Source organism: Pocillopora damicornis, chromosome 6, assembly GCF_964200805.1.
Source record: "Pocillopora damicornis chromosome 6, jaPocDami1.2, whole genome shotgun sequence".
In the NCBI taxonomy this organism is placed as follows: domain Eukaryota; kingdom Metazoa; phylum Cnidaria; class Anthozoa; order Scleractinia; family Pocilloporidae; genus Pocillopora; species Pocillopora damicornis.
This window is the reverse complement of record NC_142675.1, coordinates 8,581,244-8,725,422: the sequence shown is the minus strand read 5'-3', so window position 1 is coordinate 8,725,422 and position 144,179 is coordinate 8,581,244. Positions and strand designations below refer to the sequence as shown.

The following is a 144,179-nucleotide window of genomic DNA, read 5'->3' as shown; positions in this document are numbered from 1 at the left end:
GCTGAATAAGAGATCCTATTCATTCACGTCTCTGCCTTTGCCTGCGGTAGAAAACTCCACATATTTTATTTCTATGGGGTGCACTTGCAACAATGCACAAATATCGTCATTCGCACATTGAAATAAAACTTAGGTGATGACGTCAAAATTGAAAGGGTTCCCAGCCCTAGAGAAGTAGCCTCAACAAGAAGGTAACAATACGTTTGTATCTCCTGGGTGTGATCTTGTAAAGACATAATATTCTATGCAAGACAGAGCTTAAGATGACGATGCACCTTTCAAGAAGGTTTTAGAATTGTTTTTATTTTATGTTTTTTTCAATTAACTTACAGATTTTGAGGACAAGTAACTCATTCCATCAGCAATTTGCCAAGCAAACTTCATCAGCTGCTGTGACGTCAGATTTGTCTGTCGTTTGATATCCGGGTCTTTGAAGTAAGTGTCTTTTAATCCACGGCTCTTTCTCAGGTAACCCAGCAGATCCCCAAAAGGCACATATTCAATCAAAACCAGCAGCTGATCTGAACAAATTAAACAGTTTCATTAACATATTTCTCCCTCTAAAAGAAAATTAGCAATAAATAAAATAAGTGAATAGCCCAGTCATGGTCAACGCTTTTGAAGAAATCGCACGAAAATAAGATGTAGTTTTACGAAGAAAAGCTGAAAAATTGTAACGGTCTCGTAAGAAGGTACAGACCAAATTTTCCCTTAGAAAAAGCGATTCTGCTTATACAACAGACTGGCCTCTATAGTGGCAAATATTAAGTCTTAATCTATCAGCAAATCCAAGAGCGTGTATGCCGGCTTAAAAAAGATAAAATTACCTCATGCGACGGTTGTTTGTTGTGCACAATTGGGAAGCAGTAACTCTTCCCTTGAAGCAAATTATCAATGACGAGAAAGCGTTACAAAGTAAATCTGATGCAAAATGTGTACAGCAAAATTAGACCCTATAACCAAAGTATACCAGATTCTGTGACACATCCCAGAAGTTTAATGACGTAAGGATGTGGTTTCAGCTGCTTCATTGTGTCAAGTTCTTTCATCAAATCTCTCTTGTCCGATTCAGTAGCGTTTGCTGGAGCGTTAAAAACAAGGAGTAAAATTTGGTTAACAGGTATAATATGTGAAATGCCAAAATAACAACACAAGTTATGAAATGGCAAATAGCTAAAAAAATACTGTAACGCGGTAACATTTCCTGAATGACTGTGGGTCGAGACTATCATTCTATTTACAGTACAAGAGCTCACTTTTAAGCATTTTAATAGCCACTGTAGTCGTTTCAGGACTCCCTCGAAGTCCTTCTGCTGTTCCCTTGGCAACCTGACCAAAAGCACCTTTACCAATGATTTTTTCTATGGTCACGTGATGTCTTGGAACTTCCCAGGAGCGTGTTAACGGATGAAGAGGCACGTAATCAGCACCTGAAGCACTACTTTGTGCTTTTCTATTATCTTTCTTGACTTCTATGAGATCCATGTATTCCGCAGGAGGCTGAGCGAGTTTTGTTGAATCGGGCAGACTTGGCTCGGTATCTTCTAATCCTATTTCATTCTATTAAACCAACATACCGTTAAGGTATTCATGTAAAAATCTGTTATAAATCCCAATAAAAAGTCCCACATGTTTACAAAAATCAGTTTACCCGTTTTCATCAGACAAACGTTTATATTCTTACATAACAAGAGATTATTAATAGTTAATAATATCTTGTCCTTATAATTACTTATTTTTCTTATTACTAACACTCTGTTCGCTGCCATTGAAACTATCATGTCCAATGGAGTGATCGAGGTTCACAGCATACTCGCTGAAGCTACAAACTGCAACATGAAGATTGTCGATTGGTAGTGCAATTTTTTTAAAACTACACACAAGAAAAAAAACTCTTTCTGTATTCAGATCCTGGACTAACGATTTGAAAACAAGGCATCAAGATAAACAGAAAGCCAAAACTGCGCGGAAAAAAAATTATTTACAAAACAAATATCAACCGGGTGCAGACCAGTTAGCGTTCTATGAAGTGAAGCCACGCAGTTGAACCAGGGATGATCGAAGGAAAATCCATGGAGCAGCTTGGTAAAGGACATGATCCCAGGACAAAGCCCCTATCGAGTCAAACTTCTTCCCATATTCTATTGTACCTGTCATTAATGCATTATGCCTTTTTTTGTATAACTACACCTTTTTTCCTTCCTATCTGTTGTAATCGTTAATTTTCCTCTAAGGAGTAGAGGTAAAGTGGGATTACATAATTACTGGCAACATTAACATGACCTCAATGTCTTAGTTGTAACTTACGTAGGAAACACCTCTTTCATCTTCATAAGTCCTACAATTGAGAAAGCATACAAATATTTATGGCGAGCTGAGAATCTCATCAGTTTTAAGTGGAAGTTTGTTATAACACGATTCCTATAGATGGTTCATTACATCGACGCAATCCAAGTGGCAGCAAATTCTTACCTCTGTTTCCCAACAGCGCCTGAAAAAGAACGAAAGGGAAAAAAAAGACAAATGATGTGGATGTGGGTCAAGATTTTCTTTTGCTTAATAATTAATCTTGCAGCCAAACCCTCTATCATAGATTATGAATTTTTTACCTACCTTTCTTATGTAGCCAGATTATGTAAATAATTAGAAGAACGATTATGAAGGCAAGAACCCCATTTATGGCTAACGAGACGTTGTTAGATGGGCAGGTACATTCCTCGGGACCTAAAACGAATCATTATACAAAGCTTGATCAGGTAACAATCAAACCACATTTACAGTGATCGTGGTCAGTACACTGCTCTCAATACGTAGCTTACGCTCATGAACGAAAACCGTCAACTCTAATTGGCTGGGTACTAAGGTGCTACTTTCTCTATAACAATTTTAAAAAGTAAGATTTTTTTTAATTGAATAAAACAAAAACAGCGACAAAAACAAAACTTGGAAATATATGACTCGCAGAACTGAGTTTTTTAATTAAACAGATACTGAATACAATTAGAAAAAGTCCATATTCGGACGAATACGCGTAAACATTTATCAATAATATTGCTTTGTAAAATTTACCTTTTGTTGTGCTTTCCGAGCCGTCTGTGGGCATAAAAACTTGTTTAATTGATTCTGGATCGACTTTAAAACCTCCGAATTTGTCTTGCCTTGCAGCAACCAACAGGACAGTCAAAACATTGCTGACAACTACACTTCGATTGAACCTCATCATGAAGTCGAGAACAACACTGCCACACCTAGGTAAGAGGGGTAAGGATGTAAAATGCCGAATCGAACACCGTGCCGAAAAGAGTAAGACGCATAAGTTATTACTGATTATACAGTCGGTATTAAACAAAACGAAATCGTGGGAAGAGTTCATTTAGGTTTGCAAGTAGTTTCTTCATCCACTTTTACATTCTCTACCTATTCAAACATTTGTCAACTTTGGAGAATAGAACTACAGTACCTCTTCCCAATATTTGTTTTATCTCTCCCATGAAAGCTTATTACGATTACAGTACAAAGCCATTTGTTACAATAAATAACATTTTCATTATAAGACCTTGTTGCTGTCTTTGTTTTGTGAAAAAAAATTGTCGCTACCCTAATTTAAATAACGTTACTTGAGTAATAGTTAAACAGGTTATGAATTAGTAGACCCGCAGTACTCAATTTACGCAACGTTACTCTTGGGGATACCCTTGTGGTCTGTTTTGACGTTTTATAAAATGAGCAGCCTAAAGATTAGAAAGAATCCAGCACCAAACAAAGTATGTTACCGAAAGGACAGCGTTTGCAGTGAGAGCAATTCGACGAAGGCGTACCTTGCGTGACAAAAACTGAGTAACCACACGGCTTCAATTGCATAATCAGTCATAATTTATGCATCGTGCTCTTTAGGGCACGGTTCTCTATTCGGCATTCTATTTGTAGTTTGGTGACTTTTAAGTGTTAAAATACATTGAAATTTAACCAAAAGAGTATTTGTGATGTAATAAACCGAGGTAAATAAGATGAATTCATGTCATTCTGTGTCAATCTATTGCTGTACATTAAGTAACGTGTACTTCAAATGTAGATTATTTTGCATTAGATAAGATTTTTTTAGAGGAAAAACACCAGTTTTAAAACTAAAATACGCCAACTGAGAGAAAGCTCCTCCCCACCCCAGAACACAGATTTGCGTTAGCGTTTGTTTTTTCAGTGTTGAGACAAACTGCACCTTACCTGGTGTTCACGGTGTTGGCGGATGAGCAGCCAAACTTAAAGGCAATTTGACAAGCCTATAAGGACATTTAGAGAAGAAATGTAAATTCGAATACTTGTTTCGTAAATTGAAGATCGTTCAAAATGTCGTTTTCTTTTTACAGAAATATTGAGATTTCGTCTAAGAGCAGATTGATTAAGATTCCCTTTTAATGATAAATCTTATGGCAGTATTCTATACACTCCGGTATACCGATTAAGTAGATTATCTAACCATTTCTGGAAATTTCGCGGCAACGTCTGAACGTCTGCTGCAGTTCCCCTGTATTGTCGCTGTCAGGTAAACTTCTGTGCTTTCTGAAGCTAAAGAAAAGCCGTGTCCTTTTACATTTACAAAAATTATGAAGAGCCTTGATTCACAAAAATTGCTGAGAAGTGGTTCCATCTAACAATAATTCTACTTGAACATTGTCCAAAAATCCCAGCAGAGATCTTTCTGACAGAGTATGCTACTAAGCTCGAGAGTAAACTTATGTTTTAATGCACGCAGTAGCATGAACATGTTACGATTAGCCTTGTTCACAATGTTTTAATATTTGATACAGAAACTTGTAACAAATGTAAGTAGGCCCAAAGAGTGATTGAATTATATTTTTTGAACGAGCACTATGGTTCCTTTCCCTTCCCCCACCCCACTTGAAAAAAGGTTTTGCATCGCCACATGAATTAAGTAATTTGTGTTTGAAGATGACCAGCATATGCTTCAAAATATTCATTAAACCACAACTGGAAGGAGTCTTTAGAGAAATAAAAAGAATTTTTTTATACATCTATAATTATGCTTATTCTTACTCCTTCCATTATGGAAGGTACAGCCTTTTACTCATAAAGATCTTTTGAGTCGCTGCATGACACCTGACGAGATTCACATAATCATATAAGTTTGTATTATAAGAAAGTAATTACGGAATAGTAACAACTTTGCAAACAAATTTTTCAATTTTTATATAGATTTAGCAGTCTGTGTTATGACTATTTGTGAGTCTACAGTCCTTCGCAAAGTTTCAGACTTTTAGTGACTTAATTCACTCTTTGTCTTTTACTCGAACTCATTCCGTGCTATTATGATGACATAGTTTTACACGGTGGTCAAAAGAACGTCTATAAAAAAACATTTACCTGCGGGAGTTGTTTGGGATGAAGTGGCAACTGTACTTGAAACTGTTTGAACTGGAAAAAAACAAAATACGACTTAAAATGATCGATAAGCAATTTTAAATTTTACGTAATCATTATACCAACCTCAAACCACATGATAACAATAATACGTTAACTTAAATAATTTTTTCACGAAGGTTCTGGGTATGATAGACCATACTTCCTAAAACTGTTATTATTATTCATATCATTGTGGCCAACATTATTATCATTGATATTACTATAACTATTATCATCATTACAATTATTATCATTGTCAACACTATCACTAAAGAGCACCCAAAATGTGAGAGAACTACAAAGAGGTCCATAAAATCTTAGAACAAAACTGGCCTTTCAGTATTAAACTCAGTGGAACATAGATATCAATGGACGGGGCCAAGCTTGAAATAAAAGGTCATGTGACAAAGTGTCAAGTGTTAATATGTTAATATTTTATATATTAATAATCAATTTTACTTAATTTTAAGATAGAGCCTAACGGTTTCTTGTAATATCGAAAAAAGCGCACTTCCAAGTAAAATGGGAAAGGTTTTGTAGCGCTAGGTTCGTCACAAAATGAATGCACAGCTAATCTGTTTGCCCGATAGACGAATATATAGATGTAAAGATATGTAGTTGTGTAGATGTGTAGTTGTGTACAAGTGATTCGACCTAAAATAAATAATTAACCCAAATATCGAAATACAAATATAACAACAAGACCAACGACAGAGCTACAAGAAATAGAAATGACTTTTCAATTTGTGGCGTAAACAGGTCTGGTAATAAAACTCTCAAACAAAAGTAACACGGCGCTAACTAAAACTAACGAAACGACTGAATTAATTGAAATCAACAAGTAATGAGAAGTATGTAACGAAAGCAAAGCTTATACTGGCGAGAAATAAAGTGCTACCAGCACTACGTAATTCTTACACAACCTCATACAAAAGTGCGGGCTTAATTGAATTGAAACAGAACATCACAATAGTAGTTCCATTGAAAGAAACACAATATAAAATCTTTTCGCAGTTACTTGACATTGGACAGAAATGCAAATTCTCCTTGCAACATTCCAACCCCTTAAGTTTACTTCAAGTATCGGGCGACTAGAATTCAAATTATAAATAACGTAAGAGTCCCTTAAGTTAGTCTGCTAGTGTTCAAAGTTCACGCACATCTGATGCACAAATTCAAAGGCTTTTTTTCACTTTCAATAAACAACACGATAGTCAGGTAGATTAAATCGAGTCGTTCGTCGCGAGAAAGATCTCTTGTTCGAGTAAAAAAAGCTGTGAGATTGGCCTTGTGAATGTAGAGGACTTTGGCGCAACCTTGACAGATCGGATAAATCCATCCCTTTGTGAGTTAACTCCGAGAACGCGGCCCGAAGGCAACTGACGGTGGTGAGCTCTTTCATAACAAATAAAAACCAGGTCACCAAAAGCAAAACTATGACGTGGTCTGATCCACTTCTGCCGTTCTTGCAAATTTGGTAGATATTCCGACAACTACCTCCTCCAAAATACGTCAGCTAGGTATTGACCCTACTCCCAGCGACGTTGGCAGTACAAATCGTTCTTAACAAATACTCCTAGTGGCAGATTTCGAAGTAAGTAACAAATGGTTAGCAGTCAAAGATTCTGAAGCAATAGGACTGCAAGCCACTTTTGAGAATTCCCTCAACTCCTGCCATCAACGTTGGCAGTGCATGCCTCTCCAGAACCAACTGTTGCTTAAGAAGGACTCTTGAGATATTTCTCACTGAACGAATGATGCGTTCCCAGACTCCTACCATTTGTGATACCCCAGGAAATTAAACTTCCACTTGATGTTCTTTTGGTGTAGGAAAACTTCTATCCTCTACTGATTCCTGTTGTTTAGGGCTTCACGGATTCCTCTCTCTCCGCTACTTAAGTGTATACCATTGTTCCCTCTTATCATCTATGGCGTCCCTCTTCTGCTGATGAATCTGCAAAGAGCGCAAATAAACGAATCTTTTTCGAGAGACTCAGTCACTTCAACGTGGATTGCTCGGATAGTTAAACAAGAGAAAAAAACACCATAACTTTTAACTGTACTTCTACCTTGCTTCACGTACAGTGGGCCAAAGAAATCTATGTCAACGTTAGAAAACGAAGGTTTATCTGGAATAAGCCTGTCGCCAGGTAAATCTAAAATCAATTAGCAGGTAATTTAGTGTTAACAACTGAGTTGAAAACGTAAATTGGCCACCGTAAAGGGTAAAAAAGCTGACGTTTCGAGCGTTAGCTCTTCGTCAGAGCGATTGGTCCTTTGCAGCATTTTGCTTTTGGCATATCAAAGAGTTACTGAGTATTCTTCAAAGAGCTGCCAGTCTCTTGAAGATCAAGTACTTTTGTCTCAAACTGTTCAGGACATATTCTTGGCCTAGATGACTAACAGACTCATGAACATCCATAATGAGCAGCTTGGTAACCTGGTGCTTTGAAGGTAACAGCAATTGATGTTTCGATTGGTAATCCGATGAAGAATTTTGAAGCCGACCACCAACTGCAATATTCCCGCTCCATCCAGAAACGGTCTCAATCTGCACACTGAACCAAATAGGCTGATAATCTTCAATTTACCCTTCTCTGATTCTCCTGGGCTCAAGTTTGGGAGGGCTTGCACGTATGTGACGATTTGAGCCTCTGCATGTTGTAATTCGTCTATCGACAGCCTACCACAAGGAATTCGATCAACAGGGTCCTCTTGTAAGCACCTCTTGCTCTCATGGAATTGTTAAATCTGAGACGCGAAGCAACTCCCTTCTTAAACTTGAACCATAACGAATATTGCAGAACCATTAGGTCTAGTGGTCGTTTATCTTCCATGAGAGTAACATGGTTTGTTCGAGCTTAGCATCTGACCGCTGGGTTTTACTCAGAAATGCTGAATGAAGAGACTGGATGGGTGGGCTACGATGTCTCACTTTCCCAAAAAAACTTAGGGCCTCTGAACCACACTTCTCTCTTTAACGACACCTTTACTCTCAGTCCTCGGCTGGCATCGTCAGCTGGGTTCATGCTTGTTGACACAAATTTCTACTGGGAAGGGAGCCATCGTGTATCACTACCAGGCAAATAGCCACAAACATGTAGAATCGTTTGTCTCTTTGCTCTTGATATATTGGAGGACAGCCATGGAGTTTGACCAAAACACTGTCTTGTCAAATTTTAACTGAAATTCTTCTTGTAACGTCTGATTCATTCTGACAGATAAAACAGCGGTGACAATTCTAATCTGTGTATAGTCATCTGTTTAACGTGAGCTAAGCGAGATTTCCCAGCAAGGAAACTGCAGAGGGTAAAGCCATTTTCATTGACGAGTCTTGCATATGAAACAGTCCCATAAGCAATCTGAGAGGCATCTGCAAAGTGGTGAAGCTCTGCATTTTGTATCCAGCCAAAGTTGGTTCCTTTCAAACATATTGGTAAGGCAACACTTAAAAGTATCGGTACATCACATAGCCATCGTACACTGAACACCAAGGGTTATTTCAATATGAGGTACACCGGAATGTAAATCCAAATCCAAAGTTGATGAAGCTTTGTCTGAGGTTGAAATGGTTTTGAGGACTTCCCTCCTTTTACACAGCCATTTAGTCAATCGAAATCCACCTCTTGACAATAGGACACATTAATCTTCTCTCAATTTACTGGCGAATTCATTTGATTGCACTGATTTCAAACAGTCATCCACACAAAAGTTCTTCAATACTGTGTTCATTACTTTATTGTCAAAGTATCCTGCATTGTCTTGAGCCGTCCTCTTTTTGGACCGAAATTGTCCTAACTTGGTGAAGACGTGCTACCAAAAGGTGTGCTCAACAGGCTCCTTAGATAAATCATCATCAGGCCACCAAAGGAACCTTAAGGTATCAATATAGTTTGAATCAGCCATTACTAGATGGAAATTGCTTCAATGTCTGAGGAGAGGGATACTGGTTCCTGACGGAATCTTAAGAGGACACCAAGCAGGCTGTTATTCAAGTCTGGACCGCTTAGTGGTTGGTCATTCAGCGATGTCTCTTTGTATCGGGCTGTGCAGTCAAACACCACTTGCAGTTTCCCTGGCTTATTAGGATTAAAGGCAGCATATAATTGACTCGTGATATCTTAACTGGAGGTTGTTCATTGTGGTTTTTAAGTGTGACTCATTTTCGCAAACCAATATTTTAATTCATTTCGATACCATATCAGTTCAACTGATACTGACATCATACACTACATATGAAGAAAACATTCCCTATCCTCGAAAATCTGTTGAAAACATCAGGAACATCAACAAAAGTCTTCATCGGCTTGAGAATACTGCTAACTAGCACATGTGTCGTTCGCTAGGCACAAAAGGTCAACCTCATCACCAGGGTCTCTATTTCTCTCTATTTCTCCTTGTTCGGGATTGTAATGATTCACTGTGTGGGAAGTTTTATTGACGCAATGTAAACTGGTATAAAACACTTTTCCTGTTTTGGATTATAATTCCAAAGTACTTAAAAATGCTCAAAGATGTTTCTACCCACCCTTTATGTTAAGTCTCACAGTGGCTTTTTCTCCATCTCCAACGTCATTATATGGGATACATACGTACTCGCCATAGTGCTGAGATCGATTGACGTTATTGAGAGTATACTCACTGTTGCTGTTCTCGCTTAGGAGGCTGCCATTGAAATAGAACTTGTAAAATGATACTTGTGGCACAGCAGCCATAACTATGCACTTGAATGTAACAGCGTCTCCTTCAGTAACGGTATTTTGTGCAGCATTGGTTGTGAGCCTCACACCTTCAGGTTTGTCTAAAAATTTAAATCAAATCAAAATCTCAATTTCAGTTTAATTCATCGCTTATACATTTCGCCTGGTTATAAATCATAACCTCTTTTAAAAGTCTAGATGGTTCATGATAAGGCAACAAGGGTTTGTCTTGTATCAGTCCATGGAGTGCTTTGGGCAGAAAATATAACGCTTTTGTGATGGAAAATTGTAGCAACTCATCTACCCATGGTTAGAATGCTGACTATAAGCAAAATACTTTAACTTACACATTGCAAACTGAAAAACAACGGCATTACTGCAGCAAGAAAAATAACATCAACTATTTTGTTATCAGGATAACTATTTAAAGCCTCTGTTACTAAAAATGAGCAATTTGTGAAGCCCAGCTTTTTGTCTTAACGGACATAAAACGTTGTCGCTCTTGAAACATTTTTGATGAAAATCCTTCATTTTGAGTCAAAAGGCGAATGCAACAGGGTCCTAGAAGCCGCACGTGAGAGGATCTCATCTCGCAAAAAAGCGGAAACCCAGTTTGAAACAGTTTGAAGACATTCCTTATTTTCCTCGCGGAAACCCAGTTTGAATCAGTTTGAAGACATTCCTTATTTTCCTCAATTGGTACCAGGATGATATATTTATCTAAGAGATTCCTGAGGAACAGAGCCTCAATTTTAGAGAAACCTTAAGTCGAGGGCCTCATAGGCTAGATGCTTCATTAGGGATTTTTGGCTCGACGCCACTACCAAATATGCAAAAAAACAATTCAATTTTCATTAACAATCCAAGCTTCCTCAAGTTTGCTCTTGCAAAAAGCTTAAGCAGCAGCAGAGCGAAAAAACTAAAGCGAAAAACCAGAGAGATTTGGTCAGGTTGTGTTCACACTATCGTGGCTCTTTATACTTCCTGGGAGTCTGAAACAGGCTAACTAAAATTACAATTGTGATGATAAGTATTTTTAATTTGCACAGACAATAGTATGTAAACTGCTTGTTTCAACGAAAAACCTGGGGGAAACTAGACGAAGTTAGGAAATACATATCTTTCATAGGGGGCGGCATAATGCTTGCAGGTTACACAACCTCCAAAACCAGAAAGTCATAGAAATCAATTACCCAAGTGCAGGATTTGTCATTCCTTCCCTGTCTTTAAATGAGAAAAAAAGTGAAGCTTGTAATCACTCCATGGTACAGTCTGTCACTTTTGTGTCATTTGACAGTCGAGTATTTAGTATAAGGTGGCAAAGCCTTGTGCGCTAGTCAAACGGAGTGAATTTTGGATTATCACAATGGTTCGGAGATAGTTTTAAGCCATTTTCGGAGTTAAACACAGTCCAACTGAAGCAATGAAATAGCAAAAAAATGTCGCATCCTTCTAAGTAACATACCATGAGCAATGATTCCACGTAAATTCAATTGTCCCAACCGATAATTGAGACCAATGCATGCAAAGCCAAAAATGATTTGATGTGGAATTCTGTTTCCTTTCATTTTTGAACAGATTTATAAGTTCTAGGTAACTGTCACCCCAATAACATTAATCGCACTGTAAATAAAGTAAATCCAGAAATAGAAAATTAAGGTTAAAATATACTTACACTGAACTACAATTGATGTATCAATAGAAGTGACTTCCACTGAGTTATTGGCTTGACATGTATATTTTCCTGCATCTGTTCTGTTTATATTTTCGAGCTTTAAAAACGTAACTTTCTTCCCTGAACTTTCCAGTACTCCATTTCTAATCCATGCCACATCCGGCAGTGGTTTCCCAGAAGCTTCACAGGCCATGGTGACAAGGGATCCTTCAATATAATATTTTCCTCTTAAAGAGATGTTTATAAGTAGTGCCTCTGAAAGGTAAAAGAGATTATGTCATTCCTCACATAGCGTAATAAATCCTACTTGGACCTAATCTCAAAATTTATCCAACTTCGATAAAATAGACAAAAACATCAACCAATTGGTCCCCAACAGCCAAATAGTAGAAGGAGGCTCAAACCTCATTCAGTACAAGTTAACCTGTGGGCTCTAACTACTCGATAACTTACTCGCGAGCTAAATTATAAAGCAGAGCCCCAGCCTAGAAAATTAAGGGCTGATTCAGGAATTTACTCTTTGGGCTAAGGACCCTGGCTTCTAAGCTACTTCCATTCAAGTGAAAAAAATTATGCTGCTGCACAAACAAATAGGAACAGAGCCAACCAAGCCACACCCCACTCAGAACTTGGTCTGACAAAGGATCAACAGGACACATCCTAAACCCAGAGAACTGAAATTTTGATGAAAGAGAAACTATGGATTCTTCCCAATAAAAAGAACACACCAGTGGCGTGCTGAATGCTGCTTTCCTATAACTTAAAGTTAAAAGAAGGTCCACTCTTAGTAAAAGAAAACAAGATGTTTGGCCCTCAATTATTTCTACAAGTGAAATATGAGACATAATTGGCTTTAGGCTACATAAACCAAATGCAAATGATGATTCGTTTGCCCTTTTAAGCCATAATAACCTGGTATCTTTCTATTGTAATACAATTCGAAAAGGTAAGCTGTGTGACAGGTATTGTATTACAGTTAAAATAAGCCAACAGAACTTAATTAGCAAATGTACCATTAAAATAAAGAAAAGAAAGAAGGTGTTGTAATGGCTGGTGAGCTCAAAAATTTTTAGTCATGAGTCATAAAGGATCAAAAACAAGCAAGTGAACAAAGTAAACAGTGAGTTTGGATTCTTCACAACAAGTGAATAAAATCATTCAAGCAAACAATGAGATAAATTGTACATGAGTATTGAGATGCCACAAACGTTTTCAACTTTGAATCACAGTCAAATGACAAAGAAGTTACATATTCAATATCACACTCGTTTAAATGTACTAAATGTACTCTTAGATACTGTATTCGAAAATGACAGGTAAAACACTCAGAGAGAAGATTATAAAGTCTGTGCAAAGAACATTAGGCTTCTGTTTGATACATGAAAATTTTCTGAAAAGTTTAGGTTACATAAGCTCACGAAACCTTTCATACTGTAAATTGAAATTGAATAATTTTAGTCTCATGTTGCTTTTTGTGGAATTCAGCCAGTTTCTCAGTGAGGCAACCAAAGTCAGCAATAAAATCAAAGCTGTTGAACTGACCTCCATGAAAACATCATCTGCTCAGGACAACATTCTTACCTGGCCACATTGGTCATCATTGAATTATTTTCTGTTTGCACGTTCAGTGTCTTTCAAAGAGCATAAAGAGCTTAGATTATAGACTTTGTTGGTTTATTGTTTTAATAACTTTTAAATTTTTTTTGTCTTGACTTGCTCCTAAGTGTCAGAGATTACTTGAAGAAGTCACCAATCTGTTAATGAAATTTACATCTGCAAACCTTGATGATCATCATATTAATCCCCAGAAAGCAGCAAATGATGCAATGCTGACTTTCATCCCCTTTGGCAAGTCTCTTTAAAAGGCTTGAAAAGCAATATGGTTTTTTTCACACCAAATTAATTTCACATGCTGCTTGTGATTGGTCATGCAATATTTTCCTTCTGTCACTGACTTAGCAAAATCATACAACCAATTGTATTGTTATAGTTTTGACTGATCATTTTTAATTGACAGCTTTGCTAAGAGAAAATATCAGTACTTATATTAATATTACAGTTATCTACACATAACAGAGTAACCCAGTAGTTGTTGCCAGAAGAATAAAGCAATAACTCTTTGATTTCTTACTCGTGAGAAACAGCAAAGCAAAAAGGGTAGAATTTATTTTCTCCTTTTAGGAGTGCAGTATCTCATGCCAAGTAAAAGTGGCACTGTCTACTGTTCCCAAATTTATGCTATTGTTTACTTTCTCCAGATCAAAGAAATATGAAAGACATGAGTTGAATTCATTTGATTTATGTTTGATTGATAACTATTTCTGTAATACCTACCTGCCACAATAAGCTGAACTGTACTTTTAACTGTTTCGAGAAAGCTTCCAATGAGCTCACAGTTAAATTTGGCATTGTCTCTAGGGTTGATGTTCTTGATAACCAGGGTAGCTCTTCCTTCAATTTTAACTCTTCCTTTGTAAGATGGAGGAATACTAGGATGTTCTTGGACACCAAGACTGTTCTTAACCATCATTTTGACAAATGCAGCATTTACCTGAACTTCATAGAGAATGTCCTGAATGTCATTATGTGGATCAGTGTAGTCCCACACTAGCTTGGCATCACTACCATTGTTAAAGTAGCTTGGACTAGAAGGTTCCTGGGTGAAACGCACATCCACACCCCCTAAAATCGACAACCGTAAACATAATATTTTCAGCCCTTTAGTTACATGTGTAAAGATAATATTTAGGAAGAAGGGCTTAAATAGAGTCCACCACAGAGGCACTTTTAGTGTTAGCAGTAACAACAATAAGTATAAATATGCACTACATTGGTATTCACTGATTGTATCAATCAGCCCAAAGTATACTTTCATTTGCTAAGAAATAAGGTTCAATAACAGTAATATGTTACTCTTTGTGCCTTTTGAAAATAATTTTTGACAAGTTCCGCTTTCCGAAATTAATGTATAGTGGTGAATTTCCAAAATTTAGAAACAGTACACTTGAAGAAATTAGTCAAAGAAAAACTTGCGGAGGTGGAAAAGGGAAAGTGGAAATGTCCTCACATATTACAGTATATGTTAAACTATCGATTGAGGGATTTATTATTCCCCCATTTTCTAGTCTTCTGGCTTTGAGTGTTTGAAAATTTGTTTGGTCTTATCTGAGCATCCTCAACCCATCACATAAGATATGTATGAAAGAAGAAAAAAACAGAAAAGAAACCATTCAAGTGTTCTTGATGACCAGAACAAAATTCTTGTGGGCTTTAAAGTTTAGTGCTGAAAAAATTGTGCCTAAAAATTGGAAAAGAAATAAAAGATCAAACACATCACTTCTTTCCCTAATCTTGCCCTGTTCTGTAGTGAATAACCAAGGTAAAAAGACACAGTAATGAATAAAAATTAACAAATATTTGTGGAAGATGAAGTGAAGTGAATATTATTCAATGATCTCCCCTTTGCCTTCAGCAAAAAATTGTTTTAATACAATCCCCCAGGTGCTTTAAAATTCTGTTATAAATTCTGTAAATAAAGAAAACATTGCACACATTTTGTTACAATTATGTTGATTACCTGTATCAAGATGAGCAGGCAGTTTTAAGAGGTTTAAATTTTTTAATATCAAAAACTTTATCCCTTTGTTTTTGAAAGTGTTCTGCTAATCTTTTAGCATCTTTTGTGCTCTTTGCAATTTAGTTTTCTCCCACTGAATTCAACACTCCCTTGCAACACTTGACAGAATGCATGCAAAGCAGCCATTTTGAAATTTAGCACTCTTGTTATAATCACCCTGTACACTGTGATTATAACAAGATATGATGCAATACCTGACCAATCAGAGCATGGGCATCTCTATAATAACCTGAGTGAGAAATTATACTAATAGTATAGTTATCATTGAAGCCATCACATAACACAGGGAAAAAACAACAATGACAGCACAAACAAAAATGCAATGATCAATCATATCATGTGCATGATTTTCTGAAAACTTTGGCATATTAAGCTGGCATAAAAATTCCAATGTTATAGAAATAGAAATAAGAAATAAAACATCAAACATAATTTTCTATCATCTATAACATTGGTCATAGAAAGGATGTCAACAATGGTCAAAACTTGTACTGCACCTCCTTTAGCTTTGAATATCTTTGACCTCATTTCTACCATCAATAAGGTATTGTATAACAAGCCGAATTATACCTGCATTTAATCTCAGTATGTATATGATAGGCCAACACATCTTCACACACGTAGTCATTTCAAAAAGTTTGGCCCTGCTTAAAACGTTAACTGTTTTTAAATACACAACAAAAATAAGTCTTCCACAACGACCGGTACATGTGAGCAAACAATTCTCATTTATCCATCCAAGTGCATTATGTAGTTTCTTTACATGATTGCTGCTTGGAGGAAAAGTAACACTCAACTTAGCTAATAGCAATTATCCTTGCTGATGTCATTATTTGCACCAACAATGCGAGAAAAAATTGGTAACAGCTCTTCCCAATAATGGTGATGGATGGCAAGGAAGAGAGTTTAAGTACAGATGGCAACTCTTTTCTGACCATCATGCTTGTAATGGAAAGCCACCTGACAAAGTAGTAACTTTTCTCATGGCTAAGAAGAGGGCTCATACTAATCATGAAAATAGTGCAGTTCTCAGTTTCAGTGTTGATGTTAAATTCTGAACGTATTGTTACACTTGAAGTATAAAATCATTTGCTTGTGATTTCTATCGCATCATAGTTACTCAGACTTCATCTATCACGTGATTGAAATTCCAAATCATATCTTAATTTTGAAATACAAAAGATTGTTGAAAGCCATCTTGGAGTTCTGAAATCATTTTGACGAAAATAACGTTCAGAAAGAAAGGGTTGGCGTTTTCGATGTCTAAGCTTAAAATGGCACCCGGTAAAAGAAGACACCGTAAAATCCTTTGTGCGGGAGAATAAATTTCACACTTACCTGACCCGTGAAACTTTACCAGCAGAAGAAAGAGTAAGTAAATTTCATAATCACGGAAAGACACCATCCTATCAGACCTTTGCTGATGCTGCAATGAGGAAGGTTGTGCCAAAATCCTACGGAAGTCACTTGAAGGAATAAACGACTAAGCCTTTCTTCGTTTTGAGACTGGGACCGAGTGTCACGATGATTTTCGTGAAATTGACTGCCGTAGTCGGCACAATTGTCTAAACAACGTGGCGGATGGTGCGATTTATGGAAGAAAACTTGGTTTATGCTAAACACCAAGGAAATTTCTATGAATTGTAAAAAATTTTCTTCCAGAGAAACGTTCCATTCAGATTGAACTATGCGTGAAACTTGCGAATGTGTCGAATGAGAACATTGGCATCGATATCGATCACGCGAACGCATCAAGCTAAATGAAAGTCACGTAAATATAAAATAACATGTAACAGACAGTTTTCATCTCCTCTTTCTTGTTTATCAACCGTGGATTCTTTTTTCAGGGCTACTAAATATAATCAAGGTCGGGTAGCGCTGATCTATTCCCTGTGGAGATGCACGGGAGTACCCATACTCATGGGGCCGGAAACGGAAGTCAAGCGGATTACAAGTGAAATAACGCAATCCAGACGCGCAAGTCAGTCAGTACATACCAAGAAGTGCCGGGAAGTCGATTTGAATACATTTTTTAGAGAGTAATTTTCCTCAATCTTGATATCAGCTTCTTCGTATATCTTCGAACCATGTCATCTAAAAACATCTCTAAGTTTTGTGCCGGATGTAAAATCAGCCGAGAAGCAACTCTACGAACACGAAGTGGAAACAACAACTAGCTTTGTTATGTATTACAGCTACGGTGTTGGCAAAAGTAAATCTAAGGTCAGAGGGACGCCTCTGATGAACTCTGGTTACGAGAGGGAATGTTAAGTGGAGGGATGCAGGGGTGTGCGGGTTATGGGGAGACCAAGGGGGGGAGGGGGGATGCAAAAACTTTCTACTGTAGAATTCCATAAAAATTGCAAATTAAATCTACTCTTTATTTTGATAGACAAGTGTGTAGTTCAATTTCCAAAAATTGGAAAAAATGGAATAGAATAAAAAAAATAAAAGGGCTACAGAACTTCAATAGCTGAAATGTGGTGGTTATCCTGAAAAAAAGGGGCGGGGTTATATGTGGTTTTTAAAAAAAAACTCTGAATGTTTCTTGGGTCCTATTTTTACTACTGCTTAAGCAGTGTTCATTACTGCGAAGATCACTCATATTTCATCATCATTATTATTATCATTGTTATTATTATTACTATTATTGTAGAAGTCTCTAAGAGAAAATAAGGAAAAACGTTGTACTTACATTTCACTGAAATCTCGACCTCGTCTTTAACGGGAGTTAATTTCACGTCGTCGAGACACACTCAATTCATACGTTCTGCTGTCTGATCTTTGCGAGCGAAGGATTGGCAGTGTTAATTGACTGTCTGTTAAAAATCACAACGAATCCATCTTGGAAGTCATCAGCCACTTGAGTTGTGCCTCTACTCCTTTACCTCGTAACTCTTTGTGCAGAAAACGAGGGGGAATCAGAAGTGAAATTACTTCTACTTCATCCAGAGGAGTACCATCAAGAGTGTATGTCCGCTAAAGGGTGATGTTGTCATTTTCCACTAGATACAACGATTTGAAGGAGTCGACACGACGGATGGTGTTTGCTCTTTGGAAAGAAATAAAACATCGTTTGTAAGTAAGGAAGATCGATTACTAAGTGGTGCAACCTCTAAATTCTTTTAGAAACGAATGATGCTTTACCCATAAACAGCAAACTGATCAGAATAGCACGAGATTCTAAGAATACTTTGCTTACTCATTTCCTCGACATAGATACCCACTTCGGACGGAGGAAAAATTAAGATAAACCTGAGAGGCGCCATATTTTGTAACTGACAGCAACATCAAGTTGAAGTCTGACGCTGGAAGCAAAATGCTTTCAGCAATCTCCCACACAGGTGCCTTTGGTCGGTTTTCGAATGGCGGCTTCTTGGGCTTACACAAAATGCTTGGTGACAGAATATTGGTCGGAAATTGAAAAGAAAAAACTAATTAAACAAATAAATGGAAAAGGGAACTCTTCTGCTTCAGCAAGCACATTTGATCTCACTCCTTTCAAATTTTCTTTAGAACATTTACCCTTGACATAAATCCGCCGTGCAAACTTTGCTTCAAAGAGATGAAAAGATTTTGGAAAACTTGCGAAAAAATGTATACCATCGTTAATTTGCTCATTGTAACTAATACAGTGCCAGCTGTGTAAAAGAAGATTTAAAGTATTTTATTGTGATAAGGAACTACTATGTTTCTCCCAGTACTATTTCACGGTGTAGACTGTATCTCAAAAAAGTTGTCATGAACTGCAGAAAATATCCGAAACCGCTTCATGGAATTTAAAGGTATTCATTCTATCATCATTGAAGCGTAAAATAAAAATGAACCCAAGCTTTTTTTTCAAATATTCTTCTTGTTAACTCATAACAAAAATTTAACGCTCATTTTAACATCTCCGTAACTCCTGTTCGTTGCGCGGCGATTGACTCAGTCGCATGTGCACAAACGACAACATCTTCTGCGTTTAATTTCTCACAAAGGGAAGCCAAGAGTTATTATAAAGTCAGATTTGACGTTTTAATGCGGTTCTAAAACAGGAAAAATTCCCCTTTAGATGTCAAAGTTGCAGCTGGACAGGGAAGAGAAGGTAATTCAAACAAAATGCAGCTTCCGGGCTTCTATGTCGAGATATTGAGGCAAAACTCGCTTGCCAACTCATGCGATAAATGATGGTAGTTTGACCGAGTAAAATCCAATTCGGTCTGTAATCATACGAGTGATTAACAAAATTGGACGACCACCAAGCGGGAGTCTAATTTGTCAATCACGAGTATGATTACAGACAGAATTGGACGACAGGAAGTCCTGTTGCCAATTAATCCTAACCGTTACAATTTCCGAAAACAACAAATACATTTGGGCCAAATATCTTCGGTAGAGACAATTTCTAAAATTTAAAAAATTCTCCATTTTTAAATTTCTCATGTTTTCTTAGGATAAGTGGTTGTTGCTATGGTTATTGTGATGATTCTGTGATTGGTGGATTTGGCTGAGAGGATTCAGTATGATTGGCTGCTTCAACTGTCCGACTAATGTTGTCTGATAACAGCTGTACAGATTGATTAGTGAAAAATAAAGCAGATAATGCACCAATCAAATTTGAAGAATGTTAATGATTATGATTTATGGGTTATTACCTAACTCTACAATTAGAGTACAATAACGCGTGAATAGGGTACAAATGTCTTGCAAAATTGTGCAGTTGGTTATTTTGTACTATAAAAAGACTTTAACCTTTAGCGTGCGCTGCGCTTCTTCATCCGCTCTGCTTTTCCCGCCTTATGGGAAATGAGCAGAAACACTTGTCAAAAAACAAAACGGCACAATTCGTAAATATGTTCAGCGATACTACACACCAAAACGTCTATTAAGATTAATGTATTATGTTTATCACCGCAGTTTTTTTTAATACCTTTTCAATTGAAGGTAATCAAATATATAAACTAATTATGATACACAAATCAGTTTTCGTAAGATTAAAAATTAGATCTAATAGTTTTTAGCGCCTACGTTGAAGAGAGCAATAAAGGGTATTTTCGCCTGTATGGAGTTTGGAAAGGTTGTTGAATTTTCTCTAGAGGTTTGTGTCTGCGAATGTATGGAATTTTAAAGTTCAAATAGCCCAAACGTCCTCTGATAATTTCTTCTGATACGGTTTTCATCTTTCAGGTGTATGCCAACAACGAAACATCTGCACGGAGCGCTGATGGGGGCTTAGTGTTGACTTACAAATATAATTTTTTCAAGAACGGAGTCTTCTCTTTCCACAATTGTCATAATGCAGACACGATGGGAAATGGACCAGGAAGAACGTAGGAAAATAAGCAGGAGGTTCGGGAATCAAATTTCAAACGTCCCTTTTTGAAAACTGGCTTAGATATTTTTGGGTCACAATGACGGGGAAACTAGCTGCAAACTGCAATACCCTTTTACGAAAGGGACCAAGGATTCTTGACATTTGTTTTCTCAGTCTTCTTCCATTTCTCGGTTCATAAATATGCTCTTCTTAATACATATCAATCTTACTCCAATCTGGGTAACTCTGGTTGTCTGACTCTAGCTCTGTTCTATTACTCACTCTTCCTCTTAATTCTCACTAAATACTAAGTAAAATCTAAACTACATGAATATATATTCACTATCGCGAGGCAGGAGTGGGCTTGCTGGTCAACTGACCATGGAAGATCCAACTTTTGATGTCAGAACACTAACCCAAACACTTTTACGAGAATCTCACGAATGAACGACGACGTAGTTAATGTTTCCGAACAACCGAATCAATCTTCGACTGCATAAATCAAAATAAAAACTTTCGAATGGGTTCGTAACAAGTTCAGAAGACAAACTAAGCACGTCCACTACCAGAAGTTAGAAAAGGTAGTCACAAATGTTAATCACTTGGCAACTCATCGTGGCAGCTTACTCCTAAATAACATTGGGCTTTGAATTTAAATAGTAACTACAAAAGTACAAGCTAAATATATACGAATGACTAAATCATACTCAACAAACTTAAGACTTATCAATATTAATATTCTTACTAATGCTTTGGTTACCTTGTATAAACCTCTTTGAGATTTATTGAATGAAGTGAGCAAACTACAATTATTTTTTCCCACTTCTCAGAGAGAATCCGCTCTATTACTTTAAAGGCGAATGCCGTAAATAAGTTCCCACTCGATAACGTGACACGAACAAATCAAGGTCAGCTCAATAACGACAATTATGGAAAGATTTTAAGTTTCTAGCACAATCATTCATAATTGAAATATTTGATAATATTTCTAGATAAGGTGTTAGACTTCCTTGATTATGACGGTTTACATCCGCAAAGGAAGCAAGGTCACGCACGAAGCGTTCCAGGCGAGCTTAGGTTGATTTATTGAGACGAGAGGCCCTTCAGCCGTTTTGGTTTCTGTGTTCAGCTGGTTGTCAACCATTCGAAAAATCTGATGCTCACTCTTATTAACTTCTTTGGCTTTGTAAATGAGACCGATAGTTGAGCAACGTGCATAAGGACGAAATATTCATGTATAATTCCTGTGGTCCTACAATTCGGAATAACTGAGGACCAAACCGTTAGTATGTCCGAGTAATTTAGTATTATCAACTGAGTTAATAGCGTAATTTTCCCACCGTAAAGATTTGTAAAGCTGACGTTTCGAGCGTTAGCCCTTCTTCAGAGCGACTAGATGAAACTCTTCACGGCGGCCAATTTACGTTGTTAACTCACTTGATAATGTTAAACTACCCAGTAATACTCTCCCACCGACGCAACACCACAGTTTCGCTAGTATTTCCGATGAATTAAATCCAATGTCTACAGGTCTACAGTAATATACTTACCTTATTGGACAGTGACTTACCTGAGAAGCGAATGACACTAAGAAATGTCATCAAATATGGTATGAAACCAAATCTCGTTTCGACTAATTCAGTGCAACGGGAGGCTATTTACCATGGAAGGAATGAGTGTTGATATTTATATTCAAAGTCTCTCCTTCATAATTTCCTCTCCCGTGACCACACGAAGATAACGTGATAACACTTGTAGTTACCCAAAGCTCCCTCAGCACTAATTGACGTTGTGATTGCTTATTTCAGAACATTCAGTTCCTTATTATGTATTAAGAGGGGTTGGCCTCGCTGTTGAAACATCGTGTTTAGCGTTATTATCTTCTTCTACAATAATTCGAGTTAGAATGGGAAGTATTTTACCCAAAATTGCAGCTCAATGTATGATCCTCCTTTCGCGTTTGAGGATATTCCGTCATTCCGCAATATCAGAAATTCCGCCATTCCATATTTTAGCTGAGGATGCTCCGTCATTCTGACATTGTGATTGTATAAATTTTCTGTGTAAGTAACCTCATTGTAACATGTAATATTATTATTTAGATTGCATTAAATACTCTTGTTCAAGCTTTCATTAATGCACGGTGTTTCTGAACAATTTTCAGACGCAAACTAAACATTGATACCCTGAAATGGTCACAAGATATGTGAGTTTTAAAGGGTGGGAATCTGGAAAAGCAAGGATCCTCCTTTAATTAAGACTGAAATTAATAGGGGCCCTCCTATTTAATTCATGTTTTTACTTTGACCTGCCTCCTCTCCTGTAATGTTTAGGGCACATAGATGAAGAGAACATTTTTTGTATTTTGACACATGAAAGTTTAATTAATTGGCGTCCACATAATGCACCAAGCAAGAATATAAATGCCTTAGCTTAATAGGTTAAAAAAAAGTAAGAGAGTTGTACAGACCAAATCTTACTTTTTATCCCCCTTTGGGTATTTATCCAAATAACAAAGTCACTATCAATCTCATTCACTCTCACTTTCCACTGAGCTTGTGGAAATAAGGAAAGCCTGCCCTTTTACCATAGATAGTTCTTTTGGGTATCATTAGTAAAAACTTGGTCTAATTTGTACATGAAAGTGATTGTTCCAGGTAGGCTAACCTTAAAATGTAGTTGTGCAAATTTCTTGAGCCTGTCGTCGAACGAATGTTTGACTCAATTTTTCCCCACTAACCAACTTGTAAACTAAATAAATAGAAACTTGAAATATATTTCTTCTCCTTTTGAGGTGTGCATCAAAGTTTCAAATTCATCGCAGGCTTGAACTACAGGTTTAGAAGAAATCTGCATATGTTTCAGCATATAAAACTGGGATCATGGCTAGATCGAATGACTTTACTATGTGCCATACTGGTACTGGCAAGTGTTGTAAAAAAATTTGCTTAGCTTTTTCATTAGTTCACATTTATTTTTCTAAGAGTCTTGTTTATCCGACCTATGCTGAATTTTAATTTTCAACCAAATTTTCTTCTCTTTTGAATGTTCTTAGATCTCCTAGTATCATTAATATTAATGTGAGTTTAGTGCACAGCCTACGCACCAAATTTATATCTTAAAATATTGTAACCTTCTTAAAACCAGTTCATCAGAATAAGAGTGAGTTACCAGACACAAGTATGGTTTTCACAATGATAGTTTCCAAGTCTGAAAGAAGTAACTGCCTACTAAAATCCTCAGTTCTTTTGCCCTGATAGCCCAACCTTATTTAAACATTACCAACAGGAACAATTAGCAATTTGATGATACAGACAAGAGAGCCTATTCCCGAATACACCTTCCTCAATCCTCTTGGCTTATTATGGACATGGCATTTCAAACATGGCATATATGCCACAAATATTCCATTTCCCTGATTAATTATTTTGTATTGCTGTTTACAAGTTGTGGAAAATGGTTGGGATGAAAAATAATACAAAGACTTGCCAGTAGATAGTCAAATGACAACTTTTTACTTATCAATAAAATGAAATTCGTTGTTGCGTTTCATGTTAACATGTTGCAACAACTCCAACTTCCAGTAAATTCAATTAACAGCAAACATGAAAAAATACCTTCTAAAACTTTTCGACCTATTTAATATAGTCAATAACAACATCATCTCAACTTTTAAAACTTGATAGATGTTTGGAAATGATTTCTGTGATGTGGAAATGAAATCCAGGTGTCATCTCAAGTTTCTTTTAAGACATCCATGCAATTACAGCAAAGCTTACCGAATTATATAACAGAAAATGTCAAAAAAGACTTGATTCATGATTGTCCTCTGGCATTTCCAGCCAGTGGACAATCATGAAACAAGAATAGCCGAAAGCGACAACTTTTTAAAAGATTACTGGTTCAAACACGAGTTGAAAATAACTTTCTTTTTAATTTTCTTCGTTAAACAGAGGGGGTTGAAACGTTAGGGAAAAACAGTGGGGTAAGCAATAACACCTGCAACTCCAAGAGAAGATATAAGAGAAGCCCATACGATTCTGGCCAATTGTTTTACTGACTTACTACGCTCACGTGTATACATTTCAATCGACTAGTAACGTCTAGCGCAAAATAGTTTACCGTCGTTTCTTTCAATTTTGGTTCATTTTGCCAAACTGAAATTATAAGTCACGCCTAATAAAATATAATTTCAACTGATGCTGACATCATACACTTCATCTGAAGAAGGAAACATTCCCTATCTTCGAACATTTGCTCAAAACATCAGGAACAACGACGAAGGTCCTAAGCTTTTTGAAGATACCGCTGACTAGCATGCGTGTTGATCGCTTTGAGAGTTGTGAGGTTCCAGACCTCGTCTGGTCGCTTATCCCCTTGAAGAAACACTTCTACAGCCAGTGCTAAAGAATTTTATTACAGTTTTTATTCAGTATAATGAAGGGCTGGAAATTAAACTAACAAGAACTCCGCTTTTAGTTTTGGCTAAACTTATGTATTATAATTGAGAGGCAAATTCAAATTGGTTAGCGTCTTGTTGACTTTGATTGCTTCAGCAATAGATGTAGCACCGGCAACACGAATACCATTCCCAGACAAATCCAGATTGGTTAGCGTCTTGTTAACTTTGATTGCCCCGGCAATAAACGAAGCACCTGTATCACTGATACCATTGCGAGACAAATTCAAATTGGCAAGAGTCTCGTTGACTTTGATTGCCTCAGCAATAAATGTAGCACCGGCATCACTAATAAAATTGCAAGACAAATTCAAATTGGTTAGTGTCTTGTTAACTTTGATTGCTTCAGCAATAGATGTAGCACCGGCAACACGAATACCATTCCTAGACAAATCCAAATTGGTTAGCGTCTTGTTGACTTTGATTGCCTCAGCGATAGATGTAGCACCGGCAACACAAATACCATTCTGAGACAAATCCAAATTCGTTAGCATCTTGTTGACTTTGATTGCCTCAGCAATAAATGTAGCACCGGCATCACTAATAAAATTGCCAGACAAATCCAAATTGGTTAGTGTCTTGTTAACTTTGATTGCTTCAGCAATAGATGTAGCACCGGCAACACGAATACCATTCTCAGACAAATTCAAATTGGTTAGCGTCTTGTTGACTTTGATTGCCTCAGCGATAGATGTAGCACCGGCAACACAAATACCATTCTCAGACAAATCCAAATTCGTTAGTATCTTGTTGACTTTAATTGCCTCATCAATAGATGTAGCACCGGCTTCACTAATACCATATAGAGACAAATCCAAATTTGTTTGCGTCTTGTTGACTTTGATTCCCTTAGCAATAGATGTAGTAACGGCTTCCCTGATACGATTGCGAGACAAATTCAAATTGGTTAGCGTCTTGTTGACTTTAATTGCCTCAGCAATAGATGTAGCACCAGTATTACAAATACCATTGCGAGATAAATTCAAATTGGTAAGAGTCTTGTTGGCTTTGATTGCCTCAGCAATAGATGTAGCACCAGTATTGCTAATACCATTGTAAGACAAATCCAAATTGGTTAGAGTCTCGTTGACTTTGAGTGCCTCAGCAATAGATGTGGCACCAGCAACAAAAATAACATCAAGATCAAGATAATGTGGCCAGTGTATCTACCAGTATGTATGTAGATCAGTCTAGAGGGTCTGTGTTGTTGCAGACGGCAACCGCTGAAGTTGTGCGTCCAGTTAATGACACTTCTTCCCTAAGTGTTCGCCTGGTATTTGACTCATGCAGTCAGAGATCTTACATAACTAAGAACCTTAAAGACAGACTGAAGTTACCAGTGATTGGTAGAGAGTCACTTCTGATTAAAACTTTTGGTGAGTCTGATGCCAGACTACGAACATGCGAAATTGTTCAAGTGGGTATCAAAACCATGTGTGATGCAATTGTCTACATACAAGTCTATGTGGTACCAGTCATATGTGGCCCCCTGACCCAACAACCCACAGAGCTCGCTCAGTCTAGCTGTGAACATCTGCACGGCCTCTCTTTAGCCGACAGGTGTGGTAGTGGAGATCTGCCTATCAGTATTCTCATTGGTGCTGATCATTATTGGTCATTGGTCGAAGGAACCATAGTGAGAGGTGCACCGTGGGAACCTGTTGCTCTTGCCACCAAACTAGGATATGCCCTCTCTGGCCCCACCATGATTATGTCTCACAATGACAATGGTAACACAGTGAATCTTACTGCAACACATGTTCTGAAAGTGGAAGCGAGTGTTGTCAATCGGGATGAAATTGCCTTTGAACTTGGAAAATTCTGGGACTATGAATCACTTGGGATTCGAAATGACAGTTTGTCTCTGTATGACAAATTTGTTAGCAAAGTTGAATTTACGGAGGGAAGATATCAAGTACAGCTACCCTTCAAGGAAGACCATGAGCTGCTTCCAGATAATTTTGCATTGTGCAAGTCAAGGCTAGTTTCACTGCTGAAGCGTCTGAATTTGAAGCCTGAGGTGTTAAAGCACTATGATGACGTCATCCGAGATCAGGAAAAACAGGGAATAGTGGAACCAGTGGAGCAAGGTACTAATAATGGTGTGGGCAAGGTACATTACCTTCCTCATCATGAAGTGATCCGTGTCGACAAGGACACTACTAAACTGCGTATTGTTTATGACGCCAGTGCTCGATCAGGAAGGAACACACCAAGCCTTAATGACTGTCTGTATGCTGGTCCCCCACTGTCTCCTTTCATTTATGATGTCCTCCTGAGGTTCCGGGCTCACAAGGTAGCCCTCATAGGAGACATTGAGAAAGCCTTCTTAAATGTTTCAGTTCACCCAAGAGATCGTGACTATCTTCGTTTCCTGTGGATTGACGATATCACAAGCAGTCGCCCGAAACTCCAAGTGTATCGATTTGCAAGAGTTGCATTTGGTGTCTCCTCAAGTCCCTTCTTATTAAACGCAACAATTCGTCATCATTTATCTTCTGCTGACATCCCCAGAGAGTTTGCGGAGAGAATTCTGAAAAGTTTGTACGTGGATGACTTTGTTAGTGGAGATGATTCCGATAATTCAGTTCTCGAGATGTATGAGAATCTGAAGTCGTCTTTCAAGAATGGCGGCTTCAATATGCGAAAGTGGGTCTCCAACTCCAAAGTCCTGCAGGAAAGAATTGAACAATCTGAAAGTCGGCCTCATCAAGTTTCAAGCAGTTTTGTTAAGGAACACCCGATTCAAGAGGAAGATGAAACCTACTCAAGTTCTCTGTTTGAGACAGCGAAGAACTCCACCACATCAAAACTCAAAGTACTTGGAGTTGGTTGGGATAGGGAGAAAGATTTGTTGCTCTTGGATCTGACCTCTTCACTAGAAACTGACAATACTTGTCTGGTTACGAAGAGAGCTATTCTTGGTACAACAAGCAAGCTGTATGACCCCCTGGGACTGCTGAGTCCAGTCATCATTCCACTGAAGATCATCTTTCAATCTATTTGCAAGACAGGGGTTGGTTGGGATGACCCGGTGGATTCATTTATCCATGAACAGTGGTTAAAGCTTGTTCAAGATGCTAAGCAGGTGGGAGTGGTACAACTGAAGAGACACTACTTCCATGGTTGGTCAAAAGCAGATTTGCAAAGTGTTCAACTCCATGGTTTTGGGGATGCAAGTGAGAAGGCCTATGGAGCAGTTGTGTATTTACGCATTGAAACAGCCACTGGAACTGTCTTCACCCAGCTTGTGTCATCAAAAACCAGAGTTGCCCCGATGAATGGAGAAACCATACCTCGACTGGAGTTAGTATGCGCTCTCATTCTGGCCCGATTAGTCAATACGGTGTTGACAGCATTTGACGGAACATTGAAAGTTGATTCTGTACATTGCTGGTTAGATTCTCGAATTGCTCTGTGGTGGATTTGGGGTGTAAGTAGAGAATTCAAGCAATTCATTCAAAACAGAGTGGTTGAGATCCGTCGACTTACAAAGCCAGCTCAGTGGAATTATTGCCCCACGGAATCCAATCCAGCTGACATCTGTTCGCGTGGGTCAATGACCTCGAAATTGATCACCAATCAGTTGTGGTGGAGTGGCCCTGAGTTTCTTAGGGGTGAGAAGGAGCAGTGGCCAAGTCTTAAAATGAACTCTGTTGAAGTCACAAGTAATGATTCAGATCCTCGCCTTGAACTGAAGAAGGGAAGCTGTAACAACAGCAAGAAGCAGCATGACAGTTCAGTTCTTGTGAACATTGCCTCTGGAGAGGCGACTTCAGAAAATCGGCTAAATCTTGATTGCATCATTCCCTTGGAAAAGTTCAGTAGTCTTCAAAGACTGATGCGAGTCACCGCATATGTTTTGCGATTTGTCTCTAATCTCAAGCAAAGTAAAAAGAAGAAGGAATTGATTGATGAAGAAGTAACGCAAGAAGAGATGGATCAAGCAAGAGAACTTTGGATCAAGGAGGTGCAGAGATCCGTCTACAATGACAAGAACTTTGACCAGGTCAAGGTCTCGTTATCACTGTTTACGGATGACAAGGGAATCTTGAGGTGTGGTGGTCGTCTTAAAAATGCCCCGATTCCATATGATGCTCGTTTTCCGATATTCCTTTCAAGATGTTCACGATTCACCTACCTGGTTATCAATGACTGTCACTTCAAGGTTCTTCACAATGGTGTGAGGGATACACTTACGGAACTAAGATCAAGATTCTGGGTGACGAAAGGGAGGCAAACTGTGAAAACTGCGATCGGAAACTGTTCTGTTTGTAAGAAGTTACAGGGGAGAAGCTATGCAGTTCCTCCTCCCCCTCCTCTTCCTGAATTTCGGTTGAGTGATGAGTTTGCATTTACACGTGTTGGAGTGGACTTCGCAGGGCCCATATATGTCAAGGATGTATTTGCAAAGAAGGGAGATATGAATAAGGTCTACATAGCTTTGTTCACGTGCGCCGCAACCCGAGCTGTTCATCTTGAACTTGTTCCAAATCTAAGTGCAGAGAGTTTTATCAGAGCTCTTGCTCGCTTTAAAGGAAGAAGAGGAATTCCCGTCTTGATTGTCAGTGACAATGGGAAAACTTTTAAGGATTCAAGAGTGCAGGCCCAGTGTCAGCGTGATGGCACACAGTGGAAGTTCAACGTTGAAGCAGCCCCTTGGTGGGGTGGATTTTTTGAACGGCTGGTAAAATCGGTCAAGTTGAGTTTGAAGAAGTGTGTACGAAATGCTCGGTTAAACTATGATGAGCTATCTACTGTCCTTGTGGAAGTCGAAGCGGCCTTGAACTCACGACCCTTGACATATGTCTTCGATGAAATGGAGGAACCATTAACACCTTCACACCTGATTGTGGGCCGCAGAATTTTGTCAGTACCATCAAAGAGCTCGTCTGATGAAGTTGGCCAAACCGAGGAAACACTAACAAGAAGAGCAAAATTCTTACAGCGAATTCTGGATCACTTCTGGAACCGATGGCGGTCAGAATATCTCACACAACTTAGAGAATACCATCGCTATTCTAAGAGAGCAAACTCTCTCCGTAAAGTGCAAGTGGGAGATATTGTGTGTCTACATGACAATAAGATCCCGAGACAGCTGTGGCGCCTTGGAAAGATCGAACGATTACTTCCAGGACGAGATGGTCGAGTTCGAAGTGCAGTAGTAAGAGTTAAGTCTGGTAATTCACCAACTGCAGAATGGAGACGCCCATTGCAGAGGCTCTATCCTTTGGAAGTGAAGTTGGACACTGAAGCTGCCAATCCTGTGCCCCAAGCGGCAAATGTTCCTGTTAGAGTAGTGAGGGACGAGGATGTCCCAGTTGTTGTCGTGAATTCTGATTAAGATAGATTTATTAAGTTCACTCTGTCATGTTATGATTTGTATTCGTAAGATTAATTGAACTTTGAACTCTGAACTTTGATTGATGATATCAATCAACGCGGGGGATTGTGTTGAAAACTGGACCGAGAGTGTCACGTGGATTTTTGTATGTTTCTTACCCCCCACGAATTGAACTTTGAACTCTTGATAAAAACTCTAAAAAGGAAAACGAAAAGGAATGCGTGAAAGCTGTCTTGTATATTGTTATTCTGGAATACAGTCTTTATTCGAAGTTGTCCTGTTGTATACGTTTTATACACAGAGAGTCGCTAGTCGGACGGTCCTGCGGGAATTAAAGAAAGGAAGTTTGCGACTGATTTTAAATTACAGGATAAATGCTCTCAAATATATTTTTAAGCTGACGCCTACAAAGGAAAAGCATAAAATTTTCACAATAAATACTTAATTCATAAAGCTCTACTAAAACATTATTGACCTTGTGCCTCTAACTTGCAAGTTATTTGTGCAATCTCAAATAGTGAATATAAAATCTGAATTAAACCCTAAGTCAAACATTGAGAAAGACTAGCTTCATGTTCATGCTCATTATTTATCGCCTATGGGGGGCAGGAGGATTTTGGTTGTGTCACGACTTAATTTACCTGCTTCCCCCATAAAATACTTATGATTCCTCATTGACAGTCAATTGGCGGTTAGTCTTCTATAGTCCCCCTTAAAACTCTATTGGCGACAACTGATCAGCCTCCGTTCATTGCAAACCGTGTAAACCCCATCCCCCATCCCCCTCCCCACTCAAAAAAAAAAAAAAAAAAAAAGGAAGATGAATTGTCCCTCCCCCGGTGATAAATAAAGTGCCTGGTCTCTAAAACTCTTCACATAACTCAATTTTGTTAGTCTTTGAAAATATTTACTCGTGCTTATTTATTCCAAATTGAACTCGAAATCATGTGATTACCTCTACAAATTCAAATTGGTTAGCGTCTTGTTGACTTTGATTGCCTCAGCAATAGATGTAGTTCCAGCATCACTAATACCATTGCTACACGAATTCAAATTGGTTAGCGTCTTGTTGACTTTGATTGCCTCGGTAATAGAGGTAGCACCGACACCACCAATGCCACTGTAATACAAATTCAAATTGGTCAGATTCAAACAAGTTCCAAAAGACTTCGCTAACCGTGAGTGAAAATCACTCTTTTGTCTTTTACATTCGTTAATGGCCTCCAATACAACTTTTAAACCATTGCCTTCATTTTCGCTGACTTCATTCTTTAAACTCTTTACAAGAGCCACTACTTGTTCATCGCATTTCATGGCTAAAATTCCGCACGAAAACAAAAGTACCTCTTCAAGTCTAACAAAATGCCTTGGATAGGAAACTAGTTTGTCATGTCTAATTTCCTTGCTTTGAATCTGAGCACAAATGAAGGATGCTGCAAAGAATTCTTGAAAACGTTTATGCAAGAAATCCAAATTCAGTCAACTCTTTTGCATGGTTTCCCAATTGAGTTTAACTCAAATCCAATTTGTCGTTAGGTAAACCATTCAACGCTACCAACCCGAGGCAATTCAATTGCGGTTTGTAAAGATCTGTCAGGTCTTCTTCCGTTTCTAATAGTCCCATCAATTTTTTTGCTAAGGGGACAAATTGTCCCCCAGTGATCAAATCCTAGCTCAAACCCCGCCCTTCTTTTTTCTATTTCTTCTCAAGACACGTTCTACCATATCCAAGTGCGGTTGAGCTAAATCGTGTCTTTCCTTAAAGCACTTGGTGACAAATCCTCTCACATGGTTTTCAGTAAATCCTTCGATCTAAAGCAGCGTGTCACAGCATTTCCTCACCTCTTTTCCAGCTTCGTGTCTTGCTGTTGCAACCATGTGGCATCTGGGAAGTACTCTTCCTTCAATTAATTCAGAAAAAAGCGACAATTTACTGGATGGTAACTCATCCAATCCATCTAATATCAATAAAATGATATTGTTGTTTGACTTCTTCGTCGATGTCACGGGGCAGAAGCTGCTCATCAATGGCTTCCCAAACATCAGAATGCATTTCTCGACACTTCAGCAACAATACTGCTTTGAATGCTGTGGAGCCGCAGCCCTGAGGTGCTTGCCTTTTGGGTGGCCCAGTCATAGGCGTACTTTTTAAAATAGGTGGTTTTTCCCATACCAGGTTCTCCTTCAATCAACACTGTTCTCGGTGCTGAACACTCTTCGTGCGGGTTTAGTATTGACGACATGTCAACAGATTCAATACGTTACTATTTCTCCTCTCGTTTTCTTTCTTCTGACCACTTTGAGCCTTTTAAAATATTTCCAAAAAAAAACTGAAACTCTTCACACCATGGAAATGAGCCATCCCGCGCGAGTCTTGTACTGGCGAATTCCATCGATAAGCTCAGTTGGATAAAAAATACCTAGCAGTGGCAAAGTGAGTAAGAGATCTAATGAATGCAGCATTGCGAGTAACAATCACATGTTAATAGTCATATACTCGCAATATGCAGGAAGTTTATCTCCATGGACATAGTTAATCGAGCTGGCTTGCCACAAGTCTACTGTATCTAGGCGTTAGAGTGTCCGAAGTACTGAACGGAAGGTTGTAGGTTTGAGTCCCAGCTGAATAAAAGTCCTACGCGCTCACTAACCATCAATTGCTATTGAATTTCAAAATCATGATATTGCATTTCTAGTGTTCTTATTGGTTCTCTCAATTTCGGTTACCATCTGATATACAACCTTATATGGAAATTTTTTATCTAAGTGTCGCTCAGCAAAATCTACTTTTGGCTGGCAGCAATCACTTCTTTTAGTACAGTGGAAATCAACTAAAGCAAATGCTAGTCAACGTATGTGGGTAACAAAAAGTAAAAGTCAAAAATTTTAATGTAACCTCGTTGAATGGTACTTATATTTGAAGTTTCACTTACAGCGTATGTACTAGCTTGATATTAACACTTTATGGTCAAGAAAAGGTAAAACGTTGCCACAACAGAAAAAACGGCCAGTTACCTTCAAAATTTCACTAGGAATTAAAGAATTTGTGTTAAAATATCTACGCTCTAACAGGATCTTTCATTACAAAAATTCACCTTCGACTGTGGGTCTGTTTAGTACCCATAATACTGGTTTCTCCGTTCGTTACCACGCAGTAAAACATTTGAACATTAGGGTATGCATAACGATTTATTGATTAAACCGAACATTTGTCTCAGTAGGGTTATAACTCTTACCTCGTACACTCGGAGCGAGAAATTGAGGTCAGGATATTGAAACGAAAGCTATCCTCGATCACAAGCTTTGCTCCGTTCCAGTTAGGCAAAACACACAATCAAACTGTTCACAAAATTTTTCGCTTGCCGATAAGCTGGAACTCAAAGACACCTGAATGCTTGACTCATATTGTATGACGTACCCTTTAACGTTTCTTGGATCGTATATTAATGTATTTTGTGTCCACTGTGTAAATTGCTTAACGTTGAATTTCCATTCAGCCTCGAACGTAACTTAAGCGTTGCTTATGTGATTCAAGTTTTGCCGTTTCGACGATCAGATGTGACACTGACTTCTAGTGGCTTTAATTTGAAGAGAGATTGAGAGTTAAAACGGACTAAACATTACCAAAGAGTGAAAAATCTAATTCCTCAATTATCTCATTGGCTCCTGTTTCTGACTTGTTGGATACGAGATTGGTATAGCCAACCCATATCAGGTGCGCACTCATGGAACAACTGTTAAATATAGTGCACATATTATAATAAGTATATACAGTAATTGTAGGAAAGACAAAGGTTCTTTGATTACGGCTTACGTCCATTTCTTAAGCAAGACCACTGAATTAAAAAAAATGCAGGGACTTGGAGTCATTAGCCGGTTATAGAAATACTCCAGTTTATTGTAAAAATGGTGTTATTGTCTTTGAGTGTCCAGATGTGCTTTGATAGTTCCGAAAAAAACGACTGCCCTCTGAAAAACAACTCCCTCACTTCAAGCGTCGTCTACAACGCCAACGTAACAACAGAAAATGACACAACCGGAAAGAATTACATTGGACTGACTGAGGGAACTTTTAAACAACGTTACATGCAACACAAACTTTCTTTTCGGAACAGAAACTATTCAAACAGCACGGAACTATCAAAGCACATCTGGACACTCAAAGAAAATAACACCAATTTTACAATAAACTGGAGTATTTTAGCGACCTCCCCGGCCCACAGCAACAAAAGCAAGCGGTGCCACTTGTGCCTCACAGAAAAATGTTATTTAGTTAGAGCTAAGAAACCGTCTTTATTAAACAAAAGAACAGAACTCATTTCTAAATGCCGCCACGAGAATAAGTTTTACTTGACAAATTTCACAAGCCGCTACCAATAGCTCTATAGAATCTTTATTTCACACGTACATCAGATCATCACACTAGTGAATTAATTAGCTACTCATCTAATTTGTATATAAGGAGGTATGTTCTTCATTGAATAAAGTTCTGTCTGACGAGCGCTTAGGAGCGAAACTCAGAGTAACAGAGAATCGATGCATCCTCTTTGATTCTTTCACTTATATATACTCAGCTCTGCTACCACAGCACTGAGCACTTTATGCCAAGGTAGATTCTACCCCCCCACACACACACACACGCATATATATAAATATATATATATATATATATATATATATATATATTGAGATAGGGAAAAAACAGAGAGACTATACTTTCATCCCTACAAGCTTGTTTCGTGATTACTCACTCATCAAGGGATTTTTATAAAAACCGGTTTCATCTACGCATCTTTGGTGAGTACCGTTTACTGATTAGCCGTGAGTCGACCACCAAATTATTTTTGTACCTGATACATTTTTAATTCAATGCGTACACAGTTAACACGATTTAATCGTATTGGACAGTCACTTACCTGAGAAGTGAATTACACAATTAAAGGCATACCAGGAAAACTACGTAAAAAGGTTAAGTAGTCTTATCCCAGCCAAGACGATACTCTGGACGCCAGGAATAGCAAGGAGTTCTAGTATCTACATTGTGCGTCCCGTCGCCAATCCATTTCGTTCCTCTTCCGTGACAAAGTGCAGTTCACGTGACGGTAACTACCCATAATTCCCAAAGACTAGCTTCATGTTGTAAGGTGCCGCTCATTTTTTATCGCCTATTGGGGGCTGGAGGATTTTGGTTGTGTCAAGACAGAATTTACCTGCTTCCCCCATAATATACTTATGATTCCTCATTAACAATCAATAAAAAAAACTCTGTTAGCGGCAACCGATCAGCCTCTGTTCATCGAAAACCATGTAAATCCCATCTCCCGTCCCCCTCCGCCCTCAAAAAAAAAAGGAAGATGCATCGTCCCTCCCTGGTGATAAACAAAATGTCTGGTCTCTAAAACTCTTCACATAACTCAATTTTGGTCTTTGAAAAAATTTGCTCGTGCTCATTTATTCCAAACTGAGCTCGAAATCATGTGATTAACTCTACAAATTCAAATTGGTTAGCGTCTAGTTGACTTTGATGGCCTCAGCAATAGATGTAGCTCCAGCATTACTAATACCATTGCTACACAAATTCAAATTGGTTAGCGTCTTGTTGAATTTGATTACCTCAGCAATAGATGTAGCGCCGGCTTCACTCATACCATTGTCAGACAAATCCAGATTGGTTAGCGTCTTGTTGACTTTGACCTTTGGCCTCAGCAATAGATGTAGCACCGGCACCACCAATACCATTGTAATACAAATTCAAATTGGTCAAACCGTGAGTGAAGATCACTCTTTTGTCTCTCACATTCGTTAATAGCCTCCAATACAACTTTTAAACTGCTGCTTTCATTTTCGTTGACTTCATTTGTTAAACTCATTACAAGAGCCACGACTTGTTCATTGCATTTTATGGCTAAAATTCCGCAAAAAAAAAAGTATCTCTTCCAGTTTAACAAAATACCTTGGATCGGAAACTAGTTCGTCAGGTCTAATTTCCTTGCTTTGAATCTGAGCACAAATGAAGAATGCTGCAAATAATTCATGAAAACTTTTATGCAAGAAATCCAATTTCAGTCAAGTCTTTTGCATGGTTTCCCAATTCACTTTCATTCAAATCCAATTTGTCGTTAAGTAAACCATGCAACGCTACCAACCCGAAGCGATTCAATTGCGGTTTCTAAAGATCTGTCAGGTCTTCTTCCGTTTCTGATAGTCTCTTATTTTTCTATATCTTCTCAAGACACATTCAACCATATCCAAGTGCAGTTGAGCTAAATCGTGCCTTTCTTTAAAGTACTTGGTGACAAATCCTTTCACATGCTTTTGAGTGAATCCTTCGATCTGAAGCAGCGTGTCACAGCATTTTTTCACCTCTTTTCCAGCTTTTTGTCTTGCTGTTGCAACTATGTGGCATCTGGGGAGTACTCTTCCTTCAATTAATTTTTAAAAAAATCGACAATTTACTGGATGGTAACTCATCCAATCCATCCAATATCAATAAAACGATATTGTTGTTTGACTTCTTCATCGATGTCAGTCTCGGAGCAGAAACTGCTCATCAATGGCTCCCCAAACATCAGAATGCATTTCTCGACACTTCAGCAACAATACTGCTTTGAACGCTGTTGAGCCGCAGCCCTGAGGTGCTTGCTTTTTGGTGGCCCAGTCGTAAGCGTACTTTTTACAGTAGGTGTTTTTTCTCATACCAAGTTCCCCTTCAATCAACACTGTTCTCGCCGCTGAACACTCTTCATACGGGTCTAGTATTGACCACATGTCAACAAATACGTTATTGATTTCTCCTCTCGTTTTCTTTCTTCTGACCACTTTAAGACTTGTAAAAATATAGCCAAGAAAAAACTGATACTGTTCACACCATGGAGACGGTAAGAGCCATCCCTCGCGAGTCTTGTGCAGCTGACGAATTCCATTGGTAAGCTCAGTTGGATCAAAAATACCTAGCAGTAACAAAATGAGTAAGAAATCTAATGAATGCAGCATTGCGAGTAAGAATCACATATCAATAATCATATGCTCGCAATATGCAGGAAGTCTATCTCCGAGGACATAGTTAATCCAGCTAGCTTGCCACAAGTCTACTGTATCTAAGCAGTAGAGTATCCGAAGTACTGAACGGAAGGTGGTAGGTTTGAGTCCCAACTGAATAAGAGTCGTACGCACTCACTTACCATCTATTTCCAGTAAATTTCAAAATCCTGATATTGTATATTTCTAGTGTTCTTATTGGTTCTCTGAATTTTGGTTATCATCTGATATACAACCTGATATGGAAATGATTTATCTAAGTGTCGCTCAGCTGAATCTACTTTGGCTGAAGCAATCGCTTCTTTTGGTACACTGGAAATTAATTAAAGTGATAGTTAAATGATAGTCAACGTCATATCGGTAACAAAAAGTAACATTCAAAAAGTTCAATGTAACCTCATTGAATGGTACCTATATTTGAAGTTTCACTTACAGCGTTTTCAGTAGCTTCATATCAACGCTTTATGGTCAAGAAAAAGTACAAGGTTGCCACAACAAAAAGAACAGCCAGTTACCTTAAAAATTTCATTATAGGAATTACAGAATTTGTGTTGAAATATTTACGCTCTAACAGGATCTTTCATTACAAAATCTCGACTGCGGGGCTGTTTGATTTACCATAATACTGGTTTCTCCATTCGCTACCATGCAGCAAAACATTTGAACATTAGGGTATAACTCTACTGATTTAAACAAATGTTTGTCTCAGTAGGAATATTACCCTTAACTCGTACACTCGAAGCGAGAAATTGAGGTCAGGATATTGACACGAAAGCTATCCTCGATCACAAGCTTTGCTCTGTTCTAGTTAAACAAAACACTTAATCAACCTGTTCACAAAATTTTTCGCTTGCCTATTGTGTACAGCTGAATAAACTACTTGCGTTGAATTTTTATTCAGCTTCGGACGTAACTTAACCATTACTTATGTGATTAAAGTTTTGCCGTTTTGACGATCATATATGATATTGACTTCAGGTGGCTTTAATTTTAAGAAAAATTGAGAGTTAAAACGGATTACCAAAAAGTGAACAAATTTAATAACTCAATAATTCCATTGGCTCTTGTTTCTGACTTTAATTGAAATTTTGATGTCTAGAAAAGCCAAAGAAGTGTCGGGAATTTCCCAGGTATATTTCAGAGCCAGGCGAAATAAATTGATAACGGTTATTAATTGAGACCAGAGTGTCTATTAAGAAGCTTTTAACAAATGATATTTTATTCTAGCGTCAATCTGAACCACATATTAACCTAACAATTTTTTTCTGCTTTGTGAAGCCTCTGGGTTTGGGTTTGGGGTTTGATCAAATTCTTGATCCACATATTCTTAAGCACGTCGAATTCAGCGTCTCCTTTTTACTTTTTTTGGCTACTCAGGTTTTCTGATGGGGTCAATTTTTTTAAATTCAATTGACAGGATGAACTGACATGAATTTACAGGTAACATTTCATCTGTACAAACTCATTGGTCAATTATTCCATAGGTTCCTGTTTCTGACTTGTTGAGATTGGTATAGCCAACCCATATCAGGTGCGGGCTCATGGAACAACTGTTAAATATAGTGCACATATTATAATAAGTTTATAGAGTAATTGTACGAAAGACAAAGGTTCTTCGTTTACGGCTTACGTCCATTTCTTAAGCAAGACCACTGAATTAAAAAAAGGAGGGACTTGGAGTCATTATCTGGTTCTAGGCGATCAGTAAAACAGAACGAAATAAATGAACTGCGCGATAGTAGCAGCAAAGCAATAAGCGACCCGACCCACCCCTCCCCCGTTTTTTTCACTCAGCTTCTATCATTGCATCATTTACTATTACGCTTTGTATTTATCAGGAAATGTACGTGGAACAATAATTGGTCTTATCCAAGAAAATACTCTGGACGCCGGTAATAGCAATCTACACTGTAAGTCCCATTACCAATCCATTTATTTCCTCTTTCGTGACAAAGCGCAGTTTACTTGACGATAACTACCAATAATTCCCAGAGCACTAACTTTTGTGGACTGTTCCAAAATTGTATGGTCAGCACCCGTTCTCATTATTATAATTATTCTTTTTTATCTTCTCTAGGGTAGTCGAAAGAGCACTAATGATTCAATAAAGATCTCCAGGGGGAAAACCTGTGCATTTCAATGGTAGGTGTTAAAATATCATCACACTTTCGCGACATGCTCCTGATTGTGACGACAAATCCTAGGAGATAAAGTTATTTACCTGCAAGGTGATAAACACCGATAAGATTCACGAAGAGATCGAGGAGTACTCGGGTCTTACAAATGGTACAGAGTTTCATCTTAATTCTATACGCTATAACTACATCAAATGTTTTAGAAAAAGTGTTTATTGACGTAAGGCCATTTACATCAAACCACGTGACTTTTGACTAATCCTGGTCAGTCGTGCCTGACTTAAGGCTAGACGCGAAATTCTCGGAAGTTAAGTGACACCCCTATCGAAGTGCAAGAGAACAAGATAGAGACCCCTTTTAGGGTTCTCATTATGATTGGATATTTTGTAAGAGAAAATCAATAGTTAACCGCTGAACAGAGCTGTTAAGGTATGATTTAAACGACAAAAATAACACTCATGATACTCCTACCAATTCAACTACTTTATCAAACAGCGTGTAATATTCTTACCAAGGGGCGTCTCCTAAGAGCAGTACAGAACTGTCCTTAGTAAACTTACTTAATCTCACTACAGACTACAGCTTAGCTCAGCAATTACACAATCTTTGCATCAGGGCTGTTCTCGTAATGTCGTTTAGAAAGACGGATTCGGCAAAAATTCATCTATTCCTCTTAAGAAATTTTCTCATCACCAAACACTATTTCTGCTTTACCAAAAACTTCAGATTTTAAAATTTAGTTTCTTTTGGGTTTCATGCCTTGTATTTCACAAATTTTAACATTTCGTTTCCCACAGAAATGTTAGGAAAAAGTCAAAAATCTTCAAAATTCTATATAAAATTTTCAGCAAATTCATTTTTAACCCGTGAATTGCGCGCATGCGCAAGAGCGAGTTGAAGATATGATGTGGATAATGGCACTCGCTCGCTCGCTCGATTGATCGATTCCTGTAAACGTTTTTTCAGTTTTAGACTTTTGAGTGCATTTGATAGTTTTTGGCGAGTAACAAACAAACGAAATGGCGACCTTTGTTGCTAAGAATAGTTGTGAGGTGAAAAAGAAGCCAATGATAATCTTAAAAGAGTTATTTTTTTTCGTTTAGTTTCAACAAGCGGCACTAGCGACTGGATGGCGTGCGAGGATTCACACTGAAATAAGAGAACAACATTCGTTTTCCATAAAATTGTAATTTACAAACCTTGAACTTGAAAACAATACGAAGATTCATTAAAAATATCACTTACTCCGAAGCGCTCGGAGTTTTACAAGTGTTCAAAAGCTTTTCTGTTATGGCGTGAGATTGGGGAAAAAATCGATCATTATATTTCGTATCGTGTGTTTTTCCTGTGTGAAGCGAATAAAGGTGCCGGCGACTCACGAAATTACAGGTTAACGCGAAAATTAAATAGCACCAAAACAAATATTTTTGGCTAACGATTTCCAGTGAATTTTTAAAAAACAATTTTCTTTCAAGTTTCAAGACAATTTGAAGACCCTAAATAGATATTACGTACCAAAATGCGAAACTTATACACCACAAAATGGATAAATAGGCCTGAAATGAAATTCTAATTTGTTCTTGAGTATACGTTGCCTAGCACGTGATCAAAATCTACCCAGGTGGAAATCCAAAATGACAGTGGCAGTCTTGGCTTGGTTATGTCACTCAAAACTCGTTCCCGTTTGTCTCATTTAATAAAGAGGGAATCATTAATGTTTTCATTAAGACAGTATTGCCTTGATTTTCCAATATTTACAACGATAGACAGTAAATTTCACTTTTCACCCACATTTACCTCCAACCTTTTCTTTTGAACCAGAAACACAAATGATATATGTATGTTATTTGCCGGCTGGGAGGTCCGTATGGTGAAAAGCATTTCAAGACCGAGGTTACAGTTTTTCACCATACGGACCGACCCTTAGCTGGCACGTAACATATTTATTTTTTTAAACTTGACGAAATTCTTTCCGAAAGAACCCGAATGATTTAGGGCTGTAAATATGGCAAGATCTTTCATAAAATGAACAATTTTTGAGCGAGTAAATGGTAATTAAAATAGAGGTGATGCAAATTAAAGAGAGATGCCTCCCGGAAACATTTTCATTTCCGTAAAGATAAAGGTGGTTTAAAAGGCTTTCAAACAAACTTTGAAATATTATTTTTACAAGTATCTGTCACAATCTGACACCTGTCAATTAGGGAGCGCATAAGAAAAAAAAAACGCAAGAACATTTGAAAAACAACGGAACTAGTTTGGCTAGGACTGTCAAGACATTGTTTTCTTCAAAAAAAGTCAATGTCTAACGGAAAGTATTATTCACTCTTATCGATGATTCATTCATGAACGAAGATTCATCTCTGTTCATTAAGTAAACGGCGGGGAAAAAAAATGCGAGTAAATTCAATTTTTTTATTTTGAAGTTGTGAGAGTTGTTCGTTTGTTTGGTGCAATGGCGTGTGTAAATCTGGTCTTTCCTCCACGAAAACTAAATTCGAATGGTACACTCCAACGAAACAAACGGGGATTTAATGCGGCCTTTATTCATTAAATTCCTTCAGTTTCTATTGTGCAATTTACGGTACAAATGTCCAAATTGAACGGACTCGGAAAGACTCACCGTGAGAGCAAATTTGTTGCAGAACTTAAACTAAAACTTTGCTCGCTCTTTTACTATGAACAATTTGTTTGAGAAAATTCGGATATTAAATGAATAAAAGTTACATCGTTCAGTTTAACTGTAAACCAAATACTCCACGTTTTAACTTTCTATGTACTTTTTGTGAACGATCAAAATTAACTGCAGACAGTTTTTAGGCCGCTTGTCAACCAACGTAATTGACACTATTGCTTATACAAATTCATTCTGAAACCAATATATTTCTGTCGACCAAAGTGATTTGATTTGCTACATTAGCGAACACTGAACTACTGCTCGTACTCTAAATATGACAATCAACCACAAAATTCCCTAAGCCAGATAACCTTAAACATAATCCAAAAAATTATGCAAGTCATCTGTCAATTCACGAGTTTGCTCACAGAGTACTTTGATTCAAAGCTAAGACGATTGCTCAAGTAATGTGCCAAGTATAATTTTTCTATAAGGATAACGTTAATTTTCAATTAATAATACTTTCAGTGTAAAAGTATTTCGAGTTGATATCGCAGGTAAATGCGGTCTTAGGGAAAGCATTTTAAGCGCCGGATAGCTTTCCTAAAATCAAGCGGGTTTTGCGGCAAAACAATTTTTTCAGCAATTTACTAAAACTGTAGACAACTATGGCAATCTGAGCTAGATCTCATCAATCCAGTTAACTAGCTTTTTTTTTTGCACTGTCCTGCCTTTCAGAATTGAGCCAGGAAATAAACTGAATTTAAACGCTTGTGTCGAACATGCGTGTAAGTGCTAAACATGTTAAAGAGAACATGAGAGTATACTTTATCAGTAAACTGATAAAAGCGTTACAGCGTTTAAGAATATAAAATCAATTGAGTCATAACGTTCCAGCCTAATTTCTTAATACAAAATGGCTTTTTCTACCAAGTAAGCGTGTAAGGCAAAGATGATTCATCCCTGAAACTTGCTGAGGCAAAGTGTTCAAACTGTAAGCCAGTCATTTACCGCGGAAATCTATGATCTAACTACACTGTTAAATCCTCGACGTTTGCATACAACTGCTTGTCGTACATTGTCATGTTGATCAGCTTCTGCAGAAAAGAATAATATAATAATTGGCATCATTAAAAAAGTGTTCCTCTTACGTTATAAGCGTTATCCTCACAAGTGGTCAGCTTTTCACACCAAAACAAATTCAATAAAGTATTTTATGGCGTCGTCGTCTGCTACTCTTTGCGCGTCTCAGTGCAGTTTTGCAATAATCCTACCATCTTTTAAATAACCATAATGAGTCAATTGTAGCAGGGGCATTCTAGTTCGCTTCTTCCCCGTTTTTCGTGGAGTGCTAGCTTCAGTGACATAACAAGAAGATGCAATCCAAACTTCGTAAAAATCACGCTATCTAAGCTAAACGCTAATATGTTTAAAACCCTAATTAGCTGAGCCTAAGCCAGTCGGTCAAACGTGAAAAGAAACTTTCATGTTGATCAAAATTCTCACCTTGTGTAGGGTTTCCATGTCCTTAAGCTGATTTTTCAATTCAGTAAAAGTTGGTCTTGCATCTGGGTCATTCTTCCAGCATTTCATCATAATCTGATACCTGGTATTGTTCAAATGATCTGTTAGAGATTTAAAGAACGCGTCCTTGTAGGGTGAGAGAGAACGAATTGAAAAGCACTTACAATTCTTCATCGACGTGTTGTGGTTTAGGCATCCTGTATCCATCCTGAAGTAAGTTTGCAATTTTTCTTCCATCCATTCGTGGGTAAGGTGAACCACCTGGAAGAACCATAAGACCATCGAAATATAAATGTGACGAAAAAACGACCTTCACTGAAACGCCACCCAGGTCATTTGATGTAGTTTGAAGCTCATTACGTTTGTCTAACTGAACACGTTAAATTGCTTAATTAAACATGGTATATAGCAAAAAACATAGACAGGGCCTTATAAATTTCCATTCGATGTTACCTATGGTGAAAATCTCGTACAGCAAAACTCCGTAACTCCATCTGCGGAAAGACAAATCAAACAAATATATATTGGGTGACTGAAGACATTAACATTATATACGACAATTAAAATACATGTACTCTTTGACAAAGCATAGAATTCATGCCCTAGTTAAAATTTATAACACTTAGAGAAAGATTTTTTTCGTCTTGTCACGAGTGTGGGACAAAGAAAAAATTTTGACTCCCAACGAGGAATTGAACCTTAGACCTTCGGATTCCGCGCTCCGATTCTTTCTCTTATTTTTATGTACAAACATGACTCTATATCGACATTGCTGATCCTTGCAGTATGCAGGACGCGTGTCATATGAACTTAGTAATAAACCTCACTCACTGAAGAGTCTCTGTGGCTCAGTGGTATGACCATCGGAGCGCGGAATCCGATGGTCTGAGGTTCGATTCCTCATGGGGAGTCAAGAATTTTTTCATTGTCCAACGCTCGTGAGAGGATGAAGAACATCTTTCTCTATTTCTTTACCGAGCCCAAAACTTACCCTCTCTCTTATTCTATTGGTGAAACTTGTTGGAAAATTGCTACGAGTAATAATCGGGTATACTTACACGTCACTTTTGGTAGTATATTTACCATACATCAAGGCCTCATAAGCTGTCCACTTCACGGGAAGACGGCCCTAAAGATTTCAAATATCACTTTGTGAAACAGCTAAAAAATTATAGGAAGCGACTGGTCAAAGACAGTAATATTTAAAATTATACTCGTATACGCAAGGCTAATATTTTCATTACGGTCCCGTCCAAGGATTTTGTCATCGAAATCAGGAGTACAATGATTGTGACAGATCACTAAACTGAACGATATGTAGTACCGCCCCCACCTTCCCTCTTTCTTGAATACCTTAGTCTTTCGTTCATAAATATTTTCCTGCTGCACATCTCTTGCCATTCCGAAGTCTGTCACTTTACAAGTTTCCTTATGTCCAACCAACACATTACGAGCCGCAAGGTCTCGGTGAATGATCTAAGAAAGCATTGATCCGAGAGCAAAAATTAGCGATTCCAGAAGAAAAAGAACTGAAATTAAATGGTTCAGATAGGAAAATAGAAATATCCAGTGACATAATATGGTGTGTGTATTTCTCTTTATTCCAGATGGCAGAAAATTAAAATTACTATAATCGCTGTTCCATATTCCAAAGAGAAGCAAACCACTTTATTTCTGCAATTCATAATTATTACATAGAAAGCTTATCTGAAGATTTTATTCGAAGTAGGGTTCTGTAATGTAGCATTTTAGCAACCAAAGACGAATTTTTTAATTTCAAGTTTTGATTCCTTTTCTTTCTTGTCACTAAAATGAATATTCGTTGTACACTCAGTTTAGGCTGAATTAAAGATCCTATTCATTCACGTCTCTGCCTTTGCCTACACGAGAAAAACCCAGATATTTTATTTCGATGAGGTACACTTGCAACGATGCACAAATATCGCCATTCGCACACTGAAATATAACTTTGGTGATGACGTCAAAACTGGTAGGGTTCCCGGAAACAGCCTCAACGAGACGGTAAGAATACGTTTGCATATCCCGGGCGTGATCTTGTGAAGACATATTATTCTATGCAAGACATAGCTTTACAGGACGATACACCTTACAAGAAGGTTTTAAAATTGTTCTTCTTTGGTGCCTTTGTAATTAACTTACAGATTTTGAGGACAAATAACTCATTCCATCAGCAATTTGCCAAGCAAACTTCATCAGCTGCTGTGACGTCATATTTGTTTGTGGTTTGATATCCGGGTCTTTGAAGTAAGTGTCTTTTAATCCACGGCTCTTTCTCAGGTAACCCAGCAGATCCCCAAAAGGCACATATTCAATCAAAACCAGCGGCTGTTCTGAAGAAATTAAACAGTTTCATTTATATATTTCTCCCTCTAAAAAATTAGCAATAAGTAAAATAAATAAATAGCACAGTCAGGTTCAATACTTTTGAAGAAATCGCACGAAAACAAGATGTAGTTTTACGAAGAAAAGCTGAAAAACTTTGTAACGGTCTCATAAGAAGATACAGGCCAAATATTCCCTTAGAAAAAACGATTCTGCTCATACAACAGAATGGCTTGTACAATGGCAAATATTTGGTCTTCGTCTATCAGCAAATCCAAGAGCGTCGCTGTTAGCTAAAAAAGGATAAAATTACCATATGCGATGGTTGTTTGTTGTGCGCGATTGTGAAGCAGTGAATCTTCCATTGAAGCAAATTATCAATGACGAGAAAGCGCTACAGAGTAAATCAGATGCAAAATGTGTACAGCAAAATTGGACCTCATAATCAAAGCTTACCAGATTCTGTAACGCATCCCAGAAGTTTAATGACATAAGGATGTGGTTTCAGCTGCTTCATTGTGTCAAGTTCTTTCATCAAATCTCTCTTGTCCGATTCAGTAGCGTTTGCTGGAGCGTTAAAAACGAGGAGTAAAAATTGGTTAACGGGAATAATATGCAAAATGTCGAATAGCGACATAAGTTATCGAATGACAAATAGCCAAAGGTTACGTAACCCAGTAATAGTATATGACTGTAGGCCAAGACTGTCATTCAATTTACAGTTCGAGAACTCACTTTTAAGCATCTTAATAGCCACTGTGGTCGTTTCAGGACTCCCTCGAAGTCCTACTGCTGTTCCCTTGGCAACCTGACCAAAAGCACCTTTACCAATAATTTTTTCTATGGTCACGTGGTGTCTTGGAACTTCCCAGCAGCGTGTTAACGGATGAAGAGGCACGTAATCAGCACCTGAAGCGGTACTTTGTGCTTTTCTATCATGTTTGTTGACTTCTATGAGATCCATGTATTCCGCAGGAGGCTGGGTGAGTTTTGCTGAATCGGGTAGACTTGGTTCGCTATCTTCTAATCCTGTTTCATTCTATTAAACCAACATACCGTTAAGGTATTCATATACAAGTCTGTTATTAATCCCAATAAAATTTCCTACATTCTTATAAAAATCAGTTCACCCGTTTTCATCAGACAAGCGTTTATATTATTTCATAACAAGAGATTATTAATAGTTTATAATCTCTTGTCCTTAAATATTACTAATACTTATTATTATTAACAATTTGTTCTCTGCCATTGAAACTATCATGTCCAATGCAGTGATCGAGGTTCATAGCATATTCGTTGAAGCTACAAACTGCAACATGAAGATCGTCGATTGGTAGTGCAATTTTTTGAGAAATGCACACACGAAAAAAAAACTCTTGCTGTACTAAGCTCCTGGACTAACGCTTTGAAAATAAGTCCTCAAGATAAAGAGACGGCCAAAACGGCGTGAAAAAAAAATTATTTACAAAACAAATATCAACCGGGTGCAGACCAGTTTGCGATCTATGAAGTGAAACCACGCAGTTGAACCAGGGACAACCGAAGGAAAATCGATGGAGCAGCTTGGTAAAGGACATGATCCCAGGACAAAGATCCTATCGAGTCAAACTTCTTCCTATATTCTATTGTACCTGTCATTAATGCATTATGCCTTTTTTTGTACAACTACACCTTTTTTCCTTCCTATTTGTTACAAGCGTTTATTTCCTTCTAGAGAGTAGAGGTAAAGTGAGATTACATAATTACTGGCCACACTAACATGACCTCAATGTCTTAGCTGTAACTTACGTAGGAAACACCTCTTTCATCTTCATAAGTCCTACAATTGAGAAAGCATACAAATATTTATTTTGAGCAAAGAATCAGTTTAAGTGGAAGTTTGTTATACGATGATACCATATCTGGAACATTACATCGACACAATCCAAGTGCCAGTAAATTCTTACCTCTGTTTCCCTACAGCGCCTGAAAAAGAACGAAAGGGAAAAAAAAGACAAATGATGTGGATGTGGATCAAGATTTTCTTTTGCTTAATAATGAATCTTGCAGCCAAACCCTCTATCATAGATTATGAATTTTTTACCTACCTTTCTTATGTAGCCAGATTATGTAAATAATTAGAAGAACGATTATGAAGGCAAGAACCCCATTTATGGCTAACGAGACGTTGTTAGATGGGCAGTTACATTCCTCAGGACCTAAAATGAATTATTATACAAAGCTTGATCAGGTAACATTCAAACAACATTTACAGTGATCGTGGTCAAGACACTGCTCTCACTACATAGCTTACGCTCATAAACGAAAACCGTTAACTCTAATTGGCTAGGTACTAAGGAAAAGCAAGGTGCTACTCTCTCTACAATAATTTTTAAAAGTAAGATTTTGTTTGATTTAATAAAAATAAATAAATAAAACAAAAACAGCGACAAAAACACAACTTTGAAATATGTGACTCACAGAATTGAGTATCTTTAATTAAACAGATACGGGATACAATTAGAAAAAGTCCATCTCCGGACGAATACGTGTAACAATAATATTTATTTGTAAAATGTACCTTTCGTTGTGCTTTCCGAGCCGTCTGTGGATATAAAAACTTGTTTAATTGATTCTGGATCGACTTTAAAACCTCCGAATTTGTCTCGCCTTGCAGCATCCAACAGGACAGTCAAAACATTGCTGACGACTATACTTCGATTGAACCTCATCATGAAGTCGAGAACAACACTGCCACACCTAAGTAAGGGGGGAAGGATGTAAAATGCCGAATCGAACACCGTGCAGGAAAGAGCAAGACGCATAAGTTATAACTGATTGTACAGTCGGTATTAAACAAAACGAAATCGTGGGAAGAATTCACTCAGGTTTGCAAGTAGTTTCTTCATCCGCTTTTACATTCCTCACCTATTCAAACATTTATCAACTTTGGAGGATAGAACTACATTACCTTTTCCTAATATTTGCTTTATCTCTCCCATGAAAGCTTATTACGATTACAATACAAAGCCAGTTGTTACAATAAATAACATTTTCATTATAGGACCTTGTTGTTGTCTTTGTTACGTGAAAAAAATTGTCGCTACCTCAGTTAAAATAACGTTACTTTAGTAATAGTTAAACAGGTTATGAATTAGGAGACCCGCATTTCTCAATATACGCGACGTTTCACTTGGGTATATAGGCGTCTTGTGGTCTGTTTGGACTTTTTATGTAATGAGTAGCCTAAAGATTCGAAAGAATCCAGCGCTAAACAAAGTATGTTACCGAAAGGAAAGCGTTTACAGCGAGAGCAATTCGACGAAGGCGTACCTTGCGTGACAAAAATTGAGTAAGCACACAGCTTCAATTGCATATATAATCAATCATAATTTATGCATCGTGCTCTTTACGGCACGGTGTTCTATTCGGCATTCTATTTGTACTTTGGTGACTTTTAAGTATTAAATACAGTGAGATCTAACTTAATAAACCAAGGTCAATAAAATTAATTCGTGTCATTGCTGTACATTAAATAAAATGTACTTCAAATGAAGATTATTTTGCATTAAAGAAGATTTTTTCAGAGCAGAGACACCAGTTTAAAGCTAAAATACACCAAACCAAGATAAAGCTCCTCCCCGCCCCAAAACACAGATTGCGTTAGCGCTTGTTGTTTCAGTGTCGAGATAAACTGCACCTTACCTGGTGTTCACGGTGTTAGCGGATAAGCAGCCAAACTTAAAGGCAATTTGACAAGCCTAGAAGGACATTCGAAGAAAAAATGTAAATTCGAATACTTGTTTAATAGTTGAAGATCGTTCAGAATGTTATTTTTTTTAACAGAAATATTGAGATTTCGTTCAAGAGCAGATTGATTAAGATTCCCTTTTAATTATAATGATAAATCTTATGGCAGTATTCTATACTCTCCGGTATACGGATCAAGTAGATTATCTAACCATTTCTGGAAATTTCGCAGCAACTTCTGAACGTCTGCTACAGTTCCCCTGTATTGTCGCTGTCAGGTAAACTTCTGTGCTTTCTGAAGCTAAAGAAAAGCCGTGTCCTTTTACATTTACAAAAAACATGAAGAGCCTTGGATCACAAAAACTGCTGAGAAGTGGTTCCATCTACCAATAGTTCAGCTTGAACATCGTTCAATAATCCCAGCAGAGATCGTTCTGACAGTATGCTATTAAGCTCGAGAGTAAACTCATGTTTTGATGCACGTAATAGCATGAACATGTTACGATTAGCCTTGTTCACAATGTTTTAATATTTGATACAGAAACTTGAAACATGTGTAAGTAGGCCCACAGAGGGATTGAATTATACTTTCTGGAACAAAAACCATGGTGCATTGCCCCCCCCCCACCCCCCTTGAAAAATAGTTTTGCAGCGCCACATGAATTAAGTTATTTGTGTTTGAAGATATCCACCATAATATGCCCCAAAATATTCATTAAACTACACCTGGATGGGTTCTTTAGAGAAATAAAAAGAATACTTTTATACATCTGTAATTATGCTTATTCTTACTCCTTCAATTGCAGAAGGTACAGCCTACTACATAAAGATCTTTTGCGTCGCTGCATGACTCCTGACAAGATTCACATAATTGTATAAGTTTGTATTAGATGAAAGGTAAGTACGGAATAGTAACAACTTTGCAAAAAAAGTTTTTCAATTTTGATATAGATTTAGCAGTCTGTGTTGTGACTGTTTGTGAGTCTACAGTCCTTCGCTAAGTTCCAGACTTTTAGTGACTTAATTCACTCTTTGTCTTTTACTCAAACTGATTTCGTAACACCAAAGAACAAGCTGTTATGATGACATAGTTTTACATGGTGGTAAAAAAAACGCCTTTAAATAAACAGTTACCTGCGGGAGTTGTTTGGGATGAAGTGGCAACTGTACTTGAAACTGTTTGAACTGAGGAAAAAAAAAATAAGACTTAAATTGATCGAAAAGCAATTTTAAATTTTATTTAATCATCATACCAACTTCAAACCACATGACAATAATAATAATAAGTTAGCTTAAATTTTTTTTCACGGCGGTTCTGGGTATGAAGGAAGGTAAAATCTTAGGAGGTTCAGAGAAAAAATAATCTGCCATACTTCTGCAAGATTTGATGTAATTATTTTAATTACAAGAATATTAACTGATACTAGGAGATTTAATAATGTTAAAAAAATAACAAATTTGGTGGAAAAATTGGAATTCAGCACAGGCTGGATAAACAAGGTTCTTAGAAAAAGAAATGCGTACTTATGAAAAAGCTAAGCAAACTTTTTTTACAACACCTGCCTGTAGCTATATGGCATGTAGTAAAGTCTTTTGAAGTAGTCATAATACCAGTTTCATATGTTGAAAACACATGCACATGTAGATTTCCTGTAAACCTATAGTTTAAGCCTGTGATGACTTCGAAATCTTGATGCACACCTCAAAAGGAGAACAAATAAAAAGGAGGTTCTGGGTGTGAAGGACTATACTTCCTAAAACTGTTATTATTATTAATATCATTGTCACCAACATTATTATCATCGATAATTTTATAACTTTTATCATCATTATAACTATTATCATTGTCAACACTATCACTAAAAACCATTCGAAATGTCAAAGAACTACAGAGAGGCCCATAACAAGAACTGACCTTTCAGTGTTAAACTCAATAGAACACAGATATCAATGGACGGGGCAAACTTTGAAATAAAAGGTTAAGTGACAAAGTGTCAAGTGTTAATCTGCTAATATGATATATTATAATAATTAATTATATTTAATTTTAAGATGAAGCCTAATGGTTTCTTCTAATATCGAAAAAAGTGCATCTCCAAGTAAAATGGGAAAGGTATTGTAGCACCAGGTTCGCCACAAAATGAATGCACAGCTAATCTGTTCCCTTGATAGACGAATATTTAGATGTAAAGATATGTTGATGTGTAGTTGTGTACATGTGATTCGACTGAAAATAAATAATTCATACAAATATAACAACAAGACGAACGGCAGAGCTATATCAAATAAAAACGAACTTGGCGTAACCAGGTCTGGTGGTAAAACTCTTCAACAAAAGTAACACGACGCTAGCAAAAACTAACGAAACGACTGACTTATTTGAAATCAACTAGTGATGAGGAGTACGCAACGAAAACGAGAAATAAAATGCTACCAGCACTACGTAATTCTTACACAACCTCATGCAAAAACGCGGGCTTAATTGAATCGAAACAGAACATCAAAATAGTATTTCAATTGAAAGAAAAACAATACAAAATCTTTTCGCAGTTGCTTGACAATAGACAGAAATGCAAATTCTAGTTGCTACATTTCAGCTCCTTAAGTTTACTTTAAGTATTGGGCGACTAGAATTCAAGTAATAATTAACATAAGAGTCCCTTAAGTTAGTCCGCTAGTGTTCAAAGTTCACGTACATCTGGTGCACAAATTCAAAGGCTTTTTTCACTTTCAATGAACAACAAGATAGTCAGGTAGATTAAATAGAGCCCTTCTCCGGGAGCAGGATCTCTTGTTTGAGGAAACAAAGCTTTGATATTGGCCTTGTGAATGTAGAGGACTTTGTAGCAACCTTGACAGATCGGATAAATCCGTCTCTTCCTGGGTGAACTCCGACAACGCGACCCAAAGGCCACTGAATGTGGTGAACTCTATCATCAGGAATTAAAACCAAGTCACCAACAACAAAACTATGGCGTGGTCTGATCCATTTCTGCCATCTAGGTATTGAACCTGCCGGCATAATACGTAGAATACTGGTATTGAATACGTCAGCAAGGTATTGAACCTGCTTCCAGCGACGTTGGCATTACAAATTATTCTTAACGAAGACTCCTGGCGGCAAATTTAAATGCAATCGAAGTAACAAATGGATCGTAGTCAGATTCCGAATCATTAGGACTGTACGCCATTGTTGATAGTCAATGGTCGACCATTAAGAATTCCCTCAACTTCTGCCATCAACGTTTGCAGTGCCTCACCAGAACCACTTGTTGCCTGAAAAGGACTCTTATCTTTCTCACTAAATGAATCATGCTTTCCCAGACTCCTCCCATGTGTGATACCTCAGGGAAATTAAACTTCCACTTGATGTTTATTCGGTGTAGGAAAACTTCTATCTTCTACTGATTCCAGTTGTTTAGGGCTTCACGGATTTCTCTCTCTGGGCTACTCATGTTCATACCATTGTTACCTCTCATCATCTTTGGCGTCCCTCTTCTACTGATGAATCTGCAAAGAGCGCAAATAAACGAGTCTGTTTCGAGAGACTCGGTCACTTCCAAGTGGATTGCTCGGATTGTTACTGCGGCATTCTCACTTAATGATTTCTTTCTTTTTACGTCCCTAATTACACTTTTGTGCTTTTACACGCACATTTTTCTTACTGTTTCCGCATTCCTCTCATTCACCGCGATTTGTATTCTGTTAGATTTTTTCGCATAATTCTGCTTTGTTTTATCTCATTCATAAAAAGTTTTTCAAAATATTTAACATTGAATCAGTGATTCCTTCCCTGCCATCGTTTTTAGCTTTTCCGTTCTTCGTGCTTACAAGTCATACAACGTTGTAAGTGTCTTCCCTTGTCCGATTGTATTTCCTCTGTTGTTTTGCGTTTTCCTATTCCTTCTACTTCGTAATAACTTGTAATTATTTGTTCCTTTAGCGACCACGAACCGTAATGAAAATAGATTTTAAAGCGTTAGCATGTTGAAACTTGACTTTGTTGGCAGTCGCACAGAGGAAAGACACCATCAGTTTTAACTGTATTTCTGCCTACAGTGGACCAAAGAAATCTATGCCAACGTTAGAAAACGGGGGTTTACTGAGTACTCTTCAAAGAGCAGCCCGTCCCTTGAAGACCCAGTACTTTTGTCTCAAACTGATCTGGACATTTTCTTCACTTAGATGACCCACAGACTGATAAACATCCATAATGAGCAGCTTGGTAACATGGTCCTTTGAAAGTAAGAGCAATTGATGTTTCGATTAGTAATCCGATGAAGAATTTTGAAGCCGACCACCAACTCTCAATATTCCAGCTCCGTCCAGAAATGGTCTCAATTTGTACACGGAACCAAATGAGCCGAAAATCTCTAAACACATCCCGGATTCTCCTGGGCTCAAGTCTAAGAGGGCCTTAACCACTGGCGAGAAAACTAATTTTTGCACGTGATTATTTGAGCCTCTGCATGTCGTAATCCGTCTATCGACAGCCTCCCACAAGGTAATGAATCAACAGGGTCCTCTTGTAAGCACCTCTTGCTTTTAAGGAATTCTTCTTAAATCTCAGACGCTAAGCAACTCCCGTCTTAAGCTTAAACCATGACGAATATTTCAGAACCAGTAGGTCCAGAGGTTGTTTATCCTCCGTAAGAGTAACATCGTTTGTTCGAGCTTGACCTCTGACCGCTGGGTCTTACTCAGAAATGCTGACTGATGAGACTGGATGGGTGGGCTACGATGTTTCACTTTCCCACAAAAACTTCCCTCTTTAATAACTCCTTTACCGCAGTCCTCGGCTGGCATCTTCAGCTAGGTTGATGCTTGTTGGCTCAAAGTTCTACTGGGAAGGTTCTGAGCCATCATTTTTCACTGCCAGGCGATTGGCCACAGACATGCAGAATCGTTTGTCTCTTTGCTCAATGCAACACTTGAAAGCATAGGTAGATCAGATAGTCATGGTCTCCAAAACTTATATTTCTCTCTCACTATCTCTTCATCCTAGGTGAGTCCTTGTTTGCAGAGATCTTGAAGGACCTTTTTAGCTAGTAAGGTGATTGGTGATACTATAGCAAGTGGATCATAAATGGTGCTAGGCACTGATAGAATCCCTCTTCGTGTGAAGGGCTTATTCTTTGGTACTTTGAAGATAAATATGTCGCTATCCATGTTACAATGAACACCAAGGGTTATTTCAATAAGGAGTACACCAGAATTTAAATCCAAATACAATATTGTTGAAACTCTATCTGAGGTTGGAATGGATTTGAGGTCTTCCCTCCTGTTACACAACCGGACAATAGTGTAAATGACAATAGGACACACAAATCTTCTCTCAATTTACAGGCGACTTCATTTGATTGCACCGATTTCAATCAGTCATCCACATAAAAGTTCTTCAATACTGTGTCGATCACTTCATTGTCAAAATCTCCTGTATTGTCTTGAGCTATCTTTCGAACACCAAAATTGTCCCCACTTGGTGAAGACGTGCTACAAAAAAGGTGTACTCAACAGGCTCCTTAGATAAGTCATCGTCAGGCCACCAAAGGAACCTTAAGGTATTAACATCGTTTAGATTAACCATTACTTGATGGAACATTGCTTCAATGTCTGAGGAGGGAGATAGTGGTTTCTGACGAAATCTTAAGAGGACACCAAGCAGGCTGGACCACTGAGTGGTTGATCATTGAGCGATGTCCCTTTGTATCGGGCTGTGCAGTCAAATACTACTTGCAGTTTCCCAGACTTATTAGGATTGAAAGCAGCATATAACTGACTGGTGATTTCTTAACTCGAGGTTGTTCATTGTGGTTTTTTTAATTTTGGCTCATTTTTGCAAACTAACATTTTAATTCCTTTCGATAACATATCAGTTCAACTGATACTGACATCATACACTACATCTAAAGAAAACATTCCCTACCCTCGAAAATATGATCAAAACATCAGGAACATCAACAAAATTCTTCATCTGCTTGAGAATACTGCTAACTAGCACATGTGTTGATCACCAAGCACAAAACGCCAACCTCATCACCAGGGTCTCTATTCCTCCCTGTTCGGGGTTGTAATGATTCACTATGTGGGAAGTTTTATTGACGCAATGTAAACTGGTATAAAACATCTTTCCCGTTTTGGATTATAGATCCAAAGTACTTAAAAATGCTCAAAGATGTTCCTACTCACCCTCGATGTTAAGTCTCACAGTGGCTTTTGCTCCATCTCCAACGTCATTATGTGGGACACATTTGTACTCCCCATAGTGCTGAGATCGATTGACGTTATTGAGAATAAACTCACTGTTTCTGTTATTGCTTAGGAGGCTGCCATTGAAATAGAACTTGTAAATTGACACTTGAGGCACAGCAGCCATAACAATGCATTTGAACGTAACAGTGTCTCCTTCAGTGACGGTGTTTTGTGCAGCATTGGTGGTGAGCCTCACACCTTCAGGTTTGTCTAAAAGTTTAAATCAAATCAAAATCTCAATTTTAGTTTATTTCATCGCTCATACATTTCGCCTGGTTGTAAATCATAACCTCTTATGAAAGTCTAGAAGGTTCATGATAATGCAACAGGAGGGGGTTTTAATCTTGTACCAGTCCATGGAGTGCCTTGGGTAGAAAATATAACGCTTTTGTGATGGAAAATTGTAGCAAGTCATTTACCTATAGTTAGAATTCTGACTTTAAGCAAAATGCTTTAACTTACACATTGCACACTGAAAAACAATGGCATTTCTGCAGCAAGAAAAATAGCATCAACTATGTTGTTACTGGAATAGCTATTTTAAATCCTCTGTTAATAAAAATTAGTAATTTGCGAAGCCCAGCTTTATATTTTAACAGACATAAAGATGTTGCCGCTCATGAACATTTTTTGATGAAAATCCTTAATTTTGAGCCAGAAGACGGGTGCAACAGTGCCCTAGACGCTGCACGTGTGAGGATCTCATCTCGCAAAAAAGCGGAAACCCAATTTGAATCTAAGACATTCCTTATTTTCCTCAATTGGTACCAGAATGATATATTTATCTAAGAAATTCCTGAGGAACACAGCCTCCCTTGATCAATTTAAGAGAAACCTTAAGTCAAGGGCCTCATAGGCTATATGCTTCTAGGTAGAGGAGCATCCTGAAAATCATCACGGATTTTTGGCTTGACTCCACCACCAAAAATGCAAACAAACAAAGAATTCAATTTTTAGTCAACAATCCAAGCTTCCTCAAGTTTGCTGTTGCAAATTGCTTTAGCAGCAGCAGAGCGAAAAACCAAAACGGATAACCAGGGAGATTTTGGTCAGGTGGTGTTCATATTACCGGGGCTCGTTTTACTTCCTGAGAGTCTGAAATAGGCTAAATATGATAAGTGTTTTAAATTTGCACTGGCAATAGTATGTCAACTACTTGTTTGAATGAAAAACCCTGGGGAAACTAAATGAATGTAGGAATTCATCACAAATTCCTGGATACCTTTATGGCAATTCTACTGCGTTGAAAAGAAAGCAATTTCCCGGACACACTGTATTTATATCATATGTATAATTTCTGCTGACTGGCATCATAATTAGATGTTGTAAGTCAATGAAAATAAACCAGGACGAGAAGAACCAGAAATGCTATCAAGTTCTTAAAACATACTTTGAACGCGATATTTAAATATGGTTTCAGCTTTCTAAATCGTTCTTTTCTTCTGTCAACCAAACTCCTCTAGCTAATCCAAAACTGCTAAAATTTTGAAATTATTTTTAAACCAGAAATGGATAACTGTGCTTGTGGTAGAATAGTATGGTTTTAGATATGGTTATAGTGTATCAACAGCCAAAGTATTGCTATTTTTTATTCCACTCTAATCTAAAAATTGGACCAAAAAATTAAGTTCGTAATAAATAGAAATTTCAGACACAATTCTTGAAAACTGTTTGTTTCAAATTGTTAATATATATTTACAAAAAAAAAAAACAATACTTCTAATGTTACCCACGTGTAGGCGAGCGCAAGCTCTCTTTAAGGAAAAAAGTTCAATTGGTGGCGTAATTCCCCTGAAGAATCCTGACCTTAAACCCATGAAACCTTGTGGCGTGAACTCAAGTTCTACTTCGAGTCAAAGGTAAAACCTAACAACAAGCAGGAGCTTGTAAATTGTATAAAGAAGTTCTGGGAGAGGAAGGTCACGCCGAAGAAGCGTGCAAAATACATAGATCATGTTTTGCAAAAAGTTGATCAAACTGTGGTGGAGGCTCAAAGTGCTGAAACAAAATATACAAACGGCAGCCACCGCGCCCTGCTCCACCTAATTCTCTGTTGACATTGCCTTGTAGGTCGCTCAAAATGGCTCTTTAAGGAGCCACCAAATCTGATGAAAGTCAGTGAAAAATCAGATCTTTGTATCACGAAGAATTTTCTACAATATTGATATAGTTAAACAGTGGGATATCATTTAGAAACTTCGTTTTCCACACTAAAGCTGTTAAATGAAACAAAACATGCAGAAATGACAAAGATTATGATTTGCGTAAAACTCTTAGGTTATGTGTAGCCACTCAATTATGGAACGCTACCCGTTTAATGAAATATAATATGTTATTATCACGAAGATAATCATCAGTTTGCGCAAAACGAAACCAAGGTGATTTTCGTCAAGTAATTTTCGCCGAGTGCTTTTCGCCAATGTTTATTGAACCACAAGAAACTTAAATAGAATGAAAGCTAAGATGTAGTGGTATATTGCAACTAAAAGAGCACATAAATACAGTGAAATTCACAGAAACGGACTTGGCGTTCTTCCATCATGATAATCACAAAGAATGACAACGTAACCTGTTACATGAGTTTCGTTCTTACGAATGGGGTTCGTTATAAGATCGAATGAAATTTATATCATATGTAAGGTTAGATCTTAAAGTTAAACTAATTTTTGGTTTTAAGAATGCGAAAATTGAAAGTGTTCACAAACACGGTGAAATTTTTCAGAAAGCAACTTGCTTTCCTCTGGGAGTCTCAGCTGTCAAACGGATCAAACTTTGAAAACATTAGTTCTAAACACCATCTTTTTCTCGGGATTTGAAACTAGTGTCATCATGAAGCAGGACAAGGGAAAACTGCTTTCCATTATCTTCCAATAGCAATGATAATGCTTTACGGGCGAGTTAAGAATTATCAACATGCATAATTTTTTTTTTTCATTTAAACGACCTGAGACAAAACTATCAAGTAATAAAGGCTTGGATTAGAATGCTTTTACCAAACAACACCTACGCGTTTCTAACGTCATTATAATTACTTTAACAACAATTAGCACGCGAAAGGACGCCAAACTTAATTATTGTCAACGTAAAGTTGCAAACAACAAGGTAGTTTGCATGTAATGTAAACTAAAAGAGACCAATCAGATTACAGACTTTTCGATCTGAAAGGTTTAGTTTCAGCCGATTTTCGCACCTGTCAGCTGATCTCAGCCATTAGTAAAGAAAACTGTAATTTCTCAAATGACATAATTTTTACCAATTGTTAGCTTTCTGTTAGAAAATTAAGGTTAAAATATACTTACACTGAACTACAATTGATGTGTCCACAGAAGTGACTTCCACTGAGTTATTGGCTCGACATGTGTATTGTCCTGCATCCCTTCTGTTTATATTATCGAACTTTAAAAACGTAGCTTTCTTCTCTGAACTTTCCAGCACTCCATTTCTAATCCATGATACATCCGGCAGTGGTTTCCCAGAAGCTTCACAGGCCATGGTGACAGAGGATCCTTCAATGTAATATTTTCCTCTTAAAGAGATGTTTATAAGTAGTGCCTCTGAAAGGTAAAAGAGATAATATCATTCCTCATATAGCATAGCAAATCTAACTTGGACTCAGTCTTGAAATTTACCCAATTTCAATAAAATAAACCAAAGCATCCAGCAATTGGTACCCAACAACCAGCTAGTATAGGAGGCTTAAACTTCATTCAGTACAAGTCAACCTGGCACTAGCTACTGGAGAACCTGCTTACAAGCTCAATTATAAAGCAGAGCCTCAGCCTAGTAAATGAAGGGATAATTCAGGAAGCTACTCTTTGGGCTAAGGATCCTGGCTTCTAAGCTACTTGCTTAGGGTTAGGGTTTAGACATGGATTGGCTTTGGGATACAAAAACCAAATGCAAATGATGATTCGTTTGCCCATTTTAAGCCATAATAACCTGGTATCTTTCTATCGTAATACGATTGGAAAAGAGAAGCAGTGTGACAGGTACTGTACTACAGTTAAAATAAGCCAACAGAACTTAGCAAATGCATGATTAAATAAAAGAAAAGAAAGAAGATTATGTAATGGCTGGTGAGCTCAAACAATTTTTATTCATGAGTCATAAAGGATCAAAAACAAGCAAGTGAACATAGTAAAAAGTGAGTTTGGATTCTTCACAAGTGAAGAAAATCGTTCCAGCAAACAATTGTACATGAGTATTGAGATGTCACAAACGTTTTTCAACTTTGAATCACAGTCAAATGACAAAGAAGTTACATACTCAATATCACAATTTATTTAAATGTATTTAATGTTGTTAGGACATCTTAGATACTGTAATTCAAAATGAAAGGTAAACACTCAGAAAGAAGATTAAAAAGTCTATTCAAAGAACATTTATTTGGGCTTCCGTTTTATACATGAAAAGCTTTCTGAAAAGTTTAGGTTACATAAGCTTACAAATCATTTCATACTCTAAAGTGAGATTGAATATTACATCATTCTTCATTGAATTATTTTCTTTTTGCATGCTCAGCGTCTTTCACAGGCAAAGAGAGCTTGAATTATGGGCTTCAATGTTTTACTGCTTTCATAACTTTAGGAAAATTGTGCTCCATCACACAAATCTTCAAGTCTCAACTTGCTCCTTAGTATCAGAAATTACTTGAGGAAGTCACCATTCTGATGGCTAAATTTACATCTGCAGACCTCTAGGTTCATATAATCCTCAGAAAGCAGCAAATGACGCAGTGCCGACTTTCATTGCCTTTGGCAAGTCCCTTTTTAAGGCATGAAAAGCAATACAATCTTTTTCACACCATTTTAAATTTCACATGCTGCCTGTGATTGGTAATGCAATATTTTCCTTTATTGATTTTGCAAAATTGTAAAATCAAAACCAGTTGGATAGTTTCCAGTTTCAACTGACCATCCTAAATTGAAAGCTTTGCTAAGAGAAAATCTCTGCGCTCATATATTAATAATGGTTATCTATACATAACAGAGCAACCCAGTATAATTCAAGGTGCCAGAAGAATAAAGCAATAACTCTCTGATAACTTATTGATTAAATAAATGATAGAGTTTCGTTAGGAGTGTAGTGTTTCATGCCAAGTAAAAGAAGCACTATTGTTCCCAAAAGTCAGGTTAGCTAGCCCCGCATATAAAGGTTTTTTGCACATTTATGCTATTGTTTACTTCCTCCACATCTTAGAAATATGAAAGACATGAGTTAAATGCATTTGATTCACGTTTAATTAGTTATGTTTATATCTGTAATATGTACCTGCCACAATAAGCTGAACTGTACTTGCAATCGTCCCTACAAAGCTCCCAAACATACTACATTTAAATTCGGTGTTGTCTCCAGGGTTGATGTTCTTGATAACCAGGGTAGCTCTTCCTTCAATTTTAACTCTTCCTTTGTAAGATGAAGGAATATTAGGATGTTCTTGGACACCACGACTGTCATTAACCATCATTCTGACAAATGTACCATCTACCAGAACACTGTAGATAATGTACTGAATCTTATTATGCGAATCAGTGTAGTCCCACACCAGGTTGGCATCACTACCATTGTTAAAGTAGCTTGGATTAGAAGGTTCCTGGGTGAAATGCACATCCACACCCCCTAAAACTGACAACCATAAACATAATATTCTCAGCCCTTTAGTAAGGATAATATTTAAGAAGAAGGGCTTGAATAGAGTCCACCAAAGAGGCAATTTTAGCGTAAGAACGCAGTATAAAAATAATAAGTGTAACTATGCACTAAATTGGTATTCATTGATATCAATCAGGTCAAATATATACTTTCATTTGCTAATAAAAAATAAGGCTCAATAACAGTAATGTGCAACTATTTGTGCCTTTTGAAAATCTTTTTTGACAAGTTCCACTTACTTTAATTTCCGAAATGTATGCAGTGGTGAATTCCCAAAATTTAAAAGGGGTACACTTGAAGAAATCTTTTGAAGAAGAACTTGTTGAGGTGGAAAATGGAAAGTGGAAGTGCCCACACATATTATATGTTAAACCATCAAATGAGGGATTTATTATTCCACTTATTTTTATTTTCTGGTCTTTTGGCTTCTAGTTTTCAAAAAGTTTGTATAGCCTTATAATTATCTGAGTACCCTTCTGATTACATAAGATGTGCATTAAAGAAGAAAACAACAGAAAAGAAACCATTTAAGAGTTCTTGATGACCAGAACAAAATTTTTGTGGGCTTTAAAGTTCATGCAGTGCTGAAAAAATTATGCCTAAAATTTGGAAAAGAAATCAAGAATCACACGCATCACTTCTCTCCCTATTCTTGCCCTGTTCTGCAGTGTATAACCAAAGCATTAATTTCATTCATTTCATTGCCCTAACAAGGTAAAATAACATAATAATGAATAAAAATTAACAAATATTTGCCAAAGGTCAAGTGAGTATTATTCAATGATCTTCCCTTTGCCTTCAGCAAATAGTTGTTTTAATATAATCACTCAGGTGTTTTCAAATTCTTTAATAAATTTTGTTAATGAAAAAAGCATTGCTCACATTTTGTTACAATTGTGTTGATTACCTGTAGTCACTGTATCAAGATGAGTAAGCAGTTTTGAGAGGTTTATTTTTTATTCCAAAACTTTATCTCTTTGTTTTGAAAAGTGTTCTGCTAATCTTTTAGCACCTTTCGTGCTCTTTGCAATTTAATTTTCTTCTATTGCATCTATCACTCCCTCACAAACATTTGACAGAACGTGAGGCAGCCATTTTGAAATTTAGGGCTCCTGCTATAATCACCCTGTTCTCTGTGATTATGGTAAGATGTGATGTAATCCTTGACCAATCAGAGCATGCACATCTCTATAATCACCTGAGTGAGCAATTATACTAATAAAGTATTTATCATTGAAGTCATCACATAACACAAAGTAAAGACAACAATGACAGCACAAACAACAATGCAATGATCAATCAACTGTCACATGTGCATGATTTTCCAAAAACTTAGGTGTATTATGCTGGCATAAAAATTCCAGAAATCAAAATAAAAAAGAAATCAAAAACAATTTTCTATTTTCTATAACCTTGGTCATAGAAAGGATGTCAACAATTTTCAAAACTGTGCCTCCTTAAATATCTTTGAATATGTTTGACCTCATTTCTACCATCCATAAGGTTTTGTATAATACGCTGAATTCTACATGTATTTTGATTGGTTCTTTCATGAAATTATGATCTATTGGAGGAAAAAAGCATAGGTCAAGTCACCATTACCAATTTTTGCTTCTTTATTAAATAAAACAAATAGGTTCCACGTTGCCCTTGCTCTGTACAGTTATAAATCATAGAGGGTGTCAAAATGTGCAAAGAACATTTACTTAGTGACACTCAACTGCCTCTAGCTTGTTCTAGGCATTAAGTAAGTAAGCAGAGCACCATAGTAAACAGTACTGTAGTCTCCCTTGTTTTTTTACTCCTCTACTACGGTTGTGCTGTTTGTTATTCTGCTCTGTTTTCATAACTGACAACTAGAGCAAGCTAAGCTGCATCTTATGTGCCACTTTTTTGTTCTTACCATATTCTGACATCACATGTGATCTATTACTGAACAGGTGCATAGCAACATGGAATCTATTTTTAAGTAGATGATGGAAAATTATGGTGGATTTGTTCAAGTACTTTTGTATAAATTGATTGCCAAGCTAACTAGTGGCTTGCCACCAGCTATTCACCTCACCTTAAAGCAATAACCAAAGCAGCTGTCACAATAAATACAAAAACAGCAACCAAGTGTGCTTTGATAGCATTGAATTATTAATCAACCAACCTTTTAAACCTTAATTTCTTACAGAAAGAATAGATTTTTCTTACACTGTACTGTAAAGCTTTATACAAGTGAAAGATGAAAATTCAGTTTTTTTTTTGTACATGTACCATTGTGTCATTAAGCCCTCTAATGTTCTACTTGTGTGCAAGACAGTAAGACAGGAACTAAATGTATTTCCTATGTGAAGCAGTTCTGCCATAAAAAGAACTGGATTTGGTAGAATCCTTGATTATACCCTGAAAGCCAAATTTGCTCTTGTCTTTTTTTCCCTATCATGTATTGGAAGCCTGAGATGCCAATTTGAAGCACAAATTTTCGCTCATTCACATAAGCATGAATCAAATCACAAAGCTGGATTTCAATGCTTTCTTGTGAGAGTCAGAATCTGGACATATAAGTCTTTTGTACCATTTTAGAGGAGATTCCACTTTAGTTTCCTGGATTGCAAATGTCAGGGATTGATCAAAGCAAAAGAATAGTAGATTTAGACAAAGATTGTGATCAGTTTCCATGAGGTGAAATCAGAATGATTTTCACAAATTTTAATGAAGTCCAGCTGACTTCTTTGTTTTCAACTTTGAAGTCACAATTCTACAGTTGTCAATAACCAGAAAACCTTGCTAACATTAAATGTAAATTTAAAGTAAAAGTAAATTTTACTTTCATTCACTTTGGCCAGCCCCCACAACACAAAGGCAAAAAACCCATGCTACTGTTTTCAGTGGTCAAAAATTTCATCTTCATCTTGTGGTTTAAGTCAGATGGCAATTTCTCAATTGTGAGAAAAAACCATCCTACCTATTAGAATTTGTGCATTTTATTACAAATCCTTTTTTATTTTGCCAATTTAGCTTGGAGCAAATCTCAGTGTGTATATGATAAGCAAACATATCTACACAAAGATTTCAAATGGTTAAAACTTTAACTGTTTTTAATTACACAAAAAAAATAAGTCATCAGTGATTACCGTTGTGGGATACCACAATCATATGTGCATAAAGCTAAAAGCCAGTCAAGTAAACAAATCCCACATGTTGGTATATGAGCAAACAATGCTCATTTATTCATCCAAGTGCATTATATGTAGTTTCCTTACACGATTGCCGCCTAAAGGAAAAGTCACACTCAACTTAGCTAACAGAAATTATCCTTGCTGAGGTCATTATTTGCACCAATAATGAGTGGAAAAATTGGTAACAGCTCTTCTCAAAAATGAGTGATTGATGGCAAGGAAGAGAGTTTATGTACATATGGCGACTCTCTTCTGGGTTTGCAAAGCCATTATGTTTGTAATGTAAAGCCACCTGACAAAGCAGTAACTTTTCTAATGGCTCAAAAGACGACTCGCACTATTTAAGAAAATATTGCACTTCTAAGTTTCAATTTTTATGTCAAATTCTAAACGTATGTATTGTTACACTTGAAGCATAAAATCCTTTGCTCTTGATTTCTATCGCATCATAGTTATTCAGACCTCGTTTATCACGGGATTGAAATTCCAAAAACATATCTAAATTTTGAAATACAAAAACCGTTGAAAGCCACCTTGGAGTTCGGAAATCATTTTGACGAAAATCATGTTCAGAAATAAAGAATCGGCGTTTTCGATGTCTAAAGCTTAAAATGGCACATGGTAAAAAAATATTGTCAAATCCTTTGTACAGAATAATAACTTCACACTTACCTGACCCGTGAAACTTTACCAGCAGAAGAAAGAGTAAGCAAATTTCATAATCACGCAAAGACACTATCCTATCAGACCTTTGCTGATGCTTCAATGAGGGAAGGTTGTATTTAAATCTTACGGAAGTCACTTGAACGATAGACTAGAATGCCCTTCTTCGTTTTGAGACTGGGACCGAGTGTCACGATCATAGTTGGCAAATTGCCTGAACAACATGATGGATGGTGCGATTTATGGTTGAAAACTCCATTTATGCTGGACACCTAGGACAATTGCATGAATTGTAAAAACTTTTCTTCCGGAGAAACGTTCCATTCGGATTAAACTATGCGTGAAACTTGCGAATGTGTCGAATGAGAACAAAAGCACCGATCGATCACGCGCGCGTAAATGAAAGTCACGCAAATAAAAAATAACTTGTAACAGACAGATTTCTACTCCTCTTTCTTGTTTATCAACCTTGGATTCTTTTCCTAAGGCCACTAAATATAATCAAGGTCGGGTTCTACTGATCTATCCCCTGTGGGATGCACAAGAGTACCTATATTTCTGGGGCCGGAAACGGAAGTCAAGTGGATTACAAGTGAGATAATAACGCAATCCAGACGCGCAAACTCAGTCAGTACATAGCAAGAAATGCGGGAAAGTCAATTTGAAGACATCTCTTTTTAAGAGTAATTTTCCTCAATCTTGATATCAGCTTCTTCGTGTATCTTCGAACCATTTTATCTAAAAACATCTCTAAGACTTTTAGTTTTGTACCCGATGTAAAAAGGGACTTTAGGATACGGTATGGTGAATCTGTACCAATGCTACCTGACTACGGCGTATTTCCCTCCAAATACGAATTGTTAAGTTACAGCGACACTACAGCAAAAAGCTCAGAGCTCAAAGCGTTGTTGTGCATTCATTCTATTGGCAAAAGTGTCATCCTTCAAGGAAGCAAGAGAGTTATTCCGTCTTTGTTATAAGATGAACTACATTAGTGATGACGAATTTTTGTTGCTTTACGCTAGCTGCGAATCACAAAACCTATAACTTCCGTATGACTCGTTCTCTGAATTTGACTTCGAAAATTTTAGCGACGACGAATGTTTGGCACAGTTTAGACTTTAAAAAATGCACATACCGTAATATTAGATGCAGCCAAGGGAGTGTTTGTGATGGAGAAGAAAGCTTTATGTTTTCTGTTAAAACGTATGTGTTTTCCATGTCGGTACAGCGACATGGTACATTTGTTCGCCAAGCCTGTTGTTCCTGTTATCAGCATGATAACACATGAAGCGTTGGATTACATTTACGCAACTCACAGTCATCGTATTCAACAATGGAACCATCAGCTACTAAGACCCAGGAATCTAGAATACTACGCGGTTGTAGTTCACAAAAAGGGAGCACCACTGGATAACTGCTTCGGGTCTGTCGACGGAACTGTTCCGCTTATATCTAGACCAGTATGTAACCAAAGAATCGTCTACAACGATTGCTAATATGTTTGGACCTGTTAGTGGGTACTTTAAAATGTTTGCATTCCAATCTTTATGTTTGCTCACATGTGTTTGAATGGTTTTTGTATTTGACCATCAACAAATAATTTATTATAAGAGTGTGGCAACAGCAAATGCAACTTTGTTTATGACCTATTTACTAATTCTGAGTTATCAACTAACATTACAGGGACCGCGTAGAGGGAGGGGCTGAAGGGGCCTTAGGGCCCGCCTCACTTATTTGCAAAAACAAGAATAAATTAAACAAAAATTATTTAACAAAAATAACGGAGCCAAAATAGCCCCCCACTCAAAAAACTTCCTGCGCGTTCCCTGCATTGTATTTTTTCAGAGGGAAGAAAACATGATGCCGTGATGTTGGCAGACTCCAACCTGTTGGCAGATTTCAACCCATATGCCCTTTCACCAGCTGGACGGCCTCTATGTATATACGGTGATACGGCTTATCCTTTGCGAGTGAACCTCCAAAGCCCATTCAGAAATGCAGTTTTGACTGCTCAGATGGAGGCATATAATGAAGCCATGAACTCAGTAATGTTTTTTGGGAAATGGTGAAACAGAGAATTAACTCTGAAGTGTAAATTAAAGTGCTATTTAAACCCATGAATAACCCACAGGGCGTTAGCCCTAATAAAGGGAAACAGGGAACCACACGAGGCAAAGAAAAAATCTTTGACCTCGGTGGGAATCGAACCCACGACCTCCGGATTTGATCTACCGTTACTCTGCCGACTGAGCTACGAGGTCGCATAGAGAAAGTCGGGGACGATTTAGGATGGTGAATCGCGGCGAAGAGAAAGTAAGGGTACATATGAATGTTGTGCCGCGTAGCACTGGGAACACAAATGGTGAAACAGAGAATTAACTCTGAAGTGTAAATTAAAGTGCTATTTAAACCCATGAATAACCCACAGGGCGTTAGCCCTAATAAAGGGAAACAGGGAACCACACGAGGCAAAGAAAAAATCTTTTGACCTCGGTGGGAATCGAACCCACGACCTCCGGATTTGATCTACCGTTACTCTGCCGACTGAGCTACGAGGTCGCACAGAGAAAGTCGGGGACGATTTAGGATGGTGAATCGCGGCGAAGAGAAAGTAAGGGTACATATGAATGTTGTGCCGCGTAGCACTGGGAACACAAATGGTGAAAAGCTCAGTCGGCAGAGTAACGGTAGATCAAATCCGGAGGTCGTGGGTTCGATTCCCACCGAGGTCAAAAGATTTTTTCTTTGCCTCGTGTGGTTCCCTGTTTCCCTTTATTAGGGCTAACGCCCTGTGGGTTATTCATGGGTTTAAATAGCACTTTAATTTACACTTCAGAGTTAATTCTCTGTTTCACCATTTGTGTTCCCAGTGCTACGCGGCACAACATTCATTCAATGTTTTTTGGGGACTGGCTCTTCGCAGACATTTTAAACTATTTCAAGTTTTTAGATTTTAAAAAGAACTTTAAACTTCGTTATATGCCTCAGATACCATTCCAATTATATGCCTCAGATGGAGGTATATAACGAAGCCATGAGCTCCGTTAGGTCTTCTGTGGAATGGCTCTTCGGAGACATTGTAAACTATTTCAAGTTTTTAGATGTTTTTACGTAAACTGCAATTCGCGGCTAAATATTGGTATATTGCCACTATGTTGCGAAAAGATATTTAATTACGAAAAAGAATGACTTTACCTTATAAAAAATTGATCCCGTACAGGAATTTCCTGGAAATAACCCTCCCATATCAAACTCTTTCCCCAGTGCGACAAACATTTGTTTTTCTCGGTTCCAGGTGTACAACCACTAACCCCACGTAATGCGCATGCTCTCCGTTACGAATTTTCAAAATAGCGGACAGGCCAAAGAGGGAAATTAAAAAAACAAAGCGATTTTGCAATGAATACTCAACATACACCCTCGTTAGAAAGGCGAATCCACGGAAGAAAGATACAAAGCTTATGATATTGAGATTGATATGATATTAAAGTTGCCTTCCTCCACGATTACTAGCTTTCTTGACAGCTTTTTCTTAGAGGTGACTTAGGGTGTAAATAAGCAGTACTTTTCATCCTCCGCATTGAATTCATAATCAGGTAACTTATGTGAACAGCGAGTAGCTCTTTTAGGGGTGGTACCTTGGGCACGCCCTTTCTTCTCCGAATTTTCTGTTTATTCTGCTGTTATGTAACAGTCTTCGACGACTATTTTCTCTTAAGATATCTTTTCAAGTATGATTCTAATTCTGTTAGTAAGTTTATTATCATTTTTATATTACCAATCTTGTTTTAGTTACGACCAACCTTGACCGGAAGAGTCAGAAATTTAAGGTAGAAAATGATTTTGTAAAGCGTAAACATCCCGAAGGTTCCTACTTAGTATGTGAGCTCCGTTCTGCATAGCTTAACGTGATTCGCTTATTAAGTGTAAAAGGATGACGAGGGTTAGAGATTGATAGCTCAGTAAGCGTCGCCTTTTTAAGTGGTGACCCACACTTTCCTTGAGAGATCTGAGCTAGTTCCCGTTATAGTAATTTGTGTAGAAAAAGGAGAGAATAAAGAAACAGTCAACAGAACGAGTGTCAAAAAGAACATCTAACAATATCGTTTGCGCACTTTTAAGAAACAGCCTCACTTGCCTGTATGAAAATAACACTTCTAAGTTCTTTCGGTGTAAACCCTCCCGAACCTTTTTTCTTACTTTGCATAATACTATGCCTTTTTTAAAACTGAATACAAAGAAAGTATAATGGTGAGCACTAAAATAATTTATTCATTTAAGATATATCTTGAATGGTGTAAACCATTGAACAAATTTCTAGCAAAATAAGTGGAAATCATATTTGCAGAACCCAACAGAATTTATTCCTACTTTAAAAAAACAGAAAATGCAAAATGACATTTAACAAACAAAATCATTAACTTGAAGCTGCAATAAATTTACAAGGAAGAGTAAATCAATGCAATGTCATCTCTGTGGGGGAACTAGTTAGTTATGACTTTTTCGCAAGTCTTTCTAACAACACCATCATAGCCTGTGTTTGTTGTTGTTGTTTCTGCAAAAAAGCCATTTGAAGTGTTTGCATCTGATCTTGTCGTTAAGCCATGTTTGCAATCATAGCCTCCTGGGTTTTAAACATTTGCGCTTGCTTCTCTTTTTCGTTTTCAACTTCTCTTGCTTACAAGGCGAGCTCCTCTTCACGGATCTTAAGCTCCTTTTCTGACTTTTCCCGTGGAAATTCGGTAACATCAGCTCCGCTTCTTTGCTGCCTTTTTGCTTTTCTTTCACAGTCTTCATTGGCCTTTGTTTTAGTTTCACCAAGTCTTTCCAAGGCTTGGGAACGCATCTCGGTTTTTTTGCGGTCTGTTTCTACGCTCTTGCTGCTACAAGATTCTCTCGTTAATTCTGTTAGTTTCTCTCTCGTAAGTTTACTCTAACAGTAGGCCGAACTTTGTTGGTTCGGGAGATGCACCACTTGCTTTTGCTTCCTCTCTACTTTGCTATCGAAATCTTCCGAGTAGCAAGTCAAATCTCTCTCTCATCATCTTTTGATTTAATTTGAGTTTGACTGCAGTCACACTGTTGAGGTTTTCGGAAATTTGCGTCCAAATTCTTCCGCTTTCATTGCTTCCTTTCTTGAACTTGTAAAACTTTTGTACCAAAATTTCTTTGCACAGCAACACGTCGTGCGCTGTCGTCCACTTAATTGGCTTGTTATAAAAATCAAAATTAACGGAAATAAATGAACTTTCTAATAACTTGTTATCAGCACCCACCAACTTAGTGCCGGAAAAGTAAACTGAAGAACTGTCCCTGCTTTTGACATCTTTTTTCTACAGATAAATTTCGACCAAATTTCGTTCAGCTATGATTTATCAACTCGTAAAGAAACGTAAGTAATTTAATCACAAGGAAAAAATTCAAATAATTAAGACTTCAGAAAAAATATTATGGCAAATTCTGACGTACTCACCATTACGGGAACGAAGCGATTTTGCCGTAGCAGATGGCAAGATTACGGCGTGAATTCCCGCCTAAGACATGCGCAGTCCGATGGGTTTTAAGTGTAGACTTCCGGTCGCCGTAGTAGAGACTGCATCTTAAAGTCCCTAAAATCAGCCGAGAAGCTACGGCACGAACACGAAGTGGTAACAACAACTAGCTTTGTTATGAATTACTGCTACGGTGTTGGCAAAGGTAAGTCTAAAGTCAGAGGGGCGCCTTAGATGAACTCTGGTAACAAGGGGGAATGTTAAATGGAGGGATGCAGGGGTGTAATGGTCATGGGGAGACCAGGGGAACCAAAAACATTCCATAAAAATCGCAAATTAAATCTACTCTTTATTTTGATTTTTGAAAGACAGGTGTGTCAAAAACGTGAAAAAGCTGTACCACGCTTCCTTATTAAGTCACTGTTTATTCACTTGATTTAACGATTTTATGACAACGCTTTGGAACAGTGCCATATATGGTGCGTTTGTTTAGTTATGTATAGATATAGGAAATCTCTTACAAATGTCAATTAAATTAAGAACAATTAACGCATCGTACAGTTTCCAACACAGGTGCGTAATTCACTTACCTTGTTTTTTTGCTTTTTTTTTTTTGCAAAAATTGGAAAAGATAGAAAGGAATAAAAAATAAAACCACTGCAGAACTTCAATAGCTAAAATGTGGTGGCTAACCTGAAAAAGGAGGGGTTTGTATGTGGTTTTCAATACCCTTTTTCAGATATGACCCAAAAGTCAATACCTACAGCACATGCCTCTCGCACAGACTTATATTATTGACTAACTGACTGATTGACTACCAGACAAAATTGATAAATGAATGACGGAATGAATGAATGTCTCTTTAATGCCCCATTGATTTTTCACAAAGAATGCGGAAATAAAAGGGAAAAAAGTATTTTTTCATGATCCCCAGACTGCAAAGTCTCCACCAAGGATCACATATGATTAAGTTCCTTTTATTATCACTGGAAAAAGGGAGAATGATTGTCATCAGGGCTCTGACAGGTATGCAGCTGATGAGCAACGAAGAAAAAATGTTTAGGTAACAAACACGTGATTGTAATGTTTGAAGATATGTTATTCCATGAGCCTGTAGAGGCCAGTTTTCTGTGACCTTAGGCCCTGAGGTGAGAAAGTAAATAGTTGAAAAATTAAAAAAAAAAAAAAAAAAAAAAAAAGGACCAAAGCTGGGAAAATAGTTGTGCAGGGTATGTTTGTTTGTACAGATAAAATGAAGTAGAGGACACAGAAGACATATATGTTATTTGCCGGCTGGGAGGTCCGTATGGTGAAAAACTGTGACCGAGGTCTTGAAAATACTGCCTGAGGCCGTAGGCCGAGGGCAGCATTTTCAAGACCGAGGTCACAGTTTTTCACCATACGGACCGACCCTTAGCCGGTAAATAACATATTTATTGTTTTTAAACTTGACGAAATTCTTTCCGAAAGAACCCGAATGATTTATGGCGTAAATACGGCAAGATCTTCCATAAACTGAACAATTTTTGAGTGAGTAAATGGTAGTTAAAACAGAGGTGATGCAAATTTAAGAGAGATGCCTCAGCGAAACATTTTCATTTCCGTAACGATAAAGGTGATTTAAAAGGCTTCCAAACAAACCTTGAAACATTATTTTTACAAGTATCTGTCACAATCTGACACCTGTCAATTAGAGAGCGCGCAAGAAAAAAAAAAGCGTAGGAACATTTGAAAACCAACAGAACTAGTTTGGCAAGGACTGTCACGACAATGCTTTCTTCAAATCAGTTAATGATCTAACGGAAAGTATTATTCACTCTCATCGACCATTCATTCATGTACGAAGATTTACCTCTGTTCATTAAGTAAACGGCGAGGAAAGTAATTGTGAGTAAATTCAATTTTTTTATTTTGAAGTTGTGAGAGTTTGCTCGTTTGTTTGCTGTAATGGCGTGTTTAACTCTGATCTTTCCTTCACAAAAACTAAATTCGAACGGCACACTCCAACGAGACACAAGGGAATGTAATGTGGCCTTTTCTGTTGTGCAATTTAAGGTACAAATGTCCAAATTGAACGGAATTGGAAAGACTCACCAGGAGCGTATATTTGTTGTAGAACTTAAATTAAAACTTCGCTCGCTCTTTCACTATGAACAAATTGCTCGAGAAAATTCAGATATTAAAGGAATGAAAGTTCCATCGTTCAGTTTAACTGTAACCAAATACCTCACGTTTCAACTTTCTGGGTACTTTTTGTGAACGATTAAAATTAATTGCAGACGGTTTTTAGGCCGCTTGTCAATCAACGTAATGACACTATTGTTTATACAAATTCATTCTGAAACCAATATTTTTCTGTCAACCAAAGTGATTTGATAGAGAGAAAAGAGAGGATTCATAAGTTATTTATCGGCTTGAGGTAGTGACCGAAGTGTTTGCTTAAAAATACTGCCCAGCCGGAAAACGAGGTATATTTATGAAAAATGACAACGAAAGTTGGGATGTACTCGGCGACTCACGAAAGCGTTACCGTGGCCCGTGGGCAGAGATATGAAAATACTGACCGGGTAAAGAACCAATCAGATTGCAAGATTCGTTACCGTGCCCTCTAAAAAAACAATAATTACATTTATGCTTTCCAAGGAGTAATAACCACCTTGCTTTCTACTGAATGATGATTGCAGGGCAAAATTGTTTTCTATAACTGATTTCTAATTCCTACCAGCTAGAGGTACAAGACTAAATAAAAAAAGAGAAGATGTAAATTTATTCACGAAAATAATAATTCCAAGGAGTGTACGACTCGTTTAGAATGCGGAAAAGTAATATGGGCAAAGTCGACAAAATATGCCAGCTGTACCTCCAGCCAGTAGTAAAAACTTTTTCACTATCACGTATTGGAAGAACCGTAGTTAAAATTAGGCAAACACGACTGACGTTGTGTTGTGCCGCTAGGGACGAAGGGGAACGAGAGCTACGTATAATTTCATCAGTCAGTTATTCTTTCTTTTTTTTTTTTAGTATAATCGAGAACCATATTATTTGACAAGCACTGGTTCTATTTCTGCTGCTTACATTATTATTGCTTGGGTATAATCAGGAAATTATGTGAACAACTGAGCACGTACCCCTCCAACGACCCAACAACAGTCAACTGATGACAAGTTATGGTCAACGTTCTCTTAGGGGAAGGGGTAGGTAAGTATTTGCTCAGATACTGACATTTATCCACATGTGGTTACCCCTCCAAAACTTTTGATGCGAAAAGCCCACCTCGTTTTTCCGCAAACGTGCCTTCTTTAAAGAAATCAATAGGGTATGAAATTTACGAATTGCCTTGAAATTTGGTCAGAAGACTCTCAAGATAACAATCTACGAAAAAAACTGTGTGAGGGAATTCCGTTTTTCGAAATTGGTAAAATTTTGATAAGCAAAATAGACAGAAAAGTTGCAAAGCAACAAATAGCAATATCAAAAAATCCCCGCACTATTTTGAAGAGCAACCCCTCAGGATTGGAATTGTGCAGAAATTTAATTGTGTGGTCTGTGTTGATACCCGATTTTCTCAAAGAAACATCGTCTAATTGGAATTTTTGCACCTCAGTCGGTTTACGATTAGATCAAGCTAAAAAGAATGTTTTTTTCCTGATAGCGCATTTCATAACTTTGCCACCGATACATAGTTTATGGTAGTTACGCTGTAACTGGGCGTTAACAGTATCTTTTTTTCGCGAAGGACAACCGTGAAAGTCGACCTTATTCTTAAATATGAAGATCGGTGACACTGAGCATGTTCAAAGGTGTTAGGTTGCAAGACAACAGGCGCGATCGGTAATAAGCAAAGATGGTGTAGATTATGTTGCATTAAATAATCTCTTTTCGGGCATAATCTTAAGGAAATATAACCCGGAAATATAAACCCGTTTAAAAAATAAATCAATTGGAGAGCCTTGTCAGCAAGCGGTAATCGTCCAACAATACTTTCCAGCGTTGTAAACAGTGGACGGCTCATTTTATTACCAACGTATTTGCGTATACACTATTCTATAATAGATCACACATGAGCTACCTACCATAAAGATGCCCAACTACATTTCCAAAATGGCTACCAAAACAACGAAGGAAAAGTGCCGATACTGCAAGCGTTTTCTATATTGCTCACCTTGTTGTGACACATGTCTACTTAACCGTGCATTGCATGAACGAGCGAATTATTGCTCTTCAAATTCCTTGATTTGTCCGAACTTTTAAATCGATCCACAGGAGATTTCTAACGGCTTTTGAAGCTTTGTTTCCAGACGATGCGGTTGGGAGTGGGAGTTACTACATGTGATATTGCAGTTCCTTTTTTTGTTTTTTTTTTTTAGTATTTCTTAGACCATAAGTTTTTAAACTACGAGTGTTTATCGTAATTAATTATAATATCGTAATGATTTTAGGCGGATACAGGGCCCCTCTGGGCAACAGCCTCGTAGCTGTGGCCATCCTGTTTTAAATAAAGTTCACTCATTCACTCAAATATCACGGGCGACGAGCCGGGAAAGAAAAATAGTCCAAAACGTGAGTGGTCAGCGGAGAAACAAGTTTTAACTATTTATATGGAGACAAATCATTTCCAGTTGCAGAATAGAATCGTGTTGTAAAACCAAAATGTCACCAAGTTATACTTCGCTAATTAAAAAAGTTAAGGAATTTTCCAAACGCTTTGACTGTAAAAATATTTTTTACCGCTATATTAACCAACGGAGGCATCGGGAAAAGAAATCGGTGACACCGGGAGAGGCATCAAGAAGAATGATATTTACGTTTGCTAATTTGTTGTTTGACGATAAAAAAGTATCTTGACTTCCAGTTGTTCAAGGCGTTAGTGATAGTTGGCTTGCTTTTCACTTGAATTTTGCAATCTAGATTGTTTTTTCCCGGAAAATGAAAAGCTACGCAACTCTACTCTCGATTTTTATATTTTTGAGTTTTTAATAAGTTTGTATCCACCCATTGTTTATTGAAGCAATAAAGGATATATGTAAAGTTAACACTTTTGAAAAATAGCTGAACTTCTTATTTAGCGAGGTATCCTGTCAACAGAGAAAGATGTTTTTCATCTTTTCACGAGCGCGGGACAAAGAGGAAAATCTGAGTCCCCACACGGAATCGAATTTCAAACCTGCGGAAGCCGCGCTCCGATGCTCTACCTCTGAGCCACAGAGACTCTATGGTGAGCGAAGTCTATTGCGAAGTTTATATGACACGCGTCCTGCACACGGCTGGGATCAGCCATGTCGATAACGTCATGTTTGTAAATAGACTAAGAGATATGGTAAAGTTTTGAGCGTGGTAAAGAAATAGAGAAAGATTTTCTCTTTGTCCCACGTTTGTGACAAGACGAAAACATCTTTCTCCATTTCTTTACCGAGCTTAAAACCTACCATCTCTCTTATTCTAAGGGCGCGCGTAGATAGTGCAGCGAACGAGTGAGATGAGAAATTCCATATCTAAAAGCAACCATGTATTATTCTGTTTATCTTTTAAACACAACAGCCCTTTACTGACAAGAAAAGCCGACTTTAATAATGAATGAAAATAAAAGGATCAGCAATCTCCGAATAAGAATCGTAAAATGAACGGCTAAAAACGATGAAAAATGCTTCGGTAAAACCGTGTATGACGACTATAACTGAACAACAAGAGAATTCTACATACAAGTATGCAAGGTTAGATGGAACAGAAAAGCACTTATTGGGAACTATAGCTAATTGTTCTAACTTAGATGGCAAAATATGAAATAGAAACTATAACTGGAGCAACACAAACGAACGAAACGTGAGAACAAAACTAAGTAAAATATAGTCCAACAACAAGAGTAATAAAAGGAACAGAGGTTCGTTTGCAATAAACTGATTGAAATTATGACGAACTGTGCGAATATTGTGCAAACAAAAACGAATGAAGCGAGCACGTTTTTGAACAAAGGCGCGTGTCCAATTATAATAACATCAGATGAAAATAAAATGAGAAATACAAGTAAACAAAAGACCGAATGTCCCTGATTCGTAACCACGGAAAAGCAAATGCAAAAGCAGGCTAAAAACAAATTATAATGAAACTATTTAAAACAGTTAAACAATGTAATAACTAAGCAAATTTGCGGGGTTTACGCGCTAGAGAACAAGATAAGCGACTAAAAGCGATTCGGTAATTAACAAGGTCAAGCACATGCACTGAATGTAGCAAACACTATAAACAATCCTCCCCTACCAGGAGCAAGTTCTCTAGCTCTTTAGCCTTCTCTCAAGCGAACAGTTCAGTAGGGCAGCACAAACTCAAAAGCATCGTTTCAAAAAAGTTTATTACAGGACTCTTTCAAGATTCACGTAAACAATAAGTAACTTTTTTTCTCTTTAAGGTGCAGACGAGTTGCCGTTAAAGTTGCTTCCAAACAACATCGCGTGATTGCTTTCATATCACCTCTCGCTACAGGTCACGCATCTTAAGATTGAAACAAGACACGCACGTTAGATTTTCCGCATCTCACATTGCAGTTAAAGACTTTCCGTTTTCGCCTGGTGATCTCTTTATTTTGCACCTTTCCTCTGGCAAAGAAAGATAATTTTTTCCCTTCTATAGTAGTAACATAATCCTTCGTGGTTTTTTTTTTTTGTATATTTGGGCGTATCAGCGTAAGATAGCGTTTTTCTGCCAAAACTACGAATGATGCGTTCGTCTTCTTATATTTTCAAAGTTTTTAGTGGCAGGAATCCGCCTCTCCCACCCACTAGCCCTTTGAAACTCTAACGTTCCACGCTCGTAGTTGCGACTTAATCCCAATCAAAATAAACTTTCCTCCTTCTCATGACTAATTGTTGGAATCTGATCAGTAGAGCTAAACTTTAAACCAAGCCTCTTAGTCTGTTCCTTTGACGTCTCCATCGTCGACTCGTCCAAAGACTGGGCCAGAGGGACTGACTTGGGTGGACCTGATCAGAATATTGTACGCAAGTAACACATAAAGAGAGAGTCGGATAATCTTGCGGGTATTAAACAAAGAAACTCTGCACCTAATTTTCAATTACGAGATGGTTGTATTCAAATGTATTCAGCTGAAGCTACAAAGGAAAAGCATAAAATTTACCAGATATATACTTTATAAAGCTATACTGAAGAATTATTGACCGTATTCCAATGACTTGCAATTTATCGGTGCAAACTCAACAGTAATAAAATCTGAATATAATCTCGAGTCAAACGCTCAGAAAGACTCGCTTCATGTTGTTAGCGGTCGCTCATTATTTATCGCCTATAGGGGGGGAGGGGGGTTAGTTACGCCATGATAAAATTTATGATTCCCCCTCATTGACAGTGAATTGGTGGTCAATCTTCTATAGTACACCCTTACACTCTGTTAGAGACGACTGATCATCCTCCCTTCCTTAAAACCATGTGACCTCCCCCCCCATCAAAGAAAAAAAGGAAGGGGAATCTCCCATCCCCCGGTGGTAAATAAATGTTTGGTCTCTAAAACTCTTTTCATGACTGTGGGAGCAAGATGGGTTGACATTCACTTTGACACCGAAGTTTGTTATCCATTCGCCGAATTTATTAAAAAACCTCTTTCCTACATATCCTAATTTAATACACTATTCTCTTTATTAAACTGTATAACTGGCTTCTTTCGTCTTTCACCACAGGTATTTTAGCATTATCTCGACCAATTCCTCAGCATCCAAGCAAACTTCTTCCATCCTGTTTCCTTAATATCGCATGTCAATGGAGTCGCTTCGGTAACAAAACTGTAATAATAATGGCGTGGTACATTTCCTCTATTGGAATGGAGCAGATATTTCAACAGAAATCTCATCTTTGAAAACGAAGTTTCGAAAAAGTTACACAGCTTACTGCAAACGGCTTGATTGTAATTCCATTATAGGGTGCGTGGATTAAAACGACTTTCAAAAGAAGGAAAAGCCATCAGGGTTCTTAAATCAGCTCAGCGCAATACATATGACATTGGTATATGAGAAATACTACCTTTTGCTCTCAGAATTGTTTCCTCCTTTTATTTCTCTTCCCAGGAGGATATGTTGGTGTCAAACATCAGAAGCCACTTCCAGGAAAGACTGGAAATGGGCTTTGACAACAAAAACAAATGAGATGGGAGGGGGAGGGGGACGGGGGGTTAGAAGGGAGGGGAGGAGAAAACTACTTTTCTGTTTCTTCCGCCAAGCTCTTATTAAACTTACTGATGGAGTTTTCAAGTTTTCCTCCCCTTGCAGCCCGTGTGGTCAGGCAATTAACGGAGGGATCATGGTTCTTGTAGGATAAGGAGTGGATGGGGGGTGGGAGGGGAGGGGAGGGGAGGGGAGGGGAGGGGAGGGGTTGTACGGGAAGTGAGGGAGCATAGCAGCGTTACTTTAGCAGCAGTCAATTTCCTGTCCTTCCCAATCCCACCATTATGGCTTTGTTGAGGAAACATTAAGATTTTGCGATGTTTCGTTTCCTTTACATGTTTTTGCTGTTAGAAATTAAAAACCCAACGAAAAAAAAAACACTTACTGAGTTGTGCTCCAAATCGTTGACTGTGAATACTACCCGTTGTTTAGATCACTCCACTAACTAACAGTCGTCCACCTGGTCCTCATTGTTCGATAACGATAACCACTGCATAAATCTCCATCCGATGGATGGTACAGTATTCTTTGTTAACACATCCGCTGGATAGCGATGTATTCATTGGATAGCGTTATCCGCCCTTTGAACAACTGGGTCCTGTTCTATTTTAGAATCTATTAATTTTTTAAAGTATTTTTAAATGACTTCGAGGATGTCGGTTTACGTTTCAAATCCGTTGTCTCTATTTCTGATGAAAGTGAAAAGACTTTATCAGCTCTATCTTTCACAGAGTTCCTTATAAAATTTTTTCAAACAATTTTGTTTCAATCTGTTGACAAAGCTCCTCTGAAGGTGCACTGTTCTACTTGTATGTCATTTAAAACATGTTGAAGTCGGCGGATCTACACGAAACTACCCTCACACCGGTCATTTGTCATAAACATGTACGTTATCATGATGCTGTTTTTCTCCGTGAAGTTTCTATCGGTCGCTCCAAAGAGGACGAGAAATGGACATTTTTCATATATTTTAGCAGATTTCCGCTTTCTGAAGTAAAAACAAAACAACCCAACAAAAAAAAAACTTCGAATGAACGCTAGTAAACACTGAAAATCTGAGAGTATAAATCGTAACTGTCAGCGGCAGTACCACATGTAAAACCCAGTTGCAATCGCAATTTGAACGACATGGGCATCTCCTTTCAAAGAGCAGATTCGGGCAGTTATCACTTCCTTGTGACAGGAACTAAGATATTTCGAATCATCTGAAAACTGTCGGAAAACTGTTAGAACATTTGCATAAGATATGACGAGGAGAGACTTATCACCGCCGCAGTGCAATAGAGTCAATCAATATTTCCTTCCATAACAAAGTTCGAAATAAAAGATTTAATGGAATCATAATTCCACCTTTCAAACAACTTATTATCCACACGCAAATCGCAACTTGTCACTTGAACGAATTTTCCCATGGTTAATATGTAATCTGGATTGCTTCATGTCCTTCAGGAAAAAGAAGAGTCAAAGGTCTATTTAATTTTCTCCTAAGGTGGCCAGCTCACCAGGAAGAAACAGAAGATCGTTCGGTCCAATAACGTTGGTCTGTAGAGATTATCAAGCTAATAACTGAGAAGATTGTGCCCTTTGGTTGATCAGTGACAGCATTAATTATTTCAAATCTGTATTTCTCGGTCCAACCGACACTAAAAATAGTTCCTTTGTAATTTTGTAAGTACTTTCTATAGCATTTTATTGTCAAGGGAAATAAATCTCAAGGCTCAAAGCCAAAATAACGTTCGAGCAAGTGAAAGACTCCCCGAAAAAAGCTAAATTTTTGGAAATTGATTGTGATGAAATTCCTGTTCCGTTTGCTGTACTGCAGGGATACTGAGTAGTTCAAAATCTCCACTTGGTGATGATTTTCGTGCGAGTCGTACAAATTGCTATTGTGGCGACTGGGTTTTAGATGTATTACTGACGCTGACAAGTTTCGATGTCTGCCCTCTCAGTGTTTACGAGCGTTCAATCGAGGTTTTCTTCTTCTTTTTGGTTGTTTTCACCTAGAATGCGCGGAAATCTGCTGATATTTCGAAAAATGTCCATTTCTCGTCTTCTATGGGGCGACCGATGGAAACTTCATGGAGAAATACGGATTCACGCCATCGTGACAACGTACATGTTAATGACAAATGACCGGTGTGAGGATAGTTTCGTGTAGATCAGCCGACTTCAACATGTCTTAAATGACATACAAGTATAACAGTGTATCTTCAGAAGACTTCAGATCGCTCAAATTCCCATAAAAGAAGGTGCAGCATTTGGAATCTGGATGTTATGCACACGATTTGAGGTATATGTTTGTTGTTACGTCGAGTAGTCCTCCATGAAGGTTGATCAATTTTTTTTTTAAAGATGACTACTAGAGGTGAGATTTCTCTTCGGGATATTGCTCATAAGATAACATTCTTTTAAAGCCTTGAATGTTTCATTTTTCTGAAACATTTATTGTTGAGAACATCAGAAACATCGCCAAATTATGCAATATCTGACTTTGAGCTTCGTTTGCGAATTTCCCCCATAAAAAGTAGAGGCAGGTCCGCATAGATTTTTACATATTTAATAACTAGAATATTATAACCAGCTAGGTGGGTAGTTTCAGTTGCAGAATCGGTGCACCTTTGGAGAAATTGAGATAAACGTTTTCCCTGTTTTACCCGACAACAAAAATGACCGAAACTGTACCGAGATGAATAATCTATTGCTGTGTTCACATTCACTCCCAGGGAAAATTGAATGAATCAATGTAGAGACGAATAATGTTACTATGTATGATAGAAGTGCCAATTTGTAATGTTTTATTTAGCTCGAGATAGAGAAATAAAAATTTCAATTTTTTTTGCGACGTTTTTGTGTGAAAACGAGGCCCTAGGCCTCGAACAAGCAGCTGTTGTTACCATGGCAACAAGAGTGCTGCGACCTTTATAAAGGGTATTTTTGTGCATCCACCCTGAGCGCCTAACTGCATGCAAAATTTGAAGGGGGGTTGAAAATTTTCATTCCCCAAGATGTTTTATTCTTACAGAGAGTTGTTCTTAATTCGGCTGTTTCGTCCTGGTTAGCAGCTAAACCTCGTCGCAAGCGCCCTCCAAAGGTTTTCAACACAGCACCACAACCAGGTCCAGGATCTGCAAATGAGGATGTTCCAGTGGTAATTGTACATGATGTTGGTGTACAGGCAACTGATGATGACGCCTAGTTACTCTATTCTGTTGAGGAAGAGGTAGAGAAAATCTCCAAAGCCTTGGAGCTGCCAGATTTGGATGCCGAAGATTCTGATTGTGGCTCTGACTTTGAGTTTTCATAAACTACAAAAAGGGTCAGTTTCACACTTTATCACTTTATAAGCTGAAGTTAAAGGCCCATTTCCAACCTTGAGCCAACGCGTTCGTTTGTTTTCGTTTTGAACCACCGCTTTTGTTTAAATAGCGCCTCTGATTGGTTAGTTATTTTTACCTTGTCAGGTCTCAAAATACCTTCTGCCTTTTCTCCGATGAATTTGAAGAGCTTATCAAAATAATTCTGTTTAAAACAGTTCTATACGTTTTAATCCGGTATGGAATTGGATGAATCTATTGATTTAGTAGATTCCGAGGCAGTAAACGCTTATGGATCGGTTGTTGCTAAAGAGAAACGCGAAAATCCTTGCGAGCATTTCGAAGAAGGTGAAAATGTTGATCCACCACGTTTTCATTCCTTCATCAATTTTTTTTTAATTGAAGTTTGCCATCCTTGTTAAATAGGACCAAGGGTCAGTTGACGTTTCCTGCCCGTGGAGAGGAACTTGCGCTCGAAAGAGTGGTCGGCGTTGTTGTCCATGCAAAGCAGCAAATAAGAATTGTAACGCAAACTGTCAGTGTCGCTGACGTTCGAGTTCCTGCAATGAAGTGACTACACTTAAAATAATTAAACGTCCGGCAGTGCGATATTTTTCCATATTTCTCTTCGAAATCCAAAAAATATTTATATGAAAATGTTCTACCTTTATGTACAATCCTCAAGCGCCTCCAGGCAGCCTAAAATTTCGAACTTGATGTTTCTTGCTAACCCTGTTTACAGAGTACGAAGCCATCCAGGCGCTTAAAATTTCAATGACACGGCTGGACACGGTCCTTAAACAACTCCATATTTCTCCTTGAAATATACTAATTTTTCACTAGAAAATATTCTACCTTCATTTACAATCCTCAAGCGCTTCTAAAAAGTGAAAAAATGCCAACTTTCTCCGTTTCGCTGACCTTGTACACAGAGTACGAAGAGATCCAAGCGTGACACTAAGAAAATTTTCACCAGACACTACCGGACACGGTCTTCAAATAACTAAACGTCCGGCAGTCTGATATTTTTCCACATTTCTCTTTGAAAAATACCAGTTTCTATTGGAAGTATTTTGTCTTCATTTGAAAATAATTTGAATATTGTCCTTTTCGCCGACTCTTCACGGAGTACGAAGAGCTCCAGGCGTGACACTTAAAAAATTTTTTCTTAGGATTCTTCAAGACAAAATTCAAAATACTGTAAGGAAACAGTGAAATAACGAACGGCGAATATATTTACCGTAAAACTGTTGACTATATGTTCAGGATGGCTCTTGAGAAAGACGATTTTAGAAGGGTTTCAGTGATCTGGGAATTTCGTGTTACAGGAAATTGGGTCGCGGCGCGAGTTGCATCAAGGTTGGAAATGGGCCTTTAACTTGTAACTGTAGGATAAAAAGAGGCTCCGAAAACAACAGTGAAATAAACAAATTCTCCCAGAGTACCATTCTTTTTTATTATAATAGATTAAGTATGGATCATTGCAAGAAGATTTCTTCTCCAGATTGCAGGAAAATGCGTTTCTGGGAGACTTTTCTTTTAAAAATTTTCCTCAATTTTCAAAGGTACCTGCTTACTTTAAAGGCAGTGCCCTTCTACTTGAAAGTTGTTTAAACCCTGCTTTAATTGCCTCAGCAAGACATTCCATTCTAAAACAAATCAAACTTGGTTAGCATCTTGTTCACTTTGATTGCCTCAGCAATACATGTAGCACCCGTAACACTAATACCATTGTAAGACAATTCCAAATTGGTTAGCGTCTTGTTCACTTTGATTGCCTCAGCAATACATGTAGCACCCGCATCACTAATACCATTGTAAGACAATTTCAAATTGGTTAGCGTCTTGTTCACTTTGATTGCCTCAGCAATACATGTAGCACCCGCATCACTAATACCATTGCCTCGCAAATCCAAATTGGTTAGCGTCTTGTTCACTTTGATTGCCTCAGCAATACATGTAGCACCCGCATCTCTAATACCATTATTTCGCAAATCCAAATTGGTTAGCGTCTTGTTCACTTTGATTGCCTCAGCAATACATGTAGCACCCGCAGCACTAATATCATTCCCAGACAAATCCAAATTGGTTAGCGTCTTGTTCACTTTGATTGCCTCAGCAATACATGTAGCACCCGCAGCACTAATACCATTGTAAGACAAATCCAAATTGGTTAGCGTCTTGTTCACTTTGATTGCCTCAGCAATACATGTAGCACCCGCAGCACTAATATCATTCCAAGACAAATCCAAATTGGTTCGCGTCTTGTTCACTTTGATTGCCTCAGCAATACATGTAGCACCCGCAGCACTAATACCACTGTAAGACAAATCCAACTTGGTTAGCGCCTTGTTCACTTTGATTACCTCAGCAATACATGTAGCAACCGCATCACTAATACCATTGTAAGACAAATCCAAATTGGTTAGCGTCTTGCTCACTTTGATTGCCTCAGCAATACATGTAGCACCCGCAGCACTAATATCATTGCCTCGCAAATCCAAATTGGTTAGCGTCTTGTTCACTTTGATTGCCTCAGCAATACATGTAGCACCCGCAGCACTAATACCATTGTAAGACAAATCCAAATTGGTTAGCGTCTTGTTCACTTTGATTGCCTCAGCAATACATGTAGCACCCGCAGCACTAATATGATTCCCAGACAAATCCAAATTGGTTAGCGTCTTGTTCACTTTGATTGCCTCAGCAACACATGTAGCACCCGCAGCACTAATATTATTCCAAGACAAATCCAAATTGGTTAGCGTCTTGTTCACTTTGATTGCCTCAGCAATACATGTAGCACCCGCAGCACTAATATCATTCCAAGACAAATCCAAATTGGTTAGCGTCTTGTTCACTTTGATTGCCTCAGCAATACATGTAGCACCCGCAGCACTAATACCATTCTTTCGCAAATCCAAATTGGTTAGCGTCTTGTTCACTTTGATTGCCTCAGCAATACATGTAGCACCCGCAGCACTAATACCATTCTTTCGCAAATCCAAATTGGTTAGCGTCTTGTTCACTTTGATTGCCTCAGCAATACATGTAGCACCCGCAGCACTAATACCATTCTTTCGCAAATCCAAATTGGTTAGCGTCTTGTTCACTTTGATTGCCTCAGCAATACATGTAGCACCCGCAGCACTAATACCATTCTTTCGCAAATCCAAATTGGTTAGCGTCTTGTTCACTTTGATTGCCTCAGCAATACATGTAGCACCCGCATCACTTATACCATTCTTTCGCAAATCCAAATTGGTCAGATTCAAACCAGTACCAAACGACTTCGATAAATGCGAGTGAGAATCGCTTTTTTCCCTTTTGCATTCGTTGATGGCCTTCAATACAATTTTTGCACCACCGCCTTTATTTTTGTTGACTTCATTTGTTAAACTCTTTACAAGAGCCACAGCCTGTTCATCGCATTTCATGGCCAAAATTCCACACGAAAACAAAAGTATTTGTTTAAGTTCAACGAAATACCTGGGATCGGAAACTAGTTCTTCAGGTTTCATTTCCTTGCTTTGAATCTGAGAACAAATGAAGAATGCTGCAAAGAATTCTTGAAAACTTTTATGTAAGAACGCATAATGCAGTGTTTGTCTCAGTTTGCTGCCACCAGGCTGCACTGACAGAAACCCAAATTCAGTCAGGTCTTTTGCATGGTTTCTCAATTCACTTTCATTTAAATCCAGCTTATCGTCAAGTAAACCATTCAACGCTACTTTTCCAAGGTGATTCAATTGCGGTTTGTAATGGTTTGTCAGGTCTTCGATCTTTTCTAATAGTCCCTTCTTTTTTCTATATCTTCTCAAAACACATTCAACCATATCCAAGTACAGTTGAGCTCTGCTTTCGGGGAGTGTGCCCTCAAACTCTTCGCATAAAAGGCAAAGAAGTGCTGTGTTTAGAGGATTGGCCGCTATTTCTCTCAGGTTTTTATCTCGCGACATCCGTTGCGAGAGCTTGGTGGCTAAATCCGTCCTTTCTTTAAAGTACTTGGTGACAAATTCTATCACATGCTTCTCAGTGAATCCTTCGATCTGAAGCAGCGCGTCACAACATTTTCTCACCTCTTTTCCAGCTTCTTGTCTTGCTGTTGCAACTATGTGGCATCTAGGGAGTTCTCTTCCTTCAATTAATTTGGAAAACATCGACAATTTCCCGGATGGTAATTCATCCAATCCATCCAATATCAATAAAATGCTGGACTGATTTTCACGAATAAACTGAAAAAATTGTTGTTTGACTTTTTCATCGATGCCTAGGGGCAGCAGCTGATCATCAATGGCTTCCCAAACGTCAGAGTGGATATCTCGACATTTCAGCAACAATACCAATTTTAATGCTGTTGAGCCGCAGCCCTGAAGTTCTTGCTGTTTTGTGGCCCAGTCGTAGGCGTACTTTTTACAATAGGTGGTTTTTCCCATACCAGGTTCTCCTTCAATCAACACTGTTCTCGGCGCTGAACACTCTTCATACGGGTCTAGTATTGACGACATGTCAACAAATACGTCAGTGATTTCTCCTCTCGTTTTCTTTCTTCTGACCACTTTGAGCCTTGTAAAAATATTGTCGAGAAAAAACTGAAACTCTTCACACCATGGAAATGGTGAGAGCCATCCCTCGCGAGTCTTGTACAGCTGGCGAATTCCATTGATAAGCTCAGTTGGATCAAAAACACCTAGCAGTAGCAAAATAGGTAATTAATCTAATGAATGCCGCGTTGAAAATTGTGGTACGTCCCTGTCATTCGGCACTGAATTTAAATATGCGAATGAGTACGATACCGTTGCCAAAGAAATTACTTGGACGATGCAAAAAGGTTCTAGTGTATGATTTATGCCTACTGATTAAAAGCCATTTAGATTATGAATTCAGTTGAACCTATTCTGTTTGTTCGACTTTAGCGATGTCTAACAGTGAAACTCTGTCGTAAAATAAATTACTCGGGAGATAGATATTCATATCATTGGAGCCGTAGTCTGAGCAAGGCTTTTTCGGGATATAGCGAGACTACGAACTAATAAATGAAAACCAAACAACGTCTTTCTGCCTTCTTTGTCACGCGGTTTCATCAAAAATGCTGCAGAAAACTGGAGGCTCGCCTGCGATGAAGTAGGAGGTTTTGCCAACAGTCTTTTCCTCAGGAAATGTAAAATAACCACAAACATCTTATTCTAACCCATTTTACTCAAGACGATCCTCATTCAGCTATTTTCCCATGTAGAATTGAATACTCCACAATATGAGCGAAGGAAGGGTTTAGTTATTTTATTCAGAAATATGCGGATCACATTCAATGCTATTAGGTATTCGGCACTGAATTTAAATAAGTGAACGAGTACGACACCATCGCTAAATAACTTAATTGGACAATGAAAAAAGGTATCAATGTATGATTCATGTTAATCACCAAAGGCCATTTAGCTTATAAATGCCGTCGAACCTACTCTATTAATTTCTAACATGGAGCCGAACTTAATGCCAATATTTTCGTTAAAACTGTACTTCATTTTTATATCGTTCTCCATTCTAATAAAAATATAATGTTTCCGGGCTATTTAAGGGTGAAAGTTTAAACAATTGAAGGGAAGGAAAGCACACCAGAGAGGCTATTCCAGAGATTGTTTAAATTGAAAAACTGAATCTCTTTAAGATAGGATGATCTCTCTAACATACAGAACATGTTTACTACGACTAAATTAACGGTTAAGCAGGATAACTTTTATTGTATAATTCAACTGACCTTCATCCTTGCTTTCTCCCACAGGGGCTGCCAAAGTACACAGCTTTCCCTTCACTTCTTTAAGTTCACTGTCCATCTTTGCCATTTCGCTTCTCATTTTCTCAAGAGACCCTTTGTGGAATAACATTGGAACTTTTAGTCCGAGTGGGAGTCACTTTATTCATTAAAAGTTACCAGAATAGATCCTTTTCCCTTCCTCTGTGTACTTTTTTATTCTATACAACATTCTAAAAAACCTTATGGCCCGGCTTCAGCGGTTTCTAATAGTGAAACTCAGGAGATAAATATTGATTTCATTGGAGCCGATAGTCTGAAATATTTTTGTCGGTAAAAGTGACATTGTAAGAACTAATTAATAAAAACCAAAGAACGCCTTTCCGCCCTCTCATTTCTCCCTATGTCCTCAACAAAAGTAAAACTAGTATAAGACAATAGCCTTCTAAGCTAAATATGTATGAGTGCTGTCAGAAAACTATCCAACACCGTGAGGTAGCCTCACATCCGTGCCATCCCATTCATCCCACACATAACCAAGTATCTTCATTTGTAGCCAGGGCAGGTTGGAAGCCAGGGTGTGCTCTTACAACAATACATTACCTAATAAAATGTTAAATTGGCCGACATCACGCGAATAATGTGGTCATGCTCAAAAGATGTTTTAATAAATCCCTGTTGGTAGGTCAGTTTATCTGTGAGTAGCTCTTTCTAGTAACCAACCTTGATCTGCGCTTTTTTCCACTGTGGTCGCCTGGCTACTAAGCGTCTCTAAAACCTCCTTCATTTTCATCTCTATCTTCTCAGTTGTGTCTCTGAGGTCGTGCCTCATCTTTTCTAGCGAATCTGGAAATGTAAGAAAGATAAGCGCAATTTCATAAGCACATTTACACCACAGATTCACGTTTAAGTGTAGACAAAACAATGAAACGTATATCAATATCTAGTCGATTCCGAATAGATCAAACTCAATAGGACGCTTAGAAATTACAAAAATGCACTCCAGCAATTATACGCGAGCACCCACGAACAGAAAAATACTGCCGATGAAAACAAAGTGTGAACATTTGGGTTAATTCTTCATTTTTCACATATAACGCTCGAATAACGTTTCAAGTATGTGACTAGTTCCGTCCTCAATGAAAACATCCTGAGTAACCCTACAAGGCGGTGATTCAAAGCTGGAGAAATCTAGAGACCCGCCTTCAATGAAGTGGGAGGTTTTGCCGACAGTCTTTTCCTCAGGAAATGTAAAATAACCACATACATCTTATTCTAACCTATTTTACTCAAAACAATCCCCATTTAACTATTTTCCCATGTAGAATTGAATACTCTAATACGCCAGGAGGAAGGATTTGGTTATTTCATTCCGAAATATGCGGGTCACATCTAACGCTACTAGGAAGTTAGGTTCATTATAAGAAAGGTAATACTAAAATAAGACGATAAACTATCCCGACTACGATGATACACATGTATGAGGGCTGTCAAATCACCATCAAATCCGAGAGGTAGCCAGGGCAGAAAATCTCAGATTCCGTGGCATCCCAGTCAAGGTGTGCTCTTAGACTAGTAAAGTATGCTGTGTTGGCCGACATCCAGCGCTTACCGTCGTAATGCATATGAGCTGCGCTATGTACCCAAGAAAACAGCGTCGCTCTTAATAATTTTTTTTGCTGTGAGTAGTCTGAATCTGAAAATTTCAAAAGGTATGCGCATTTTCATAAGCAAATTTATATCGCAGCTTCACGTTAAGTGCAGATAAAACAATGCTATGTATATCAATATCTAGTCGATTCCGAATAGATCAAACGAAATAAGACGCTTAGAAATCAACAAATGCACTCTAGCTGTTGTACACAAGTACCCACGAACAGACAAAAATACTGCAAATTAAAACATAGTGTCAACATTTGGGTTAATTCGTCATTTTACACACAACGCAAATATACCTTCCAAATATGAGACTAGTTCCGACAATGATGAAAACATCATGAGCTGACCTACACTACCGTGTTAATTGGAAATATATACTTTTGTAGCCTTCTGATTCATCCACATTGGCAGTGGATAATGTTTTACTTACTTTCAATTTCTTCAAGCTTGTCTTTGATGCTGTCGTCGTCTTTCTTCCATTGTTTCATCAGTTGACGATAGTGCTCCTCGATATCTGGATCCATGCAGTCGTGCTCAAGGTTGTCGATTTCAGCTCTAAAATGGGCTCCTCCGAGTCTTACCAAAGCTTCTCTTACTTCCTGCCAGTAAGCACTGAAACTGCTGTCATCCACAGAGGCTTGAGAAGCATGGCCGTATACAGTGTTCCTGTAATACTTGACTCTGGCGATGTCATCTGCGATGCTTATGTTTGTAGCTAGGGGAAGACGATCCCATCCATTGGCAGGAGGGCCCAAACCACAGATATTTCTAAGAAGCACCGTTAGAAGTGTGATATCGAAGGCTGCAGAAGACACGGGTGCGTGAGTAGGGTACAACTTTCCCCACTGCGTGGGATTCAGCACTTTCTTCCTCCCTTTGTACAGTGATTGCAATGTGGCGTAATGCACTGAGGTACTTCCCAATACTGTATATAGAGTCGCTGGTGGATGTATTGTGTCAAAAGTGGACCTAAGCACCTGAGATCCAACATCCACCAGGAGGCGGCATAGCCTTGCATAGTTGGTAGTCTCTTTCGTAGACGCAAATGGCGAAATAGCCGTAGCCATAATAATAACTTTTCCAGGATGACCTGTCAAAAAGAGAATTGACATTAAGTAATGTTAATTAAACCCATTCGAAAAAAAAAAATCTCCCGATAGCCAATTGAGACCGAGAATGGTTTCAAATCGTGATGTCATTTTCTAAATCCTTTTAAGCAAGGAACACCAACGAAAGAACCTAATAAGAGATTTAATCTGAGATTTTTCATTTCAACCCAGTTTCTAGATTAAGAAAGAGTTTTGTTTTTCAGTTTACAAAGTAACAACCAGAGACATAAACAGCAGAAATGAAACGCGATTTGAAAGGTTAAGGGGAAATAAGTTTTTTTTTTCCTCTCTAGGGCCTTAAACCCGGTCAGTTCTGGCTGGTTGACGTTTGATTCTTAATCATCATCATCATCATCATCATCATCATTATCATTTTATTTGATAATGCAGGTAGGAAATTGGCAGCCAAGAAGGTTGATGTGGACTTACACATCACTAAAATAATTAAATGATATATACTATACTGCTAAAATAAAAAACTAATCTAAAAAGAGAAACTTAATCTTATAATTTAGGATTTATTATATCTAACAAAATTCCCCATTTCGCCTAAGAAGTATCTAATAATAAAAGTAATCACAGTTGTACCAGCATTAATACAAAAGCCGCACCCGTTTTTACTACTTCATGCAGCATCACAAAGATCTGACCATTGCCGGCGTAACCATTATACCTAAATCTTAAAACCTCCATAGCTCCAAAACGATGCACAAGCAGACACAAATATATAAACTACAGTTAAAAATCAAAGCAAGACTGCACAACCTCCATTTACCACCCTGCGAAGATCACTGCTACAACTTGGTCACTTGAAACATAATTGCAAAAGCATCATCTATCACCATCCCAACAAGAACAAAAACTACACAATCACAAGCAAACTACATAACCATAAGCAAACAACACTGTGTTAAGAAAATTTTCGTCAATATGGGAATCACGCAGTTACACTACACTGAATCATGCAGTTAAACTGCACTGAACTGTTTGAATTGACAACTTTCTCGATAATATTATCAGTGCAACGGCCTCTGAAAGTTGTAGTATTGCTTGTTTTAGGCTACATTTCTGAAACATTGCATGCTATATTTTAATTTGTTATCTTCAGATATTATAAAAGAAGGTACTGACTCGAAATATGACATGTCTTTCAGTAAACTTAATTCACACTTGGACTCAAACTTCTTGAAATTTATACTCCTCATGTCAGCTTGGTGTTGCTACTGCTAATGTACAGTTGTTGTTATGGTTATTAGTGTTTAGTCAAAAACACTGAAAACTTGGATGTCATAAATTTGAACAAAATTGGTATGCATGTAGCATTTATTTCTCCCAAAAGAATTACCATAATTAAAGTTATGCAGTCATAATGTCCATAATATAATGTCTATAATGTGATGTCTGTAATATAATGTCTGTAACATAATGTCCATAACATATAGTGGGCTTTATTTTTTCTTGTGCTCTTCGAGGATTTTGGTAATTTACAACACTCAAGTTTAGGCCCCTAGAATTTGTAAAAAAAGAGCCAAGCAGACCAAAAAAAACTGGTTTTCAATTTCAGAGAAAACAAAAAAAGAGCTATTTTCATACACTTTTCATTGGACAAAAATAAACAGCCTCTCTTGGCCATTTCCTGCAAAGTCAACTTTCAGATTACTGTTTTTTAAACAATTTAGGGTCTCCTTATTCCAAAAATTCATGAGTGGGCTAGATATGAAATATTTTAAATTTCACTATTTACACATAGGTCAATATGAATAGGTCATGATGGTTTTGGTTATTTTTACCATCTCGTAAAAATTGCTCTTACCATCCGATGAAATATACTTTTACACAAATGTTTTGGCCGTCAATGGCTCTATATGTAATGGTAATTTATGAATATCTTGAACATGTTGGATTGTTTATATGATCTTCGTTATTCATCCAGCTTGGGTTAGATTTTGTGCTTCGACGTCCATGCTACAAAAATTATTAAAAGTTAAACCTCTCCACACAAAAAAAATAATTTATGCAAAATCATCATGGTAGCCACTAATTGCCGAAGGGTTCCTTAAAGGACTTAAGTTAGGTTTAACTTGGCAAAACCTTAATGATAGACACTTTGCATGAATGTACTAATTTCCCATGCAAGACATGCAAGCATGGGGTGATAATTGCTAATCCATATGTACTTTGCCAAGGATGGAACCAGATCTCTGCACAAGATCTTCCATATTCCTGTATTAGGAGGGGAGCTTAAACTTTGATTTTATATGAATTAATAAGTTTTAATCAATGACCCAAAATTGAGTCTCTCAAATGTTAATATTCATAAGTCAACATACAGTTGAAACACTTCAAATACCTAGCTGCATGTAATCAGTAACTAACCCAGCAGTATATCAGAAGGACCACCAGAATTTCAGCAACATTTTCTAAGAGTATTTCCACATGTTTGTAGCCAAACATAATCATGCACAACCATCGATCACAACATAATTAAATAGGTCATTAATATAATGTATAGTTCTTGACATAACATTACCAGGCAAAATAATTAATACTCACATGGATATAAGTGAAATGAGAGCATGCAGAATTCTAAACATATGCAAACAGGACACAATTATTCCCAGCAAATAAATTATTAACCCTTTAACTCCCACATCAAATTTGTAATTCTCCTTACTCCCAATCCTACAATTCTTATAATGTTAGTTCAGAGAATTCAGTATTGGATCAACTTATTATCCCCAAATTTATATTTTTCTTTACTCTCATCACTTATCTGGTTGATGTTGTGTTGATATTGTAAGGAGAAATTCTGTCTTGGTCACTCATGGCAATTAAAGGGTTAATAAAGATTGACAAAATGAAGGCAAGTTTCAACAATGAGAGAAAAAAAGAGCAGCAAGTCCTCCTACCTTGTATAGAATTTCCTGGGGTTAAGAAAATAACCCTTGAATCAGGGATAAAGTCAGAAAGTCTGAAAAGAAAAGCAGCAGAACAACACTGAGTTGCTATAAATCAGTTATGAAAGACAATGAAAGTCACAAAGAAGGGCACTAACAGGTGCCCCAAGGTTATCAGTGGTATTAACCACAACATTATATAATATCAAATTAATTTCATATTATCAGCTGAGTTGATAATGTAAATTCACCACTGTGATGAGTTTAAAAGCTGACAATTCCTTTGTCAGCCCAATTGCTCTGATGAAAAGGCTAACACTCAAAATGTCATCTTTTTAAACCTTATCAACTCAATTGATAATACTAAATTATCCTGGTATACTCTCCCACTGAGGCAGCACCACAGTTTCTTTAGAAACTTACCCCCTTTATTTATAATATTAGCAGTGAACTGTAATCTGGAGAGCTTTGATAATTTATAGATTACATATATCTACTAGGCTTCCCTCCTCATGGAACATCACTCTAGCTCATTAACTGTTCAAGGAGAGCTAAGAAACAATAGCTTAGAATTCTAAACATATGCAAACAGGACACAATTATTCCCAGCAAATAAATTATTAACCCTTTAACTCCCACATCAAATTTGTAATTCTCTTTACTCCCAACCATACAATTCTTATAATGAAAGTGAAATGTGATCATCGCAGTAAATTTTCCAATTTAAGCAATTGGAAAGAAGAAGCCTGAAAAAAAAAAAAAAAAAAAAAAAAGGGCTTCAACGGGATTCGAACCCGTGACCTCTGCGATACCGGTGCGACACTCTACCAACTGAGCTATGAAGCCACACATTGGGAGCAAGGTCAATTTATTGAATTCATATCTTCCCGTGCAGTGAAATGATGTGAAGTTTATATGAAATAATTCATATTTGTACTGCGGTTGTAGATGAAAGTGAAATGTGATCATCACAGTAAATTTTCCAATTTAAGCAATTGGAAAGAAGAAGCCTGAAAAAAAAAAATCAGGGCTTCAATGGGATTCAAACCCGTGACCTCCGCGATACCGGTGCGATGCTCTACCAACTGAGCTATGAAGCCACACATTGGGAGCGAGGTCAATTTATTGAATTTACTGCGATGATCACATTTCACTTTCATCTACAACCGCAGTACAAATATGAATTATTTCATATAAACTTCACATCATTTCACTGCACGGGAAGATATGAATTCAATAAATTGACCTCGCTCCCAATGTGTGGCTTCATAGCTCAGTTGGTAGAGCATTGCACCGGTATCGCAGAGGTCACGGGTTCGAATCCCGTTGAAGCCCTGATTTTTTTTTTTTTTTTTTCAGGCTTCTTCTTTCCAATTGCTTAAATTGGAAAATTTACTGCGATGATCACATTTCACTTTCATCTACACCCGCAGTACAAATATGAATTATTTCATATAAACTTCACATCATTTCACTGCACGGGAAGATATGAATTCAATAAATTGACCTCGCTCCCAATGTGTGGCTTCATAGCTCAGTTGGTAGAGCGTCGCACCGGTATCGCGGAGGTCACGGGTTCGAATCCCGTTGAAGCCCTGATTTTTTTTTTTTTTTTCAGGCTTCTTCTTTCCAATTGCTTAAATTGGAAAATTTACTGCGATGATCACATTTCACTTTCATCTACAACCGCAGTACAAATATGAATTATTTCATATAAACTTCACAATTCTTATAATGTTAGTTCGGAGAATTTAGTATTGAATCAACTTATTATCCCCAAATTTATACATTTCTTTACTCTCATCACTTATCTGGTTGATATTCCGTTGACATTGTAAGGAGAAATTCTGTCCTGGTCACTCATGGCAATTAAAGGGTTAATACAGATTGACAAAATGAAGGCAAGTTTCAAAAATGAGAGAAAAAAAGAGCAGCAAGTCCTCCTACCTTGTATAGAGTTTCCTGGGTTCTAGAAAATAACCCTTCAATCAGGGATAAAGTCAGAAAGTCTGAAAAGGGAAGCAGCAGAACAACAGTTACTAAATATCAGTTATGAAAGACAAAGACAGTCACAAATAAGGGCACGAACAGGTGCCTTAAGTTGTAAGTGGTATTAACCGCATCATTTTATAATTATATCCAAGTAATTTCATATTATCAGCTGAGTTAATTGATAATGTAAATTTGCTACTGTGACAAGTTTAAAAGCTGACAATTTGTTGCTCTGTCAATGAGCTAACACTCAAAATGTCATATGTCATCTTTTTAAACCTTATCAACTCAGTTGATAATACTAAATTATCCTGGTTTACTCTCCCACGAAGGCAGCACCAGTTTCTTTAGAAACTTACCCCCTTTATTCATTTATAATTATCACAATTCAACTGGAATTAAAAAACAACAACAACAACAACAACAACAACAACAACAAAAACCACCATGATTCACAAAGGCTGACCAAATGTGACCCTCCATATGATTTCAGGGACAAAGGTGATAACACACACACAACACACCAACACATCATGCAAAATGCCCATTGTTCTCATGACATTTACTAACAGTAGTGAAAAACATATAGATCTGTAATATTAGCAGTGAACTGTGCTCTGCAGAACTTTGATTGGTCATAGATTATGCAGGCTGTCCTCCTCAGGGAATATCACTCTAGCTCATTAACTGTTCAGGCGGAGCTAAGAAACAACAGCTTAATAGAAAGTTATTGTTTATTAGATATTGTTATAAAAAAATCACTCATTCATGCTTGTGTTACAAGCTGGAAGAGCATTCAATTTTAAAACCTTTCATTATACATATTCATCTCTTTCTACACCTTACTCAATAAACACTTCGGTTCTATCATTAATCATATATAAGATTCTATTTTCATCAGTAAAATCCACCTGCACAATTTTTCTATGATTGTAAGGACATAATAAAGTCTTAAAAGTCACTTTGACACCTGTTTCTTTGAAATAAAATGCACCATCATGATTCCGAGAATCACGAGGGCAATTCCATGTTACAGACATTACATTCAGAGACCAATTTTTTGGAACCTAATTTCCTTAAAAAACTTATTTTGCACAGTTTTCAATGTATAATTTGTACAAACATTTCACACAGCTAGGGTACATGACCATCAGCAGAAAAGCAACTTTCCTTTCTTTGACAAAGGCTTCTAAAATTTTTGGGTTAAAAAATCAACCTACAATTTTTTGTGTTCGCTCGACACTTTTTTCCATGTGAATTGACTATTCAGACAAAAATTATTTTAAAATAATAGGAACAAAGCTGCTTCATTAGCTTTTTAAAAATCTTGTTGTATCCCTTATTCTGTAGTTTAAGATCTGAGCTTGAGCTAAAAACTTCCTGTTGTGGACATAACACAATTTTTGTTACAGACATTACACTGTGGAACCTTTTTTTAACACTGGTGAGAAAGCATAGTTTTGTTTATCTATGAGCTTTTTATAATTGGCTTTGTCAGAACTGATAAATTTATCTTAATCAGGCCCAATTACAAGTTAACCCTTTAACTCCCAGAGGTGATTAATGTAAAACTTCTCCCTACAAATCCATACATTATTCAGGAAACAGGTGATGAGAATATTCAAACTTATCAGGTAGAAGCTGCTATCTTCATCTAGCACCAAGTTCTCATAACTAATTTACAAGGAAATGTGTAGCAGCTAGAGGGGAGAATTAACAAACAGATCTTGGGAGTTAAAGGTTAATTCTCTTTTCTGGTTGTGCTGATAACCAAAGCATTAATATCACACTTGGGTGTACATGTAACTGTGGTAGGTGGAGTATCTCATATGGAGCATGCTCCTTACAATTCCATTTTATTGAGCATGCTCTAACTAGTATTTCTGCTGTCTTTTGGTTCTTGCTTTCTGAGATGCAGTACAGGTTTCTAGTGTGACAACAAGTTTTACATTGGAAGAGCCCTTAGGGTTACTGATAATGAGGTTGAAATCAAATTTCTTCACCAAGTTTTGAAAACATTTAACTGGCCTCTGAGGAGCAATACTGATATTTTCCACAAGAGAAGAGTCTACTGTGGCTCCAAAGAGCTGAAAGGCACTGGACCTTTCAATATTCCAAGTCTTTCATATATTGAGAGGATTTTTAAATATCTTTGAAAATAAAATGTTTGCAAATAAATGATCAAATTAACTGCAGATTGCAGAAGTTAAACACTGCTTTAATAACTAAACTTAGATTGTTCTGATCTTTTTGTAAGAGTACTATTCATTGACTCTTAGTAAGCCAATTGCACTTGCTCTCATTTACAAAGTACACCCATTTTGGAAAAAATCCTATCTGCAAGTTCTTCTATGTGTTGAGTTCTGTTAGTTTTGTTGTTCTGGTGAGACTTAAGGAATACAATTGTGTCTTACTGAAATCATTTTAAACCTTTCAGTGTGCCAGCTTTTCATTGGACAAAAATAAACAGCCTTTCTTGGCCATTTCCCGCAAAGTCATCTTTCAGATTACTATTTTTTAAACAATTTGGGGTCTCCTAATCCACAACATTTTGAATTGTTTGATCTTTGTGATTTGTCCAGCACTGGATTAGATTTTGTGCTTCGACATGCTAAAAACATCATTAAAAGTAACCTTGGCTAGCTCTCCACATGAAAAAAATAATTTATGCAAAAATCCATGATTGGGCTAGATATGAAATAATTTCTTTTTAAATTTCACTATTGAGGCAGTTGTAAAATAGAATAGGTCATGATGGTTTTGGTTATTTTTATCATACTGTAAAAATTGTTCTTGCCATCTGGTGAAATATACTTCTACACAAATGTTTTGGCCGTCAATGGCTTTATGTAATGGCAATTTATGAATATCTTGAATGTGTTGGATTGTTTACATGATCTTCATGATTCATCCAGCATTGGGTTAGAATTTGTGCTTTGACATGCTACAAGCATCATCAGAAGTAACCTCTCCACATGAAAAAAATAATTTACACAAAATTGACATGGTAGCTGCTAATTGCCAAAGAGTACCTTAATTGAAGGACTTAAGTTAGGTTTAACTTGGCAAAACCTATGATAGACAGTTTGCAAGAATGTACTAATTTCCCAAGACATGCAAGTGTGGGGTGATTATGTACTTTGTCAAGGATGGAACCAGATTTCTGCACAAGATCTTCCATATTCCTGTTTTAGGAGGGGAGTTTAAACTTTGATTTTACATACATTTATAAGTCTTAATCAGTGACCAAATTACCACCCAACACAGGAACCAAACAGATGACTCAATCAGCATAAAATCGAGTCTCTCAAATGTTAATATTCATAAGTCAACATACAGTTAAAGCACTCCACAAACCTAGCTGTACACAGTAATTCAACCAGCAGTATATTAAAAGGACCACCAGAATTTCAGCAACATTTTCTAAGAGTATTTCCACATGTTTGTAGCCAAACATAATCACAACCATCGATCACAACATAATTAAATAGGTAAGTAATATAATGCATAGTTCTTGACATAACATTACCAGAAAAAATAATTGATACTACATGGATATGAGTGAGATAAAAGCATGCAGAATTCTATACATATGCAAACAGGACAAAATTATTCCCTGCAAATAAATTATTAAGTAAACCCTTTAACTCTCACATCAAATTTGTAATTCTCGTTACTCCAAACCATACAATTCTTATAAGGTTAGTTCAGAGAATTTACAGTAATATTGGATCAACTAATCATCCCCAAATTTATACATTTCTTTACTCTCATCACTTCTCTGGTTGATATTGTGTTGATATTGTAAGGAGAAATTCTGTCTTGGTCACTCATGACAATTAAAGGGTTAATACAGATTGACAAAATGAAGGCAAGTTTCAAAAATTAGAGAAAAAAAGGAGCAGCAAGTCCTCCTATCTTGTATAGAGTTTCCTGGGTTCAAGAAAATAACCCTTGAATCAGGGATAAAGTCAGAAAGTCTGAAAAGACAAGCAGCAGAACAACAGTTACTATATATCATTTATGAAAGACAATGACAGTCACAAATAAGGGCACTAACAGGTGCCCCAAGGTTATAAGTGGTATTAACGGCAACATTATATGATTGTATCAAAGTACTTTCTTATTGTCAGCCAAGTTGATAAATAAATGTAAATTTGCCTCTGCGATGAGGTTAAAAGCTGACAATTTGTTTGCTCTGACAAAGGGCTAACACTCAAAATGTCATCTTTTTAAACCTTATCAACTCAACTAATACTAAATTATCCTGGTATACTCTCCCACCAAGGCAGTACCACAGTTTCCTTAGTCTTCATATATCAAGAGGCTTTTTAAATATCTTCAAAAAGAAAATGTTTTCAAATAAATAATCAAACTAGCTGCAGATTGCAGTAGTTAAACACTGCTTTAATTACAAAACTTGGATTGTTCTGATCTTTTTGTAAGAGTACTATTCATTGACTGTTAATGAGCCAGTTTATACTATTTTGGAAAGTTACAATGCACTGAACTGCATGAATTGACAACTTTCTCTATAGTATTATCAGTGCAATGGCCTTTGAAAGTTGAAGTATTGCTTGTTTTAAGCTACATTTCTGAAACATTGCATGTTATATTTTAATTTGTTATCTTCAGATATTATAAAAGAAGGTGCTGACTCTAAATATACATGTATGTCTCAAAAAACTTTATTCACACTTGGACTCACGCTTTTTTGAAATTTATACTCCTCATGTCAGCATGGTGTTACTTCTCCTAATCAATGTACAGTTGTTGTTATGGTTATTGTTAATGGTGTTTAGTTAAAAGCACTGAAAACTTGGATGTGATAAATTTGAATAAAATTGGTGTGCATGTAGCATTTTATTTCTCCAAAGAGAATTACCATAATTAAAGTCATGCAGTCATAATGTCCATAATACAATATGTCTATAATGTGATGTCTGTAATGTAATGTCTTTAATATGATTTCCATTACATGAAGGGGGCTTTATGTTTTCATGTGTTTTCCAGGATTTCGATAATTTACAACACTCAAGTTTAGGCCCCTAAAAAGTGAACAAGGAGCCAGGCTGACAAAAAAAAATGGTTTTTAATTTCAGAGAAAACAAAAAAAGAGGACTGGTTTTATTATGGACATTATGTAATATCCATAACAAAATAATGTTACCTGCTCTTATTTACATGTACAAAGTACACCCATTTTAGAAAAAATCTTATCCACAAGTTCTTCCTTGTGTTGAGTTCTGTTAGCTTTGTTCCTCTGGTGAGATTCAATGAATATATATGTCTTACTTAAATCATTTTAAACCTTTCAGCATTCCAGCCATTTTCACAAACTTTTCATTGGAAAAAAATATTATTATTATATATTAGCCATTTGCCACAAAGTCAACTTTCAGATTATTATTTTCTAAACAATTAAAGGTCTCCTTAATCTAAAAATCCATGATTGGGCTAGATATGAAATATTTTAAATTTCATCATTTAAGCAGTTTTAAAATGGTATGGGCCATGATGATTTTCATTATTTTTACCATCCCCTAAAAATCCCTCTGGCCATCCAATGAAATATACTTTTACACAAACATTTTGGCTGTATAACTGTGATTTATGAATATCTTGAACATTTTGGATTGTTTACATGTAATTGTCACAATTCATCCAGCACTGAGTTAGATTTTGTGCTTCAATATGCTACAAACATCATCAAAAGTAACCTCCACATGAAAAAAAGTAATTGAAGTGTCTGCTTTAAATCCTAATGCAACTCATACACAGCCAAATGTTCCAACTTTGTTTTTGCTAATCAAGAAGTTCATAATTATAAACATGGATGTTTTCAAGTAGAAGGGTGTTGTGAGCTTAAGCTTGCTATCACCTTTCTCCCAAAAATCATATGGATGGTTACAAATACTGAACCTTGTATTAGAGCGAGCAGTTGCATCCTATACTGGTCATTACACCTGTAACAACCAAAGCAACTTTCTAATCATTACATGCATTTCAGCTGCAAGGTCCAACATAATAAGACATGATGTCAAACACTATTGAAGGATGACAACATTCAATTTATACTCCTGAGCATAAATTCAAAGGATCGAACCACTGGTTAAAGATTGATGCAAATTTAATTAGTGACCTATCTTGCTACTTTAACATTATATTTCATATTCAAAGCAAACTGATATTCATGAAAAAAAGAGAATAGCCCATAATAACATAAACATTTTTCATTCCCATGAAAATAAGACACAAAAAATCCTTTCATATATGCCTTATATTAAAGAGGGTAAAATGGAAAAAAAAACATATATACCTACCCTGTTAAGATTTCCTGCCTTCAAAAAATCACAATATGAGCAGTCAGAAAATGATGGAAATGTAATAATTTCTGAAAAAGAAAAACATAAAATAAATATTAATCAAATGTGAGAGATATTGACAGTCACAAAAATTCCATTTAAGGTGCTATATTTATTCCTTTAACTCCCATGAGTGACCAACACCAAATTTCTCCTTACAATCAACCAAATAAGTGACAAGAATTAAGAAAAATTTCAATTCAGGGATAATTAGTTGATCTAATACTAAATCCTCTGAACTAACATTATAAGAATTGTATAACTGACAGTAAGGAGAATTAAAAATTGGATCTGGGAGTTAAAGGGTTAAGGCAGTAATTGTTGCTATTGAACAGTGTATTGAACTGAAGAAAGCTTTAGGACAATCTGAAAGACATAGATGACATAAGGCTGTTTCACTCAATCATGCTCAAAAGGGGTTGTTGGAAAATAATTGAACTCAAGAGGAATCCTACAATGGTAAAACCTTCAGATATTTCAATTCATGGATACTGCATGTGTTTGCTATTTTTAGAACACAGCAAGTTGAACCGGGAACTGAGGATAATATATAAATATAATATATAATATATAAATATTTCATTAAACAAATTGCCAAGGAAAACTTCAATAGTTTTTGGGAAACTTAGCTTTGAATCGGATGTTGCATAATTTAACATCTGCAGACTATTCAGTGGTTCCTGTTACTGGTAAAGTAAAGCTATATGCTAAGGCACAAAGAAAGATTGCTTTGGAATTAGAGTTCAAATGCTCAATAGCCTCTTCAGTGCACACGGAACCTCATTCGCCATTTTCTTTCCATCCCACCCTCCTCAGTGGTTATTTGTTATGGAAGTATTCCCTATCTTTTGGGTTTTCTGTATAAGAAAGCCTCTCTGTTAATATTATGTTTTAGCACTATTAGATTTATCACCTTATATGCATCAAATGAGAGTTACACTTTGTGGAAAATTAGTTAACTATAACCAAGACTGCACGATTTGTCCCAAACATTACTTGTGGTCAAATGTCCTATGGTTTATCAGATTGAATTTAAAAGCACAATAATTTTGTTGAAAAAAAAATCATCGATAAATAATGCCTCAGTCGAGTTCTCCGAAAATAAGTCATTGAATTAGAGAAGGCAAGTCATTCTCTAGCACCAGAAAACGAACTGTGAGTAAAGGCTTTCGCTTTCAGTTTCTTGTCGCCTTCGAAAATAGCAACTTCCGCCTAGACTGATACGTATTGCGTGTTCCAATCTTCTCTAAAGCATTTCCCTGTCCCTTTAATCTAGATCACAAACGACTGCTGGAAGTAAAACAGCTGGTCTGAGTCCAAAACAGACCCTTACTAAAGTATGAAATTCAAATAAAGTGACCTTTTAGTGCGCATCAATTCATAATTCATGAATCTACTTACCTCTCAGAATGGCGCTTTAAACGAAATAATTACACCCGGGGTACGTGTAGAGGGTACGCAATCGACCTGAAAAGAGAAAAAAAGTAGCTTATGTATCAGGTATATCTTCACCATACGCTTATTTCCAAAGGCTTGTATTAAAATTTTCGTAATCATACGCATTTACGCGAGTGAAATACCGTAAGTCAACAACGGGTTATTGAAGTAAAAGTTAAAGTTACGGAGTGAATAACTTAACTATTTTGTCTGTATACGTACCTGCTCTTTCTTCGCGTCAACTCTTGTCATGAACAGCAATGTGAGTTTAAACCGATTCGTTCCCTTGTTTCCTGATCTTCCGTCGAGAGAGCGAAGAAAGTCATAAAATGTAGGTATTCTAACAGACTCAGAGAAGGGAGTTGTTCATGACATGCGCAGATAACATTATTCTCAAATGAAATATAACACCTAAAATCGAGTAACACCGTGACTATCACGCAATGAAACTAACTTTGCAATGCGTTTCTCGGCCTCAGGAAGAAAAATCGTTCAAAAAAAATTAGAACGGTATTCTTTTAAGGTTCACATGAACAATAAGCAACTTTTTTTTCTCCTAAAGCTGGAGACGAGTTTTCGTTAGAGTTGCTTCCACACAACAACGCGTGATTCACTCTATACCACCTCTCACTACAGGTCACGCATCTTAACAAGACACGCACGGCAGATTTCAAGTACCATCTTATTGCCAAAACTACCGACGAGTGATGCGTTCGTCTTCTTATGTCTTCAAAATTTTTAAAGGCCGGAATCCGCCCCTCCCCCCCCCCCCCACCCCTTAAAAACACGGCCAGAAACTTCCACCTTCGACGCTCAATGCTTAATCCCAATCAAAACCTCCCTCCTTCTGATTACTAATTGCTGGAGTCTGATCAGCAAAGCTAAACTGTAAACTAAGCCTTTGAGTCTGTTCCTTTGACGTCTCCATCATCGACCCGTCCAAAGACTGGCTAGGCGAGAAGGACTGACCTAGATGGACCTGATCAGAATATTGTACGCAATCAACTCATGGACAGAGAGTCGGATGGTCCTGCGGGGATTAAAGAAAGGAACTTTAATTTGCGACTGATTTTAAATTACAGGATAAATGCTCTCAAATATATTTTTAAGCTGACGCCTACAAAGGAAAAGCATAAAGCTCTACTAAAAAATTATTGACCTTGTTCCTACAACTTGCAAGTTATCTGTGCAACCTCAAATAGTGAATATAAAATCTGAATTGAGCCCTAAGTCACACATTCGGAAAGACTAGCTTCATGTTGTAAGGTGCCGCTCATTATTTATCGCCTATGGGGGGCTGGAGGATTTTGGTTGTGTTACGACTTAATTTACCTGCTTCCCCCATAATATATACTTATGATTCCTCATTTACAGTCAATTGGCGGTCAGTTTTCTAGAGTCCCCCTGAAAACTCTGTTGGCGACAACTGATCAGCTTCCGTTTATTGCAAATCATGTAAACCCCATCCCCCATTCCCCTCCCCCCTCAAAGGGTGCATCCTTAAGGAACGCATGAGACATGTTTCAATTTATTTTGATTAACGGTTTGTCAATCAACAGTGCCGAATAAATTACTGTGTTTTTGATCATTTCGATTCACTCGAATATTTGATAGCTTTGAGGTCAAATATCCCCCCTTGCCAGAAAGCTACAACACTGATTTGAATGCCCCTTTCTAATCCATCGCTTCATCTCTGAAAATCATTTAAAAACTTTTTGGGTACTACCATATTTTTGTCTTGGTTGCCTTTTGAAATCTGCGACTGTGACAAGCTTCTCAAATATGAGTGTCAGGCAATTCTGGCTGTAAGCGGTCATTTAAGCAAATAAACCGACATTTTATAGCTCTTTATACAAGATAATTGATCTAGGAAGCTAAGAAATGTAAACAACTTTCGAGATTTTTTGTAGTTATGGAAATTTCATATTTATAGAGAAGCATGTGGGCGAAACATTGATGGGAAAATCGTAGCGTTTTTCTCTTCTGTCGTTTACTTTAGAGATTTTGCTTAAATCGGCAAATATGGCTCTCTTATAGCAAAAAAATTCATTAGTCTTTGATTTGATCGTTTATTATCACAGTTTACAATCAAGACATTGTAACAGGAAAGGAGATTTCAAAGACACATGCCGCCTACTTGTTGACACGCAAGTTCCCATGACGTGTGCAATACAGACAAGAAGCTTAGCCTTCTCACTTGAAACGAAATATTAGAAGTTATATCCCGAATTTATAAACTGCGCTAGTATTCCTTAAAAATAAAACTATAACGGTTTTTTCGTAGTCACTTTCTACCATCAAACATCTCATGCAGAACTTTGCCGAACTAATGTCTGTGGCGTGACTCCAAAATGTTTCATAGCAATTGGAATTACTCAAGCACGTTGCTACAAGCCGTCTGCCAGATAATAAGTTCAGAATATTCTGCAGATCTCTTTGCTATTTTCTTCCTTCTTGGTCGTAAAATATATATGTTGTGTAAACTCATGTTGTAACTACAGGTAGAAAATCTGCATCTCTCTCGATCGAGAGTTGGCGTTAAATTGCGTCACTTAAAGAATGAGCCCGTAATATTTTGATCAGTGGGCTTCGTGCAAGTTTCCATTTAGGTTAGGTTATATAGGGAAAAATGCGAATCATATCCAGTTGTTTTCGGGAGTAATGACAAGAAATTTGAACGAAAAGCGAGACGCAAAGGTCTGTATTTTTTAGTAGTCTAATGGTAGCTGCACCCTCCCATGCTGTCTTCGTTTAAATTTTGCGACTTCACATATGCCAAAAAGTTAAGAAAACTAAATTAGATAGGGACTTCACGGGTGTCTGAATAGGGCAAACTGTCAACTAAGAAATGGTTATAAGTTCTCACTACAAGCTGAGCTCTTTTTGCTTGCAAATCAAACAACGAATTGCGATGCGTAATTAATTAAAATTTACCTCCGGAAGCTAACAAATGAAATAAGGCAAAAATTGGCCTTTCTAACCTTGGACGGGATTTCAAGTTGACAACCGCACCCCTCGGAAATGAATACTTTAAAGTTCAAGGTCCCTCCTTATTTCTGCCTTGTACGGTCAGTGTCGACTTCTAAAGCTAACTCGTCTGCATCAGCCTATTCATCCTCAGTCATTCTTACAGAGGGGGACCTCCGCAATAGACCTGTTCTAGTCAGGGCAGAAAGCCGGCTGAAATATCGAGCGATCTACTGCTCTGTCAACCAGTCAGTCTTAGAGAACATTTTCTGGCCTGTGTCGTCTCTTGAACTCTTCATTTTGGGGGCCATATCAGAGGCAGTTGCCTTCTTACCAGTTTCCTCCCCTGTTCAGAACACGTCTGCGAGATAATTTTTTGCTCTATGAAAAAAGGCAACTGCTTTTCGCGTTTTCCGAAGGGCCCATCCAAGATCCACCTGGTAACAACCGGCGTTGTCTGATCTCAAGTACACTTGGCTGAGATTTGGCTTCAAAGCCTTCAGTGTTGTCAACGTGTGTTCGATTATAGACGCCACCGCAAACCAGTTCTGAGCGCACTCATCAAATATATGAATGTAGGTTCGTGTCTGAAGAGAATATTAGAGTGATTAATTAAAAAAAAAAATTCAATCCGGAATCTCTGATACATTTTTTGGTTTTGGCTTCGGGGCAGTTAGTTGTCCAAGCTCTAATAAACTCGCCTTTTCATATTTTCGCGTCGGTGCAGTCAAAGTGCAACATATCAGAGTTTATTTAAGGGTTGTATACTAACTTGGAAAAAAGAATGGCTCTAGTAATGTTTCAACATTAAACAAACCTCAATTTCCTCGCTGTCTGCTTCGTTAAGGGCAACAGTAATGTGCCAGGACTTTCCTTTTTGCCAAACCAATCGCGCTGCGTCTCACTTATTGGTAAGAAATTCATAGCCTAATTCATGATTAAAAACACGCTGCTTTGTGAAAGGGTATCGATAGCAGCAGTCTTTGCAGCATCTTGGTAAACAGATCGTACAATGTGCGACTTCCATTCTTCAAGTTTTTGGTATGGCCGATTGAAGGTCATGCTGGAGTTCCTCCTGTTTCTCCTTGTTGTTATGGAAAGAATGAGAATATAAGTAACAACAAAATTCAATGTATATGACGGCATTCTACTATTTGCTGGTAAAATTCAATTTTTGATTGCAACATGTGGGATATACTCATAAAGAAAAATGCCTCACAACCGATGCTGCGCTGATGTGAACAGGTTTCACGGTACTCAGCTTCATCGCTACTCAGCGCGTATACACTGCAATGATCTGCACAAGGCGTCTCACTTGAAATGTGCAGCTTCAAGTCGGTGGATAGATAGCGTTTACCAGATCGCAGACGTGAGGCAATTTCTCTTGCCTTATTATCTTGAAGGCCTGCATTGAGAGGAATACATTGGTTATAAACGCTCGTGTGCCCTTAACAGCATGTGCAATCCATGAGACGTCAAGAATTATAAGCAAAAGGGCAAGTTTCAAGGAGGCTATCTGGGGGACCACGTAGAGAAGGACACTTATAAGAGCAATGGTTCCTATCTCAAAACTGACCTAAATTTCAACAATCCCTAGCGCTGATTATGCAGGCACACAAATGAAAACGGTCGTAGCTTTTAAGCATATGCAGGTTTTGAATGAATCGGGTGTTAGAATGTAAAGATGGCTTCATAGTCAGAGAGGGTGAGACTTCTCTAAACTTTCTCTCAACCTTAACATCCTCAAATTCTCTCTTCCATGGTGAGCCCTGAACTACCTCCCCTCAGAAAATACTGTTAACAAGCCACAAATATAGATACATCGTCATCATTCTCAACAATTTCCTTCAAAAAATCAATTATCTCCTCTAGGGAGGCGACTGCATTGACACCATCCGTCTGCGTGTTGTCCAGACCCGCCAATGACTTTTTCTGCGAGGCAGCGCACACCTGAAGTTCAAAGCATTTCTGATTTAGTATTTATTTTAAGTGTGATAGTAACAGTTCAGTCCCGGAACAAGCTGTAGAAGTTCCGTTTTACTGTAGTCGCCGGTGAAGAGGGAGAGAATTTATTGCTGGTTGTACCAACAGTTAGCTTCATTGTAGAGGGTCACTAGTCTGTTCACTAAGATGTCCTCTTCAGAAGTAACAGAGACAGCTCGTTCGCTATGGTACTTTTCGAAAGTTTTCTGAAGCAGCCACGACGAATTCCCCGGGGCAATAGCATTCAACACGGTATCAACAGCTTGGCTGGCTTTTTTGGGGTAGTACCGTTGCGACGACGATGAGATAGTCATAATATCGGACTTGCACTGAGACCTGACCGGGCTAATTCGGCCATCAGTTGACTTCATTAGATAGCTGTTAAGGTACCGCAGCTGATGCTTAACCCGCGGAGTAAGCTGCCACTCGCGAGACGTCTCTACCCCCACCGACGACTCCTGCGACGACGACGAGAGAATGTCTGAATTCGGGTCGCCCTGCTGTAGCAAAAAGAAATTAGAGAGAAAAAGCTTGTTTGGCGATTGACAGAAAACTCCGCGCATCTGACTCCACCACACGAATTATTAATAGGAATACATTTCTTCCTAATGATGATAATAATGGTAATAATAATAATAATGACAATAATGATAAATCGTATTCTTAACAATTACGATCGCAATTGTTATTGTGATATATTTGATAATGGGGACGACAGTGAAATGCACAGGTCCAATGACGCAGCATAGATCACTATGTCTAAAACATCAAAACTCAGAATATTGCAATTCAGAACGTTTGGGCTCAGCAAGGAATAATTCTGGGTATTCTGTATGAAAATGAGTTACGTATTATTAACATGTATTGCAATATTTTCTTTCGGCCTCTACACATCATGAAAACACATTGTGGAATGACATGTAGTCTTATCTCACTGCCAATTTCAACTCGAAATCGTACGCGTAACGTGGCAACACAAATTCGTCTTCGGCTGTCTCAGGGGACTCCCTTCCTCTCTGTTCCTGAGACGGTCCTGCAGTCTGGTCCATGGACTCCACCTCTGTTGCAACTGGGATTTCACTTGTTACAGTTTCGATGTCAGAGGGAGGATCGCCCGCTTCCAAACTGTTTATGTGAGCGCCTCTGCAGTATCTGCATATACCTGACAAACATATGATATAATCTTCAAATCGGTCACAAGTTACAAGTAAGAAAAAGTGATGTTCAGATAAGCTCCCCCTGAGTAAGCTTTTTCCATATACCCTATTCATCGACTCTAAGATACGTTACGCGTCTTACAACAATTCGGTATATAATCAGTCTACATGATGACACAAAATGCAATAGTGAATTACCCGCACCAACTGAAACGACAGTGTTCCACTTTGCTTTGACTTCTCGTGCCATCTTCAGATTTACTCCTCTCTCAACCTTACCTCTCCGATTTCCATGGAGGGGATGCTGGCATTTAGTCGAAGGTCTCAATCTCACACCAAGTCGTGCACGATGTTTAGGGCATACCGTGGAATAGTGGCCTTCAGAATCTCCAAACAAGCCAACACGAGCTAAAATAAGCTCTTTCTCGGAGGAAACGCATCTGAGATACATTGACGTCTCTCAAGTGTTCTTTTATGGTATCCATGCACGAAGTTAGGGGTATGAGTCGTTGTCGTCCCGGAGAAGAAAAATTACATTTGGTACTGCACTAACGTACAAATGAACAAGACAAGTGTGCCATCCTGACTCCCTCAATTCGAGTTCTAGATTGAATTGAGGGCTTTTTAGACGCTTGCACACTTACACTAGATAGGATTAACAATATCCGTCACGCTAACTCCTTGAGAGGAAGGAAAAATATTACCGGAAGAGGAAATTCTCTTACAGTTACGTGACGTCCCAGACATGTTTATCTCCAGCTGTCACATAACATTGACCCCATTTTAAAATAACTTGGAAAAAGAGCGACCATGCAAACTACACACTTATGAAGGCTGGTCGATACAATAATAACGAAGAAATTATTTTACAACACTGTGTAAAATGCTTTAGCGTGCAGACCACGGGGAAGAAAGTCAATTCTTTGGTACATTTAATAACATCCTGAGAAACTTATTAAATGGTATAATTAGGGAGTACAAAAGAGAGGAAGTGTACAATGTAGACGGAAGTAGGAATTCATTTCATTGTTTCTTCTCGGGCTGTCACAAAAGACTTCGTAAATTGAATCATGAAGAATTTACTTTGAGATACCGTCCAGAATTTGCCTTTAATTGCATGCAAGCCAAGACGAGAAAAAATTTTGAAACATTTGACAGGACTTTCGGGGGGGGAGAGGGTCAAAAGAGGTCACGTCGCCGCATCATCAGCCTGAGTCAAGAAGCGTCGAGCTGAGTGACATCGCATTCGAGTGAAATGAGTTTCCAAATGTAATGATCAATGCCGAGAGCGTGAGGAAAGGCACGTTTTTAGTCAAAGTGCAATGATTCTCCTTGCCGTATCAAAAATTCATTATGATACGGTGAGCTTGATTTTCTGCCAAGGTCGACGTGACTTTACATCGGATGTATGTCACGACCCGGCTTAGAAGCAAGATGACACTTTTTTCTCCTTTTTTTTTGACGAAACTTTTTTTTTTTCATAATTAACTGGAGAGTATCACTACCCGAACTAAAATAGTGAAAACTTGTTTTAATCTCTTACGCATTTGGTCTGAAAATAACAGACTTCACCAAGGAGTTTTACAAGTGTGGTAAACGTTCGTAATTTTCATGTCTATTTTCGACCGTTTCGCTAAGGTGCTTTTCGGACGTTACGTGCACGGGTACGTGATGTGTTGGGGGGCTACAGATTTGGTGAAGCAAGCAGAAAGTATTCGCAACGACGTAATGTGTGCCTAAGGTGTGTTGTACATGCGTGACATTTTCCGACGTTACACGTACGAGTACGTGAGTGTTTTAGGGTCACGGATTCAGTGCAACAAACACATCACCTATTATACATGTAACGTCAATGGTTTATCATTCACAAAAGTTTCCAAAAAATAGATAAACGGCAATGATTAAAAACAAAAGAATTGCCTATTTGCAGCGTGCAGAGATGTTTAAGCGAGACCTAGACATCTAAACCCGACACCGCGCGCCGAAACCCAATGGTGCTCTCTAACAGCTGGCCGGTAGGTGCACGCAGGAAAGGCCATGACATTTAGGGAAAATAATGGCAGATGAAGATGATGTTTGTAGAAGAAAATCAGGCAAATATAATAGCAGAGGTGATAAGAATATTTTGATGTTGTCACCTTAAAAAAAGGTCAATGATTTTTTGTTCTTCTCATGGAAGGGCTCGAGGTCACGCTACAAATACCGTTTCTGCATAGGATTTCTTTATGGTGGTGAATGATAACAAAAACACCTTCCAGGCTCATTTTCTGGGGAAATAATGCAATTTATGAACTTGATAGAGCTATTGATATTTCCTCTCAAGCGAGAGAGCAGAGTTTCTCGTCATCCACCGTATGCAAGACCCGAAGTTGTTGTACACGGGAACTTGCATGTCAACAAGTACGCGGCATGTGACCTGAAAATATCCTTTGCTGTTACAATGTCTTGATTGTAAACTGTGATAATAAACGATCAAATCAAAGACTAATGAATATTTTTTCCGTAAGAGAGCCATGTCTGCTGATTTTTGCAAAATCTCCAAAATAAACGATAGAAGAAAAAAGCCTTACGATTTTCTCAACAATATTTCGCTTATATGCTTCTCTATAAATATGAAATTTCCATTACTACAAAAAATCTCGAAAGTTGTTTACATTTCTTAGCTTCCTTAATCAATTATCTTGTATAACGAACTACAAAATGTCGGTTTATTTGCTTAAATGGCCGCTTACAGCCAGAATTGCGTGACACTCGTAGTTGGGAAGCTTGTCATAGTCGCAGATTTCAAAAGGCAACCAAGACAAAAATATGGCAGCGCCCAAAAATTCTTTTGATGATTTTCAGAGATGAAATAATGGATTAGAAAGGGGCATTCAAATTAGTGTAGCTTTCTGGCAAGGGGAGATATTTGACCTCAAAGTTATCAAATATTCGAGTGAATCGAAAAGATCAAAAACACGGTAATTTGTTCGGCACTGTTGATTGACAAACCGTCAATCAAATAAATTGAAACATGTCTCATGCGTTCCTTAAGGATATACCAACATGTCTGCAAACTGTCAGAGTAATATGTTAAATATAGTTGCAGTGAGAGCTTCATACATTTTACCTGTTTTGAGGCGATTTCTTGGAGAAAACCCATGAAAACCGGGGGTGGTCTATCTCCCCCCGGAAATAACGCAAACAGAAACCACTTTGCAATTTTGAGTTTTTGGGGAAGACCCTTTAGACTGGCAAAGTTTCACTGAAATCGGTGAGATGGTATGTAGCACGACTGCCTGATGCTCTCGTGGACACGCACTTAAACTTTTTACCAGAGCCACGACTTGTTCATCGCATTTCATGGCTAAAATTCCGCGCGAAAACAAAAGTACCTCTTCAAGTTTAACAAAATACCTTGGATCGGAAACTAGTTCGTCAGGTCTAATGTCCTTGCTTTGAATCTGAGCACAAATGAAGAATGCTGCAAAGAATTCTTGAAAACTTTTATGCAAGAAATCCAAATTTAGTCAAGTCTTTTGCATTGTTTCCCAATTCACTTTCATTCAAATCCAATTTGTCGTTGAGTAAACCATTCAACGCTACCAACCCGAGGCGATTCAATTGCGATTTGTAAAGATCTGTCAGGTCTTCCTCCGTTTCTAATAGTCCTGTCTTTTTTCTATATCTTCTCAAGACACATTGAACCATATCAAAGTACAGTTGAGCTAAATCGTGCCTTTCCTTAAAGTACTTGGTGACAGATCCTTTTATATGCGGAATTTGAGTGAGTCCTTCGATCTGAAGCAACGCGTCACAACATTTTCTCACCTCTTTTCCAGTTTCGTGTCTTGCTGTTGCAACTATGTGGCATCTGGGGAGTACTCTTCCTTCAATTAATTCAGAAATATCGATAATTTACCGGATGGTCACTCATCCAATCCATCCAATATCAATAAAATGATAATTGTTGTTTGAATTCTTCATACTCGAGGAAGAAGTTGCTCATCAATGGCTTCCCAAACATCGGAATGCATTTCTCGACATTTCAGCGACAATACCGCTTTGAATGCTGTGAAGCCGCAGCCCTGAGGTGCTTGCTTTTTGGTGGCCCAGTCGTAGGCGTACTTTTTACAATAGGTAGTTTTTCTCATACCAGGTTCTCCTCGTCGCACGGGTCGGACGGGTCTAGTATTGACGACATGTCAACAAATACGTTAATGATTTCTCCTCTCGTTTTCTTTCTTTGAGCCTTGTAAAAATATAGTCAAGAAAAAACCGAAACTGTTCACACCATGGAAACGATGAGAGCCATCCCTCGCGAGTCTTGTACAGCTGGCGAATTCCACTGGTAAGCTCGGTTGGATCAAAAATACTTAGCAGTAGTAAAATGAATAAGAAATCTAACGAATGCAGCATTGCGAGCAAGAATCTCATATCAATAATCATATGCTCGCAACATGCAGAAAGTTTATCTCCATGGACATGATTAATTGAGCTGGCTTGCCACAAGTCTACTGTATCTAAGCGTTACAGTGTCTGAAGTACTGAACAGAAGGTGGTAGGTTTGAGTTGCAACTGAATAAGAGTCGTACGCTCTCACTAACCATTTCTAGTGTTCCTATTGGTTCTCTCACTTTCGGTTATATAGAAATGATTTATCTAAGTGTCGCTCAGCTAAATCTATTTTTGGCTGGGAGCAATTACTTCTTTTTGTACACTGGAAATTAACTAAAGCAAATGCTAGTCAACGTCATGTCGGTAACAAAAAATAAAAGTCAAAAAGTTTAATGTAACTTGATTAAATGGGACTTGAATTTGAAGTTTCACTTACAGCACTAGCTTCATATCAACGCTTTATGGTCAAGGAAAGGTATAACGTTGCCACAACAGAAAGAACAGCCGGTTACCTTAAAAATTTCACTATAGGAATTACAGAATTTGTGTTGAAATATCTACGCTCTAACAGGATTTTTCTTTATAAAAACTCAACTTCGACTGCGGATCTGTTTGAGTAGCCATAATACTGGTTTCTCCATTCGCTACCACGCAGCAAAACATTTGAACATTAGGGTATAACGTTTTAATGATTTAACCAAATGTTTATCTCATTAGGAATAGAACTCTTAAGAGCGCTTGTCTGTAAAAATCAAACATATCGCGGCAAGGGTGGAAAATTCGATTTCTTTCTTATTTTAATGTTAAATAGGCTTGGTTATAGCTAAAATCCCTTGATACTTTTTTTGGCAAAATAACTTTTTACTACAGAGAAAAATACAAATAACGAAATTCCGTTAAAATCGTCATTTTTAGCAGCAAATTATTGCACGAGTTTGAGGGCTTCGCGTGCAAAAACGAATCAGTATCTCGTCTTTTAAACATTCAAATCTTCTTTTTCGATCTCATAAGACCTCACAAAATGATTTTCGTAAACATTGCGCTCTTCTTTGCGCTTAAAATAATTTAATTTCGAAAGCATGCATTTCTCTTCAGTAAAAATACTTCGTGAATAAAATTAATTTTAACCATGTGCTAAACCTTCAAATGGATTAAACTTTTGGTGGTTAAATTTCGAAAAGATGTTCTCAATATAACTGTAAAAATTTGTTTGCGCAAATGATTGAGAACGATACAAAAGCTTTTCAAAGTCCGTTAAAATGCAGTTATTTGACCTTTTGCGCTCAACATTCCAGTCGCGAGTCACACATATTTTGATATGTTTCAACCCATACGAGGCCGAAAAAGGCCGAAAAATGTTCATAGAAAAATATTCACAAATGCTCTAACCTCATTTGCTGCAGAAGACCGAACCAGAAACCATTTTAGAGTGATTCTCTTGTCATTCGTCGTTCTAGGTCTGTGTAAATGATAAGGTCGGATGAAACCACCAACCCTGTCGAACACCATCTTGTTGTCAAACGTTCGATATCTTTCTTCACTGTGGCATCTTATTCAACGGTTCAGTTGACTGCGAGTATTGCTCAGTTTACAATGCACTAAAAGATTACATCTGACAGTCTAATTCAATGCCAAACTGAGTTGACTACAAACATGTACGCCCTTTGAGTATTTAGGTTGTCACGCAATACCGGTGACAAAGGAACTTAAGGGGGTAGGTGAAGGGCAAAACTCCATATAATTAAGCACTATCGGAATTCAACTCTTGGAACCTAAAAAATATTTTATTCTGTAAACATTTTTGTAATAGTGTCATCTTTGTCCGGTGACAAACAGTAAAATACATTTATTTATTGCAGGGAATTATTCTTTTGTTTTTTTGGCGCTCTGTGCAGTGCCTGTCGTACCTATTAGGGGTGTTTTTCTTTCCACTAAAATTGCAAGGAATACCCTAATAGCATGAAAGAGAACCTTTTGTAAAATTTTTACAACACCATGCTACAAAAGGCAGTGGTGGGGATGTGTGGCTTATGTGAGGCTGGGGTGCTATGTTCCGTGGCCAATGGGTGGGGCTTGCATAAGGGAGTGGTACTATTAACCACCGTTAACAGACCAACTTCCGTTTAAAACCTTAAACTACAGAGGGGCCGACATATGTGCGCTCGGCACAAAATAAGGTCGATCTCATTTTCAGGACCGGTAAATTTGGAAGCCGACTCATGACTTGCGATATTCTTGGTGCATGAAAGTAAAGGAACAATTTCCGTTTCACGCATTCGATCTCTAGTGTTGTAACCACAAACTCCGCCAATAAGCGACTTGAACGAACAACAACCTTCCATTTTTTATATAACAAAGTTACTGTATTTGTGAAAACAAAGTCCGAAGCCCTGCCTCTAAGCGAACAAAAGGCATCGTGTAATTATCATAAACCAGGTTTTGTTTACTTAGGCTTACTATTTTTAGCAGGTACTGAATTTAGCTTTTCAACGAGTATCGGCCAGAGGCCCGATCTCCGCGACTTACATGTAAGAGATTTCAATGTTCACTACAACAAAAAAGTTTACCAGCACAGTGACGTCTTTTCACTTTCCCCTCCCCCTACCCCCTAAAAAATAACTTTCCATTGTATGATTTGCATTGCTTGACGACTCTCCGTATACAAAACTACGTTGACTGCAACATATGTGTAGTACCACTTTTAAAAGCATCGATTAGATCTACTGCACCACAAACCGAACAACACTCACAGTCAGCTGAACCGCTGGATAAGATGCCACAGTGCAGAAAGATGTCAAACGTTTCACAAAGGAGGTTGGTGACAGTTCGCAGATTGACAGGCAGTTTCATCGGACGTTACAAATACGACGAGCGACAAGATAACCACTGTAAAATGGTCTTTGGATCCTTCTTCTACGACAAATTAGGTTAGAGCATTTGGAAATGTGTACCCATGTACATTTTCCGGCCTCATATGGGTTGAATCATATTAAAGTATGTGTGTGACTCGCAACTGGAATGTTGACCGCGAAAGGTCAAATAACTGCATTTTAACGGACTTTGAAAAGCTTTCGTATCGCTCTCAATCATTTGCCCAAAGAAATTTTTACAGTAATATTGAGAACATCTTTTCGTAATTCTACCGCCCAAAGTTTAATCCATTTGAAGGTTTAGCACATGATGAAAATTAACTTTACTCACAAAGTACTTTTACTGAAGAGAAATGCATGCTTTCGAAATTAAATTATTTTACACGCAAAGAGTAACGCAGTGTTTACAAAAATCGTTTTGTGAGGTGTTGTGAGGTGTTGTGAGGTTGAAAAAAAAGATTTGAGTGTTAAAAAGACGAGATTTTGATTCGTTTTTGAATGCGAAGCCCTCAAACTTGTGCAATAATTTGCTGCTAAAAATGACGATTTAAACGGAATTTTGTTATTTCAATTTTTGTCTGAAATAAAAAGATATTTTGCCAAAAAAAGTATCCAGTGATTTTAGTTATAGTCTAGCCTATCTCACATTAAAATAAGAAAGAAATCGAATTTTTCACCCTTGCCGTGAAATTTAGAATTTGTCTGATTTTTACAGACAAGCGCTCTTAACTCGTACACTCAAAGCGAGAAATTGAGGTCAGGATATTGAAACGAAAGCTATCCTCGATCACAAGCTTTGCTCTGTTCCAGGTTCCTGTTACTGACTTGTTGGATACGAGATTGGTATAGCCAACCCATATCAGGTGCGGACTCATGGAACAACTGTTAAATATAGTGCACATATTATAATACGTATTTACAGAAATTGTACGAAAGACAAAGGTTCTTTGATTACAGCTTACGTCTATTTCTTAAGCAAGACTACTGAATTAAAAAATGCAGGGGCTTGGAGTCATTAGCCGGTTCTAGGCGTTCAGTTAGTAAAACAGAACGAAGTAAATGAACTGCGCGATACTAGCAGCAAAACAGCACGCGACCCGACCCACCCCTCCCCCGTTTTTTTCACTCAGCTGCTATCATCGTATCATTTACTGTTACCCTTTGCATTTATCAGGAAATGTAAGTGAAACGATACTAAGTCTTATCTCAGCCAAGACAATACTCTGGACGCCGGGAATATCAGGGAGTTCCAGTATCTACATTGTAAGTCCCGTCGCCAATCCGTTTATTTCCTCTGACGTGACGATAACTACCCGTAATTCCCAATGGACTAACTTTTGTTGACTGTTCCAAATTTGTATGGTCAGCACTCGTTCTCATTATTTTTGTTTGATCCTCTCTTGGGTACTCGAAAGAACACTAATGATTTAATAAATATCTCCAGGGGGAAAACCTGTGCATTTTGATGAGTGAGCGTTAAAATATCATCACACTTTTGCGAATTATGCTCCTAATTGTGACGACAAATCCTAGGAGATAATGTTATTTACGTGCAAGGTGATAAACACCGATAAGATTCTCAAAGAGATCGAGGAGTACTCGAGTCTTACACATGGTACAGAGTTTCATTTTATTCCTATACGCTATAATTATAGCAAATGTTTTAGATCAAAACGTCTATTGACAAAAGGACAGTTACATCAAACTACGCGACTTTTGATTAATCCTGGTCAGTCAGTCCTGACTCGAGACTACCCGCGTAAGTCTCTGAAGTTAAGTGACACCCCTATCGAAGTGCAAGAGAGGAGGCTAAAGACCCTCTTTAGAGTTCTCGTTATGATGGGATATTTTGCAAGAGTATATCAAAAGTTAACCGGTGCACACAGCAGTTAAACGACAGAAATAACACTCATGATACCCCTACCAATTCAACTACCTTATCAAACAACGTGCAATATTCTTACCAAGGAACGACTCCTAAGAGTAGTACAGAATTATCCTGAGTAAACTTACTTAATCTCACTACAGACAACAACTTAGCTCACCAGTGACAAAATCTTTGTATCAGAGCTGGACTCGTGATATCGTTCAGAGTGACGGATTCGGTAAAAAAGTCATATGTTCCTCTTAACAAATTTACTCATTTTTCCTTACAAAGACCATTTTTGCTTTACCAAAAACTTCAAATCTTAAAATTTAGTTTCTTTAGTCCTACAATACCTTGCATTTCGCAAAGTTTAACATTTCGTTTCCCACAGAAATGTTAGAAAAAAGTCATTTTCCCTCTTGGCAAAAATCTTCAAAAACTTTAGATAAAATTTTCAGTGAATTCATATCCCAAAGCTTCGACGATTGCACAAGTAATGCGCCAAGTATAATTCCTACCAAGTAAGCGTGTGAGGAAAAGATGATTCAGCCCTGAAACTTGTTGTGGCGAAGTGTTCAAACTGTTAGCCAGTCATATACCGCGGAAATCTATCTAACTACACTATTAAATCCTCGACGTTTGCATACAACTGCTTGTCGTACATTGTCATGTTGATCAGCTTCTGCAGAAAAGAATAATTTAATAATCAGCATCATTAAAAAAGTGTTCCTCTTACGTTATAAGCGTTTATCCTCAAAAGTGGTCAGCTTTTCACACCAAAACAAATCCAAGAAAGTATTTTATGGCGTCGTCGTTTGCTACTCTTTGTGCGTCTCAATACGGTTTTGCAATCACCCTATGATCTTTTAAATAACCATAATGTATCAATTGTCATTGGAACATTCTAGTTCGCTTCTTCCCCGTTTTTCGTGGAGTGCTAGCTTCAGTGACATAACAAGAAGATGTAATCCTAACTTCGTAAAAATTACGTTATCTAGGCTACTGTTAAGTTTAAGACTATTTAGCTGAGCCTAAGCAATTCGGTCTCACGTGAAAAAAAACTTTCATGTTAATCAAAATTCTCACCTTGTGTTGGGTTTCCATGTCCTTAAGCTGATTTTTCAATTCAGTGAAGGTTGGTCTTGCATCAGGGTCATTCTTCCAGCATTTCATCATAATCTGATACCTGGTATTGTTCAAATGATCTGTTAGATATTTAAAGAACATTTCCTTGTAGGGTGAGAGAGGAAGAATTCAAAAAGCACTTACAATTCCTCATCGATGTGTTGTGGTTTAGGCATCCTGTATCCATCCTGAAGTAAGTTTGCAATTTTTCTTCCATCCATTCGTGGGTAAGGTGAACCGCCTGGAAGAACCATAAGACCATCGAAATATAAATGTGACGAAAACGGCCTTCACTGAAACACCACCTGTGTCACTTGACGTAGTTTAAGGCTCATTTACGTTTGTCTAACTGAACACGTTATATTGTTTAATATAACATGGTATATAGCAAAAAACATCTACAAGGCCTCATAAACTTCCATTCGATGTTACCTATGGTGAAAATCTCGTACAGCAAAACTCCATAACTCCACCTGCAGAAAGACAAATCAAACAAATATAAATTAGGTGAATGAAGACAGTAAAATTTTTATACGAAAACTAAAATATATGTATTCTTTGACAAAGCATAGAATTCATGTCCTGGTTAAAATTGATAAAAACCTAGAGAAAGACGTTTTTCGTCTTATCACGAGCGTGGGACGAAGAAAAAATTCCGAGTCCCCATGAGGAATCGAACCTCAAACCTTCGGATTCCGCGCTCCGATTCTCTCTCTTATTTCTATTCACAAACATGACTCTATCGACATTGCTGATCCTAGCAGTATGCAGGACGTGTGTCATATGAACTTCGTAATAAACTTCACTCACTGAAGAGTCTCTGTGGCTTAGTGGTAGAGCATCGGATCGCGGACTTTCGCGGAATCCGAAGGTCTGAGGTTCCATTCCTCATGGCGACTCAAGACTTTTTTTCATTGTCAAACAATTATGAGAATATGCAAAACACTATTTCTTTATCGAGCTCAAAACTTACCATCTCTCTTGTTCTATTGATAAAACTTGTTGGAAAATTGCTACGGGTAACAATCAGGTATACTTACACGTCACTTTTGGTGGTATATTTACCATACAACAAGGCCTCATAAGCTGTCCACTTCACGGGAAGACGGCCCTAAAGATTTCAAATATCACTTTGCGAAACAGTTAAAAAATAATAGGAAGCGATTGGTCAAAGACAGTGATATTAAAAATTATACTCGTATACGAATGGCTATTTTCATTATGGTCCCATCCAAGGATTTTTCATCGAAATCGGGAGTATGTCAGCTTTATCAACAATGATTGTGAAAAATCACACAACTGAACGATATGAAGTACCGCCCCACCACCTCTCTTTCTTGATTACCTTGGTCTTTCGTTCATAAATATTTTCCTGCTGCACATCTCTGGCCATTCCAAAATCTGTCACCTTACACGTTTCCTTTTGTCCAACTAACACATTACGGGCTGCAAGGTCTCGGTGAATTATCTAAGAAAGCATTGACCCGAGAGCAAAAATTAGCGATTCCAGAAGAAAAAGAACTGAAATGAAACCGTTCAGATAGGAAAATAGAAATATCCAGCTACATAATATGGTGTGTGTATTTCTCTTTCTTCCAGAGATAAGAAAATTAAAATTACTATAATTACTGCTCCATATTCCACAGAGAAGCAAACTACTTTATTTCTACAATACGCATTTATTTTATAGAAAGCTTATCTTAATATTTTATTTGAAATAGGATTCTGTAATGTAGCAGTTAAGCAGCCAAAGACGAATTTTTTAATTTCAAGTTTTATTCCCTTTCCCTTCTTGTTACTAAAATGGATATTTATTGTACACTTAGTTTAGACTGAATAAAAGATCCTATTCATTCACGTCTCTGCCTTTGCCTACACGAGAAAAACTCTGATATTTTATTTCAATGTGGTGCCCTTGCAGCGATGCACAAATATTGCCATTCGCACACTGGAATGAAACTTAGGTGATGACGTCAAAATTCGTAGGGTTTCCGGCCCAAAAGAAGTGGCCTCAACAAGACGGTAAGAATACGTTTGCATATCCCGGGCGTGATCTTGTGAAGACATAATATGCTATGCAAGACATAGCTTCACATGCCGATACACCTTACAAGAACGTTTTAAAATTGCTTTTCTTTCGGGTTCTTTCAATTAACTTACAGATTTTGAGGACAAATAACTCATTCCATCAGCAATTTGCCAAGCAAACTTCATTAGCTGCTGTGACGTCAGATTTGTTTGTGGTTTGATATCCGGGTCTTTGAAGTAAGTGTCTTTTAATCCACGGCTCTTTCTCAGGTAACCGAGTAGATCCCCAAAAGGCACATATTCAATCAAAACCAGTAGCTGTTCTGAAGAAATTAAACAGTTTCATTTACATATTTCTCTCTCTAAAAAATTTTGCAATAAATAAAATAAATGAATGGCCCACTCATTGTCAATACTTCTGAAGAAATCGCACGAAAACAAGATGTAGTTTTACGAGGAAAAGCTGAAAAACTGTAACGGTCTCATGATAAAGTACAAACCAGATATTCCCTTAGAAAAAGCGATTCTGCTTAAACAACAGAATGGTTTGTACAGTGGCAAATATTCGATCTTGATCTATCAGCAAATCCAAGAGCGTCTATGCTGACTAAAAAAAGATAAAATTACCTTATGCGATGGTTGTTTGTTGTGTGCAATTGTGAAGCAGTAACTCTTCCCTTGAAGCAAATTTTCAATGACGAGAAAGCGTTACAAAGTAAATCAGATGCAAAATGTGTACAACAAAATTAGACCCCATAACCAAAACATACCAGATTCTGTGACACATCCCAGAAGTTTAATGACGTAAGGATGTGGTTTCAGCTGCTTCATTGTGTCAAGTTCTTTCATCAAATCTCTCTTGTCCGATGCAGCAGCGTTTGCTGGAACGTTAAAAACAAGGAGTAAAATTTGGTCAACAGGTATAATATGCGAAATGCCAAAATAACAACACAAGTTATGAAATGGCAAATAGCTAAAAAAATTACTGTAACGCGGTAACATTTCCTGAATGACTGTGGGTCGAGACTATCATTCTATTTACAGTACAAGAGCTCACTTTTAAGCATTTTAATAGCTACTGTGGTCGTTTCAGGACTCCCTCGAAGTGCTACTGCTGTTCCCTTGGCAACCTGACCAAAAGCACCTTTACCAATGATTTTTTCTATGGTCACGTGATGTCTCGGAACTTCCCAGGAGCGTGTTAACGGATGAAGAGGCACGTAATCAGCAGCTGAAGCACTACTTTGTGCTTTTCTATTATCTTTCTTGACTTCTATAAGATCCATGTATTCCGCAGGAGGCTGAGCGAGTTTTGCTGAATCGGGCAGACTTGGCTCGGTATCTTCTAATCCCGTTTCATTCTATTAAACCAACATACCGTTAAGGTATTCATGTAAAAATCTGCTATAAATCCCAATAAAAAGTCCCACATGTTTACAAAAATCAGTTTACCCGTTTTCATCAGACAAACGTTTATATTCTTACATAACAAGAGATTATTGTAGTTTGTAATATCTTGTCCTTATTATTACTTATTTTTGTTTTTACTAACACTCTGTTCGCTGCCATTGAAACTATCATGTCCAATGGGGTGATCGAGGTTCACAGCATACTCGCTGAAGCTACAAACTGCAACACGAAGATTGTCGATTGGTAGTGCAATTTTTTTAAAAATACACACACGAAAAAAAACTCTTTCTGTATTCGGATCCTGGACTAACGTTTTGAAAACAAGGCATCAAGATAAACAGACAGCCAAAACTGCGCGGAAAAAAAATTATTTACAAAACAAATATCAACCGGGTGCAGACCAGTTAGCGATCTATGAAGTGAAGTCACGCAGTTGAACCAGGGATGATCGCAGGAAAATCCATGGAGCAGCTTGGTAAAGGACATGATCCCAGGACAAAGCCCCTATCGAGTCAAACTTCTTCCCATATTCTATTGTACCTGTCATTAATGCATTATGCCTTTTTTTGTATAACTACACCTTTTTTCCTTCCTATCTGTTGTAAGCGTTAATTTTCTTCTAAGGAGTAGAGGTAAAGTGGGATTACATAATTACTGGCAACATTAACATGACCTCAATGTCTTAGTTGTAACTTACATAGGAAACACCTCTTTCATCTTCATAAGTCCTACAATTGAGAAAGCATACAAATATTTATGGCGAGCTGAGAATCTCAACAGTTTTAAGTGGAAGTTTGTTATAACACGATTCCTATATATGGTTCATTACATCGACGCAATCCAAGTGGCAGCAAATTCTTACCTCTGTTTCCCAACAGCGCCTGAAAAAGAACGAAAGGAAAAAAAAAATGATGTGGATGTGGGTCAAGATTTTCTTTTTCTAATAATGAATCTTGCAGCCAAACCCTCTATCATAGATTATGAATTTTTTACCTACCTTTCTTATGTAGCCAGATTATGTAAATAATTAGAAGAACGATTATGAAGGCAAGAACCCCATTTATGGCTAACGAGACGTTGTTAAATGGGCAGGTACATTCCTCGGGACCTAAAACGAATCATTATACAAAGCTTGATCAGGTAACAATCAAACCACATTTACAGTGATCGTGGTCAGTACACTGCTCTCAATACGTAGCTTACGCTCATGAACGAAAACCGTCAACTCTAATTGGCTGGGTACTAAGGTGCTACTTTCTCTATAATAATTTTAAAAAGTAAGATTTTTTTTTAATTGAATAAAACAAAAACAGCGACAAAAACAAAACTTGGAAATATATGACTCGCAGAACTGAGTTTTTTAATTAAACAGATACTGAATACAATTAGAAAAAGTCCATATTCGGACGAATACGCGTAAACATTTATCAATAATATTGCTTTGTAAAATTTACCTTTTGTTGTGCTTTCCGAGCCGTCTGTGGGCATAAAAACTTGTTTAATTGATTCTGGATCGACTTTAAAACCTCCGAATTTGTCTTGCCTTGCAGCAACCAACAGGACAGTCAAAACATTGCTGACAACTACACTTCGATTGAACCTCATCATGAAGTCGAGAACAACACTGCCACACCTAGGTAAGAGGGGTAAGGATGTAAAATGCCGAATCGAACACCGCGCCGAAAAGAGTAAGACGCATAAGTTATGACTGATTATACAGTCGGTATTAAACAAAACGAAATCGTGGGAAGAGTTCATTTAGGTTTGCAAGTAGTTTCTTCATCCACTTTTACATTCTCTACCTATTCAAACATTTGTCAACTTTGGAGAATAGAACTACAGTACCTCTTCCCAATATTTGTTTTATCTCTCCCATGAAAGCTTATTACGATTACAGTACAAAGCCATTTGTTACAATAAATAACATTTTCATTATAAGACCTTGTTGCTGTCTTTGTTTTGTGAAAAAAAATTGTCGCTACCCTAATTTAAATAACGTTACTTGAGTAATAGTTAAACAGGTTATGAATTAGGAGACCCGCAGTACTCAATTTACGCAACGTTACTCTTGGGGATACCCTTGTGGTCTGTTTTGACGTTTTATAAAATGAGCAGCCTAAAGATTAGAAAGAATCCAGCACCAAACAAAGTATGTTACCGAAAGGACAGCGTTTGCAGTGAGAGCAATTCGACGAAGGCGTACCTTGCGTGACAAAAACTGAGTAACCACACGGCTTCAATTGCATAATCAGTCATAATTTATGCATCGTGCTCTTTAGGGCACGGTTCTCTATTCGGCATTCTATTTGTAGTTTGGTGACTTTTAAGTGTTAAAATACATTGAAATTTAACCAAAAGAGTATTTGTGATGTAATAAACCGAGGTAAATAAAATGAATTCATGTCATTCTGTGTCAATCTATTGCTGTACATTAAGTAACATGTACTTCAAATGTAGATTATTTTGCATTAGATAAGATTTTTTTAGAGGAAAAACACCAGTTTTAAAACTAAAATACGCCAACTGAGAGAAAGCTCCTCCCCACCCCAGAACACAGATTTGCGTTAGCGTTTGTTTTTTCAGTGTTGAGACAAACTGCACCTTACCTGGTGTTCACGGTGTTGGCGGATGAGCAGCCAAACTTAAAGGCAATTTGACAAGCCTATAAGGACATTTAGAGAAGAAATGTAAATTCGAATACTTGTTTCGTAAATTGAAGATCGTTCAAAATGTCGTTTTCTTTTTACAGAAATATTGAGATTTCGTCTAAGAGCAGATTGATTAAGATTCCCTTTTAATGATAAATCTTATGGCAGTATTCTATACACTCCGGTATACGGATCAAGTAGATTATCTAACCATTTCTGGAAATTTCGCGGCAACGTCTGAACGTCTGCTGCAGTTCCCCTGTATTGTCGCTGTCAGGTAAACTTCTGTGCTTTCTGAAGCTAAAGAAAAGCCGTGTCCTTTTACATTTACAAAAATTATGAAGAGCCTTGATTCACAAAAATTGCTGAGAAGTGGTTCCATCTAACAATAATTCTACTTGAACATTGTCCAAAAATCCCAGCAGAGATCTTTCTGACAGAGTATGCTACTAAGCTCGAGAGTAAACTTATGTTTTAATGCACGCAGTAGCATGAACATGTTACGATTAGCCTTGTTCACAATGTTTTAATATTTGATACAGAAACTTGTAACAAATGTAAGTACGCCCAAAGAGTGATTGAATTATATTTTTTGAACGAGTACTATGGTTCCTTTCCCTTCCCCCACCCCACTTGAAAAAAGGTTTTGCATCGCCACATGAATTAAGTAATTTGTGTTTGAAGATGACCAGCATATGCTTCAAAATATTCATTAAACCACAACTGGAAGGAGTCTTTAGGGAAATAAAAAGAATACTTTTATACATCTATAATTATGCTTATTCTTACTCCTTCCATTATGGAAGGTACAGCCTTTTACTCATAAAGATCTTTTGAGTCGCTGCATGACACCTGACGAGATTCACATAATCATATAAGTTTGTATTAGAAGAAAGTAATTACGGAATAGTAACAACTTTGCAAACAAATTTTTTCAATTTTGATATAGATTTAGCAGTCTGCGTTACGACTGTTTGTGAGTCTACAGTCCTTCGCTAAGTTTCAGACTTTTAGTGACTTAATTCACTCTTTGTTTTTTACTCGAACTCATTCCGTGCTATTATGATGACATAGTTTTACACGGTGGTCAAAAGAACGTCTATAAAAAAACATTTACCTGCGGGAGTTGTTTGGGATGAAGTGGCAACTGTACTTGAAACTGTTTGAACTGGAAAAAAACAAAATACGACTTAAAATGATCGACAAGCAATTTTAAATTTTACGTAATCATTATACCAAGCTCAAACCACATGATAATAATAATACGTTAACTTAAATAATTTTTTCACGAAGGTTCTGGGTATGATAGACCATACTTCCTAAAACTGTTATTATTATTCATATCATTGTGGCCAACATTATTATCATTGATATTACTATAACTATTATCATCATTACAATTATTATCATTGTCAACACTATCACTAAAGAGCACCCAAAATGTGAGAGAACTACAAAGAGGTCCATAAAATCTTAGAACAAAACTGGCCTTTCAGTATTAAACTCAGTGCAACATAGATATCAATGGACGGGGCCAAGTTTGAAATAAAAGGTCAAGTGACAAAGTGTCAAGTGTTAATATGTTAATATTATATATATTAATAATCAATTTTACTTAATTTTAAGATAGAGCCTAACGGTTTCTTGTAATATCGAAAAAAGTGCACTTCCAAGTAAAATGGGAAAGGTTTTGTAGCGCTAGGTTTGCCACAAAATGAATGCACAGCTAATCTGTTTGCCCAATAGACGAATATATAGATGTAAAGATATGTAGTCGTGTAGATGTGTAGTTGTGTACAAGTGATTCGACTTAAAATAAATAATTAACACAAATATCTAAATACAAATATAACAACAAGACCAACGACAGAGCTACAAGAAATAGAAATGACTTTTCAATTTGTGGCGTAACCAGGTCTGGTAATAAAACTCTCAAACAAAAGTAACACGGCGCTAACTAAAACTAACGAAACGACTGAATTAATTGAAATCAACAAGTAATGAGAAGTATGTAACGAAAGCAAAGCTTATACTGGCGAGAAATAACGTGCTACCAGCACTACGTAATTCTTACACAACCTCATACAAAAGTGCGGGCTTAATTGAATTGAAACAGAACATCACAATAGTAGTTCCATTGAAAGAAACACAATATAAAATCTTTTCGCAGTTACTTGACATTGGACAGAAATGCAAATTCTCCTTGCAACATTCCAACCCCTTAAGTTTACTTCAAGTATTGGGCGACTAGAATTCAAATTATAAATAACGTAAGAGTCCCTTAAGTTAGTCTGCTAGTGTTCAAAGTTCACGCACATCTGGTGCACAAATTCAAAGGCTTTTTTTCACTTTCAATAAACAACACGATAGTCAGGTAGATTAAATCGAGTCGTTCGTCGCGAGAAAGATCTCTTGTTCAAGTCAAAAAAGCTGTGAGATTGGCCTTGTGAATGTAGAGGACTTTGGCGCAACCTTGACAGATCGGATAAATCCATCCCTTTGTGAAATAACTCCGAGAACGCGGCCCGAAGGAAACTGACGGTGGTGAGCTCTTTCATGAGGAATAAAAACCAGGTCACCAAAAGCAAAACTATGACGTGGTCTGATCCACTTCTGCCGTTCTCGCAAATTTGGTAGATATTCCGACAACTATCTCCTCCAAAATACGTCAGCTAGGTATTGACCCTACTTCCAGCGACGTTGGCAGTACAAATCGTTCTTAACAAAGACTCCTAGTGGCATATTTCGAAGTAAGTAACAAATGGTTAGCAGTCAAAGATTCTGAAGCAATAGGACTGCAAGCCACTTTTGAGAATTCCCTCAACTCCTGCCATCAACGTTGGCAGTGCATGCCTCTCCAGAACCAATTGTTGCTTAAGAAGGACTCTTGAGATATTTCTCACTGAACGAATGATGCGTTCCCAGACTCCTACCATTTGTGATACCCCAGGAAATTAAACTTCCACTTGATGTTCTTTTGGTGTAGGAAAACTTCTATCCTCTACTGATTCCAGTTGTTTAGGGCTTCACGGATTCCTCTCTCTCCGCTACTTAAGTGTATACCATTGTTCCCTCTTATCATCTATGGCGTCCCTCTTCTGCTGATGAATCTGCAAAGAGCGCAAATAAACGAATCTTTTTCGAGAGACTCAGTCACTTCAACGTGGATTGCTCCGATAGTTAAGCAAGAGAAAAAACACCATAACTTTTAACTGCACTTCTACCTTGCTTCACGTACAGTGGGCCAAAGAAATCTATGTCAACGTTAGAAAACGAAGGTTTATCTGGAATAAGCCTGTCGCCAGGTAAATCTAAAATCAATTAGCAGGTAATTTAGTGTTAACAACTGAGCTGAAAACGTAAATTGGCCACCGTAAAGGGTAAAAAAGCTGACGTTTCGAGCGTTAGCTCTTCGTCAGAGCGATTGGTCCTTTGCAGCATTTTGCTTTTGGCATATCAAAGAGTTACTGAGTATTCTTCAAAGAGCTGCCAGTCTCTTGAAGATCAAGTACTTTTGTCTCAAACTGTTCAGGACATATTCTTGGCCTAGATGACTAACAGACTCATGAACATCCATAATGAGCAGCTTGGTAACCTGGTGCTTTGAAGGTAACAGCAATTGATGTTTCGATTGGTAATCCGATGAAGAATTTTGAAGCCGACCACCAACTGCAATATTCCCGCTCCATCCAGAAACGGTCTCAATCTGCACACTGAATCAAATAGGCTGATAATCTTCAATTTACCCTTCTCTGATTCTCCTGGGCTCAAGTTTGGGAGGGCTTGCACGTATGTGACGATTTGAGCCTCTGCATGTTGTAATTCGTCTATCGACAGCCTACCACAAGGAATTCGATCAACAGGGTCCTCTTGTAAGCACCTCTTGCTCTCATGGAATTGTTAAATCTGAGACGCGAAGCAACTCCCTTCTTAAACTTGAACCATAACGAATATTGCAGAACCATTAGGTCTAGTGGTCGTTTATCTTCCATGAGAGTAACATGGTTTGTTCGAGCTTAGCATCTGACCGCTGGGTTTTACTCAGAAATGCTGAATGAAGAGACTGGATGGGTGGGCTACGATGTCTCACTTTCCCAAAAAAACTTAGGGCCTCTGAACCACACTTCTCTCTTTAACGACACCTTTACTCTCAGTTCTCGGCTGGCATCGTCAGCTGGGTTCATGCTTGTTGACACAAATTTCTACTGGGAAGGGAGCCATCATGTATCACTACCAGGCAAATAGCCACAAACATGTAGAATCGTTTGTCTCTTTGCTCTTGATATATTGGAGGACAGCCATGGAGTTTGACCAAAACACTGTCTTGTCAAATTTTAACTGAAATTCTTCTTGTAACGTCTGATTCAATCTGACAGATAAAACAGCGGTGACAATTCTAATCTGTGTATAGTCATCTGTTTAACGTGAGCTAAGCGAGATTTCCCAGCGAGGAAACTGCAGAGGGTAAAGCCATTTTCATTGACGAGTCTTGCATATGAAACAGTCCCATAAGCAATCTGAGAGGCATCTGCAAAGCGGTGAAGCTCTGCATTTTGTATCCAGCCAAAGTTGGTTCCTTTCAAACATATTGGTAAGGTAACACTTAAAAGTATCGGTACATCACATAGCCATCGTACACTGAACACCAAGGGTTATTTCAATATGAGGTACACCGGAATGTAAATCCAAATCCAAAATTGATGAAGCTTTGTCTGAGGTTGAAATGGTTTTGAGGACTTCCCTCCTTTTACACAGCCACTTAGTCAATCGAAATCCACCTCTTGACAATAGGACACATTAATCTTCTCTCAATTTACTGGCGAATTCATTTAATTGCACTGATTTCAAACAGTCATCCACATAAAAGTTCTTCAATACTGTGTTCATCACTTTATTGTCAAAGTATCCTGCATTGTCTGGAGCCGTCCTCCTTTTGGACCGAAATTGTCCTAACTTGGTGAAGACGTGCTACCAAAAGGTGTGCTCAACAGGCTCCTTAGATAAATCATCATCAGGCCACCAAAGGAACCTTAAGGTATCAACATCGTTTGAATCAGCCATTACTAGATGGAAATTGCTTCAATGTCTGAGGAGAGAGATACTGGTTCCTGACGAAATCTTAAGAGGACACCAAGCAGGCTGTTAGTCAAGTCTGGACCGCTTAGTGGTTGGTCATTCAGCGATGTCTCTTTGTATCGGGCTGTGCAGTCAAACACCACTTGCAGTTTCCCTGGCTTATTAGGATTAAAGGCAGCATATAATTGACTGGTGATATCTTAACTGGACGTTGTTCATTGTGGTTTTTAAGTGTGACTCATTTTCGCAAACCAATATTTTAATTCATTTCGATACCATATCAGTTCAACTGATACTGACATCATACACTACATATGAAGAAAACATTCCCTATCCTCGAAAATCTGTTGAAAACATCAGGAACATCAACAAAAGTCTTCATCGGCTTGAGAATACTGCTAACTAGCACATGTGTCGTTCGCCAGGCACAAAAGGTCAACCTCATCACCAGGGTCTCTATTTCTCCTTGTTCGGGATTGTAATGATTCACTGTGTGGGAAGTTTTATTGACGCAATGTAAACTGGTATAAAACATTTTTCCTGTTTTGGATTATAATTCCAAAGTACTTAAAAATGCTCAAAGATGTTTCTACCCACCCTTTATGTTAAGTCTCACAGTGGCTTTTTCTCCATCTCCAACGTCATTATATGGGATACATACGTACTCGCCATAGTGCTGAGATCGATTGACGTTATTGAGAGTATACTCACTGTTGCTGTTCTCGCTTAGGAGGCTGCCATTGAAATAGAACTTGTAAAATGATACTTGTGGCACAGCAGCCATAACTATGCACTTGAATGTAACAGCGTCTCCTTCAGTGACGGTATTTTGTGCAGCATTGGTTGTGAGCCTCACACCTTCAGGTTTGTCTAAAAATTTCAATCAAATCAAAATCTCAATTTCAGTTTAATTCATCGCTTATACATTTCGCCTGGTTATAAATCATAACCTCTTTTAAAAGTCTAGATGGTTCATGATAAGGCAACAAGGGTTTGTCTTGTATCAGTCCATGGAGTGCTTTGGGCAGAAAATATAACGCTTTTGTGATGGAAAATTGTAGCAACTCATCTACCCATGGTTAGAATGCTGACTATAAGGAAAATACTTTAACTTACACATTGCAAACTGAAAAACAACGGCATTACTGCAGCAAGAAAAATAACATCAACTATTTTGTTATCAGGATAACTATTTAAAACCTCTGTTACTAAAAATGAGCAATTTGTGAAGCCCAGCTTTTTGTCTTAACGGACATAAAACGTTGTCGCTCTTGAAAAATTTTTGATGAAAATCCTTCATTTTGAGTCAAAAGGCGAATGCAACAGGGTCCTAGAAGCTGCACGTGAGAGGATCTCATCTCGCAAAAAAGCGGAAACCCAGTTTGAAACAGTTTGAAGACATTCCTTATTTTCCTCGCGGAAACCCAGTTTGAATCAGTTTGAAGACATTCCTTATTTTCCTCAATTGGTACCAGGATGATATATTTATCTAAGAGATTCCTGAGGAACAGAGCCTCAATTTTAGAGAAACCTTAAGTCGAGGGCCTCAAAGGCTAGATGCTTCATTAGGGATTTTTGGCTCGACGCCACTACCAAATATGCAAAAAAAACAATTCAATTTTCATTAACAATCCAAGCTTCCTCAAGTTTACTCTTGCAAAAAGCTTAAGCAGCAGCAGAGCGAAAAAACTAAAGCGAAAAACCAGAGAGATTTGGTCAGGTTGTGTTCACACTATCGTGGCTCTTTATACTTCCTGGGAGTCTGAAACAGGCTAAATAAAATTGCAATTCTGATTATAAGTATTTTTAATTTGCACGGACAATAGTATGTAAACTGCTTGTTTCAACGAAAAACCTGGGGGAAACTAGACGAAGTTAGGAAATACATATCTTTCATAGGGGGCGGCATAATGCTTGCAGGTTACACAACCTCCAAAACCAGAAAGTCATAGAAATCAATTACCCAAGTGCAGGATTTGTCATTCCTTCCCTGTCTTTAAATGAGAAAAAAAGTGAAGCTTGTAATCACTCCATGGTACAGTCTGTCACTTTTGTGTCATTTGACAGTCGAGTATTTAGTATAAGGTGGCAAAGCCTTGTGCGCTAGTCAAACGGAGTGAATTTTGGATTATCACAATGGTTCGGAGATAGTTTTAAGCCATTTTCGGAGTTAAACACAGTCCAACTGAAGCAATGAAATAGCAAAAAAAATGTCGCATCCTTCTAAGTAACATACCATGAGCAATGATTTCACGTAAATTCAATTGTCCCAACCGATAATTGGGACCAATGCATGGAAAGCCAAAAATGATTTGATGTGGAATTCTGTTTCCTTTCATTTTTGAACAGATTTATAAGTTCTAGGTTACTGTCACCCCAATAACATTAATCGCACTGTAAATAAAGTAAATCCAGAAATAGAAAATTAAGGTTAAAATATACTTACACTGAACTACAATTGATGTATCAATAGAAGTGACTTCCACTGAGTTATTGGCTTGACATGTATATTTTCCTGCATCTGTTCTGTTTATATTTTCGAGCTTTAAAAACGTAACTTTCTTCCCTGAACTTTCCAGTACTCCATTTCTAATCCATGCCACATCCGGCAATGGTTTCCCAGAAGCTTCACAGGCCATGGTGACAAGGGATCCTTCAATGTAATATTTTCCTCTTAAAGAGATGTTTATAAGTAGTGCCTCTGAAAGGTAAAAGAGATTATGTCATTCCTCACATAGCGTAACAAATCCTACTTGGACCTAATCTCAAAATTTACCCAACTTCGATAAAATAGACAAAAACATCAAGCAATTGGTCCCCAACAGCCAAATAGTAGAAGGAGGCTCAAACCTCTTTCAGTACAAGTTAACCTGTGGGCTCTAACTACTCGATAACTTACTCGCGAGCTAAATTATAAAGCAGAGCCCCAGCCTAGAAAATTAAGGGCTGATTCAGGAATTTACTCTTTGGGCTAAGGACCCTGGCTTCTAAGCTACTTCTATTCAAGTGAAAAAAATTTATGCTGCTGCACAAACAAATAGGAACAGAGCCAACCAAGCCACACCCCACTCAGAACTTGGTCTGACAAAGGATCAACAGGACACATCCTAAACCCAGAGAACTGAAATTTTGATGAAAGAGAAACTATGGATTCTTCCCAATAAAAAGAACACACCAGTGGCGTGCTGAATGCTGCTTTCCTATAACTTAAAGTTAAAAGAAGGTCCACTCTTAGTAAAAGAAAACAAGATGTTTGGCCCTCAATTATTTCTACAAGTCAAACCTTCAAAGAATTGTAACCTTACAGAAACGTGCGTTAAGAACAGTAAGCAATTCTACATACATTACCCATACTGGCCCTACTTTTAAGGAACTTAAACTCTGAAAATTTCATGATATCCATTCGTTTCAATTAGGTACTTTTATGTTTTCATTCGTGAACTCTACACTCCCTTCCAAATTCAATAACTTTTTTTTACTGAATAGTCAAATCCACAATTATAATACTAGGAATGCTCAGTCCTTCCGCTTGCCACTGTGCAGAACGAACACCAGGAAGTTTTCAATTTACTTTCAAGGTCCAAACTTTTATAATTCGCTAAATTCTGACATAACTAGTTCTCCCTCTTCCGCTTCTTTTAAAAGAAAGCTTAAGGAATTTCTTCTCTCTAGGTATTAACTTCTGTAAGGCAGTAATTCTTAACTAACTTATTTAATATGTGTGTGCATGTGTGTGTGTGTACGTGTGCGCGGTCAAAGTTAATTACCATAAGTCCATATTGTAATTCTAATATAAGATTAGTTATTTTAAGTGAGAAAGCCTGACTTGTTATAAGCCTCGTGGTTTCTTTCAGGTTTTCTCGCCATTTATTCTCTGTCATCAATTTTCTTCATTTTTTTTTCCATCTGTAAATGTCGTATATGGCAAAATAAATATTGTATATTGTATTGTATTGTATTGTACAAGTGAAATATGAGACATAATTGGCTTTAGGCTACAAAAACCAAATGCAAATGATGATTCGTTTGCCCTTTTAAGCCATAATAACCTGGTATCTTTCTATTGTAATACAATTCGAAAAGGTAAGCTGTGTGACAGGTATTGTATTACAGTTAAAATAAGCCAACAGAACTTAATTAGCAAATGTACCATTAAAATAAAGAAAAGAAAGAAGGTGTTGTAATGGCTGGTGAGCTCAAAAATTTTTAGTCATGAGTCATAAAGGATCAAAAACAAGCAAGTGAACAAAGTAAACAGTGAGTTTGGATTCTTCACAACAAGTGAATAAAATCATTCAAGCAAACAATGAGGTAAATTGTACATGAGTATTGAGATGCCACAAACGTTTTCAACTTTGAATCACAGTCAAATGACAAAGAAGTTACATATTCAATATCACACTCGTTTAAATGTACTAAATGTACTCTTAGATACTGTATTCGAAAATGACAGGTAAAACACTCAGAGAGAAGATTATAAAGTCTGTGCAAAGAACATTAGGCTTCTGTTTGATACATGAAAATTTTCTGAAAAGTTTAGGTTACATAAGCTCACGAAACGTTTCATACTGTAAATTGAAATTGAATAATTTTAGTCTCATGTTGCTTTTTGTGGAATTCAGCCAGTTTCTCAGTGAGGCAACCAAAGTCAGCAATAAAATCAAAGCTGTTGAACTGACCTCCATGAAAACATCATCTGCTCAGGACAACATTCTTACCTGGCCACATTGGTCATCAGTGAATTATTTTCTGTTTGCACGTTCAGTGTCTTTCAAAGAGCATAAAGAGCTTAGATTATAGACTTTGTTGGTTTATTGTTTTAATAACTTTTAAATTTTTTTTGTCTTGACTTGCTCCTAAGTGTCAGAGATTACTTGAAGAAGTCACCAATCTGTTAATGAAATTTACATCTGCAAACCTTGATGATCATCATATTAATCCCCAGAAAGCAGCAAATGATGCAATGCTGACTTTCATCCCCTTTGGCAAGTCTCTTTAAAAGGCTTGAAAAGCAATATGGTTTTTTTCACACCAAATTTATTTCACCTGCTGCTTGTGATTGGTCATGCAATATTTTCCTTCTGTCACTGACTTAGCAAAATCATACAACCAATTGTATTGTTATAGTTTCGACTGATCATTTTTAATTGACAGCTTTGCTAAGAGAAAATATCAGTACTTATATTAATATTACAGTTATCTACACATAACAGAGTAACCCAGTAGTTGTTGCCAGAAGAATAAAGCAATAACTCTTTGATTTCTTACTCGTGAGAAACAGCAAAGCAAAAAGGGTAGAATTTATTTTCTCCTTTTAGGAGTGCAGTATCTCATGCCAAGTAAAAGTGGCACTGTCTACTGTTCCCAAATTTATGCTATTGTTTACTTTCTCCAGATCAAAGAAATATGAAAGACATGAGTTGAATTCATTTGATTTATGTTTGATTGATAACTATTTCTGTAATACCTACCTGCCACAATAAGCTGAACTGTACTTTTAACTGTTTCGAGAAAGCTTCCAATGAGCTCACAGTTAAATTTGGCATTGTCTCTAGGGTTGATGTTCTTGATAACCAGGGTAGCTCTTCCTTCAATTTTAACTCTTCCTTTGTAAGATGGAGGAATACTAGGATGTTCTTGGACACCAAGACTGTTCTTAACCATCATTTTGACAAATGCAGCATTTACCTGAACTTCATAGAGAATGTCCTGAATGTCATTATGTGGATCAGTGTAGTCCCACACTAGCTTGGCATCACTACCATTGTTAAAGTAGCTTGGACTAGAAGGTTCCTGGGTGAAACGCACATCCACACCCCCTAAAATCGACAACCGTAAACATAATATTTTCAGCCCTTTAGTTACATGTGTAAAGATAATATTTAGGAAGAAGGGCTTAAATAGAGTCCACCACAGAGGCACTTTTAGTGTAAGCAGTAACAACAATAAGTATAAATATGCACTACATTGGTATTCACTGATTGTATCAATCAGCCCAAAGTATACTTTCATTTGCTAAGAAATAAGGTTCAATAACAGTAATATGTTACTCTTTGTGCCTTTTGAAAATAATTTTTGACAAGTTCCGCTTTCCGAAATTAATGTATAGTGGTAAAATTTCCAAAATTTAGAAACAGTACACTTGAAGAAATTAGTCGAAGAAAAACTTGTGGAGGTGGAAAAGGGAAAGTGGAAATGTCCTCACATATTACAGTATATGTTAAACTATCGATTGAGGGATTTATTATTCCCCCATTTTCTAGTCTTCTGGCTTTGAGTGTTTGAAAATTTGTTTGGTCTTATCTGAGCATCCTCAACCCATCACATAAGATATGTATGAAAGAAGAAAAAAACAGAAAAGAAACCATTCAAGTGTTCTTGATGACCAGAACAAAATTCTTGTGGGCTTTAAAGTTTAGTGCTGAAAAAATTGTGCCTAAAAATTGGAAAAGAAATAAAAGATCAAACACATCACTTCTTTCCCTAATCTTGCCCTGTTCTGTAGTGAATAACCAAGGTAAAAAGACACAGTAATGAATAAAAATTAACAAATATTTGTGGAAGATGAAGTGAAGTGAATATTATTCAATGATCTCCCCTTTGCCTTCAGCAAAAAATTGTTTTAATACAATCCCCCAGGTGCTTTCAAATTCTGTTATAAATTCTGTAAATAAAGAAAACATTGCACACATTTTGTTACAATTATGTTGATTACCTGTATCAAGATGAGCAGGCAGTTTTAAGAGGTTTAAATTTTTTAATATCAAAAACTTTATCCCTTTGTTTTGAAAAGTGTTCTGCTAATCTTTTAGCATCTTTTATGCTCTTTGCAATTTAGTTTTCTCCCACTGAATTCAACACTCCCTTGCAACACTTGACAGAATGCATGCAAAGCAGCCATTTTGAAATTTAGCACTCTTGTTATAATCACCCTGCACACTGTGATTATAACAAGATATGATGCAATACCTGACCAATCAGAGCATGGGCATCTCTATAATAACCTGAGTGAGAAATTATACTAATAGTATAGTTATCATTGAAGCCATCACATAACACAGGGAAAAAAAAACAATGACAGCACAAACAAAAATGCAATGATCAATCATTTCATGTGCATAATTTCTGAAAACTTTGGCATATTAAGCTGGCATAAAAATTCCAATGTTATAGAAATAGAAATAAGAAATAAGACATCAAACACAATTTTCTATCATCTATAGCCTCGGTCATAGAAAGGATGTCAACAATGGTCAAAACTTGTACTGCACCTCCTTTAGCTTTGAATATCTTTGACCTCATTTCTACCATCAATAAGGTATTGTATAAGAAGCTGAATTATACTTGCAGGACAGGAGTAAATTAGTTGAATGAAAAGTGTGTCAATACCATGGAAATAATAGTACCAGTTTGAAACAAATTTTTGCTCATTCACACAAGCACAAATCAAATCAAAAAGGTGGATTGTAATGCTTTCTTATCTGAGTCAGAATCTATAAAATTTAAGTCTTTTGTACCCATTGGGAAGAGATTCCACTTTAGTTCCCCGGATTGCAAATGTTAGCAATTGATCAAAGCATAGATTTAGACAAAGATTGTGATCAGTTTGCATGAGGCAAAATCAGAATGATTTTCACCAATTTTCATGAAGCCCAGCTGACTTCTTGTTTTCAACCTTGAAGTCATAATTTTACAGTTGTCAGCAACCAGCAAACCTTGCTGACATTCACTTTCATTCCATTTGGCAAGCCCCCACAACACAAAGGCTAAAAAACCCAAATGATTGTTTTCACTGGTCTACCTCTAATTGGTCAGATGCTCATTTCTCAATTGTGAGAAAAACCATCCTACCTATCAGAATTTTTGCAGTTTATAATAAATTTTTGTTTTGTTAATTTAGCTTGGAGTAAATCTCAGTATGTAAACTATATGATAAGCCAACATATCTTCACACATGTGGTCATTTCAAAAATTTTGGCCCTGCTTAAAACGTTAACTGTTTTTAAATGCACAACAAAAATAAGTCTTCCACAAGGACCGGTGTGGGGTACCACAATTGTATGTGCATAAAGCTAAAAAATTGGTCAAGTAGACAAATCATACATGTACATGTGAGCAAACAATTCTCATTTATCCATCCAAGTGCATTACGTAGTTTCTTTACATGATTGCTGCTTGGAGGAAAAGTAACACTCAACTTAGCTAGCAGCAATTATCCTTGCTGATGTCATTATTTGCACCAACAATGCGAGCAAAAATTGGTAACAGCTCTTCCCAATAATGGTGATGGATGGCAAGGAAGAGAGTTTAAGTACAGATGGCAACTCTTTTCTGACCATCATGCTTGTAATGGAAAGCCACCTGACAAAGCAGTAACTTTTCTCATGGCTAAGAAGAGGGCTCATACTAACCATGAAAATAGTGCAGTTCTCAGTTTCAGAGTTGGTGTTAAATTCTGAACGTATGGTATTGTTACACTTGAAGCATAAAATCATTTGCTTGTGATTTCTATCGCATCATAGTTACTCAGACTTCATCTATCACGTGATTGAAATTCCAAATCATATCTTAATTTTGAAATACAAAAGATTGTTGAAAGCCATCTTGGAGTTCGGAAATCATTTTGACGAAAATAACGTTCAGAAAGAAAGGGTTGGCGTTTTCGATGTCTAAGCTTAAAATGGCACCCGGTAAAAGAAGACACCGTAAAATCCTTTGTGTGGGAGAATAAATTTCACACTTACCTGACCCGTGAAACTTTACCAGCAGAAGAAAGAGTAAGTAAATTTCATAATCACGGAAAGACACCATCCTATCAGACCTTTGCTGATGCTTCAATGAGGAAGGTTGTGCCAAAATCCTACGGAAGTCACTTGAAGGAATAAACAATTAAGCCTTTCTTCGCTTTGAGACTGGGACCGAGTGTCACGATCATCTTCGTGAAATTGACGGCCTTAGTCGGCAAAATTCTCTAAACAACGTGGCGGATGGTGCGATTTATGGAAGAAAACTCGATTTATGTTAAACACCAAGGAAATTTCTATGAATTGTAAAAAATTTTCTTCCGGAGAAACGTTCCCTTCAGATTGAACTATGCGTGAAACTTGCGAATGTGTCGAATGAGAACATTGGCATCGATATCGAACACGCGAACGTATCAAGCTAAATGAAAGTCACGCAAATATAAAATAACATGTAACAGACAGTTTTCATCTCCTCTTTCTTGTATATCAACCGTGGATTCTTTTTTCAGGGCTACTAAATATAATTAAGGTCGGGTAGCGCTGATCTATTCCCTTTGGGGATGCACGGGTGTACCAATACTCCTGGGGCCGGAAACGGAAGTCAAGCGGATTACAAGTGAAATAACGCAATCCAGACGCGCAAACTTAGTCAGTACATACCAAGAAGTGCCGGAAAGTCGATTTGAATACATTTTTTAGAGAGTAATTTTCCTCAATCTTGATATCAGCTTCTTCGTATATCTTCGAACCATGTCGTGTAAAAACATATCTAAGTTTTGTGCCGGATGTAAAATCAGCCGAGAAGCAACTGCACAAACACGAAGTGGAAACAACAACTAGCTTTGTTATGTATTACAGCTAAGGTGTTGGCAAAGGTAAATCTAAAGTCAGCGGGGCGCCTTATATGAACTCTGGTTACGAGAGGGAATGTTAAGTGGAGGGATGCAGGGGTGTGCGGGTTATGGGGAGACCAAGGGGGGAGGGGGATGCAAAAATTTTCTACTGTAGAATTCCATAAAAATTGCAAATAAAATCTACTCTTTATTTTGATTTTGAGAGACAAGTGTGTAGTTCACTTTCCAAAAATTGGAAAAACTGGAATAGAATTTAAAAAATAAAAGGACTACAGAACTTCAATAGCTGAAATGTGGTGGTTATCCTGAAAAGGGGAGGGGGGGTTATATGTGGTTTTTTTTAAAAAAATCCTGAATGTTTCTTAGGTCCTATTTTTACTACTGCTTAAGCAGTGTTCATTACTGCGAAGATCACTCTCATATTTCATCATCATTATTATTATCATTGTTATTATTACTGCTATTATTATTAGAAGTCCCTGAGAGAAAATAGGGAAAAACTGAAATCTCGACCACGTATTTAACGGGAGTTAATTTCACGTCATCGGGACACATTCAATTCATTCGATCTGTTGTCTGATCTTTGCGAGCGAAGGATTGGCACTGTTAATTGGCTGTTTGTTAAAAATCAAAACGAATCCATCTTGGAAGTCATCAGCCACTTGAGTTGTGCCTCTACTCCTATACCTCGTAACTCTTTGTGCAGAAAACGAGGGGGAATCAGGAGTGAAAATTACTTCTACTTCATCCAGAGGAGTACCATCAGGAGTGTATGTCCGCTAAAGGGTGATGTTGTCATTTTCCACTGAATACAACGGATTTGAAGGAGTCGACATGACGGATGGTGCTTGCCCTTTGCGAAGGAAGTAAAACATCGTTGGTAAGTAAGGAAGATCGATTACTAAGTGGTGCAACCTCTACATTCTTTTAGAAACGAATGGTGCTTTACCCATAAAGAGTAAACTGATCAGAACAGCACGAGATTCTAAGGATACTTTGCTTACCCATTTCCTCGACATAGATAACCACTTCGGACGAAGGAGCAAGTAAGATAAATGTGAGAAGCGCCATATTTTGTAACTGACAGCAACATCAAGTTAAACTCTAACACTGGAAGCAAAATGCTTTCAGCAACCTCCCACTCAGGTGCTTTTGGTCGGTTTTCAAATGAAGACCTCTTGCGCTTAAATCTGAGTTAAATAGACTTCTATAATTTCATTTTGATTTCAGTGAAGTAACTTCAACTAGTGAAACGTATCTACTATTATACGAGAAGTGTATTTTAAGTTATGAGGTGTTTCGGAAATGCACCAAATGTTTTTTGGCAGAATATTGGTATGAAATTGAAAAGAAAAAAATAATTAAACAACTAAATGGAGAAAAGAACTCTTCTGCTTCAGCGAGCACAATCGATCTCGCTCCTTTCGAATTGCCCTTGGAAAATTTCCCTTTGACTTAAATCCGCGGTGCAAACTTAATTTATGGTTAATTTGCTCATTGTAAATAACATAATACCAGCCGTCTTTAAGAAGTTTTGAAGTATATTAATAATAATCAACTGTGTTTCTCCCAGTACTATTTCACGGAGAAAACTTTACCTCAAGAAGTTATCATGAGCTGCAGCAAGTGTCCGAAATGGCTTCATGAGAATTTAAAGGTAATTATTCGATCATTATTGCGAAATGCGTAGAATAAAAATTTAAGAAAAGTTTGTCAATTCAAACATTCTGTTGGTTAACGTATAACAAAGATTTTATGCTCTTGTTTAACGACTCCATAAGTCCTATTCGTTGCGTGGCGATCGACTCAGTGGAGTTTGCACAAACGGGAACATCTTCCGCGTCTCTCATAAAAGGAAGCCAAGAGTTATGATTTCCATAATCAAGTCAGATTTGAAGTTTTAATGTGGTTCTAAAACAGGAAAAATTCCTCTTTAGATATCAAAGTTACAGCTGGACAGGGAAGAGAAGGTAATTCAAACAAAATGCAGCTTCCGGGCTTCTACGTCAAGACATAGAAGCAAAATTTGTTTGCCAACTCATGCGATAAATAATGGTAATGGGACCGAGTGAAATCCAATCGGGTCTTTAATCAAGCAAGTGATTGACAAAATTGGACGACCGCGATGTCAATCAAGAGTATGATTACAGACAGAACTGGACATCAGGAAGTCCTGTCATTAATAAATCTTAACCGTTTCAACTTCCGAAAACAACAATTGCATCTGGGCCAATATCTCCAGTACAGATAATTTCTAAAGTAAAAAAAAAATTCTCCCTTTTGGAAATTCCTTAGATTTTTTTTAGGATAAGTGGTTATTGCTATGGTTATCGTGATTATTCTGTGATTGGTGGATTTTCTGAGTAGATTAAGTATGATTGGCTGCTTCAACTGTCCGATTGTAGCCAACTGTCTTTACAGCTGTACAGAATGATTAAGGAAAAAATAAAGCAGCTAATGCACCAACCAAATTTTAGGAATTGTAATGGTTATGATTAATGGGTTTATTATCCAACTGCATAATAAGAGTACAAATAACACGTGAATAGGGTACAAATATCCTGCAATATTGTACATTTGTTTACTTTGTACTGTAAAGAAAGATTGTTTAACCTGTAGCGTGCGCTGCGCTTCTCTATCCGCTCTGCTTTTCCCGCCTTTTGGGAAATGAGCAGAAACACTTGGCAAAAAAACGGCACAATTCATAAATATGTTCAGCGATACTTCAAACCAAAACGTATATTAAGATATATGTATTATGTTTATCACCGCAGTTTTCTTTATACCTTTTCAATTGAAGGTAATCAAATATATAAGCTAATTATCATACATAAATCAGTTTTCGTAAAATCAAAAATTAGATCAAATAGTTTTTAGCGCCTACTTTTAGTTGCACAAAAAAAGATTCGCCCGGATGGAGTTTGATAAGTTGTCGAGTTTTCAACAAACGTTTGTTTCTACGGATGTATGGAATTTTAAACTTCAAACAGCCCAAACTTCCTCTGATACTTTCTTCTGATACGGTTCTAATCTTCCAGGTGTGTACCAACAACGGAATATCTGCACGTAGCGCTAACGGGGCTTAGTGGTGACTTACTGACATAATTTCTTCAAGAATGGAGTCTTCTCTTTTCACAATTGCCGTCATGTAGACATGATAGAAAATGTACCAAGAAGAACATAGAGAAATAAACAGGAGGTTCGGAAACCAAATTTCAAATTTCCCTTTTTAAAAACTGGGT

General features: G+C 37.5%; 5 protein-coding genes, 1 long non-coding RNA gene and 2 pseudogenes across 8 annotated transcripts in view; all 8 read right to left on the bottom strand.

Annotated features, from left to right (window-relative positions):
- The window catches only part of LOC149043798 (uncharacterized), a 20,149-nt gene extending 3,314 nt beyond the window's left edge, over window positions 1-16,835 (bottom strand). The window contains exons 1-14 of the mRNA XM_089209951.1: window positions 16,769-16,835; window positions 14,128-14,475; window positions 11,794-12,048; window positions 9,947-10,219; window positions 5,380-5,430; window positions 4,475-4,563; window positions 4,222-4,277; window positions 3,070-3,248; window positions 2,614-2,724; window positions 2,473-2,491; window positions 2,308-2,338; window positions 1,257-1,560; window positions 971-1,081; window positions 331-521 (exon numbers count right to left, since the gene is read on the bottom strand). Of these exons, the coding sequence (XP_089066077.1) occupies window positions 331-521; window positions 971-1,081; window positions 1,257-1,560; window positions 2,308-2,338; window positions 2,473-2,491; window positions 2,614-2,724; window positions 3,070-3,248; window positions 4,222-4,277; window positions 4,475-4,563; window positions 5,380-5,430; window positions 9,947-10,219; window positions 11,794-12,048; window positions 14,128-14,475; window positions 16,769-16,835 (2,085 nt within the window). The remainder of the gene's footprint in view (window positions 1-330; window positions 522-970; window positions 1,082-1,256; window positions 1,561-2,307; window positions 2,339-2,472; window positions 2,492-2,613; window positions 2,725-3,069; window positions 3,249-4,221; window positions 4,278-4,474; window positions 4,564-5,379; window positions 5,431-9,946; window positions 10,220-11,793; window positions 12,049-14,127; window positions 14,476-16,768) is intronic.
- An 8,178-nt stretch (window positions 16,836-25,013) lies between these two features.
- Window positions 25,014-26,588, bottom strand: LOC149043797 (uncharacterized). Its single transcript, XM_089209950.1, has 3 exons — window positions 26,583-26,588; window positions 25,313-26,351; window positions 25,014-25,129 (listed from the first exon to the last, which is right to left on the bottom strand). Exons 1-3 carry the CDS (start codon window positions 26,586-26,588, stop codon window positions 25,014-25,016), a joined length of 1,161 nt encoding a protein of 386 aa, XP_089066076.1.
- A 15,511-nt stretch (window positions 26,589-42,099) lies between these two features.
- Window positions 42,100-66,870, bottom strand: LOC113669466 (uncharacterized). The gene is made up of 21 exons (XM_089209945.1): window positions 66,788-66,870; window positions 65,659-65,774; window positions 61,439-61,786; window positions 59,467-59,721; window positions 56,105-56,377; window positions 51,050-51,100; window positions 50,128-50,216; window positions 49,871-49,926; window positions 48,747-48,925; window positions 48,274-48,384; window positions 48,133-48,151; window positions 47,975-48,005; window positions 46,922-47,225; window positions 46,643-46,753; window positions 46,004-46,194; window positions 45,197-45,319; window positions 44,902-44,972; window positions 44,297-44,337; window positions 44,008-44,104; window positions 43,826-43,925; window positions 42,100-43,416 (listed from the first exon to the last, which is right to left on the bottom strand). Exons 1-21 carry the CDS (start codon window positions 66,868-66,870, stop codon window positions 43,351-43,353), a joined length of 2,715 nt encoding a protein of 904 aa, XP_089066071.1. The 3' UTR covers window positions 42,100-43,350.
- Window positions 66,871-70,144: 3,274 nt separating this feature from the next.
- On the bottom strand, window positions 70,145-75,321 carry LOC149043796 (uncharacterized; annotated as a pseudogene).
- A 6,757-nt stretch (window positions 75,322-82,078) lies between these two features.
- LOC149043795 (uncharacterized) lies at window positions 82,079-94,664 on the bottom strand. Of its 2 annotated transcripts, XM_089210518.1 has the most exons (5): window positions 94,050-94,664; window positions 90,462-91,121; window positions 89,096-89,218; window positions 88,379-88,489; window positions 82,079-87,313 (listed from the first exon to the last, which is right to left on the bottom strand). In XM_089210518.1, the coding sequence occupies exons 2-5, from the start codon at window positions 91,096-91,098 to the stop codon at window positions 84,273-84,275; spliced, it is 3,912 nt and encodes a 1,303-aa protein (XP_089066644.1). In that variant the 5' UTR covers window positions 91,099-91,121; window positions 94,050-94,664; the 3' UTR covers window positions 82,079-84,272. The 2 variants fall into 2 exon arrangements, with proteins under 2 accessions (XP_089066644.1, XP_089066643.1); XM_089210517.1 differs by lacking the exon at window positions 94,050-94,664 and having other exon boundaries at window positions 90,462-91,158.
- Window positions 94,665-95,989: 1,325 nt separating this feature from the next.
- Window positions 95,990-104,443, bottom strand: LOC149043794 (uncharacterized). 2 transcript variants are annotated; one of them, XR_016187978.1, is made up of 4 exons: window positions 104,054-104,443; window positions 103,796-103,861; window positions 102,353-102,423; window positions 95,990-96,046 (listed from the first exon to the last, which is right to left on the bottom strand). It is a non-coding gene; the product is annotated as an uncharacterized LOC149043794 (long non-coding RNA). The 2 variants fall into 2 exon arrangements; XR_016187979.1 differs by lacking the exon at window positions 95,990-96,046 and adding an exon at window positions 99,383-100,009.
- A 1,387-nt stretch (window positions 104,444-105,830) lies between these two features.
- Window positions 105,831-110,519, bottom strand: LOC149043793 (uncharacterized; annotated as a pseudogene).
- An 8,277-nt stretch (window positions 110,520-118,796) lies between these two features.
- On the bottom strand, window positions 118,797-140,191 carry LOC149043792 (uncharacterized). The gene is made up of 20 exons (XM_089210687.1): window positions 140,084-140,191; window positions 136,811-137,158; window positions 133,786-134,040; window positions 131,937-132,209; window positions 127,381-127,431; window positions 126,475-126,563; window positions 126,222-126,277; window positions 125,070-125,248; window positions 124,613-124,723; window positions 124,478-124,496; window positions 124,313-124,343; window positions 123,263-123,566; window positions 122,976-123,086; window positions 122,338-122,528; window positions 121,523-121,645; window positions 121,218-121,288; window positions 120,610-120,650; window positions 120,322-120,418; window positions 120,139-120,238; window positions 118,797-119,734 (listed from the first exon to the last, which is right to left on the bottom strand). The coding sequence occupies exons 1-20, from the start codon at window positions 140,148-140,150 to the stop codon at window positions 119,669-119,671; spliced, it is 2,583 nt and encodes an 860-aa protein (XP_089066813.1). The 5' UTR covers window positions 140,151-140,191; the 3' UTR covers window positions 118,797-119,668.
- Window positions 140,192-144,179: the final 3,988 nt, after the last annotated feature.

Coding starts and splice junctions, on each gene's coding strand:
- LOC149043797 (XM_089209950.1), bottom strand. Junction 25,130..25,312: donor TCTGGATTTGTCTGGGAATG/GTATTCGTGTTG, acceptor AAAATTCTTTAG/CACTGGCTGTAGAAGTGTTT.
- LOC113669466 (XM_089209945.1), bottom strand. CDS start 66,870: ATGGAAAACACATACGTTTTAACAGAAAACATAAAGCTTTCTTCTCCA. Junction 51,101..56,104: donor TGTGAGACTTAACATCGAGG/GTGAGTAGGAAC, acceptor TTTTTTCCTCAG/TTCAAACAGTTTCAAGTACA. Junction 47,226..47,974: donor ATGAAAGAGGTGTTTCCTAC/GTAAGTTACAGC, acceptor TTGGTTTAATAG/AATGAAACAGGATTAGAAGA.
- LOC149043795 (XM_089210517.1), bottom strand. CDS start 91,143: ATGTCAATTCTCTTTTTGACAGGTCATCCTGGAAAAGTTATTATTATG. Junction 89,219..90,461: donor CAAGCTTGAAGAAATTGAAA/GTAAGTAAAACA, acceptor TTACATTTCCAG/ATTCGCTAGAAAAGATGAGG. Junction 87,314..88,378: donor GGGAGAAAGCAAGGATGAAG/GTCAGTTGAATT, acceptor TGCTACTGCTAG/GTGTTTTTGATCCAACTGAG.
- LOC149043792 (XM_089210687.1), bottom strand. CDS start 140,150: ATGGTGTCTTTCCGTGATTATGAAATTTACTTACTCTTTCTTCTGCTG. Junction 137,159..140,083: donor GGTAAAGTTTCACGGGTCAG/GTAAGTGTGAAA, acceptor TGTCGATTTTAG/GGGGTGTGGATGTGCGTTTC. Junction 123,567..124,312: donor ATGAAAGAGGTGTTTCCTAT/GTAAGTTACAAC, acceptor TTGGTTTAATAG/AATGAAACGGGATTAGAAGA.